This window comes from Diospyros lotus, chromosome 12 (genome assembly GCF_014633365.1).
Source record: "Diospyros lotus cultivar Yz01 chromosome 12, ASM1463336v1, whole genome shotgun sequence".
Taxonomy (NCBI): Eukaryota; Viridiplantae; Streptophyta; class Magnoliopsida; order Ericales; family Ebenaceae; genus Diospyros; species Diospyros lotus.
In genome coordinates, this window is record NC_068349.1 from 33,319,985 (window position 1) to 33,439,802 (window position 119,818).

Consider the following 119,818-nt stretch of genomic DNA (forward strand, 5'->3'; position numbering starts at 1 on the left):
TTTAAATGGTGGAGTAGTGTTGTTCACAAGTTTTTTTATTTTGAATAAATTACACCGACCATCCTTAAGTTTTGAGTATATACCATCTCTTGATATTTGGGAAACAAATAGTTCCCATGAGGTTAACCACTTTTTCTCCTAATATTAGAAAACGGTTGTTCATTTTCTTTTAATTCTAAAAATATACTTTTTCTCTCATTTTAGTGTCTCTCAAAAATTATAAAAAAAATAAAAATAAAGAATAAAGAATTGTCATGGTGGTCGGCAACCTCGCCAACCACTACTAATTGTTGATGTGGGGAAGAACAAAAGGAACAAGTTCTATAGGTAAAGCTCCACTAATGGAAACCCAACTATGGTAAAAGAGAGAATAAGGAGATCAGGGTTCTATTAGGGACCATCGTTGATGAAGTTGTTGGGAAAGTTTGTGATTGCCTAAGACAACTCCATTGTCGATGAGGCTATTGAAAGAATTAGAGAGACTAGTGTGGGAGATAAAAAAGATGCAGAGAGATAGATAAAGAAAGGTAAACGTTGCAAGGAGATATATGAAGAGAGACAGAAAAAATCGTTGAGGAGAGAGAGAAACCTATCAATGATGGGGTTTCCTCATCCCTTAAAAATAGGGGGATACCTTTGTCTTCAACAAGAAAGTCCGGCAAAAGAGTAATTAGAATTGGTTGCCAATGGTTAAGGTAGAATTTTTGGTGATGGTTAAAGTAGAATCTTCAACACTACAACAAAAATAATTTGTTGAGGCATTTTTTTTAGGGCATTTTTTAGAAAGTGTCCTCTAAAATACCATTTTAAAGCACAATATAAAAAAGTGCCCCAATACAATAACTTTAATGAGGCACAACAATTAAGTGCCCTATAAAATACCATTTTAAGACAGAATTTAAAGAAGTGCCTCAATAAAACAATTTTAATGAGGCACGACAATAAAATGCCTTAATAGACAAATCTAAGTGTCTTAATAGATAAATATAATATGGCAGAATTTTTGAAATGCCCCATTAAAATAATTCTAACAAGACACTCTGATGAAGTGCCCTAATAGACAAATCTTAAGTGCCCCAATAGAATAATTCTAATGAAACTTAAATATATTATAAAATAAACATAGGCACATATATTAATAAGATGATGTGTAGATTAGGTGGTCATGCGTGTGTAAGAAGAAGGAAATGTTCAGGGTTCGAGCTGAGAGAGAAGTGAGTTAGAGTTAAGAGAATGTCTTGTGGGGATATGAAAAATAAATTTATAGTGATTTTTGAGGCATTTTTAAGTGTCGCAACAAACTTAAATTTATAATTATTTTTGAGGCATTTGTAAGTGTCTCAATATGTTTTGGGGGCACAATTACACGCGAAATTATTATTAGTGCCCTAATAGTTAAAATGCCCCAATAAATTATCTATTAAGATATTTTTAAATGCCTCTTAATCTAAAATTTGTTGTAGTGCAACAATGCTGATCAAACTTGTGTTTGTTGTTGAATTGAATGGAAGAGAAAGAGAGCAAACAAAAATAGAAATAGAAAGGAGAAAAAGAGAGACAACCACAGTCGATTTTTTGTGACGAGAAAAACCGACAAGAGAGAGATAATTAGCCATGATTGACGATAGAAAAAAGAGAGAAATAATTAAAAGCCATAAGACTAAAATATATCTTTTTACTTATATTTTAAACATCAATAATAGGATCTTTGTCATTTTTCAAATATTAAGAGAATTTGTGCATTTGCTCCATATAATTTATAAATTTATTTTTACATTTTAAAAAAAAAACACACAATTAATAAAAGTAAAGATAATGTGGGGGGCATGTAGAGTTGAGGGTGGGAAATGGGTGATTTGATGTTCGCATATTGTCGATGTCGACACTAGCAAATATGGGGGTGGGTAGGGGCGAGGGGGTGAAGTCTTTGCCAAAGTCCACGCCCTCTCTAATTTTATCTGTGTCGGGCAAAACGTTATCTTGCCACATTGCCCGACGATATGTTGCCGTTATGTTGCCAAGTTCAACCACCCCAACCACTAAACTAGATAAAGTACCTAACTTTACTTTTGCTATCATTAAGTCATCTTGGATTTATCCACTCATCTAAGTCAATTAAATAATTGAATCATTATTCATCCTTAATTAATTAATTAATTAATGAAGTGGACACGCACAAAGAGTCTAGGCGGAGTTAGCCATGACTCCTTAATAGTAATGCAGGGTTTCCCCGGGGGTTTTGTGGATTAATTTATGAACATGAAGCAGAGAGACAGGTCGCAGGGCCCCTCACCTCGTGATCATATCCCACTCTTTTATAAGTCCTCCCATCCAGTTGTTTCTAGTTCTACCTCCATATCATACATATCCTTTGGGAAAAGATTCTCTCATGAGATAGTTTAGCAGTAAAAGAGTGATCCAAAGATAGGTATTATGGCCTCAAGTTAGCGGATGTACTTGAAATTAAAACTTGATTACTGAGTACCTGATTTACCTCTTCTGCTAAAATTATGGAGTCAAACAATAAAAGATGTTATGTAATGATACGTAAACCAAAAAGAAAAGACCATTCATGACAATTTTTCGTACATAGACTTTCACTGTATTTAATTTCATTCGTTTCATAAATTATTATTACTATTATTACTTTATGTGGTATTTGTTAATCAATATATAAATCAAAAAATATAAGATATAAAAAGTATTTTAAACTTTTATCATTTTTAATATATTTGTTAAACTTATTTGATAATTCTTGAAAAAAAAGTCACGTAACTTCAAATCTGAGTTTTTTAAAATATGGTTATCTCTCCCCTCTCCTCAAAATAAGCATATCTTAATTCTTACAAATAAGAAAAAATAACGCTCGTGTCTTGCGGTGCATTTCAAAAAATTTAACAAACAGTTTAATAAAAATTTTAAAATAATTTTTAATTTTATCTTGACCATTTCATATTTTGATCTGAAAAATATTTTAATTTTATTTTGATATAATTTTATGTTATTAATTTTAACAAATACTACATTAAAATATTAAAGATAATTGTTGTTATTTGTTAATGTCAACATGCCGCATTTAATGTCCTTTGAAAATTTTATCTGGGCACTAGGGAGTGATGCATTGATAAATTGTATATTTATATTCATTAGATACATAATATAAAGTGTCACTAATACTAAAGTGTCATATAAAATATCATTCTCGAATGTTCAAATATCATTTGTGTAGTTACTTTCACTAAATATTTCTCTCCTTATAACAATTAAATATATACAAGTAGATATACCAAGTTTTCATTACTTTAGATTCCAAATAATGTGAGAAAATTAAATATTGACTTTCTAATCAACTACTTGATCCTTTTAAAACTATCAAGCAGATATATAGTCCAAGTGACAAAAGGTGAATAGTAAAGTTTACAAGATGGCTTAGTGATGTTTTAGTCATGCATATACAATTAAATCTTACGATCTCAAGAGTAATGAATCATTAGGTATTTGGACTTTTTGTGGGTACACCCCAATAATCAACCCATGCACCTTTATCATCTTGAAAAATAACTAAAAGGTCTCACCAAATTAATCAACCATACCCCTTTTTGAGTTTTTTCTTTTTGTCTTTTTATGGAGCAAACTGAAAATATAGTAAAGGTTAATACTAGTTCCTTCTCTAATGATACTAGAAACTAATCACCAATATATTTTAATAAAAAAGAAACATATCAAATGACTAAAATTTCAATTAGACTATTCAGATATTGACTAATGTATGAGAAAATAAATGGCGAGACTGCTCTAGGCTATCTAGAAAAACCATATGATATTTAAGTCGGACAGGGAGAGAGTGGAAGGGCTAAGTGATTGGAGAAAGAGCTCAATAATAGGAGTGAAATCAATGTTTAAAGAAGAAATCCTTCTCTTTTGTAGCCACTTGAAGATACCTCTTAGTTTAGGAATAGGTCTCTCAATTCAGGGGCATCTAGGAATCGTCATCGAAACAAATTAAGAGGATTAAGATTATCCTCGTAGGTGCTCTTATGAGATTTAGGAGAAGAGATCTATCCCAAATTCATTAAAATTTATATTGATCACTAGATTTTAGATCGAGCGGGGCATGACCAATTGCATGACCCTAATTATGTTGCACATGAAGTTTGAAATAACTATAAGTGAATATCTACCAAATTTTTGGTAGATTATCATCTATGTATAAAGTAGGAAAAAGAACAACACAAAATATATATATCATAATACATAATGCAAAATATTCAAGAGTTACTTATCTATTCAGTCCAATATTTGATTTGAACCCAAAGTCTAGTACTTTTAATAATTAGATAATTAAATAAATTATAAATGACAAACAAACAAGATCAAATAACTATATTTAAATTCAATGTTATATAATTTTTAAAGAAAATTATGTCATCGATCTTATTTTTGCTCTTTGTTGGTTTTGGTTAATGATAGGGACAGGAGAATCAAGCATTTTTTTAACCCTAAGCTAGTTTTAATTATATGCTTACTTGCCCAAACACGAACTTAAGCCAACAATATCACACTTGCCATTTACTTTAGACGACACAATATTTAGCCTTCTCCTTAATTAGCAAATATGTCTACAGTACTACCTCAAATGATCATCATACCTTTAGCTTTCACCTCAACAAGGTTCTTTAGCACCACCTCAAGCAAAACCAAAGGCACTCACCTCGATATATAAGCATCTTAGGCCACTATCTTACTCAAGGAAATCAACAACAGAAAAATTAGAAACTGGAGATATGATGATGACTTAAAAGATGAATCTAAAGGAACTCAAGTCCAAATGGTCTGTACTGTCCAAAGTCTTGGGAAAAAAACCACGTTAATTGGAAGAGAATGTTAGCGTGGTCAAATTAATTGGGTACCATGAATGTGACAAATAAAGACTTTATAGCCTGGGATTGTCCAAACAAGAAACCCCAACCATGCATTAGGTGTAACTGAAATCATCGTTGACAAGATTCTAGACAAAGAAAGCTTGCCTATGATGTATGATGAGAAATGGGGCAGTTTGCTCAGAATTGCCCGAATATAGAGTAGATTGAGGGAATCATAAGTCCTAACAAAGATTCTAGACAAATTAAGAAAGCTTGCCTATGATGTATGATGAGAAATGGGGCAGTTAGATCATCAGGATTGCCCAAATATAAAGTAAGAAAGATTGAGCTACCGCCGCCCCCCCCCCCCCCCCCCCCAAAAAAAAAAGAAAGAAAGAAAGATTGAGCCAACCAATAGAAGGGTAGAAAATTAATGAGAAAAATCCCTTAGGCAAACATTTAATTTCACCAAACTTGGAGTTGAAATTTACTAGACAACAAATATGGATTTGATGAGATACCAATTTAATACAAATATCTTTTTTGAATAAACCATCGAAAGAGAGTTTAAGAGATTTAAGTGCCGTGATAAGAGGCTTGAAAGATTTGACCACCGTGGCATTGCAAGAAGGCTTGGCACATGGGGTACGTAATTATGGCCTTATAACCTACCATGACTTCTGATTGGTTGGAATTGGCTCAATTTTGGCTATTAAAACAAGGGGTGGTTGAGTCTTTTCTCTACAAAATTCATTCAGTTTTGATCGATTAAGTGGGTTTGGGTGGTTTATGTGAGGATTAATAAGGGGTTTTTGCTCCTAGTTCATGACGGGCTAATTGGTGGTTTAGGGCTAAATTTTGGTGCCAATTAGACGTAGTTTCGAGACTTGGACAAAAAATAAACTTCACAAGAGTTTGGTCGGATTCTAGGTTCAATTTGGCCAAAAGGGGGAGGAATATGAACAAGGGAGGTAAGGGAGGAAGAGAGGTTTCGATTGGCTTAAAAACCAAGAATTGGGGTTTGTTGGGAAACTCGTGTTGTTGGAAAAATCGTTCTACTGGTGCCATTAATGATAAGAGGAAAGAAAAAGGGAAAATAAGAAAGGAACAAGAGGAGCTCGTATGGGTAGTCTAGTTGGTCAAGAAGGGGGCACAAAATATCTTTCGTGGTGAATTTTGGACCAAAATCAAGGATCGAATCTCGTTAACGGCAGTGTGGGGTATCTCTATGTAAAGTGAGGGGGGCTCCTTGTGCGCAGTGAGCTCGGGTCTAGTTACTGCGTCCGGCTGAGTCACCATAATTAACCTCCTCTCACGTCCTATCGAATCAGGTGTGGGGGTGCTTGGGGTGAGCGATTTTACCTTTTGACCTAAGAAAAGTACAAGAGGAGAAAAAATGGAGAAAAAATAAAAGACTAAAAGGAGAGGAATCGACAAGTTGTAGCGATGAACCCAATAATGACTAGAGCCACAGACGCAACCAGAGCAGCAAATCCATGAGACGCATGAAGCCATGCACAGGCGTGTCCAATGCACGTGTGCTTCACGTGTTAGAAAGAAAAGGAAAAATTAAAAAAAGCAAAAGAAGATTAGAAAAAATTATATAAAAATGTAAAAGATTTCAAATAATTATTTTGAAGCTCAAGATCGTGTAAGGCCAAAATTAAGGCTCGGGGGATCATTTTGATGAGTAAAACAATCAAGTTATAGAAAAATTGACACAAATAGATATAATACTTAATCAGGCAAATCAGAGTGAGGGATTTCTTCCTAAAAACATTATTTACTCTCATGTTAAGCATATTGAAGCATGGATCATCATTTTGTGACAATTGCATATATCATACTTACTATTTAAAATTTAATTTTATCATTATTTTATTATAATTGCATTTGGTGGCTCAAATCTATGCATTGTGGTCATATTCTAATTTATTTGACAAGGATGGGTATTTAAATTCATTTATTATGGATGGTAGAGCGTATTTTATTTAGTGGATTCCCTTATTGCACACAACAATATTAGAACATGAAAAATATTTCATGTTAGCATTATATTTGCATTAAAATTGTTTTTAACATTCACCTAGACATTCATCTCTTATATCAACATATTGAAATGTGTCAAGTAGTCCAAGCTAGCAAAGGAACAAAAAAAAGTGATGGATATTTGAATTTTTGTCATTTAATTTTAATTTGAAGAAGATAATGTATGCCAAAGCACAGAAAATGCACGCAACACAACCCCCCAATCTCAGCCCCCCAACTCCAGATCACTCATCTCTCTCTCTCTCATTTCTTCTCTTCCATTCATTCTCTCATTTCTCCTCATTTCTCTTCTCTTTTCCAGCGTCAGCCATCAACTGCACTCGCCATCTCCGTCACCGTCATGAACAGCCATCGACTATGCCTACCACCGCCATCACCATCGACATCGACTACACCAGCCACCGCCTCCGTCGTTTGATCTTACTGGTCTTCGTCATCTCTCCTCTGTTCGCTCATCTCTCATCTTCCTTCTCTTGTTTATTTTTAGGTATAATGGTCGATGGGTGGTGTAGTGGCTATCTCAGATCACCCGAAACCATCTGCCATGGTGGCTGGTAGCGCGATAAGCAGGTGGGTCAAATGTTAACTTTAAATCTAAGGAGATTTGGCCGTTGGATCTTTTTGGTTTTTGGGTATGTTAACCCCTTGGCTTGGAGATTCTAATGGTAGGTTCTGATCGTCTATATCTCCAATCGGCGGTGGTCGTCGGTGCCAAAGAAGATGCGAGGTGTTGGAGAAGAAGAAATGAGAAAAAAGAAAAGGAAAAAATGAAAAAAAAAAAAAGAAATGAAGAAAAGATAAAAAAAAAACATAAAAAAGAGAAAATAGAATTAAAAAAATTATTATTAAGTTTTAAAAATAAAATTATATATTTATTTAAAATTTTAAAAATGTAATATATCTATGTTATAACTAAAAATATAAGATAACATATGTTATATTATTAAGTGTATAATTTAACATAAATTATTGCTAAGATGTATGTTAGTAATTTGTTGATTAAATTTATTATTTTACTTTAATAGTAAAATTTTATTAAAAGAATTAATTTTATTATTTAATAATTAAATTTATTAAATAAAATATCATAATAACAAAAAAAATAGTCTTTCAAAATTTCAAAATAAACGCATTTTTAATTTTTTATTTTTAGAAATAATTTTTCAGAATGACAAAAAAAAAACACGTTTTCAAAAATCTCAAAATAAATACTCAAAACACAAAACTAAAAATGAATTCAAAACTCAAAACTCAAAACTCAAAACTGAAACATAAAAAGAATACCGCCTAATTGTTAAGGCTTCATCGTCTCAAGATTTCAATTTGTTGGTTTAATCTACTATGCTTCCCAATTCCAAAATGTTATTGAAATTAAGAATTATCTTTAAGCATATGATATTTTAAGAGAGATAAGACCCTTGTCACATCCCTTTAAACCTCATCTCAAACTTAAGACTTGATGAGCATAGAACCCCAATAATTTATGGATTTAGTTAATCTTTTATTAAAATGAGTAAGATAAAATTGTATGAAGATAAGATTAAGATTTTTTCCAAACCAACCTATAGAATAATCAAAATAAGCATGTGAAGTATTTTAATATTTTTATAAAATTATTTGCTAAATATTTTTGAATGTATTAGAGGTATATGTATTATTTTTTTTCTGTAAAATTCAAGATAAATTTATCTAAATGAGGAGGAGAAATAAATTTATCTAGATATAATCTCAAATAAGAAATCACGTGATTTCTTTTTCAAGAGTTGTTAAATAAATTTAACAAATATAATAAAAATATTTTTATTTAAAATATTTTTTATATCTTATTTTTTTAATTCATATCTTAATTAAGAAACCGTGCTAATGCCACATATCATTGTACCTTCACTTCTCTAATCTTAAGTTATCCATCATGTTTAGCAGCCTATGGACTCTCAATCATACAAATACCCACTTGTGTGACATGTCATAATACCTTATCTCTGTAATCTTAAGCTGATCATATTTTCAGCATTATTGAGGTCTCTCATACTTTCTGACTTTGTTACTCTCATTATAGAACACACCCTCTTCACTTTCCCTAATTTATTGACTTTCGCATCAACGGATCTTTTTTATATGTTTTGCAAGCTTTAATTCCAAGTGCCCCATTCAGAAATCTCCACTTCATTCGAAGCCTAGTCTTTTAAGCCTGATCTCAAGTACTATAAATATTTTCTTATGGATCTTCTATACATAAATTTGATGATACTAGATTGATTATCGAGATCTATCTCGAAGTAAGTACCTGCAAAGGCAAGGCTTTAATTCTCCGAAATGACTCCGACGCTCAAGTCAGTAAAAAAAGATACTCGAAATAGAAAGTCACTCAATAGTTAGATCCCCACACCTGTAGAAGTTGACTTCTATTTAAAGATAGCATATAGCTTACTCTGAAAAGATAGGATAACCTTTGAAAAAGACATTGGAGAGAATCTCGATTGATCGAGTCACTCTCGTTCAAAATCAAATATGGGATGAAAATTTGAAGGACACGTGGCGCTTCCTAAGACAAGCACGTAGCGACATTAGGTTAGTAGTCTCCGATGGTAGTATAGTAATTTTGCCTTTAGTAAAATATCATCTTACCAAAACTCAAGAATACACACCTAAGTAGCCAAAGGGCGGATTCAAAAATTTATGTAACGAGAAGCTGAAATTTTTTTTTGAAATCTAAAATTGTATATTATAGATTTTGGGGTGGGTTGTAATTTTTTTATTAATTTATTATTAAAAATTAATTTTTTACATTAAATTCAAACAACTCACACGTGACTACGCCCGTGATAGTGAAGGTTGACTAATCCAATTAATTACCTCACTAGATAGATGACTAAGTTTATACAAAAATTTCTCAAGTTTTATGATGGGTGATGCTCTTTGCATCATCAATATACTATATGTCCTATCATATATTGTGTTTAATTTGTTTGTCCTAAATTAAACACAATATATGGTAGACAAGAGAAAAAAAATGGTCGCCGCAATAACTATAGTCCGGGCGTCTTAAGAATATTTGTGATTCTAGACAAGAAAACAAGATTGAGTTCGTTTAGTGGCATTTTAATAATATAAATAAATATTAAAAATTATTTAATTTTTACTTTGTTTACTTTTTGAGATACAAAAACACTAATTAAATGTCTGTATTCAAGTCTAAAAAATAAATCTTTTTTAATTGACAATATAGACAAGAGAAAAAAAATTTAAAAATGTAAAAATTAAATAAGTACAAAATGTAACGTGTTTACAGACAGGTCTTACAAATTAAAAATTCACTAATTTATTTTTATTTTTTTCTTTAATGCTAATAACAGTGCAGATTCTCCAAACGAAATTTTTATCGTTCAAAAAATCATTTTATCAAATTATTCTTTTAAAATAATATCACTTCTTATCTTTTTTTCGTTACGTTTCTAGTTTACACTCTATTATTTATTATTTAATATTAAAAAATAATCTATAAACTTAAGAAGTTGAGTACCTCTTTATCTATATATTGTTAATATTGAAAAATAATTTATAAATTTAGAAAGTTAAGACCTTCTCGTTTAAATAAAATAATAAAATAAACAGAAAATAAATTTAAAAAAAATTATCGTAAAATAAAATTAATATTTTTACATCTTAAAATATAAAAAAAATAATTATTAATTTTAAAACCCCTCCTTGTTGGAGGCCTAGACATAGGCATTGGTGGCCTATTGCTCAGCGGGGCCTGACTAGTCAATGGAGTAGTAGACGAGGAAGCCTTAGGAATAAAAAAGAAAATGGGTCTCCATCCGCCGCGGCAGCACTGCCCATGCTTGCTGTCCCTTCGTCTTTCCAGGAGTTGAACTTAGCTCTATATATATACATATATATAGCCAGATTGGTTGATTAGCTAGCTATAGATTAATTAATTTTTCGTTGACTCCACCTAAATTTTCCCTTAATTTACTAACGTAATGATTAATGCATAAACTTGCATTTCCATATGCATCAATGTCTTGGCTTGAGTTGTTACCTGTTGGTCTTATTATTGTTCCTTCTATAAGAATTATTTTTATTCACTTTTAGGGTATAGTGATTGAATCACGATAAGTTAAGATTTACGCAAGTAGATTGTGGGTTTGATCCATTATTCTGCTTAGTGAGATAAAATCTTCACCTGCAATATATCTCCTCTATCAAAATCGAGTGCACAAACGGTGGGATACCGTGTAAGGACGATAATCTTAAAAATTATTTTTTACCAAAAAAATAAAATATTTGGCCAAATCATTCTAAGAAATGCTTGTACCTAGCAAAAAGAAAAACAAAATTAAATGTTTTTTTTTTTTATATATCAAAGTAACAATTCAATTTAAGTTACTCCCGTGAGCAATTTTTGCGGTGCCTTTGAAACTTAGTTGTTTGTCAATAAATTATCTTAGTTTAAGAGTGAAAAGACTAATTAATAACATTGTCACAAAAACTTAGCATAAAATATGATCGTGTGAATGATATTTGTATCCAACAAAAAGAGAATACCCTTTGCACATGAGTGATTATTAAAATCAAGACTTATATATTCATCTTAATAAAATAAATAAATTATTAAACATCAATCGAGGTTTAGAGCTTAAAAATTGGAGTACAAGACGGCTCAAGGCTACTTGTATTTTGGGGGGGGGAAAGGTACATGTTTTGGGTTGGGTGGTTTTACTGTAGGGTTAATATATTTCTTACTTACAAAAAAAAAAAAAAAAAAGATTGTGACATATGAAAAATATATAAAATTTCATGTGACAGAGATTGATGTCTTATGATTTTGGCTAATAAAATTCTCTATGCTTGAAATAAGAAATAAATATTTCTTTGAAAAGTGATCAAAGTGGATATTATTCAATAATCAGACTCATTATATTCTTAATTTCCTTGGTAACTAAAAACAAGCCATTCTTGGTTTAGAAATAAGAAAAGAGAACAAAAGAAACAAGTCATTGTTCATAGAATATGAATTACTAGAATCAAAGAACATGAGAAAGAAACTGGACTAGAAAATACTGAATAGAGAAGTAGGGAACAAAAGGACAACCTTAAAAGATAAACTAGAAACTATATATATATATATATATATATTATTTGGATACTTGGGTTAATGTATATATATCATTATAAAAACAAACTAAATATTTATTTAGAATTTGTAGCAAGCACACACATATATATAGGATACAAATAAGAAACATATAAATATACTCGACTTTTAAGATCAGTAAGATTACTTACAAACAGTGTCGTACCTGAGTTTTTGGGGCCCTGAGGCGAAATGTAAAAAACGGACCCCCCAAATATAACCGCTGAAAGTTGAAACAAATCTGAAAGAGTGAATCTAATGAGCCAATCAGCAATCGAGAGGCAGCGAGCCACTAGTGACAGTGAGCAATGGAGCAAGAGGCAGCGAGCCACCGGCCAGCCACAATCCACAAGGGCTAGCGACCGAGCAGAGTAGCGAAAGGTGATGCTTGCTGGGCGAGCGACTGAGTAGTGAGCCACTGCCCACGAGGGCGAGGCGAGCCGGTGAGGACGAGCGACCGCCGATCAAGCAGCAAGAGGCGAGAGAGTGAGGGCGAGAGCGAGAAGGTGAGGGCGAGGGCGAGGTCAAGGTTGAGGGTGAGGTCGAGGGCTAAGGGCGACGGCTCAACAAGAGGAAAGAGAGGCTGCGAGCAACCGGCGAATGAGCAACAACGAGAAGCGAGAGGCGAGGGCGAGGCACAACGGAGCGAGAGAGGTAGGGCTAGGGCAGCAAGCGAAATAGAGGGAGGGAGAAACTTTGCAGATGAGAAGAGGGTGGGCGGCTGGGCTAGGCTAGGAAATAGGCCCTTATAAATGGAAATGTTCTTTATTTATTGGCCCCTAAGTAGTGAAGTTTCCATGACATTTTCATGGGCCCTGAGGCAGTTGCCTCATGGGCCTCATGGAAGGTCCGGCCCTACTTACAAATCAAACTAATTTCTTCTTCTTTTTGTTATGTGTGTATATCAAACTAATTTCAAGGTATAAAACTACAAAAGTATACATGATAAGCATTACTTCATTAGAAAAAGAAAATTCAGATTAACCCATAATTAGAAAGCTTGTGAGATTTTGGTCCCTCTATTCCATATCAGAAGCTGGTGACTATATATATATATATGGTGTAGAGCTCTTCTTTCTAGCTTTAGGGCTTTTGGAAAATATGTCAAGAGAATTACCATGCTTTGGGTCATCCCATTTCCTTATTAAGGTACGACCCTCTTAAGGCACTGAGCTCTTTAAGCTATATTTTGACCATCCCCACCTCTATCTCTTTGGTTCATTGCCTTGGATTTTGCTCCTGTTAATCTTGTTTGTAACTCAATCGTATATTTACTTTTTTTTTTTTTTTTACAAGGTTTTGGCTTGATGTATCTAACTCTCCCTCTCCCCTTACATGTGCTATAATTTCCTTTTAACTTTAATTTAATATTCACCACTCCATGGGAACAGCAGCAACATAATTAATTATAACCTCGTTATATCATTTTGTTTTACTAATTTTAAATGGTTAACCTTAATTACTAGCCTTATTATAAGCATTATGGAAAATAAAAATAAAAAAATGTAGGCTCTTTGCAAACATCTCACATCATTCCGGCCCCCATATATTTATGAGATGAAATCTCTCACTTTCACTACAGCCATGTACAAATCATTCATTCAGCTTCTCCATAGTATTATATATTATATTCTATATTAATTGGTAATATATATATATATACATATATATTATGTTATACGTACCCTACTGAATTATTATGCAAGCTCATGTTTCGCACTATATGCTTCCCCCCTCTCTCTCTCTCTCTCTCTCTCTGTGTCTTTCTCTGCACCTTGATTTATTCCCTTGGTTTTCTATTCGCTCTAGGGTTTGAAGTCAAGCTAGATAGATAGCTGCTAGCTGCTAGTTGTGAGATATACCTCTCACCGGCCACTTCTTTAATCGCCCATAAAATAATCGCCACTGTTTTTAATTTGCATAGTGATCGATCATACTTTTATTGTTCTTTGTATGTATTATGGCTGGTTTAGACTTAGGATCAGCCTCTCGTTTTGTCCAGCACCTCCAGAGGCCCGATCTCCACCTCCAGCCGGACTCCGATGACAACAACACCCACAACCAGTTTTCCGGTGAGAACGACGATGGCGCCTCCCTCCAGGGGGCCCTCGACCCGGCCACCGCCACCTCCAACCCGGGCGACTTCGGGGGTCGCCGCCCCAGAGGCCGCCCGGCCGGCTCCAAGAACAAGCCCAAGCCGCCGGTGATCATCACCCGAGAGAGCGCCAACACTCTCCGGGCTCACATCTTGGAGATTGGCAGCGGCTGCGACGTCTTCGAATCCGTCGCCACCTATGCGAGGAAGCGGCAAAGAGGGATTTGCGTGCTCAGCGGCAGCGGCACCGTGACCAACGTGACGCTCCGGCAGCCGGCGGGGGCCGGAGCCATCGTGACGCTGCAAGGGCGGTTCGAGATACTGTCGCTTTCCGGCTCGTTTCTGCCTCCGCCGGCGCCGCCGGGCGCCACCAGCCTTACAATATTCTTGGCCGGCGGGCAAGGCCAGGTTGTTGGAGGGAATGTTGTTGGCGCTTTGATTGCCTCCGGACCGGTTATAGTCATTGCAACTTCGTTTACTAATGTGGCCTATGAGAGGCTGCCCTTGGATGAAGATGAGGCAGTTCAGATTCAAACTTCCGGCGAAGGTGGTGGCGGAGGGCTGAGCGGCCCTTTTCCTGACCAGTCTTTGGGGCTGCCCTTTCTGAATCTGCCAAATTCTCAGCTGCCGGTGGACGGCTGGGCAGTGAACACAGGCGGCCGGCCGCCTTTCTGACCCTGTCAAGACACAAAGGTCAGACCGTCCTTATACCCCCATCTTCTACTCTGTAGGTGTGCACTGAGTAAACATCTTCGCGATGCATCACCTGTAATCATGTGTTTGTACAATTAGTTCTTCATTCTTCCCTCGACGTGAATCTTGATTTCTCTTTGATTTGTGAAAAATCCTCCTCTTATTGCTCTTTATTTGAACTTAATTAGAACTCTTGTTAATGGCTTGAGGCTTTAGTCTATGGAAACAACCCTTTGATCATCACTACTTTCGTTTTTGCAACTTCAATGAATCTTTTGCTTATTGAATACATAGATATGTCTACAACATCTATCATAAAATTAACGTGGAGGAGTGGATAAAATGGTTGATTTATATTATCCTCTTAACGTCACAAGTACTCTAGGGTTTTGATCCAACAAAATAATACTAGATCTTAATTAGAAGGTTTAGGTTTACAGATTTGCCTACATAGTTTAAGGGCACCTCTACATTAAAGATACATATATAATTCTTATTTGATCCACGGCTTTTCTGTAAATTAAAGAAAGCATGCATATCAGTATGTTTAAGCTAATTACAATAAATAATATATATATATATATATATTACTCTATAAAATTCTCTCTCTCTCCCGGGTTAGTTTATGTGGGGAAGATTAATCTTGCTATATATTCTTTCTTTTATTTTTCCAAGTGAAAATTTCAGTTATATCAAGATGGATATTATATATAGCAAGGGTTTCCAACCTTGTTTGAGTTTGAGTGGAAACTTTGGAATCTGCTAAAATAATTTGAACAAATGGATCAAATGAGTTTGTTTAGTCAGTTAGTTCTTCTGGCATGAAGATGTATAAATTAAAGAAAGCACGCATCCAATTACCGACATGCGTGGTAATTAGCCACTGTTTTTTTTGCAGAATTTGATTAAATAATATATATGATTCTTCTGAGTAGATAAGCTAACCTGGATTATTCAAAGGAGTGCACAAACTAGCAACCACTGATGATTCTGGCTTTCACTGTAACAAGTTTGAAAATTGCAATTTGGATAAGATGATATGATTCTTTTCCTTTCCTTGTAAATGGAGATTAAGCTTACTTACATTTGGTCTTCTTACCTAAAGCAAAACTTACAAACATTTGCAAAGCAATCTTCTGTCCATCAGCCCCACCTGGCCATTGTTTGGCAATACTTCATTGTTCTTCTTTCTTCTTCTTCTTGCATTCCTCATCATTTACCTGGTCATCTAGTTGATGTTCACAATTAATTAGCATATACTCATTTTGTACATCCTAATGTCTCTTTCTTCTTCTTCTTGCATTCCTCATCATTTACCTGGTCATCTAGTTGATGTTCACAATTAATTAGCATATACTCATTTTGTACATCCTAATTATATTAGGATGTTTTCTGTAGATTTTGGTACGTACAAGGGTCGTCGTCTTCTTCTTCATTAGGTATTTATAAACTCGCAAATACATGCATCCATGTCTATCCTCCACTCATTAACACTGATGCACACAATACAATGCAGTCAGTCACTACTATTCTATTAATCTAAAAAGGCTTGTATTTCTAAATAACCTTTCATAATGATCTAAGAGTGTGTTTGATAGTATAAAAATTTCATAAAAAATGTTTTATCTAAGGAATTGAATTCTATCTTTACTGTTTGACACTATATTTTTCAAAAAATTGAATTTTATGGTACAACCATTAAAGTATTATTTATCCTATTTTTCATAAAAAAATCTATCTAGGAGAGATAATTTTTATTTTCTATACAAGTTGAAAAATATTTTATTTTCCAACTAAATACTATTAAATACACCCTAAGTTGTTCTTATTCATGAAAGTCAATTGACTACAAGCCCTTGGCTAGGCTTGGACTGCTCCAGAAATGTTCTTTTTGTTTCTCTTTATCAGGGACTAATTAATTGCTCTACCAAGGTTTTGCGTAAGAACCATCGGATGCACTTTTCTTGTATCTTTTGTTTTGTTTGGATCTACTCATTGTGTCATTTATCTTTGTTCTTTGATTTTTCTGTTTATTTAGTCTAAGCAGGATTGTCAGTTTGTTTCCCTTTGGTTCTGGTTCCCCATGCTTTTTTGCAAGCTCTCTTCAAGGTTTCCCTCGCTCTAGCTTTGCCTCAATACATTCTCCCCCTTTGGTGGGACAGTTTAATTAGGGCCATTTGTCCTTGGTTTCTTTTGAACCTCCCAACAAAAGTAAAAAAAAAAAAAGAAAAAGACTACACCCTCTTGCATGAAAACACAATTGGCAAAACTACAAGCTGGTAGACAGTATAGGGAATGTGGCTAGAAGGCTTGTCTTGTCCCTTACCCCAAACTCCAATTTCCCACCCCGTAGTCTGAGGCAGAGGTGGTTTTCACCTCAGATCTTGCCTAGCAAGGTGTAGGATGTGGGGTCAGTGTTTCCTCAAAAACTCAAATATATATTTTTCTATATGTAAAATAAATAATATTTTTATATTTTGTTATATTTAATAGGATAAATAATATGTGCCTATATATACAGAGAATTGGAGTTGGGGAAGGCAAGGCTGGAACCCGATTAATTCAATCCTAGTCAAATAGCCTTTGATCTCACTCTCTCTTCGGGTTCAGATCATTTTATCAATTCTACTTATAGATTCTTGTACAACATTACACAATTAAAATTAATGGTGTTAAAATCAATGAAGTGGCTGTAATTATTTTTCATCTCTATTCAATTTTCTACTTTTTTTTGTTTTTCTTAGTAAATAAAACCTATAATTACGATAAAATATGGCTTCACAAAGACGACATGCATTGAGGCAAACTTTAGCCAAGATATTCAAAGAGCAGCCCCCAGAACACAGGTCAAGTGGTTGAATTATGATAGGTTATGATTCACACAAATAAATCATGGGTTCAATTTCTTGCGCTACGCAGTGAGGCAAAACCTCTACCTGTAATTTACTTCCTCTGATGAAATCAAGAACCCGAGTGACAGGAAACCATGCAATAGTGGTAATCCCAAAAACTCCAAAGAGCAACCAATAAAGCATATTTCTAAATAAAACCAAACACCTAAAAAGACAAAGTAAATCAAAATAACACAATGAATTGATTGACCCCATAGTGTTTTTTGTTTTTGTTTTTTATAGAAAGTGAGCAAGAATTAATTTTATTAATAAATAAAGATAGAAGAGCAAAACAAACCCAAAACCACAACTGCCCCAAGAAAATAACCACCCCAGCCATGCCTGAACCAACCACCACCTCCCCCAGATAAAAAAAAACACAAGTGATATCCAAATTCCACGTGTGTACTCTATAAGGAAGTTTTATGGTTACCTTCCGCTAACATATTTTAGAAAAGGGCTCGCAGTGTCACAAGGGATATCGAAGTGAACTCAAAAGTTACTATCAAGTGAATTGAGATATGAATTTCTAATCTGACAAAGATGCCAAGACTTAGAAGAAAGGGTTTGAACACCCGTAGGATGACATTTAACACTGAAAATATCATATCAGTCAGAGATACACATGGTCAAGAAGATAACTAAGTGTTTGAAGCAATCATCCATATTGTTGACCTAATTTTGATCTACATAATTGAGCAAGCATTCGGATTTTCATCACTAAACAATTGGGGGGCATAAACATAATGAACAAAGTATGGAACTTTTCCTTCTGCAGCCTTGGCATCCACTTTCTTCTCTTCCTTAAATTCCACAACTTTTGTGGTTTCTATGGATTTCACTTCTACCTTTACCTCCTCTTTCTTTTCCTTCCCCTCCTCTTTCTTTTCCTTCTCCCCCTCTTTCTTTTCCTTCCCCTCCTCTTTCTTTTCCTTCCCCCCCTCTTTCTTTGGAGACACAATCTCTGCATGCTTGCCAACTCTCTTTCTCATGTATGTCAAGAGCTTTTCAGACTCGATAGTTCCTTCAATCACTACCGTTTGAGCTTTGAAATTCGTTTTGACGTCGTGAATACCTGCATACATATGTATGTCTCACAAGCGATTTCAATTAATTAATTACTTGACACGAAAGATTAAAAATGAAGAAAGCTGAAAATTGACAACTCTATTAAACGAGCCGTAACCAGAGATCGAGTATGTGTAGACCTTTGTGCTTCAGTAATTTCCTTCGAAGATCATGCTCGCATTTGCTGCAGTGCATATAAGCTTTAATTGTTGTTGTGCGCAGAGTTGTCTTGATCATCCCAATGAACAAAGAGTTGTCATTATTTCAAAAATATGTAAGAATCAATCAAAACTGATCAATTATATTACTTAGTTTGCATTGATAATATAAATTTATTAAAATTAGTCATTGGAGCAAGAATGCATGAAAAAATATGATGTCGGACCCTATTATCGGTTCCAATTTCTCGGACCCAATGGAGGGTGAAATCTCAATTCAACTCTTTCTGTTCTCACTTACACTTGAATAGCAGGCAGTGTGATCCTGCGACTACGAAGTGCATGGGCCGAATGGGGCTTTTCACCCACCCCCATTTAGCTTGCTATTCAATTCTAGAAATCGGATTAAGAGAGAACAGTTTTCACCCCATTTAGCCTGTTATATAATCTGAGAAATCGGACCGAGTATCATTATTCTATGATATTTTTGCGAGCATGAACAGAAAATAGTATTATTTCAAGATGTTAGTGTGGGTGTTAACACTAAGCATCGAATGGGATTTTCGCTCTAATTTGATCCGAGACATCATATAGAATAGTATTATTTTTTTTTATACTGGGTAGAGGTACTTACTTTGGTTTCCTTCTTTTCTACAACTTCTTCCTTGCGCCCTGGCAAGATCTCGACCTTTCTTTTACTCAACTCCTCTATTCGTTTATGAATTTTCTTCTCATCGATGGCACCCTTCACAATAATTTCACTCTTCTCAAATTTGGTTTCCACACTATGAACCCCTGGACATTAATTAGGATAATTAATTGATTAGAACAATAACACGATGATTAAGATTTAGCCTGCAATTAATCATAGAAATCTAATTTCCATAAAAATGGTTTCCCATTTTCTTTCAAGTATATATACAAAATCTGTGCTTACGCAGATATAGTAATTGAAAAGTAAGTAAAACATCAAACTTCTGCAGTAATAAACACAGAAATGAAATTAACATGCAATTCTATCCGAGAAAGAGAGAGAGAGAGAGAGAGAGAGAGGAAATTTAGTCATTATGAGGAGATCAACACTCTTAATTAATTAAGATAATAATAATTAGAAAGAAATAATCAGTGTACAAAGTGTAACCTGGGGTTCTCAGAAGAGGCTTTCTAATATCATGAGCACATTTTGGGCAATGCAAATTAACCTTATAGAAAGCAGTAATCACTTTCTCAACTTTTTCTTTCTTCTCCTCTTTCGCCATTTCAGCCACCAATCACACCACTCTCAACAGATGCTGAAGATGATCAGTCTTAAGCAACAGATATACATATATGTGTGTGTCTGTGTGTATAGTAGCTTATAGCTAGAATATGGATTGTGATCTAACACTACAAATCGATCAAAAAAGTTGCGGTTTTTCTATGTTTCAAGGCAAACTGGTTGGTAGAATTTGCTGAGAGTTAGCTCACTGGCTGTTGAAAATTTTGGTTGCAGATGGATTTCTTAAGTAATGTGATGGTGAACTCTTCTCATTAAAGTATTTTCTTTTTTTGAAAGATGAAACTTAATTGACCAATCCTTGTGACAACCAACTCGACTTGAGATGTAAAGAGTCTTCAATATATATATATATATATATATATATATCCCGTAGTTCGGCTTCACTAGAATTCATGATACCAATTGAAATTTAAAGAGTTCAACTTGGGCCATTTAAAGAGTTACGAAACCTAGATAACAAGTTAAAAGTATTGATGAACCTGCTGGCGTCAACCAACGTCAACCAAGACAAACAAAGACAGCAACACCAAAAATAACACTAAGAGCCCTTAGGGCACGAATCAAGTGGTTGAGTCACGATAAATTGAGATTTGTATCAATAGGCCGTATATTCGATTTCTTGTCTTGCATGATGAGACAAAATCTCTACATGCAATTTGCTTTCTCTGTTGAAATCAAAAACAAAAGCAGTGGGAGACTGCGCAAGGGCGATAATCCCAAAAAGAACACTAACACACCCACATAAATATAGACAGAGAACTTACGTATTCGGATTTGTAAATGGATTCTACTCACGACAGGGTATTCGTCCCTAGTCAATCCACTATTATCAAAAAACAAGGGATTACAAAGATACAAACGAATATACTTACAATATCGCAAACAAAAAGATAAAATAGAGTACACGATACTCTAAGAACCCGAGCAATCTCCCAGCACTCAATCCTTTAACGTTCTCTCACACCCTAGTGGCTCTCTCACACCCCAGTGATTTTTTCATAGAAAAGCAATACAAAAATTAGGGTTAAGGTTCTTGCTTTTGATTACTCTCTCTACCAATTGGAATTAGAACAACCAACATTTATAAAAAAAGAAAAATGAACGAGGGCGTTGGATCTAGGCAAATAAGAGGAATCAATGGATTACAATAACCAGCCACTTAATCAATCAATAAAAATGTCACATGTCGGTCATCAAAGTTGATGGCCTTTATTAATAAAAATCAATTAATTTGAATCACACAAAGTAACAAGTATATTACCTATAATTAAAAAGTTAGATGCCTTTGCCAATGTGAATGACAATGCAACACTAGATTTAGCTTAATTGAGTGAATATATATGGTCAATCTATATATATAGTTCTTAATAATTAAGTGATTAAAGTATGTATATAATATCAATTTTTTTAGCATATTATATACCTTTTTTAGTAAAAGATCATATATAACATCTGTCCATATAAAAATAAGAGATAGATAAACAATGCATTGAACATATATATATATCCCCTTATATTAAAAAAAAAAAGAAATAAAGCTACAAAATTATAAACACCCCCGCCCGAATATCCCAACCACCCGAACTATCCGAACAGGAGTGCCCACGGAAGGGAAAGATAGAATGAAACATAAGACAAGAACTACCCTGGCATGCATACACAAGAATTAAAACAACGGAAGCGAAGCTATATACATGCATGCACTACGAGAACTCCGCTAGCACAGCGGTCACAAGATAAATAATTAATACAGACTCATGTGCCAACATACACGAGACACGATAAATGACATGGCACAGTCGAAAATAAAAGAGTAGATCCTACTCAAACATCAAAGTTGACGGGGACTGACGGACTGCCTGTACACTATATCGACTCTGCCGCTAGAAGCTGACTCCCTTGTCCATGGCCCATACTGCCACTACTTGGAATGATGGAAAGCAAAGTGAGTCGAGAGACTCAGCAAGCATAAAGAAATAAAGGTTGAGCATATCCAATAAACTTTTCCCAGAACACTAACCCTCAAGCACACACAAGCCATGAGATGCTCAACATAGTATAAAAGCATAATGAAAGCACATACCGGTCCTTGGGGCCCACACAAGACACATGACAACCAAATCCTATACCAACCTATCGTTGCTCTGAAAGGCAACATATATCAACACAAACCTGTGCGCGACATCCTGGGTCGGTGCTCCCATTACCCGAATGCTCGCGTCGGTCCTCCCGACAGCCGAGCTATAGAATAACCGAGCCGTAGGCTCCCTCGAAACAGTCCTCCCGTCCAAGACCAGAGTACAACCAGTAATCATGTAATGCACATAAAATGCAATGGCGTAGTGAGCATTAACGTGATACACTGACGCCCATACATCCAGGCATCAGGCCATGCTCTGCTCACATAATAAACCACATACGATGCATATGCCCGTGCCAAATGCAAACTAACCAAGCTAGAATGTCGGTGTCCAATCATACTCGGTAAATGAATATCCCCACAAGCAACCTGTACCCATGTGCATATCAAACCATGAACGGTAATACAACATATCAAATCATGCAATAAATCACATATTGGCAGAGCTAACCAGCAGTGTCCGGCACCGGTCAATGGTCAGTGACTAGGGGTGTCCGCCCGACGATCTATATCAGAGTCGTACGATAGTCTACTCCAATGTCACCAGACAGCTGACCACTGCCCCACTGCTCGATAGCCCTAGCCGAACCATAAATAAACCCGAGAAATCCATAAATAACTCGTACCACTAAGAACCTAATCCCCAAGCTGGGTTCAACATCATTCCATAAGGAGTGAGGGCAATACAAACCCCCGTAAGTACACAATAAATAAAATCCTAGAAGTCCCGGATTTAATTTAAATTAAAACAAATGAATAATAACTCAATAAATAATGCTAGATGCAGAATTGGAGTAAATGAGGGAATAAAATACAAGAAACCACGGAGTCTCTCGCGAGAATTAAAGAATATGAGGAGAGGGTTAGGAACTTGCCTTTACACAGCCGTTCCTTGCCTTTCTTACACTCCCGTTGCGAAGTAAAATGTTTCTTAGCAATTAATAAAATCATACATTAAGTAAATATAACCGTGTAATATAAATAATTTAGCCATATAAAATTCTTAAACATATAACGCTTCTAATACTTTTTACTCACGTAGGCACATCGCAAATAAAACCCCAACAATTCTCCTATTTATTTTAGATTAAATCATGCTAATAAATCCTCAATTTGTATAATTAATACGCGAAATCAAAACGAATTAAGGAAATGCGAGGGGTTCATAAAATGCAAAGAGATCGCAAGGATAGAGGGAGCTTGCCTCTATTTAGCTGTTTACATCGTTCCATGCTTAAACACCACCAAATTAATACACACTGCAAATTAACATAAACTCCCAAAATTAATAAAATCGGACCCAAAATGAAATTTTGACCGTACAAAATGATTAATACGTATTTCTCTACTTACCTGGCTAATTAAAACTCACTTAAACCGCATTAAATCCTGACTTTTCTCCCAAATTTTCTCCATTTCGTCACTGTGCGCGCCATCTTCTTCTGCAATTTTCCCTTACTATTTCACGACTTCTTCTACCCGAACATATACTGCAAAATGGCCATTTAAAGGCAAAAAAAGAAGCGGCTCAGCAAGTGCCGCGTGGCAGCCACATGCTACCCACCGCCTCACATGAAATGGCTCCATTTTGGCGCCTGAGGCTGATTAAAAATCAACCAATTTCCCTCCAACACGCATGAACCAGCCAAGAATCGATCATGTGTCCGCGCATGCCTCCTCTCGCGCGCGTGCCAGCTGCGCTGGCTGCTCCTTCGTTAATATTAGGGGTGTTCAAAAAAACTAGTGGACTGCGGAAACTGCCCACACCAAACCGGACCGCACGATTTTTTTAAAGAGACGATTCGATGCAGTTTGGAAAACCTCCAAACTGCGGTTTCACGGTTTGAAGGTTGGCGGTTCGGTTTGAAATTGAACCAAACCGAGCCGCCCGATTATACTTTAATTATATTAAAATATATATAATATAAAATATAAATTATAAAATGAGAAACACGACAGGGGAGAGGGGTGTTTAACTAATAATCCTAAATCCCCAAATCACTTATATCTCCCCCTCTTCCTCTATCGGCGTCGGCGACGGCGACGCACCTCTCACTGCACCAGGTCTCTCACCGACAAACCCATGCCCGCGTCAGCCACTACTACCACGCACCTGGCCCTGACTCACCCGCCGCACCTAGAAATCGATTGAGGTGAGAACGATGAAGCTTGCGACGAATCGACCCATCCTTCCGCTGGCCGCTGCTGCCACGCACATGGACTTGACCCACCTGTCGCACCCAGACACCGACCGAAGCGAGAGTGACGAAGCTTGCGACGAACTGACCCCCGCCGCCCGCCACACCAGACCAGCTCACGATGCCATTTCGATCAAGGTACTGCAATATCTTGACTAAAATAAGATGGGTTTGAAGCTTTTATTATTTGGAGTAAATCTTAGTCGATGAGCGTGTGTGGAAGTTTGGTGATGGCAAACTAAATTGAGAGTTGTTGCATTTCTAGCAAATCGCGAAAATCAAACCGCACCACACTACAATCTGCGGTGCGGTATCTCCTCACCAAGTCAGACTAGTCGGTTTACTTATAGGTGCAAACCGCATGTGCAGTTCGACTAATTTTCTTGGCCCAAAATCGGCCAGACCGAACCATGTACACCCCTAGTTAATATATACACGCCCCATTAATCTTAAAGGAACCTCATGACATTTTCGAAAATTACATTTAAAATCCCATAACTTCTGAAAACATATACACCCCTAACTCCCTTTTTCACTTATTCCACTAACACCCCAAGTTTCTAGAAATTCCACTAAATTAATTTATTTTACTATTTTCATAAATATTCCCAAATAATATTATTATTTGCCTTAATTTCCTTTTAATACAAATAATTTAATATTATTATTTTTTTAAACCCATAAATAATCACCTAATTAATTTCATCATTAATTTTTTTCCTAAATCTCCAAATACCTAATAATGACCTCATAACCTGTTTTAATAATTATTATTTATTTCTAATTTTCGGGATGTTACAAAAACCACATTTATAACATCTTTAGGCACATGAAGATACATGATTTGGTTGATTTTATATATAAACTTTTTTTCTAGTAATTTCATTCAAGCCCTTGAAATTTCAGTCACTTTTTATACAAGAACTTACAATTTTAGTCAATTTCATACAAGTATTAAATAATTAAAATTAATGAATATTTTAAAAAAATTGCTTCATAAAACCCATTTTTATCTGCATCAAACACCATAATGTTTTGCTAAAATAATTTCTGAAGATATGTTTAAGATGTTCATCATTAATGATTTCATGCATTTCCTATGATTTTAGGGTAATTTCAAATACATTAGCAACTATGAATAATTAAAAAAACCTCAGGTGAGTAATTAAAAGAATTAATGAATAATTAAAAATGATTTCACAAAACCCACTTTTATCTGGATCAACGTCGAAATGGTTTTGATAAAAAAAAAATGTTGAAATGGTTTCTTATTTGATGTAAAAATCTAAATTTGAAATAAAAATATTTATAAAATTGTTTTCAAAAATAATTTACACCTAATTCCCTATAAAACATCATAATTATTTTTTGAAAATAATTTATGCAAATGTAATTTTCAAAAATCATTTAATAAATTTATTAACATTTTTAGTATAAATTGACCAAAATTGTAAGGTAATGCATTATTTGACATATAAAAATTTGTGTATGAAATTGATAAAACTATGTAAGTTTATAACCAAATTAATTTGTAAGGTTGAGTATGAAATTAATAAAAAAAAAAAAAGTCTAGAAAGCTAGAGAGCCTAGAAAGCTACCCAGAGAGCCAACCTATATAGTCTAGAAAGCTATGATTAATTTGTAAGGTTGCGTATGAAATTAATTTGTAAGGTTACACTTCTTCTATCTAGTGAGCCTAGAAAGCTATTTTGATACCCCAAGTCAAGATGAATAATATATTAAAATATCTCATATTTTATGATGTTAAAATAGTCGCGTTTAAAGATTTAAAAAATAATTTAATAATTTTAAATAATCGAGTCAATGAAAGAGAGTACCTCGGAACGTATATATCTAAGAAAAAAGGTATGTCGTTGACGAGCATTTCAAGATGAGATTTATGACACAAAAAGCGGTCAAAACAGAAACGATTTTCGGTACAGTTAAGCTGTGATTCAGCCTAAAAGATCGAATGATCGTAAGGAACATCTGAGAAATCAACGGAACCCCGAGGGAATTCAAGTTTTACATAGGGATCAACCCTAAAGTGATTTCGAGTCAAAACAAAAGGACTTGCAATCAAATCATGATCTTACATATATCCGGGCCTAAATGTAATTTCTTAATCTTGCCCAAGTAAGGTCAAAAAGATATTTTTTTCTGAATCTTCAGAGGTGAAATGAAAAGTTTAAAACTTATGGATCTTAATGGAATAGTTGAAAGGTTGAGGTGCTTTAAAGAAAGGTCCAAAATGAGATTGAAAAATAAAATAGGGGTCAAAGTGTAATTTCCAGAACTATAAGTGTGAAACTTGCCTTGGCTGACCGGCCACCCTGCCACCATAGAGGAAGGCCTTATCTCGGTCGGTGGGGACTGCCTAGGGCCAGCAAGGCCTAGGCCGAAGCTTGGGGACCAAGCTTGACCGCTGATTGGCCGAATGGTTGCTGAGTTTTGTTATAAATAGAGGCTGAGGGTTTTCGAGTTTTGGGCATTAAATTTTTCATGTTTTGTGGTGTTTGGGGGAGAATTGCTAGAAGGCTTTGATTCTAGAAGTGTTGAGGATCAATTTTGGTTAGGTTTTGTGATGGTTTAAAGGTGTTTCGAATGATAGCCAAAAAACGCAAGTTCGCCAAAAAATTGAGGCTTTAATCGGCCGATTGAAAGCCTTCTGGTGATATTTTCAAGCCAAGGAAGACACCATTGTGATCAATTGGATGTGTGGAGTAAGGTAGAAGGAAAAAACAACAAACGCGGATGGCTGAAGCCAGAGAAGATGACCAACGCATGAGGTATGCGCGCTGGTCATTACGAGCATGACACGTGCCAGGCGTGTGAGGATGAGGTATTTTCTGAAAAAAAAATTAATATTTTGAGAAAAATATTTTATGAATTATGGTGTTGGAAAATTTGAGAAAATGTTTTAGTAGATATTTATTTTAGAATTATCAAGGAAAAATAGGAAAAAAATAGAAAACAATTATGAGAAAATTATAGAAATTGATGCTTCTTTGAACAAATATGATGGTCAAGGTATGTTGAGGCTCAAAGTTGAGTAGTTGTGCGATTATTGAGGCTTGGCACGAAAATCGAGATTAAACACGAGGTTCGAGATATTTTGAGTTTTGTTTAAGATAAGTGGTTCGATCCAAACTCAATTTTATGTAAATAGTTTTATCATGTGGGCATGCGTTGTTATGCTATGCATCATGTAGATTGCATACACATGTTATGATAATGAAATTTGCATATGTTCACGATAGTATTATTGATCCTATATCACATATATTTGATAGTACGAACAAACATCGTTGCTCTACCACGAGTGTTGTACAACACCTTAGTCTGGTAAGGAGGTTGTAAAATGGGGAGTAGCATTAAAGTGTGGTTAATATCTTATCGGCTAAAACAAAATGAATGAGGACATTTTACATTTTGCATACATGTACGAAATATGAATTTAGTAGTTAGTACCCTTACTTAAATGATTTAGCATCTAATTGAACTTTGTCCCTAAAGTATTTAAATGTTCCAGATGAAGATATAACAAAAGCGAGCATGGAAGAAGCATGTAATGACACTTAGCAAAGTACATATTGTTTTGGCTATTTGGTTATACAGTTTATGTATTTAAATTTTGCTACTTTGAATTCTGAACATTTTGAAAAATCATGATATATAACCTTATTTATGATTAATGTTAAAGTTAAGATTCGATTCTTGTCTTCCGCTATCGAATAAATACCTAACCTACCTTATATGATGTATGAATCCCATACTAACTAGATAGATGGAAATTTTGGGAGTATATGTTATGTTGAGATTGTATTTTGAAAAAAATATAATCTAAAATTTTTAAAATTATAACACGATTAAAAAGTGGGATGTTAGAGATATGATTATGAGTCCTCATTCATCAATAACTGGGACCAGAATTCTTAAGAATTTTAAATTGAAGATTGGACCAGTTCGATCTTGTTAGGTCCTAATCAATTCTAAATAATTTTTTTTAATTTTTTAGTATAAAAATTTAAAAATATATATATAGATATATATGTATATATCTTTATATTTAAATATATCATTCAAACAAAAATTATCATAAAAAAATCTAAACAAGAATCAACTAGCGTACACTTAATAATATACTATATGTACATCGCATTATAAATAATATTATTTATTTTCAATCGATTTTTTATTTTGGATTGACCTCGATTTGAAAATCAATTGAAGTAAAAATGTGAATCGAGGATGAGTACAAATTTTGATCTATCCAAGATCCAATTACTAGTGATGTAGACTTATCTAAATCAATCTTCTAGTCTCATCTAGAATATGAATACCCCTAATTAAGATGATACTCAAATAAATACAAATTCTAGAAAAACCCAATTGTAAAGACCCAACTCAAGTTAACCTAGTTGGGCCCAATTAGAAGAAATGATTTGGGCCTAATTTGAATCCCTGAAGGGCTGGACCATTCCCTAAGTTTGACCCATTTGAAATTAGAAACGAAATTAGTCAACAGTCTTTAAAACTAATTCAAAATTTTATTTAAAACTAGCACTATGTATAATAACTTAGGCTAATTACTAGATTAGCAGAAATATTTGTGTAGTTCCAATGTTTAAATTACAAAGATTAGGAATATATATATAGGGATAAATAGAGAAATTAGATTTATATAAAAAAATTGAATTAATTTTGTTGGTTAGTATGATTTTAAGTTTAAATTCTTCCAGCATACTTATTTTAGTGCGTGGGTATATATTTACTGTTAAGTGGTCCAAACATGAGAGTAATTTGATTGAATAACTATTTTTTTATATTAAAAATTATAGTTATAAAAAGGTCTTTATATCTTTTTTATTTACTTTTTTATTTTTTTAAATATTATTCTTTCATTTCTATTTTTGTATCGTATTTATTTTATTTTTTTATTTCCATGCAACTTAAGTGGTAGTTGTAGTGGTGGTGGTTGAAGATGGTAGACTTGGTCCTTGATGGTGAAGATGAGAGAGAGAGGGAGATTAGTATACATTTAATGAGGAGACATGAGTGGGGGAAGGTTTATATATTTGGAGCTCTACTACAGAGCTAGAGAGAGTCACAGAGAGAGTTATAGAAAGGAAAAAAAAAAGATAAAATTGCCCCCCTCCCCTTCCATGGAAACCCCCCGCCCCTGCTTCTCTCATCTCCCTCCCATGGCCGCTACCCTAGCCTCGTTGCCGCCCTCGCCTCCCCTCGTCGTTGCTCCTCCTTCGCCTCTCCGCCATCGCCGCCTCGCCCCACCGATCGTCGCTCAGTAGATCGGCGAGGCAAGGTGGCGATGGCAGCGAGGCACAGCGGCGAGGCGAGGCGAGGGCGGCGGCAAGGCTAGGGCAGCGGCCATGAGAGGGTGACGAGAGAAGCAGGGGCGGGGGGTTTAATGGGAGGGGAGATGAGACAGTAGGGCGGGGGCAAAATCATCTTTTTGCCCCCTTTCTGTAAACTCGTCGAGCCTTCTAACATTTTCCATATATTTGTCGGGGTGTTCATTTGGTCTAGATTGAACCAAACTGACCCTAAATTGAATAGGGTCGGGGATCAGGATTGATTTTTTTCAAAATTTCTCGAACCAAATTATTGGAGAAGAACCCAAGAGTGTCAGTTGGACCTAGCTAGTCCTATGTAGTATCTTCCAAGTAACCATTAAAATGACTTGATGCTTATTTTAAATTGAAATGGTAACAGGAAAGTGTCTTAAAAGAATAATAAAGCTCAAAACCCTAAAATGGTGACAGTTAGTTCCCAAAGATGAAGGCAGTGAAATGGTAATGATGTTGTATATATAGCAGTGCAATTTAGAGAAGCACTGGAGTAGGATTCATTTTAATTAGCTACATTTAGAGAACACAAAGAGTTTCTCAAGAATATATATATAACCATGCATAGGGTTGATATCAAGTGTCAATTTGCAATACTAACAAGAGGGAGATGTATGTATCTATGGATAATACAATGAGTTATGAAGTTTGAGAAGGGAAGGGAAGAGAAAATGATAGCATATGAACTAATTATAAAAGGTCCAAGTATGAACTAATTATTTTTAACTTGATTAAATCTGTTGATATGCCTATATATTTTTAGTGCAAATTAAAAAGATTTTTGTTATAAACTAGTCTCTTTTTTAACTTAAATATTACCAAAATAATTTTCTTATTAAAAAATCCAACACCAACTGGAACCCATTGCTAGTGATGGGTTCCAATTAGCAACGTTCTCATCACTTGAGATGATCGGTTTTGAGAACCATTGTCTTAAATGGTTGAAACCCATCATCTTAAGTAACAACATTATAAAAAAATCAGCATTTAATGATTGTTTTGTATTTTGCATTTAACGACGGTTTTTAACCGCCGTAAAGAGTTTTGCTGGTGGTTTAAACCGCTACTAAATTAGGCATTGCAGAGCATTTAGCGATAATTTTCAACAACTACTAGAATAACAGTCGCAAAATAAATGATCTAACGATGGTTTTAGAAAAAAAAAATTAAAATTTTAATTTCTAGGCCGGCAGGCCACATGCCCGACCACCCGTGCCAGCCCCTACATTCCACTTGGTGATGCTGGAAATTAAATTTTCAATCTTCCTCTCCCCTAGTTTCGAACCCATGATACGCGTGCATTTGCGAAACCATCTAATCTGCGAAACTTCCTTATTATATATCCGCACATATAAATTATATACTAATCTAACCACTATTTTTCAAAATTATATTTTATATTTTATATTTTTTAATATAAATTAAAAAACATTAATTAATTGATTATTTTTTAAAAAAATAAATGAATAAATTAATTGATTAAAAATAAAAAAGATTTATATATTTTTTAAAATTATTAAAAAAATTTAAATTTCTTTTTTTAATGAATTTAGTGATTAATTTAAATTAAATTTTAAATTTATTTTTAAGATTTTATATTTCTTTTTATTAATTTAATTTTTAATTACTTTCTTAAGCAAAATTTAATTTTTTAATTACTTTTGCGACGATTTTTCAAAATTGTCGCAAATGTTAATTTAATTTTAATTTTAAATTTAAATTATTTAATTATTTTTTAATTTAGAGATGGTTTCTCAAAAACTGCCACTAAATTCAATTTTTAATGAATTTTGCGACGATTTTGAAAAATCACTACAAATGTTAATTTAATTTTAATAATAAATTATTTAATTATTTTTGAATTTATCGATGGTTTCTCAAAAATCGCCGCTAAATTCAATTTTTAATGAATTTTATGATGGTTTTGAAAAATCGTCACAAATGTTAATTTAATTTTAATTTTAAATTATTTAATTATTTTTGAATTTAGTGACCATTTTTGAGAAATCACCGCTAAATTAAATTTTATTTTTTAATTATTTTCTAAATTTAGCAGCGATTTTTTGAAAATTGCCACTAAATTAAATATTTTAATGAATTTTGTTGCAATTTTGAAAAACTGCAACAAAATGTTAAAAAAACTGCAGCAAAAAAACCGCCACAAAAGGTCATTTTTTTTTTAGTGTAAGTTACAATGGTATTGCGATTACCATTATATTGAAGAATGAGAGAATGTCTCAAAAAAAAAAAGACGAAAAGGAAAAGAGATATCAATAGAAAGAAATATAAATCTTGAAAAAGAGAATTAGAACGAAAACTTCAATATCTAATAATAAACTAGAGACAAAACCTAAATCAAAAGAATGAGAGACATGTCACAAGAAAAAAAAGACAACAATAGAAAGAAATAGAAATGTTAAGAAGGAGAACTAGAACAAATTAAACCCCTCAATATCGAACAATAAACTGGAGATCGATAAAACCTAAACCAAAACAAATCTGGTCATTGTGAAGTATCATAGCTCATATCATCATCATTGTAACGCCCCATTTTCCCAAAACGTTCATTACTTCGAGATTTTGAGAATATATATATATATATATATATATATTTTTCAACATCATATACACAACATAAGCCTTTCGATATACATACCCTCATCGTAATTATTTCCCGACAATCCCGATTGTACCTTCTCAAAATTTTAAAAATTAATAGACTAAGACAGGTATTATCAATCACATCAGCGGAAGTAAGATCGAAACCTTAATGATATATAACCGACAATTCCTTTTACAATAGCCAAATCAATGTTTCACATGAAAATATTAAAATATTACATAATATCTGAACATCGTAATCATAAACAAGGATCTACAAAAACTAAACATAGCAACTACATTTCAATGACATTCTTTCCCTTAGCGCCACTGCTTTCACCTGGAACGTTTGAATATTCTAGGGACAAAGTCCAAATTAGATGCTGAATCATCTAAGTGAGAGTTCAAAAACATTTTCATGCAAATATCATATGTAAAACCAACAAATTCTGACATGCTCCAACTTAAGAGAATTTTGCATAGCACTTAGCCCTAACTGGGGAAAATGCAATCTCTCTAAAGGCGACACGACCACATCAACCCATTGGCAATCACAATCTTGCTTAAGAGGGACAACCTTGACATATGAACCCGGGAATCACCCCATTGTCATTGTTAGGCATTACACTCCTACTCAAAAGCATTCCAAACCCAATGCAACCCTAGCCCCAAGAGTATCACATCAACATTATCCCCGAAATCAACGACACCTCGGTATTAATGCTATTGTTCAAAGGAATCTGGGGTGGTGTCCACTCTTAGCCCCGCCACTTGAGCCAACAACTGGGGTGGTGTCCACTCTCAGCCCCGCCACTTGAGCACCATAAGGTGAAATCAGTCTCAGCCCCGTCCCAAGTGGGTCACATAGCATTAATCCTCGGCATGCATCCCGAGTGCTATCACTCAAGGGCCATGTCACAAGTTAACAACTCACGTCCCACATGGACAACAATAACATGCCAATGCCAAAAATCATAATATACATAAAATCAACATTTCAATGTATGCAATTTATCGTACGAAATTCAATGCATGTGTAAATAATCGTTTGGACGAACCATTGCATGAAACCAATCGCTTACGATAAATCAAAAGTGACCAAAGTAACAAGAATATGCACAAGAATTGGATTGAACAACTCATAGTAAACCATTCACATGCCACAAACAAGTTTTTCCGATAGAACCACTCACCTTTAGACACAACTCAAATTTTCTTGAAAAGCGTGATACACCTCGATTTGCGTGCCCACCTCAAATTCTGCACGGGTCACGTCACCTCAAGCCGCAAGGTACCCTAATCATCCAATAACCATCAAAATATAAATTTCTCCTTAATTTTCTCACATTTTTTTCATTTTTCTCCTATTTTTTATCACTAATAATCCAAAATAATTATCTACACAACTATTTTCTCAAATATTTTTACATAACTATACATAAAATAATTTTTCAAGAATTTTGGAAAAAAAAATCAGAAAATACCTATGTGGCACACGCCCCCACGTGCGGGTGAGTGGGCTGGAGGATTCGGCTAGCACGCCGGTGGTCTTCTTCATTTTTTCAGTCGCCGGCGATGCTCTGATGCCCGATTTTCTTACACCGATCAAAAGCCCATTTCTAGTCGATCACGATGCCACCAGTTTCAGGCCAAAAGGTCACCGAAAAAGCCCCTGATCGGGCAGTTTTAGGCTCAACGCTGCGGTCCGCCCAGCTTTTCCGACCAGCCTTCGAAACACCCTCAAAACACCTTGAAAGCTCGCGAAACTTACCAGAAACACTCCTCTCGTCTCAAGGATCAAAAGCCCCTTATTGGCTTCCTTTGATTCGCCCTCAAACTCGAGCGATTTGCTGCTCCAAATTCAGCCAAGAACCCTTGCTATTTATAGGCCAAAACCAACCCCCACATAGCTAATCTCCGGCCATATCTTCTCCCACACGCCTCCTAAACCACCCTTGGCCATGCCATGACGAAGCCAGGCTGCTAAATCTCAGGATTTTTTGACCACAAATCGCGGCCAGATCTGCCATTTCTGAGCAAATTTTTTGAAAATTACAGTTTGGCCCTCTTGAAATTTTCTTTTGCATTTTGGTCCTTATTCTCAAACCCCTGATCCTCCCAGCACCATCACTAAGACCCTCAAGATTAGTACTTCTCATTTCTCCCTTGAAACTTTTCAAAAATTACCATTTTGACCTCTCTCAGGCAAATTTAGAAAATTACACTTAGGCCTGATTGATCGTTTTGACCTTAAATCTACTCGATTCAACCCGAAATCACTTAACGGTTGTTCTATATATAAAATACTAGTCTTTGACACGCTCCTTTGACTTTTTGGACCTCTCCTATATCGATTCGATTTTCTCAGTCCGGTCGACATCTGTATCGAAAACTGTTCTCGATCCAATTTCTTTCATTACCAAAAATCATAACTTATATTACTTGATGATGTTATACCATTTTTATTAATCATCTAGGGTCCGAGGTACTCCCTTCGGTCGATTCGGTGATTTATTTTGCTTTTAAACTCACTTTTCGATATTTTAAATTCCTCTAAATTACGCGGTGACCTCACACAGATATGGGGTATTACAATCATCATAATCATTTTTTTGGTCTTTTTTTTTTCTTCTCTCCCTTTTTTTCTCTTTATCTCTCTAGGCAGCTATGTTTTTTCGAAAACCCATTTCTTAAGATGAAGAATGCAAATGCCAGTTGAATGCAACAACCTGATAACATGGATTCTTGTTTCTCCTTCATCCCATCAAGGGTGTAAAGGGTTTTTCATATCAAACAAAATCTCACTTGCTTTATATCATATTATAAAACTAGACTAGCTACAAAAAGAATTCATTGTCCGAGCAATTATTTTTCATAAACTTATACTCTTGTTGGTTACTGTTCAACATATATCCCACAATAAGTATTATTTTGATCTGGCACTTACAAATAGCCATTGCATTAGTTGAACGTGAATAACACCTTCTTGAGTAGTGTACTTGATGAGAAAGTATACATGTATAGCAACCTCTAATTTTATTAAAAAGCCTTCTCATGTATGTATGTTTGTTTGAAAAAACCATAATATGGTTCGAAATCATGAAAACCACAATAGTGATGTAAGGCTTTGACTGCAATTGTTCCATAATTTAGTTTTGTTTAACCTATTAATGATATTTGACTTTTTATCTAGGCCAAGGGGATTGCCACTACTTCTTGGTATATGTTAATGACTTGATAATAATTATTAGTTTTTATTCATGTTTTTTTCTTTTTTTGTAAATTTGTATCTATTTTAACCAAGAGATTTACCTCAAAGACCTTGGCTCATTGAGATTTTTCTTGGGCATCACGGTGCCCTCAACACAAATATATTAATCATGACCTATTAAAGATGAATAATATACTTTAGGCACAAGAGTTAGCCACACCTGTGTCTAATATTTTAGGAATTTAACATTTATGCGATGGTTTCCTCAATAAAAATGCTACTGAGTACATAAAAATCATAAGAGCTATCTTATATTTTCTTATTACCAAAGTGAACATAGCTTTCAGTTGTCCCAATTTATGCATTGTCCCTTTGATCTTCATATTGTTGTAGTGAAACTCATATTATGATATCTGAAGGGAATGGTTCACCATGGTCTTTCCATTGCCAAGCCAACCTCTTATCATCTTCCCAGTACCTATTTTGATGTAGATTTAGCGGGTAATAATGATGACCTCTCCTCCGCCACCACAACCTTTGTCACATATCTTGGAGGAAATCCCATATCTTGGTGTTCCCACAAGGAAAAAGTTAGTAGCAACATGCTTTATTGAGGCTGAATGAAGAGTCGTTGCCTCTACTATAACTGAGCTTGCTTGGATATGAAATCTATTTCATGAGTTGGGTATTATATTTAAGTTAGTTACTGTTCCTAGCTAGAATCCATTGCGATTATATTGGTGCGACCAAATGCCCTTTTCTAGGCTCTTCCAAGCTAAACTTTTTAGCTTTGTTTGTGATTGGTTGCCTTTCTCTATCAACTTTTCTAGATTCACCAAAACTTTTCTTTTAGGTATAATTACTTTGTCTTGCTTCATCTCGCACCTTCTTGTTGGGGGGTTCCTTAAATCTCAAGTGTTGGTTATGCATTATTTTGGCTAGTTTGTCTTTATTCTCTTATCTCTTTTAGACTTTGACCTTGATCTTACCGATGCATTATTTTGGCTAGTTTGTCTTTATTCTCTTATCTCTTTTAGGCTTTGACCTTGATCTTACCGTAAACAAATAATAATATAGTACAAAAGAAAAAAACAAACTCTTTTTCAACCCCAAAACTCCATCATACCCAATATCACAAATGTCACTGAAATTCACCATTCTCTCAATTGTATTCTAATTATTGTCCCACCAGAACAATCTAATAATAAGATATTCAACTCTATTTATAAAGAAAATAATGTAGATTAGAAACCCTAACCTTATTGAGTTTTGGATTAGACATGGAAATTCTATCTATATCATACTTTTGAGTTAAATCACTTAAATTTATTTGAATGCACTTAATCTCAAATACTATTTTTCAAAAAAAGGCATGCATTTCATTTGTTTGATGGTTACATATTTGTATATTAAAATAAAAGGGAGGAAAAAAAAACAAAGAGGAATGCACTAGAAATGTAGGAATTAGAATATTTGTGGCATGGAGTGAACTAACTCCACATGTAGCCACTGGTTTTGGTTGTTCTAGTAATTAAACTAAGATTGGGTTTTGACCTCCATTAGTCACCATCACACTGCAACAAATCGGTGGTTCCGATCGAGACCAAAATCAGCTTCTGATCATTAACACAATCAAAGATCATCCAGTTGATAACTACAATACATAGCCAATTACTTAATTGCTTATACAATTCAAACAAATCACAGCTTTCAATGTCAGAATTGAGAAGAATTCTCCATTGATGTCATGAAAATTTGAAAACAATTAGTCCCTTTCAGTTGGCTTACCTGGCCATGGAACTCAACAATATATACATAGTAATAAACAAATGTTTTCCCACGATCATGGAAAGCATGTTATCAATCCTCCCCCTTCCTGGAGAAAATCTCTTTTCCTTCAAATTTTCCTTTGATCCAAACACCCTTTGAGAACCTCCAAATTATCATGCTTGGCACAACGTTCTGGGTTGCTTTATCACAAAATATTGGGGCAGGTCCCATGCCAAGAATGATGGGTTCAAAATGAATGGTGAAACTGAAACCCTAACAAATTAACTTGCATTTTTGTCACGTACCAGTTTCGTGAAAATGGTCTGATAAAGATGGAAATGATGTGATATTACAGCCTTGTAGACCATTTCCTAAATACAACTGCCCCGCCTATTTTCTCTGTCAATTTGGTCAATGTCCTGCATATATTGCCAACTGCCACCATCTTGTTCAAGCTTCAAATAATTAATTAATTCTGGTTTGTATACATATGTGAATATAGGGTTAACTCAACAAATTAAGGATATTGATCAAAATGTTATTGACATATGAAGATTTTGTAAATAATCTATGAATATTCTATACATTAAGGATATTGATCGACAATCTGACGTACTAAGTCGGCATTTTAATCACTGTCTCTCAACAAATCATGGGGTGGGTATTCATATCCCAATCATTTTTTTATGAGCTTCAATAAATAAATAATTTAAGAATAAGAATTAATCTAAGACACTAGTACAAGTGTGAGACTCCGCCCACAATAACTATACGATAACAGTTTACTTTGATGGCGTATTTCGAACGCTATCATCACGTCTGATAATATAAATAAATATTAGTCTTAGAATTTGCTGTAATTAAAAGTGATAGAGATGGAGTTGAAAATATATATATATATATTAAAATTTTAATGATCTGTCTTTAATTAATAAGATTTTTTTAAGAGTATTTAGTAAGCCTTTTTATAAGAAAGAACAAGAAGAAAACAAACAATCCAATTAAAGATGTTATTTTGGTGAAACATCAAACGATGCGGTTTGGATTAGGGGATTGGATGGCCACATTTGGCAATTGAAAACTGCCATGTGGTGCCTGCAAGATGCCCACGCGGCATCTATCCCTTTTCTCCATAAGGCGCTTAGTTATTTTTCTGTTGAAATATCGATCGTGTTACAAGATCAAATCTTGTACATTCATCCTACCTTTATGAAATTTCATCCTAGTCGTCCAGAATTGTTATTTATCACTTGCATCAGGATTTGAAGCAATGTGCCAAAAAAATGAAAGAGAGAGGAGTCTCGTGTTGGCCAAGGATTTTTTTGGGGGGTTCCTTTGTTTTGTTCTATAAATTCTCTGTATATGTTTCATCTTCCTTGTTCTTTGGTTTGATAGGTATTAGCCTTTAATTTGTATTTGTGATTATCGAGGCATTTTTATTAGCAAATCAGTGATGTATAGAGAGTGTTTGTGAGTTGTTCTTGAGGGTATAATCTCTTTTTCTCGTATAGTATAGTAGAATGAACTCTTCTTACCAGAACTCAACATGGACGTATCCCTAATTTGGGGTGAACCACCATAAATTCTCGACCTATTCTTTTCTTTCTCAATTTATGTTTATAATCTGTTTGTGCATTTGTATATGCTTCTAGCCATGAAAGATATTTCAAATCCTGACATTGAATTTTATTTTAAGTCCTTTACTATTCATAACAAAAGAGATAGAATTAGTTGACATATATATATATATATATATTGATTAATCCTCTAATTATGGTGATAGTAAATAAAACACCCAATTAATTGAATACACAATCGAGGAAACAAAAGGTAATCCTCTAATTATGGTGATAGTAAATAAAACACCCAATTAATTGAATACACAATCGAGGAAACAAAAGGTAACCATTTCAGAAATATTCTCGTATATATATATATATATATATATTGCTAAAGAAATTAACTGTGTATACGATCGACATTAATTAATCTCAATACATTTCTTTTACTTTGATTTGTCCTTGACGATCTTCTTTAATTTTTCTTGTTTTTGTAACGATCGATATTGAGAACCCGCAACCGCTAGACTTCAGGAAGAATCACTAGCTAACCCTAGCTAGGTAATCCTTTAAGTCGCGAGGGAGACAAGGGTTTCGGCTCCAAGAATTTCCATGCAGCTTCAAGACCTTCACCACCTTGTCCTTGGTGGATGACCGGCCATGGATATGCAAGAATGCCACAAGCTTCTTTACAGCCCCATACACCAGCATTTCCTCCAAAACCCGCTCACCCGTGTGACAAGTGCAAACTCTCCACAAGATCTGGACCGCCATCTTAGTCGCGACGTGCGACACGTGTAACATTTTTTTGGATATGGCAGCGATCCCCAGGCTGTGGTCGATGAAGGCCAACCTCCCATCGGCACAGTCGCAGAGCAATTTGATCAAATGCATGATCTTCTCAGATTTGGATCTGTTGGAGTCCGGGAGAAGCTCAATGAGGACACAGACTGCACCGGCTTCTATGGCCTTCAGCCGACTGTGCTTGGAGGAGCCTAGTATGTCTATCAGGACTTGCAACGCACATGAACTTGCCTTGGTGCAAATCTCATCCGAGACAAGCTCTAGAATGGATTTCAAGAAATCAAGTCCTTGATCCTGTATAATGAGGTTCAAGTCAAGGTTATCGGCCTTACAAGTCAGCTTCTGGAACATCGAAATGGCGTGGACCCGGGCATCTAAGCTCCCTCTCTGAAGCATCAGAGCCATGGCTTGCAAGGCTTCAGGCTTCAACAAGAGCTGGATTGTGTCATCTTCTTCGGACAAAGAGAGGTGATGAAGAACTGCGAGAGCCTCCTCACAAGCTCTGAAAGCTGAGAAATCCGAGCTCTCGACGACAAGGTTAATCTGATGAGTCAGGGTCCTGACAATCACTTCAACTCCTCCCGATTGCCTGAAATCCGCTCTCATCTCGTCGCCCATCGCGACGATGGACCTAAGCTTCCTGAGGGAACTGACCTTGAATGGAGTGGACTCCATGGCATTGAGAAGAGAAACCAGTTCCTGGTGCTTGACGGAAGCCGGAGTCTGTGGATCAGGAGATGAACGAGAGTGGAACATGTCATTTTGCCAAGCAAGAATCAGCCTCTTGAGAGTGTGATTTGGGGTCATATCGAAGCTGAAAACCTTCTGCATGGTGGCTGGACAAGTGCCTTTTCTGTAACTGAAGAACCATCTCTCGATGTTCTTGCGCTCATAGGTGAGACCTGTTGAGATGGTGACAGGGTCCTGCATGAGCTCCATGGAGATGGGGCATCTGAAATCTGGAGGAATTTCATCATCCATGCCTGCTGCTTGCTTCCCCATCTCCATAAATAATGTAGATGGATGAAGATCGATCGGGTGGAGTTGGGTAAACAAGGAGAGGCTCACATATATATGTATCTACATGCATATATGTTGTTTGTTGTGTATATAGGAAGAAGATTGGGAAGTGTTCAAAGTCAGAAGTAGAAGATGCCTTTGCAAGCTGTGTAAGCATGGGACACAAGAAGGAAGTCAGTGGAAGTTTTGAATGAATCCTTTGATTTCCCTTTTTTATTAGGAAAAATGTCTTCATTTTATGTGGTTTCCCTCTTTCCACCACCCTCCCATGTTATTTTGGTATTGAGTTGCAATCTATTTGCCCCGTCAAAATGGGTGGACTAGAGATGCACGTAATAGTTATTATTTAATTATGTCACAATCTAATGCAATATTGATGAATTATTAAAAAAAAATTAAATATGTTACTTGATCTAATAATCACATCAGCAAACATAATAAAAGAATCAGCTCGAGATTATTACCGAATGGGCATAGCCCAAAAACATGTTTTAAAATTGAGTTCAGTCAAATTAAAATGCGAGATTTTTTTAAACCTAGCAGAGATGTTAATAATTAAAAAACAAGTGTTTATCGCAATTCGATATCAATAATCTACTAGCGTGTTTTGTTGACTGAACAAGCAACATAAGAGATTTTTCAAAAAAAGTTTAATTGAGATTCATGAATTAAAACACGCTAAATCTTAAATGTGATGAAATAAAAAAAATTATCAATATTAACTCATCAAAGTAAATACTAATGAACTAGTATCTAGTCAAAGTAAAACAGGAGACTCGATTCTTTTATAATTTTACTTTAATTAAAAAATAAGTGTTTATCCATGCATGTCAATAATCTATTAGCCTATTTTGTTGACTGAATAAACAACATAAGAGATTTTCTAAGAAAAGTCTAATTAAAACTCATGAATTGAAACATGCTAAGTCTTAAATGTGATGAAATAAAGAAAATGATCAATACTAACTCATCAAGATAAATACTAATGAACTAGTATCTAGTCAAGGTAAAACAAAAGACTTGATTCGATCTTTTATAACTTTACTTTAATTAAAAATTAAAAGATTGTTACTAAAAATTTAAAAATAAGTAGTCGACATATCCTAAAACTCATGTAATTGTAAAGAGAGAAAAATCACGATGGATATGTAAAAAAAGTCTTTGTGTAACTAATTCAAATATGAGGGGCAAATTAAGTTGGGAGTTACCATAAGTGTAGACTATTTATGAGGGGTTGACAAATAAAGGTTAAAAGAGAGATTAAGAATGTGGGAAACATTATTATATATTACTATAATAACATATTCAAAGTTGCAATTAATAATATTCCCAAGTTTTGTACATTGTTTTCAACACTTCATCTTGGCTTTATATTCAAACATAGCCTTACATAGTAACGGCGCAGATGGCGAAGCAATTCACATGCCTGCCTTCATGTCAACAATCTTGACAGTTCTTATGCTGTTGAGCTGCCTCGCTGACCTCTCTTTGTATTAGAATTCCTATTTATAGGTAGTTCTCACCAACTAATCAGTTTGTGTAACCAAGAGAATTTAAGTAATGAAATATAATGTTTTCATAATATTTTTAAGCAGAAATTGGGAAAGAATAATATGGTGATAACATTTTTGTCATTATAATTCATGAATATAAGTGAATTTATATATCAAAAAACTCAAGAAAGAAAATTTAATATCGATACACATTCACAAATTAGGTGTCCCGCAATCTTCATTATTTTAAAGAAAAATTTTGAGGGCTGCAAAGATACCGTAGCCCATCAAAGGTAAGAGTCTTATCGATAATTATTCGAATTAATATTCTTTAACTCTTTCACCCTTAAATTTAAAAATTACATGACAGTTGACCTAAAATTTCAAATTGACTCTGGAGGAATATCTTCCATGGAGGAGCTGTTTGGTGGTGTAATTTTCTTCAACTATATTTCTTCATACTCTTTTGTTTTGGTATATTATTGTCCATAATTTGCTAAAACACCATATAACAGGGTACCAAATTTTAATTTCACTAGACTAAGATCAATTACATAAACTTAGTTTGTCAATTAACTCTATTGATCTAAGACCAGCTACATATGAGACTAATGATTTGTCAAAAATTATTAGGATCCTAGCATAGCTGTTTTGTGTTTCTTTTAAATATTGATGGGTTCTTATCTAAAGAAAACCCCACAAAAAATAAAAAAATACTTGGGTTTTAGCCGGACACTATAATAAAATCAAATAATAAATCCTAAGAACAAACATTTAATTTTATCAATACATACATATATATATATATCATTGATAAGTCAAATTTCATTTTTATATATACTTCTCCATAAACACACTGGCAGGGCAAGGAACATGTCAGCCATGTGAGAATAAATTAAGAATAAATTAGGTCAGACTAGGGATGATTAAAGTAATGAAGGGAGCAATCAGCATGATGAAACAAAAATCTTCTTGAAAACCTTCCTGAGAAAATTTTCACTACTTTTGCTGGCTGTCTTATCAATAACCCTTGAATCTGTCCACTTGTAACTTGCAAGATATGTCATAAATACTAATACCAAATGAGTGTTCTTACACCTTTTAGACTAAGTTCATCTCAGGTTCATTGAATCTAGATCTGACTTCCAATGAGAAGAGAAAATCTAAAGGTGATAGAGAAACCTGTGGGGGTGAGAGAGATGTCTGCTCATAGTTTCTTGCCTTTTGGTACATAATATATAATTTAAGTCTATTACTCGATGTTTTTTAATTTATTTTATTTAAGTTATATTTTTGTCTTTAACTGATTAATTATTTTAAAAATCTATCCAACACCTATCTAAGCATTGCTCTTTCCCTTCTCCAGTTTGATACCTTGACCTGATTTTCATAATATTAGAGGGAAAAATAAAGCTCTGTTACATGCTTAAAATACATGTAAATAATTTGCTATCTACTCAATGGTCTTATTCAGCATATGTATTGGTGAAGTAACAATGACTTTCAGAAACACATGAAGTTGTCAAAGGTTTATCCACTATAAGCCATTTTGACAACTCAATCTACGTGTAGTGAGATAAGAAAGCTACATTAGTGAGAAAGCTATCGTAATTGCTGGACAAAGAAAAGAAAACAAGAGAAAAATCCAACCAAATGTTCCAAGGTACTCAGAACTACAGATCCAGATGCGTGGTATCTCCAATAAAAGTGGTTTACAAGTAAGGGAATGGTTTCTAATATATGCATTTCTAGCTGTGATTCTTCCTATTGGTTAGCTTACAGGTTAAACTAACTTGAAGCAGGGCAGGTAAAGGTAGATGGACTTCCCCATTTGTTGAATTGAGTTGTAGTTGTGAAGATGTCCAAAGGAAAAAAAAAAATACTATATTGCATTAATTTTATCAAACTAGGCAAATTAAACTACAAAGGTCAGAGGAAAGATGCCCCCTTGTCATGAAATCATCTAATTAATGAGCCACAATTGCATCTCTACATACCTCTTCCTACAAGGTAAAGAGACAACACTGCATGTTATATCACAGAGCAAAGTTTACTGGGAATTCCTCGGAACAGGGTCTAAGGTGTAATGCCCCAGTCTTCCTGTCCGATACAAATTGAGTAACTTGGCGGCAACCTTACTAAGAGTCCCTTCTTCTGATTCTTCCGGCACACGTAAGGCTTTTGAGAGGACTACGAACTGTGCTTCGATAAGTTTCACCAAGTCCTTTCCATCTTCTATATTATCACGAAAGGCTGAAATTGCCTCAAAGAGCGCTCGACGAACATCACGCACTATAAAATCCTTTAGAACAATTGTGAATCTCATTGCCAGATTAAGAATAAGATGCAAGGAACCACAAGCAGAGAATGGACAAGATTTAAGAGTCAGTATTCTGTTAGATTAGAGCCAAAAGTAACTAGCCAGATGTAGCAATGCAGTGCAACTATAGAGATCTTTGTCTAAAAGACAACACCAGTCTAACCTTACTGAGGAACATGCTACATAAACCACCCTCTGAAATTCTTTGTTTGTAGTTTTTTTTTTTTTTTGTTTTTATCTTTTTTATCTTGATTGCGTTAGGAGTATATATCTCATGTAGTTTTATTTAAAAAAAAAAAAATGATCATTTCAAGTAGTTTGTAGGTAAAAATAATCTTTTTACCTTACGGATGCTTATCCATAAGATAGCAGAAATGATCCTTAGAAAGTTAAAACGGCTCCTACAGTCATTCAGAATGCTATTTGAAGTCAGTAAGATTGATATGTCCTTATTTTCTATTTCATCTGGCGTTCCATTGTTCATATTCTGCAATTTCCTACTCGACAGTTCAACACCCACCCTTTTATCCTGGGCAAGAATATTTTCCAAAAGATCAAGATAAATGGGTAAATATTGGGCAAAGTAATGAACATCAAACAGGAGAAGGGGCAGTTGAAGGAACAAGATTTTCATGCTATAGTTCATTCGCGACCTTAAAGAAGTTAAGCTTAGAAGACTAGGTCTACCTCCCATGAACAAAAACCTTAGCTTAGTTTCAAAACTTGTATTATGCAGTTCAGACCTTTAACATTTTCACACTAGCTTTGCTGCTTGGGAGCTTACTGTAGGTAAAGAGTGGGCTTTGTTCTGCTAAATTTAGCACTTCATGCCACAGGTATTTGTAAAACAAGAATAAAAATAACTTTTATCAACTACAATGTAGATGTTAGCCCTTTCCAATGTTGTCATGGATCCTAACCAGAAAGTGCTAGCTGAAGGTGACTATTGGATTGGGTTCATTAGACAAAGTAATATACCCATTACATTTATAATAAACTATCAATGTGAGATTAGGTCGTGGCAAATTCCCTCTAAACAAGATAGAGAAAATATATTTTTTTATTTCTTAGAATAATACGAAGATTTCTCTTTTCTCTTTATAGAGGAAGAGAATAATACAAAAAGAAAATAACAAAAAAGGAAAGAGGAATATACATAGCTTCTAAGATATACAAAAAATATTCTATATTCAAAATACTTCTATTTCTACACTCCCCTTCAAGTTGGCTTGAAGATATCTTCCATGGCAAGTTTGCTCACAAGTTTCTCAAACTGAGTTCTATATACTCCTTTTGTAAGAATGTCAGCCACTTGGTCAACTATTGGAATGTAGGGCATACAAATTACTCTATTATCAATTTTTTCCTTAATAAAGTGTTTATCCACCTCTGCATGCTTCGTCCTGTCATGGAGAACTGGATTATGAGAAATAGAGATTGCAACTTTATTATCACAATAAACTTTAGCTAGAAGGGAAGTGGAGACCTTCAAGTCTGATAGAAGCCTCTTTATCTACAAGACCTCACAAATACCATGGGCAACTGCACGAAATTTGGCTTCAGCGCTGCTTCTGGCCACCACATTTTGTTTCTTACTCTTCCAAATAACAAGATTGTCTCCCACAAAGGTGCAGTACCCTGATGTAAATCTTCGGTCAGTTATACTGCTTGCCCAGTCTGCATATGTATAAGCCTCTATATGAAGATGTCCACGTTTTCTAAAAAGTAGACCTTTCCTAGGGATTCCCTTTAGGTACCGTAGAATTCTATAAGTAGCTTCAAAATGTTGTGAACCAGGTGAGTGCATAAATTGACTTACAACACTTACAGCAAAGGCTATGTCTGGTCGAATATGTGATAAATAGATAAGTCTACCCACAAGTCTTTGATATTTCTCCCTTTCTACCACATTCTTGGCCTCGGTAGGTTGAAGTTTTAAGTTAGGTTCAATGGGAGTTTCAGCAACCTTACACCCAAGCATTCATGTTTTACTAAGTAAATCCAGAATACACTTACGTTGGTTAATAAAGATCCCCTCCTTAGATCTTGCAAATTTCATCCCAAGAAAGTACTTTAGAGGACCCAAGTCCTTGATCTCGAACTCATGAGCTAATCTCCTCTTAAGCTCTTCAATCTCTCCCTTGTCATCACCAGTAATTATTATATCATCCACATAGACAATTAAGATTGTTTTCTTACCGTCGTTGGTGTGCTTGAAGAATAGTGTGTGGTCTGCTTGGCTCTGAATGTAACCATAACTTTTCATCATCTTTCCAAATCTTTCAAACCATGCTCTCGGAGATTGTTTTAGACCATACAAGGATTTTTTAAAACGACATACCTTGTTTGTACCAAGGCTCTTTTCAAACCCTAGTGGAAGATCCATAAATACTTCTTCTAAATCACCATTTAAGAAGGCATTCTTTACATCAAATTGGTGGAGTGGCCAATCAAAATTCACTGCAAGGGAGAGGAGAACTCGAATGGAGTTTATTTTAGCTACTGGAGCAAATGTTTCTTGATAATCAATGCCGTATGTTTGGGTGAAACCCTTAGCAACCAGCCATGCTTTGTATCTTTCTATGCTCCCATTTGTTTTACATTTTATAGTAAATACCCACTTACAACCTACTGTTATTTTGCTTTCTAGTTTGTTCACAATCTCCCAAGTTTCATTCTTTGCACTCATTTCCTCCTGGACTGCTAACTTTCAATCTGAGTCACCAAGGGCATTCTGAATTATTCTTGGGACATGCAGGTTAGAAATATTTGAAAGAAAGGCCTTATGATGATTGGACAATTTTTGGTATGACAGGTATTTAGCAATTGGGTGTTTGGTACAAGATCTCACTCATTTCCTAGTAGCAATAGGGACATCAATATCGAACAAGTCAAATGAAGAATAATCTGAAGGAGTGAGTTTAGAGTTACCATGAGAAGAAGAAGTATTATCGGAAAGCCCATCATTCGAAGACGTCGATTGTTCAATTGTTAGAGGAATATTCGGATTGATAGTATTGTTCAAGGTTTGCCTTCTTGTATAAAACTGAAGCTCCAATTTTGGAATATTTTGATCCGTTTGTGGTAATTCTCCCCCTGGTTCCAATCCCATCACGCTAGGCACCTGTGAACCAGACACACCTTGTTCCACAATGTTTGGAACATTTATATTCTTGAGTTGTTTATCAGAGTGGAGGGGAGCACCAATCATGGTAAGACGAGGATCATAGAGTTTTAAGTAATTATCCTCCTCAACATTAGAATTCAAAAAATTATCTTCTTTCTCAATATGTTCCCCCTGAAGATGATTTTTGGGAAAGTAGGGTTGAGTTTCAAGGAAAGACACATCCATACTAATATAAGTTTTTTTGGTGACAGGATTAAAGCATTTGTACCCTTTTTTATTTAGTGCATAGCCCAGAAAGACACATTTTCCAGCTGTGGGATCCAATTTGGAACGAAATGTTTGAGGAACATAAACAAAGCAAGTGCTTCCAAAAACTTTTAAGGGTAACTCAGAATATATACGACAGAGAGGGAATAGTTGTTTTAAAGAGTGTAAGGGAGTTTGAAACTGTAGAATGCGAGTGGGCATACGATTGATGAGATAGGAAGCGGTTAAAATTGCATCACCCCAGAGATATTTAAGGACATTCATAGAAAACATGATGGCCCTGGCAACCTCGAGTAGGTGTTGATTTTTCCGTTCAGCATTTTGTTGGGGAGTTTCATGGCAAGTGGATTGATGTAAAATTCATTTTTCTTTTAAAAAAAATCTCAAAGATTTATAAAAATATTCAGTGCCATTATCAGATCGAAAAATACAGATTTTTGTGTTAAATTGAGCTCCAATCATATGGAAAAAATCCTTGAAAGTTCTAGGCACATCTGATTTCTTTGCAAGAAAGTAAACCCAACAAACTTGAGTATGATCATCAATAAAAGTAACAAACCATTTTTTTCCAGACAAAGCGGAGACTTTAGAAAGGCTCCAAACATCACTATATATTAAATAGAATGGTTTTGAAGGACAATAGGGTTTTGGAAGAAATTTAACACGATGATCTTTGGATAAATGACAACTCTCGCATTGAAACATAGAAGGATCCACGCCTTTAAACAACGTAGGAAATAAATATTTCAAGTAAGGAAAACTGGGATGGCCTAGCCTAAGATGCCATTGCATTATTTGATTAGAAACAGAAGTAGAACTAATACCACTTAGCCTGTGAGCTTTTTTATTACGCAAGACATCCCCATCCAAATAGTAGAGCCCGTTTATTTCTCTAGCACTGCCAATCGTCTTCCCCGAGTTCTGGGCCTGAAAAATGCAATAGGAATAAAAAAAAATAACACGACAGTTAGAGTCTTTGGAAAGTTTACTAAGGAAAAGAAGATTGCAGGTAAGTTTAGGAACATGGAGAACTAATTGAAGATCAATATTGGCAGAAAGTTTAATGAGACCTTTACCTGCAATAGGTGAAAGACTACCATTGACTATTCTTATTTTTTCACTACCAGAACAAGGAATATACAAGTTGAATAGATGCGATAAACCAGTCATATGATCAGATGCTCTTGAATTAATGATCCATGGAACAGATTGAAAAGAGCTAGATAGGGCAAAGGAATTTCTACCTGAATAGGCCAAAGAACAATTGGGTGTACCTGGGGACAAATTAGGCTTTAGCAGTCGCAGAAGTTGATCAAGTTGCTCTTTGTTGAATGGTCTTGCATCAGCTTCATGGGCAGTAGGTTGGGATTGCTTCGATCTAGACTTCCAATTGGCTGGCTTGCCATGAAGCACCCAACAAGTCTCCCGAGTATGGCATCGTTTATTGCAATGATCACATCAAACACGAGGTTTTTCTTCCACCTTTCATTGACCCGCAATATGCCATCCACAAGCATTAGCATCAACAGTCACGAGCGCCATATTTTTAGATAGCCCACTTTCACCACTCTTTTTCTTGCCCAACATAACCAGTCTTCGGCTTTCTTCACGCCGAACTTCAGAAAAAGCTTCACTAAGAGACGAGAGTGGATTTCTACCGACAATCCTCCCTCGGACTTCATCATACTCAACATTGAGTCCAGCAAAAAACTTAAATACCCGATTAGCATAGACCATTTTCTGATAATATTTGCAATCTTATGTGTTTTTCCACTCATATGTATTGAAGAGATCCAAGTCCTGCCAAATGTGATCTAAAGAATTAAAATATATGGTGACAGTATCTCTACCTTGTCGAATCTCACCAAGTTTCAAGTTGAGCTTGTAGATTTGGGATTGATTCCCCAAATCAGAATATATGGCAGTGACTTCGTCTCATAGTTCCTTGCTGTAGAGAAACACATATAGTTCGAACTTATCTCTTCCTCCATGGAGTTAACAAGCCACGTCATCACCATTGAATTCTCAACATCCCAAATGTCATTCAACGAGTCTTTATTGTCCGGGGCTGATGTGGCGCCAGTTAAATAACCAATCTTTCCCTGACCTCAAATGTACATACGAACAGATTGCGACCAACGCAGGAAATTGGTACCATTGAGATGAATGGTCGTAAGCTGTACCGAATGTGAGTCGGAGGAGTTTCGGGGAACTCGAAACTAGTCTTGAGAAGACTGGGATTGCTGGGTCGGAGTGACTGAAGATGTAGAGTCAGTCATGATGTTTGAACAAACAGATCAGGGCAGCAGAAGCAAGGACCCACTAGCAGCTGGATCTGGATCTATACACAGTGGCTGGATCTGGACACCCTGGCAGTGACCCACGGATTTGGATACTTGGATCTGGGTACCCAGTTGCCCAATCTAAACAATAGAGGGCCAGAGCTTATTTGAGGGACAAAGGCAACGAACGGCAACACGAACGAAGCAGCACAATCAGATCAAGGACGTTTGATTGTGCAATGCAGCATGAACGAAGGATAGGGGTGGCTCTGGGGTGCGACACAGAGCCGACCTTTGCGATAGCAATAGGTGCGAACGTCTGATGCGTGATGGAAAAGTAGCATGAATGACAGATAGGGGCGGCTCTAGTGTGCGATGCAACGCCAACCTTCACGACCAAGGACAGCAACAGGTGCGACTGATGGAAGCCGACCTTGGAAGCCGACCTTCGCGAGAGGCTAGGAGGTCGCAGCCATTCCAGAGGTGGGAACCCACTGGAGAACAACGATGACTGTAGATGCGGCAGCGGTCGGGATGGCCAGATCTTAGAGGTGGCGGCGGCAGCCTGAGGATGCAGCGGTGATAAGCAACCGGTGAAGGACGGCGACACTTCTTGGGTATAGCAGAGGAATAGGAGAAATTAGGGTTTCACAGTGAACGGCTGTGATTTAATCCCTAATTCTTGCTCTGATACCATCTAAACAAGATTGAGAAAATATATTTCTCTATTTCTTAGAATAATACAAAGATTTCCCTTTTCTCTTTATAGAGGAATAGAATAATACAAAAGGAAAATAACAAAAAAGGAAAGAGGAATATACACACAATATACATAGCTTCTAAGATATACAAAGAATATTCTATATTCAAAATACTTCTATTTCTGCATTCCCCCCTTTCAAATCCTGGTGTCCACGTCAGGCCAGAAATCAATATCTCAATATCACTTTCTTGCATGCACCAACTCGATACACTGGGGATCCTCCTCATTCAAAAGTGCTAGCTGAAGATGACTATTGGATTCGTCAAGGAAAAAAATATACCCAAGATCTCCCAATGAACTCTGATGTGGGATTAGGTCAAGACAGGGATATAAAGAAATATATGCAGAAATATTGTATCATACTTCACAGACACAGGTGCAAAGTGCAATAAGAGAAAGAGTGTCAAGACTCTGAAAATTATATTAGAGACAACAACCCAAACACAGGTAATAGAAAGTAGTTAATCTCCAATTTTTTCTTTCTCAATGGCGTATCCCCATGGTTGAGGGAGGGTTGTTTTTTCTCAATTATTGGTGGATTTTTTTTAACCTTATTTCTCTGATGATGAGGAGAGGCAAACCCATCATTGACCATTCTGAGTTCTTTAGAAGACTATTTATTTTGTTTCTCAACAAAATGAGTTACATGGGAACAAAAAACAAAGCATTGAAAAAGTTCACTGATAGGATATTGTTGATTTGATTTATCTTATTTTTGTTTTGATTTATCATAATTTTTTCAGGTTTTAGAGTTATATTTGGTTTAGATTTTAGATTGTTATCTCTTAGTTCGGTTTTTGTTGAGATGATTATAGTTAGGATAGGATTTCATACTTATATTTAGGATTAGAATTCAGCTAACATATAGGTAGATGTATACTGAAATTCACCACTCTTGATTACTGAACACTTAATTACTGAATCTCCCCTGAGGTCTCTGCTTTTTCTCTCTTTCTCTCTCCCATCTTTTGCTTCTTCTCTCCTCTTCTTAATCTCTTCTCTTTCTTTTTGATTTTCTGCAATCTTTATGCTGTTCCACGTCATTCACTCCATTCTTCCCCCGCTTAAAATATTAAGATCAAATAATAAGATGGTACAAAAGACGTCATACCTGTGTGTGGTCTGTGGTATATTCCTTCCGTCTTTTGTCCGACTTAGAGTCACCTGACGTTTCTAATTTGTCATCTACTGATAATTTTTCATTCTCAGAGGTACACAGTTTTGCCCATTTGTTGTATTCATCACTCAGGTTGAGGATAGCCAAAAAATATTGAGCCAATTCTGCTTCCCCAACCAAATAGTCCCTGAGAGCCCCTGCATTTTCAAGCATACATATAGAGCTGCTGAAATGACAGGTCTTAATCATCTCATCATACCCAGATGAAACAGACCTTGTCCCGTCACAAAGGCAATACTACCTTTTGTAAAATTGTACCTGTTAAAGCCAGTTTGGAGCACACCTCATCATCAGGAATTTCGGGAGGCAAAACACCAGGGGTGTCCAAGACATAAATATTAGGATGGCTGGCAATCTGAAAATGAAAGTTAACTAGCTTAGCACATGATGTGAAATATTTATAGCAGACAGATAAAGGAAAATTGGGGGGGGGGGGAGAGAAAAAGAAAACCCAGAAAAAAGTAACTGCATAATATAAAAGATATTTTCTTACACTTGTTCTTGCAAGGTCCTTAAAAGGACTATATTGATTAAAATCCGAACTCAAGTAGTTTTATCACACAAATTGATTATTGGTTTCTGCATTTTCTTAGCAATCGAATCAAGCATCATAATCAACAATAAAACCTAACTATGACTACTCATATTCTTGTCCCTAAGTTAATACAAGGTAAGGGATTAGGTGGTCTTTGAATAACATCCTTTGTCAAAATGACCTTTAGAGGGTCTCACAAGCATAAAGCACAGAAGAAAGAAATATTTCAAACCTTCAAGCTGCTGATATTTCTTGTTTCCCCTGGCTGTGGAGTTACAGTTGCATGTTTCAACTTCCCCTTCTCTGAAAAATAAAAATATGCCACCAAGTACCAAATTAACCACTCATGAAATTTTCTATATGTGGAAAAGGATTGAAAATGAGACTTCTAACTTGAATTAGAAAAACACTGATGGATAATAGGGTTGATAAAGTTGGAGTACCAGCAGCACTAATCCGACCAATTTGATGCAAGGAATTGGCAAGGGCAGACTTGCCAACGTTAGGGATCCCAACAAGCATAACTGTTGTAGTATGATTAGAATGGCCAGTCCTCTTCAATTCTCTAACTTGGGCTTGTATAAAGTTCAGGAACTGTTAAATGTGAAATCCAATGAAATGCCACTAAATTTGATGCACTACAACTGAATTAAGTGAATCAATTATAGAATAATGTCTTCTATTGCCTTATTCCAATGATTTCTGTCTTGGAACTTTCCATCATGGACTTCAAGTCCATATTTGAGCTATACATAAATCGTGACAGAAACCTACCAAATGAACACCCAATTTGAGCATGGTAAGAACAAACCAGGCATAGACATGCTTCTACAGACCCTGGATTGGAACTGTTAACAGTTAAGGAGGTGATTGCATGTCTGTGTGTAGTAATCCAAGCAAGACAAGACTCCACACTGAGAATGGAAACTAATTATTGATGAACTGAAAGTGACAATAAGAAAAGGCAGACTCATGCAAATGGTATCTTAAATGCAAGGATCAATGATATACTCTTGAAACAAAATAGAATGGCTCATCTGCATGAACAGCCCAATCAAATGTTGCTAAATGTATTGTGAAGGAGTTTTTGTAGTTACCCGCCTGATGTCCTCCTTATTATGAGAATTGACTCCATAAGAAATGTAGTTTTGTCGTTCGAAAAATGCCCTCCACTCCTGTAAGGGTGTGAAATATAGAAGAAGTGGATATAGATCAGACTCCATCCAAGTCAATATTCTGAAAGTAAATATAACCAGTGCCAAGGAATTTATTTCGCTAGCCACTAGGCATACACAAGATATGCAATTTAAGACAACTGGTACACCTCTTCATTTGCTTTACCCAAAACATGTATGCAATAGTGAGCCGCAAAAACTAGAGTACCTAATGAGTCTCAACGTCATGAATCAAGAATCCAGGATTTTCTATCAGTAAAGAAAAATAAAAATAAAAGGAATGAAAGAATAAGCTAATTAGCTTATTCTGAATATAATTGGCAATCCGACTGGTCAGGTAATTAGATTTTGGCTGGGGGAGCATAGGGCTTTACTTTTGTACCCATTCAAGTCAACTCAACTTAAATTTAAAAAGGCCGATTTACTTTTACAGTAAAAATTTCAACGGAGACAGCGAATTCCATATGAGAATAAAACATATGAAGACAAGCTTCATAATTCTATGGCAAGTTTTATGGTCCCGTGAGTCACATTATCTTTATCCCTCTAAAACTTAGAAATTTCTAACATTTGGTTGTCAAGATCAAATCCTGACAGGGCTTCTCTTCCAATTTGGAAGAGAATTAGAGGTGTAGAAGGGAAATAAAATAAAGAAGGAAGGATATAGAAGAATCGAGAGAGAGAGAGAATTTAAATTTTTGTATTGATCGATGCCTCACATGGGCAGAAGCAAGGCTTTATATATAGCCTCTGTCGCAGTTGTAACTGCCTATTCCTGATTTATTACAATTAGGCCCCCTCACTAGTATGAATTACCCCTTTGTAGCCCTTATACTATCGGGCACATAACAATTCCCCCATTCTTCGGATGTCTCTTGTCCCCAAGAAAGTTAAAGCAGCCCAATCGCCTTTGGAAATTGCTGAAGTAGATCGGGTAGGTACTCCCATGTATTGTTCTCAGGGTGTAAGTTGGACCAACGAACTAGGACTTGTGTAATCAGGGCCTCCTGCTTATGTATGACTCTTTTATCTACTATAGTCGTTGGCTCAGCCTCTGGGCTATTGTTTCCAACCATAGGGGGTAAAGAGGGGCTCGAGGGATTGGCTTCTGTCGAATTCTTAAGGAGGGAGACATGGAATACATGGTGTATTTGGGTGCCTTCTAGTAGTTGCAGTCGGTATGCCACTTTTCGTACCCTGGCCACAATTGGATATGGTCCATAGAACTTTGGACTCAGCTTTGTCACATGTGACTGTGCTAGGGCCTTCAAGTGAGCTTGCCTTAGTTTCAGATATACTGCTTCCCCAACCCTGAATTCTCATACACTCCTCTTTTTGTTTGCGAATTGCTCCATTCTATTTTGTGCAGTAGAAAGTTCTCTCTTCAATGTAGTCAATACTTGTTGCCTCTATTGTAAATAAGAGTCTATTGTTGCCACCGTGGTGGATTCTCCCAAGGTTGGTAATAGTGGGGGCTTATAACCACATAGAGTTTCAAAAGGGGTCATCCTTAGGGAGTTGTGGTAGCACAAGTTGTACCACCATTGGGCTTATGCCAACCGGTAGGGTGCGTGAAGCATAAGCAACGAAGGTAAGTTTCCAAACACTAGTTAACCCTTTCTATCTAACCATTTGTCTCTGGGTGATAAGCCGAAGACATGTGGAGTTGAGTGCCTAGGGCCTTCATCAATTCCTTCCATAGGAGGCTGGTGAATACTTTATCACGATCTAAGACAATGATAATGGGATTCCATGTAACTTCCCCACCTAGTCTAGAAATGCCCTTGCCACTTCCTAAGCAGTGAAAGGATGTGCCAAACCGATGAAGTGAGCATGCTTAGTAAATATGTCCACAACTATGAGTATACAGTCTCGTCCTTCTGACCTTGGGAGCCCTTCCACAAAATCCACAATGATATTAGTCTAGGCCTAGTCCGGTATTGGTAAGGGTCATAACAGACCTAGGGGAGGTATGGACTCATGCTTGCACCTCCTGCATATGTCACACGATAGGATATAGTCCTTCACCATCCTCTTTTGCTAGGGCCAATAGAACAACTGCTTAATTATGTGGTAAGTACCATGTATGCTTGAATGCCCTCCAACAAGAGACCCATGTGAAGATTGGAGTATCTTTTCCTTTAGTGTGTCATAGTCCCAAATCACTAATCTCCCTTTGTACCTGAGGATGCCATTAGTTAATGTATAATCAGTTCAATAGTTAGGGTCAAGAACTAATTGTTCCAAGAGCTCCTTGGTCCAATTCCCCTTCTCATAGATGGCAATAACCTCCCTGTACCAATCTAGAGTTATAGAAGTAATGTTGTCAATGTTCCCTCCTTAAAACAACATGAAAGAGCATCAGTTGCCTTATTCTCCTGCCCCTTCCTGTATTGGATCATGTAATTGAGTCCCATTAGTTTAGGCAAACCCTTCTTCTGCAATTGAGTATGGAGCTTCTGTTGTAACAGAAATTTCAAACTCTCGTGGTCTATCTTGATGATGAACTCTCCCATTTCTAGATAGTGTCGCCACCTTTCAACTACGATGAGGACTGCTAATAGTTTGTGGTCTATCTTGATGATGAACTCCCCCCTTTCTAGATAGTGTCGCCACCTTTCAACTCTGATGAGGACTGCCAATAGTTCTTTATCATACACGCTAAGGCCAAGATGTTTAGGGGTTAATGCCTGACTTATGAAGGCTAAGGGTCTACCCTCTTGCATAAGAACTGCTCCTACCCCATTGTTGCTTGCGTCAGTTTCTAACACAAATGGTTTATTAAAGTCAAGTAAGCTTGAGGTTGGTACCTCGTTCAGGGCCTTTTCAACAATTCAAAAGATTCTTCCACCTGGTCACTCCAATGAAATCCCTCTTTTTTTAGCAACTCTATCAATGGCTTACTTATCATGCCACAATTCTTCACAAATTGCGTGTAGTATCCGATAAGCCCCAAGAAGCCGCTTAAGGCTCTAATAGTGATAGGCCTAGACCATGAGATTACAACTTTAACCTTCTTGGGGTCTATGTTGACCCCTGCACTAGAAATTATATGCCCCGAGTACTCCACATGGGGTTGTGCAAATGCACACTTGGACCTCTTGACGTACAACTGATTGAGGGACTTGAAGTGCTATTCTTAGGCGGTTTAAGTGTTGGGAAAGGGAGGGGTTGTAGATAAGGATGTCATCAAAGAACAGAAGGATAAATTGGAGTAGGTAAGGTTTGAAAATATGGTTCATCAGGGCTTAGATGGTTGTAGGAGCATTAGTGAGGCCAAAGGGCATTACCATAACTTTGTAATGGCCCTGATGGGCGAGGAAGGCAATTTTGTGGATGTCTTCTGGATTCATACGAATCTGGTAGTACCCTGATCTTAAGTCAAGTTTGGTGAACACTTTGGCACCCCCTTCCCCCCAATTCATCTAATAGGTCTTCCACAACAGGTATGGGAAATTTTCTTTTTGACTGCAATGGCATTAAGTTGACAGTAGTCAACACAAAAACGCCAACTACTGTCTTTCTTCTTAACAAGGAGTACGGAGAAGCATAGGGACTAAGGCTAGGCCAAATGATGGACTTCTGTAACATGTCCTTGATCATCTTTTCTATTTCAGTTTTCTGTTTGGGAGGGTAACGATATACTCGGATGTTTATGGATTTAGAGTTAGGTTTAAGGTTAATGGTATGGTCAAAGTATCTCTTTGGGGGTAAGGTATTAGGTTCCACAAACAAGTCCTTAAACTCAATTAGAAGTGACTCAAGGGAATCAAGTTCATGTACCTGCCAAGGCCCTTTTGGTTGTTCATCTATGGTCAGCCCCATTTCTCCTTCTATCTGCATGTCTTCCTTTGATTGTTCCATGGCATGGACCGAAAATAATTGGGCCACTTGTGATAATTTGGTCTTGAGAATTCTTTGCAACCTCTTACTTGTTATCAATTTGCACACCCCAATCTCCATACTACCAAAGAGTGTCATCCTCTTCCCTGTGACAACCCTAGGGTTTGGCTAGGGTTTAGAAAGGGAATTGGAAAATTTGGGAGAGAAATAGAGAAGAATTGGAGGGAGAGACAGAGCAGTAATAGGAAGAACGGAGGGAAAACAAGGGAAAACGAGAGAGAAAATGGAGGAGAGAACTATTACTAACAAATCATTTTCAGCATACATTTCTCTACATGTTATAGTCCATTGTTGTTAAAATCCTAATTCAACACCTACAATTTTATTATTTTACATGTCGGGACCCCTAAACAATTCAAATCACATGCAAAATCGGAATTGGGGTAAAATGGCACAAAATTGGGATTTTAATGGGTAAAATCGTAAAATTGCATGGGTAAAATCGCATAAAATCAGGATTTTATTTATGCTTTAAATTTTGAACACCATGTTGTGATGCAAACTAACAATTGATTTGTGATAACTTTAAAATCGCATAAATTATGCAAACTAACAATTGATTTGTAATAACTTTAACCATGCTTTGATTATGGATGGATGAATGATGATAAATGATAGACTTAATATTTAGAAATTTCATATTATTTAATATTTTTGAAATTGATAGATAAAGTAATTTTGAAATAGATACATACATTTCATTTATAATAAGGAATAATCAGGTTATTAAATAATATTAATTTTTTTTATAAAATTATGTTATTATAAACATATATTTAAAAAAATTAAAGAATATTTTTAATTGTCTCTAAAATCTTATGCTTATGGCCCCTGTTTTGATCCCACTTAAAATCTCAATTTTAACTACCTTGCTACAGCCTATTTATAGGCTATTCAACTAAAGTAAAATCCAGACACAACATCCATGTGCACTTCAACATAATCAATAGCATCTCCTAACAAACCATTGTAATTAATTACAATATTGCCCCTCTAATTCCCCTTGGGTCATGACAATTCCCCCTCCTTGAAAGGTTTCTTACCCCCAAGAAACTTATTACCATTGAGTCGTTGTTATTCATCCGATGCCCATCTTCAACAATTGGTTTCTTCTTTGCCTTTTCTTGTTCTCATCTTGTATTTCCCTTTTCTTTTGCTTTCTCTTTTCTTTTTCCTTAACAATACTATGACTTGTTGCAACACCAAGTCCAACCATCCACCACTTCCCTATTGCCATTGAAAATGGTTCCGATGGAGCTATCATTCCTGTAATGATATCATTTCCATTCATAGGAAGAAATTCAAACTTCTCTGTAAGCAAAACATTGTCCATTACTTCCAACTCTTCTAACTGCAATGTCACATCAACTCTATCTAATTTCCGACCTTTAAGTAAATCAACCCTTTTGGCAGTTGTTGTCTTGTCTTGTGTGCCCGTGCCAATGACATATGGATGAAATGTTCCATGCAAGGTGCCTAGTGCAATCCTTTCGTCCTTCTCCTCAAGTACCTGGTAAAGAGGCTTTTCAGGTTCCCTCCTCTTCTACTTCCGGAGATCAATAGCATCAGAAGTCTCAGCTCCATTGGGAGTGCTTGAGAGGTTGTCAACTAATTGAATGTCATCCTTCAATTCCTCAATCTCTTCTTCCACCTCCTCTTCTTCATCTTCTTCTTCCTCCAAATCACCCCGATGTTTGGTCTTATTAATTGGTTCTTCCTCATAGTCGGGTTGATCTTGTAGCAGAACCCCAAAAACATCACCATAAAGCGGACAGCCATATTCATCAACAGGAGGTTTACCCCAACCTCCAGGATGATAACCAAAACTAGCTCCAAGGGAAATAGGAGCATTCAACCCAAGAATTTTCAAATGCAGATAAGAAGGGGGTGGACCATATCTCTACATGTTGATGAGCCCCATGGGGGATGAGCTCATTTAGGCATCCCAAGAGCTTCTTTTAGTTCTTATGACAACATACTAGGCTTCATATCCCTTAGCTTTACCTCAAACTCTTTTCCTTCAAAGTACAGATCGCCATGTGTTATCAGCTTAGCCTTAGTTTGATATTTGAAAAATGCATCATGGAGAACCTGATAATCAATATCCATATTTCCCATATTTGGTTGCATCCTCTCCTGTTGTTTCTGTTTGAGTTTCTTACTATCCTCTTTCTCAATATAAGCATGTCTGATTTTCTCAATCCCTGTAGCTATAATGAAATTGGGAAGTTGAAAAGGTTGTTTCTCAATGCCTCGTTTCCCCTGTTATTCCTCCACTATTCTCTTCTGTTTTAGCTTATTGAATTCCTCAATGTCATCCGTCCTCATCTTCTCCCTAAACCGATTGCAAAGACCATGTACGAACTCCGACCAACTCCATTCCACCCTTTCTCGACTCTAATTCTAAAACCAAGCATTTGCAACATCACCAAAATAAGACGCAGCCATGTTCACTTTCTTCCTTTCAACTACTCGATATTGATAGAACACCCATTTACACCGTTGAATCCACCATCGAGGTCTATCTCTTTCAAACAGGGGAATGTCGATTTGTGGCCCTAGAGGATTGGAGTAGTTACCTCCAATTCCTTAGGTCAGATTGTCTTCTTCCACCTCCACCCTATCACTTGCTTCCATCTGATTGTTCGGCCTCTGTCTTGCCCTCGGCGTTGTTAGGATTGGCGCCAATGAAGCCCAAAGAGGAAAGTCCGTTGAGAGGCCGACAGTAGGCTGTCAAGCAAACATGCTCAAGGCTGCACTCACTTGCTAGCTGATTTGCTGGCTTAATCCAGTAAATTCCTCTCAAAGCCCGCTAACGGCTCGATCCAAATTGGTCGCATACTCCGATCGGCTCCAACTGATCTCTTTTCGAGCTTGTTGGATCCCCATCTCCAAGCGATCATCCAACTGTTCTTGGTTTTGGCATATCCCAATTTCGATAGCATCCAATCGGAATTCCATTTGGTTCACCCCACGTTGCCTTCAATTCCAAACCTCAATTATCAGCCGAGATTCACCAGCTCTTCGGTGCCTTCCAAGTTCAAACACGATTAACTAGAATTCACCTTAACCTCCGCCTTAGTTAAGATGCAATAGCTAAGGACCATCGCCTTCTTAATTTCAGCTTCTGGACTCGTTTCCAATCAAATAACTCGTTGCGCCACTTTTATTTTCCTTCCTCGAATCTAAATTCCACAGCCTGAGTTCACCCAAACCCATTGCACATGCAACAATTAGACCTAGAATCACACAATTGAAATCGTCAATTTATTTCACCTTCAAAATCGCGACAATCACATATTGATCGGCTCTGCTTCAATTCGCCTAGGCCTACGTCCACTTCTCCCCAATCACCGACCATTGGTTGGAGGACCACCGCACTCCTTGAGTTTGCCTTGATCGACAGGTCCTCGGGATCCAATCGCGATCGATGTAGGCTCCGATCGCTCCAATCTGCTTCTCTTTGGTGCCTTAATCTCCGTCTAAATCATTACTCGATCAATTGCCAGAAGTCGTCGGGAATAGATCAACTGATAATCAGCTCCCTGTGATTCAATTGGCTCTATTATAGTCCTTCAAGTCACCTCTAAAGTGAGTCTCATCCTCGCCTTCAACCACTAGACTCGTCTCCGACACTGCTACTTGAATTCCCTAGAAAGATGTGCAACTTCTTAAACGAACTTGCGCTTCACAATTCTGAAATCAGCTTCCGAAAATCGTTGACCTGCTGCATTTCCAAAAATCATTGATCTATGATCAGCTTCCAAAAAACAGCAAGCGAAAAGCTTCTGAGAACCGATAGCTCTGATACCAAATGTGACGACCCTAGGGTTTGGCTAGGGTTTAGAAAGGGAATTGGAAGAATTTGAGAGAGATATATAGAAGAATCAGAGGGAGAGACAAAGCAATAATAGGAAGAATGGAGGGAAAACAAGGGAGAATGAGAGAGAAAATGGAGAGAATTATGACTTCAACTAAAAGTAAAATCTAGACACAACACCCATGTGCACTTCAACAAAATCAATAGCATGTCCTAACAAACAATTGTAACTAATTATAGTATTACCCCGCTAATTCCCCTTGGGTCGTGACATTCCCTTCTTTTTCAAAAGTGGCTCCCATTTTATTGAAGTCAAAACAAATTGGACTCACATTCCTCAACACAATATCACATCCCCCTAGTTTCAATAACCTTAGATCTACTTCAAATTCTCCCCCCTACATTTGCCAACAAAAACCTTCACAAGCTTATTTACACACGACCTTTGGGCCATTAGCCACTATCACCGAGAGTGGATAACTGGATGTGTGCCTATAAGGGTACACTTCAACTTTTTGGCAATCCCTTCATCTAGGAAACTGTGGGTACTCCCACTGTTCATTAGTATCATCAATTTATTATTTTGTGCTTTGCCCTCAACCTTGATTATCTTATTGTTGGTTAGTCCCTTTAGGACATGTAGGAATATTTCCACCTTCTCATCCTCCTCAGTTTCCCCCTTATTGTTGTTTTCTTCTTCCTCTATCTCCACTTCTTCTTCTACTTCCAGTAATAGCAATTGTTGTTTACATTGGTGCCCTAGGGTGTATCTATCTCCACAGCGGAAGCAAAGGCTTGCTTACCTCCTCTATTCTAGTAGTCTGCTTGCCAAGGGTTGAGCAGGGGTGATAGCTACCATCCCCTTGTTGCTCTGGCTGGTCCTCACAATCTCTTTGTTATACCCCTTACTCCTTTGTTGAGAAGCCCCTCCTCGTACCATCTTCCCAGCCTACTTCTGTTTCCTCATGAGAGCTTCCTTTGTCATCTCTTGTAGTTTAGCACATTCTGCAACTTGCTTGATGGATTTAGGCCAAAACATCTTAACCATTAGCTAGAGTTCTTCGCTCAAGCCACTAATAAAGCTTGAGACAAAGTAATCTTCTGTGAGGGTGGGGTTTAGTATTAGCATCATTGATTTAATCTCTTCGAATTTCTGTTGGTACACTAGCACCGGTCCTTCCTGTCTAAGTTTATTGAACTCCTCCACCACATTTATCATGCCTTGATCTCCAAATCGGTCACACAATTCTTCCACAAATTCTCCCCAAACACAATTCTCCTACACCTTACTCCACCCCTAAAACCAAGCATCCCCAACATCATTCAAAAAAGCCGCAACCAAGGTAACCTTATGATGTTCGACTACGTTATGCATTCTAAACATACGCTCACGTCGTCTAACCCACCATCTCAGGTTCTGACCCTCAAACAACAGAATCTCCAATTTAGGAATAGGAAATCCAAGCTAACCAACAGCAAAAGGGACTCCTTGCCTCATTTCCACATTATTTTCTCCAATTATAGGTGGATCTATCTCTAACTCTGAAGATCCTTTAGGCCTAGGAGCCATCCCTTGTTTGGGAAGAAGTGGCTCAAATCTTTATCTAGGAGGAAAATTGGGGAAGAGTCTTACCAAAATTTGGCCAGTAAGCATGACCATGAACTGTTGCATCTGATCCCAAAATTGTTGACTATGTTCCTGCATTTGCTCTTGTAACCAATTGTGCCGATCGCAACTCTCTTCGTGCCAGCTCTCCATTACTCCTTCAATTCTCCTTTCCACCACCGTATCCACCGAGGATTCCAACACTCCCATTGGGATCTGTGCTTCTACAACTATTGTGGACACTTGCTGCAATTGCGATTCCATTTGCTTCATTCTCGTCTCGTCGACCATTGGAAAGAAGTCTTGATAGTAGTGATCGCCCTGAATCGAGCTTTGATACCAGATTGTCAAGATCAGATCCTGACAGGGTTTCTCTTCCAATTTGGAAGAGAAATTGACAGGTTTAGGAGGGAAAATAAAGAAGGAAGGAAGGAATGAAGGATATAGAAGAATCAACACAGAGAGAGAGAGAGAGATAATTTGAATTTCTATATTGATCAATGCCTCACGTGTGCGGGAGCAAGGCTATATATATAGCCTTTGTCGCAGTTGTAACCACCTATTCCTGATTTATTACAATTAGGCCCCTTTACTAATATGAATTACCCCTTTGTAGCCCTTATACTATTCGGCACATAACATAGGTGTGCATCTAATAATCCCAATATATGCCCTCATTTTTGTTGTCGTCGTTACCATCATATTAGTAATAGAAGGTGTTATTCCACCAATATGCTAATCATGTTGCCGCACTACTCAAGCTTTCTTTTAAAGCCTCAATGATCAATTGTATCTCAACGTGAGAAAAATTATCTTTTGACTCTAACCAACCAACTCTCCATACTCTCCACATTCTTTAGAGCCTATAAACTCAATATTCTTATTCCAACTTGTTAAATATATGTAAATGGATTATTTCAATATTCTGAAAAATTATTGATATCTTTTCATATTGTTCTATTCAATCATTCGCAGTAAGGGTTCCAAATACAGATTGGCAAGTGAATCCCTCCCCCAAATTAATCATATAGCCAAGAGAAACAGTAAACCAAAATTGAATGAAATGAGGAATCCTCTTTTTGACTCTAAATGTTCCACTTCAGACCTTGCAGATAAACATTGATATCGAGGTATAAGACAGACTTGAAAGCATTTTATAATAAGCCTACTTGTTATTTAGTGCCTTTAAGCTTTGTACTGACTTATTAAAATACATGTAAATAAATAATTGCAATGTTCCAAAACAGATAGAAGATCTTCAGATTATGCCATTCAATTATTCACAAAAGGGTTTGAGAAATACAGATTTCAAGGGACTAGTTCAATTAATCAAACCATAAAAAACATCGTCCACCATAAGAAAATCCTAGTTGATAAGGCAACAGAGTGAAACATCCACCTCAGTTTGCACGCGATTTGCCAGGTCCATCTTGTTCAAGACTATAATATGCCTTGGGGATTGTGCACAGTTTCTCAACAACTCATATTCTGAAGACGATGGAACCTGAAATTGACAAAATGACATATTATCACACTTTGAAGAACCGGCATCTAAAATCAAATAAGCTGAAATGTTATCAGAAATCCCACACCCACTAAGGAAAGCACTCTATCCATCTTTAAGAACCTCAACTACAATCACAAGCCTTAACCCCAATAGGTGGGATCAGTAACATAAATTCTAGACCTCCAATCACCTCAATCTATGACCATGTCCTCTCTTAACACAAATATATCGATTGTTGATCCCACACCGAGCCAATCTACAACACACTTGCATAAACCACCATCTCAATTTCAATATCCACTATGTATAGTGCATCGAAAACATCCACAGAATACCATGACTAACTGGGGTAGAGTAAATTGTTACAAACCCAGGCCATAAAATAGCTAGAGTACAGAGAAAGAAGCACACATAAAACCACCATTCACGCATTTCATCAAACAGATGGCTTGCTAACACCACTGTGCGTCAAATTAAAACTTAAAAGTAATGCAGGTCAAGAAAAAGTGCAAAAAGATGAAGCACCCTTGCATCTCTGACTTCAACGACTAGATCAACCAACGGTAACCGCTCCGCTATGGCACGAGAAGCCGCCGCCATGTGAGGAGTATACCAGGTTGACCCTTTCTTTCCCGCAACTTTCTTCACGGCAGCACCCAATGTTTGAACGAAACAAGACATTGCCGCCATTGGGCACTCGCCATCAAATCAAAAGAACAAAAATACAGTGGTGAAACGGTGGCTTAAATCGATTGTTTGATATGGAGCTGGCGATACCATGAAGTCAGATACATAGCCGTTGCTGGGAGCCAACAGTAGCCACCAAGAAGAAGATCGACAAATGGATTGGGTAACCAAATTAGATAACAATGTAGAAATCAGCCCAATTCAGTCGGTGCTCAATCCAACGACAGAAAGGCCCAAACACATGAAATGAAAGATCAACCCAGAGCCGAACCTAAAGGCCGAAGTGAACTGAATTATATTACTGAAAGAATATATATTATATACACTTTGCACCCTCGAGATTCGACCAAATGATAGAAATATTCCCAATATTTAAGAAATCACAATAACCTGCCTTTATTTTTTTAACTCCAACGGCATATTTGATAGTCAACTTTTTTTATAAAAAAAAGGTAAATTTTTTACCTAATTTTTAACTTATGCATTGTTTGACATTTATTTTTTTTTAAAAAAATCATTTTCCTTGCAATAGTTTCGTGTGAAGGCATTTTCTTTCAAATCATGAAAATCAAATTTTTTAGGAGAAGAGATAGAATTTTTTAGGCAATTGAAAGCAAGCAGTGGGCGGCCACTGGGAGATGAGGGAAAAGGGTAGGTGGGTGGGGGGTTTGTAAATTATTTATATTTTTTATTTTTAATAATAATTAGTAAATATAAATATATAAAATTATGTATAAATTATTTCTTTGGAAAACAAAAAATAACAATTTTGTAGTTTTATTTATTTGAGAAAATAATTTAATTAATTTAAAATACATTATTATTTTAAATTTTGTATACAAATTTTATTACTTTTCAATACATTTTCATCATTAAATTCCATAAAAAATGATTAAATTGTATGAAAAATATTACCAATCAAACACCAAAAGATGAAAAATACCAATCAAACAGATTAAACTTTCAATTTTTAGGAATTCATTTTCCTTACAATTCAATTCTCTGTAATTCATTTTCTTTCCACTCAAATTCCACTTTTACAATCAAACACACCCTAATTATATTTCTCCTTTATCGTTGTCAAAATCATTAATATATGGTGAAAATATCCTTGCATTTTTTCTTTCTCCCTTCATCGTCCTCCTCTATCAACAAATTAACTAGAATTCAACGATATATCGATCTTTTTGTGATTTAGCGATGGTAAAGAGACAATGATCGACAAACAATCAAATTTCAACTAATTTGTCATGTAAGAAAAAAATAAAGAAAATGATATAAAATATGAAAATATTTTAATCGTATTAAAACTTTTAACATTTATAAATTAATGATCGAAAAATTTATAACTAAAGTTGTAAACTCATATCTATATTATTTATCAAATGTGAAGAATGTCCTTATTTTTTATTAAATATTAAAAATATATAATATAATTTATCTAATTGAAATCTTAGGATACTTAAAAGTTTAATTTACTTTCCAAATTTTTCACACATTTTAGTGAACAAATCATGGTGTATGTATAAACAATCAGGGTTAAAACATAAAATTTATAATAATTTTATTTATAATAATCCTACTTAAAATTAATATTTTAACAATTATATGTATTATTAATAATTAATAATATAAAATATTATCAATTTTATATATATAGCATGTCACTGAGGAACATTCATTATCCATTGATGATGAGATAATATGAAAAACAAGTTTATCTGTGTGTTTTGGGGGCATTAATTAATTTATTTTGACTTTAATTTATGAGGGCCACCATTACTACTAGCATCCATTTTACATTAATTACAATGCTTTTAAGTTGTCTGCCAACTAACTTGAGTTGCACCTTATCCATTGTATTTTCCTTAGAAAGGTCTTGTGCCAGGGCTATTTTATACTAGGATAATAAATTATTATATTATAATTCAAGAGTTAATTTAGTAATTAGTTATTAAATCAATCATCATAAATTTAAATTTAAGGTAACGTCAACTTATATTTTTGACAAATTTAACTTAATCGTAATCGAGATTAGAGATATCGTTGTAAACACTAAAATCAAACCATGAATTCAAATTCAAATAACCTCGTATAATCACAAATGCTCAAATAAAAATTAAGATCTAAATTCAAAACATCTCGTGGAGTTCGAAATTGAGATAAAAAAATGTTTGTCATCCAATGTGTTTGGAATTTTATTTTTGGGGTCTAATCCTTAAATTAAGTTTTGATTGAGAATAGAGTTGGCATCGTTAATGGAATTAAAGTACCCTTAATAGTAACATAACGATGTCCAGAATTTTGATTTGAAAATATAGTGACTTTATTTGATTATTTTTACACAAATCTACAAAATCATAATATTAAATAACTTTTCTCAAATGTTATTAAACAAATGTTATGTGGGAATATCAAGAGATGTAATATTCATTAAACCTTGTAAGAGAGTGAATAAAATCATCGCAAGGAAAAATGTTTTTTTAGGCAAATCTTTTAGCAGCGGTCTTAACAATATTTTTCAATAATTTTATTAAACCACTTACAAAAGAATAACATTTCTTAATTTTTACTAATAATTTTTAAAAACTATCAAGAAAGATACTACGATTCTCTCAATAGTTTTCAAAAAGTTTATATTAATAAGAGGTCAAGAACTACAAATAAAAGTATTACCTATTTCTCAGTAAAAGTACTATCGCCCAACTAGCTATTAGCGGTTTTTAGTCTTTTTTTTTTTTTTCTCAAAGAAATGTGAAAATCATTAAAAAAAATCTTTTAGTGGGGGAAGGCCTTTTTATCTTGTAAGGAATAAAAATTGATGGAAATGTTATTTTTGTGTTTTGATAGTATTAATTTAATTTTCTTAAGGTTTAAAATTTTCACTCATTAAAATAATGTAATGGTTATTTATTATTAATTAATACTATTTTATTCCATCTAAAAATTATCCTTTTTCTTGTGTCCTCTAATTGAGAAAAAATTGATCCGACGAATTGAAACCCAATTTTTATATTTTGACAATATTAATCTAAATAAATTTTTAAAAGTTCTCATTCATCTAGTAATTGAAAATACATTATTCTCAATAAATTATACTACCTTGCTTGCATCTTGTCTCCCATCTAATAGTAATTGGTTCTTTCAATTTCACACTTCCTAAATTTATGAAAATCAATTAATTAAAGTATCGATTATGATACTTTTCAAAATTTAAAGTCTATCGACCCCAAAATTTATTTTTGATTAGAGATGATGGGATTCATTATTTTTTTAATTATAATTTAATTATAATCGTTTATAATGGAAGAAGTATTTGAGTAAAAAATATAAAGTGACACTAAAAAATATAAATTTACCATCCACGTGGGTAGATTTAGATTATGGATCTGAATCTATGATCGGATCTAATTACAATATAATAAAAAGAAAAGAGATTATGGTGGCTCTTACGGGCGTAGCATAGATGATTCTCATGATAGCAAATCGCACCCAAGAATGCAGATTCGAGTTATGATAATCGCAGTGTGAAAGTATCATTTTCTTATAGAAATAATTTTATATGGACACCATACATTATGTCTCCTACTTTAAAGATTATTATGTATTATAATTAACCTCTCTTACATACATGAGAGAGTGTGTTAAGACTTATCTTTTACGCCCAAAGAGACTATTGTGAATGAAGTAGAACACAATGTCACACTTAAATAACCTTTTTACAAATGACTAAATCTTGACAACTTTTGTAAAAAGAATTTTCCCTTTCTCTCAAGCCTACAACAAACCCTTTCCCATCATTTTCAGGTCGGTCCTAAAAAGGAGAGACAGTGACTGATAAATAAACTATGTAGCGTGGAGGAAGGGGTGGACTGGAGGAGCAGCAGCCCTCTCTCTCTCTCTCTCTCTGTCTCTCCACTTTCTCTCCCTTCACGTGCTCATGATCAACCTATCATGTGACCTCTCTCTGTTCCTGAATCCTGACTACTCTAATCAAGTAATCATCACTCCTCCTCCTCCTCCCTCTCTGCAATTAATTTTCTTTCTCGGGTCTCTGCCGCTTCCCACTCAAGCTCAGCTCAGTCAATACACCCCCATTGACTCTCCATTTTGATCATTCCTTCGCTTCCTGTCTCCAATCAAACCGTCCATTCCAAGCTTCAACAGAGCAAGAAACGGGAAAGAAACCAGGCGCGGGGAGAGAGAGAGAGAGAGAGGTCTATGTAGAATCCAAGCATGGGCTGTTTCCAGTCCAAGACTGCCAACATTCAGTCACCAGACGAAGACGCCCCTCCGCCCGAACCCAAGCCAGATCCAGGTTCAAACCAACTCCAAAAAGATTAGCGAAGGAATAGACGAAACCACTTGCTATTTTGCGCTCATTTGTTTGTATTGCTGTGTTGATTTTGTGTGTGAAGCGAATGGGGAGACGTTGGATCAAGATCAAGTGCCTCCGTTCAAGGAGTTTGGTCTGGCGGAGCTCCGAACGGCCACCAATGGCTTCAGCAGCGACTTGATAGTGTCGGAGAGCGGAGAGAAAGCTCCCAATGTTGTTTACAGAGGCAGGCTTCGCAACAATCGCTTTGTCGCCATTAAACGCTTCTCCAAGCAGTCTTGGCCCGAGCCTCAACAGTTTTTGGTACGCCAATTTTTGAAACCCCCTTTTTTGGCCATGTTGTTACTGGGTTTCTGTTGATGCTTATGGAAGCTGTATTTTCAGGTTGTTAGATTTATGGGCTTTGTTCGATTCTTAATTGTTGGATTCTTTTCGGGTTTGTTGGGTTGATGTGTTACCGATTGATCTTGCATGGAGGTTTAGGAGCAGGCTTTGGACTTTTCCGGTTTCCTGTTGTTTCTTTTACTTGTTTAGGAGCAGGCTTTGGACTTTTCCGGTTTCCTGTTGTTTCTTTTACTTTATGTCATGGGCCATTTCTGTTTTGTTGTACCTTGCTAGAAGTGTTGGTTTTGATATAAATTATGCAGATTGGTTATCTTTCTTTCTCTATTTCGTTCTTTTCTTCTTTTTTTTTTTCTCTTAATGACATCATTTTCAGGCAGAAGCTGCTGGAGTTGGAAAGGTTCGGCATAAGAGATTGGTGAACTTAATTGGTGGTTGTGCCGAGGGAGATGAGCGTCTACTGGTGGCAGAGTACATGCCCCATGATACACTCTCAAAACATCTCTTTCATTGTATGATTTCTTCACTCCTTCCAAGCTTTTACTTTATAAGGCAACTTTAGAAAGGTTGTCCTGTTCTAGTCGAAGGTCTTTGCTGCAAGTTGCATTTTTCTACTTGTATAGATATGGTGATACGAAACTAATAATTAATGCTTTTACAGCCTCCACAACTCCTTTTGAAGCTTATAGCTTGTCTTTCTTCTAATGGATTAAATATTCCCCTAGTGCCCTTTACGCATGCCAAAAAGTTATGAGTTTGGTGTCAAGACCTTTTCCATAAAACAAAACTCTGCATTGGAATTCTGATTTTTATGCTAAATAAGAGGTGAAAAAGTCTAGGCTGAGACAGGTGCTCATAAAGCACTGGAGCACAATATATATACCTGACCCAGTACTGGCCTTAGTGAAAGAAGGTTTCCTAGAAGTTATGAAGATGTTAGTGGATAACATTTCTTATTGCGTGTAGAAGTTGATGCCTTCTAGTTGTATATCTATTCTTTTCATTTTATAATGTGCTGAAACTAACATTGGATACCATATTCATATCATGTTCCTATACTATAGTGAATGAACTTGCCGAAGTAGGTCTCCTATTTGCTGAAATCCCTTATAACTAATGGAAGATGCCAAATTGAGCCTTTTAACCATTTGGATGATTTACAACACCATAAATTGCAACGGATGGTCCTCTTTAAACATGGTTGCAATTAAGCATTATATTTGGGATGCAAAACCATAAATATAGACATCTAGACCTCAGACTGTTCCTGGTTTTCTATCTGTAGAACTGGTACCCAGTACAACACATGTTAGCAAATTGATATTTGGGTAATTAACTGGTCAATTGCGATCTGATCTAATTACTTGGAATAAAAGTGTGACAATTCCTCAGTGCCCTCACTGTGATGTAAACTTATCCAAAAAGACAAAGAAAACCTTTTTTTAATATAGAAAGTTTCACGTGTGAATGATGAGAAGCACGACAAAGGTAGTCCTTGGAGAGACAAATGGTAGAACCCCAAACCTTAAAGAGTCTTGGTGGTGGAATGAAGAGGTACAATTGAAAATTAGAAATAAGAAAATTTGCTATAAGCCTGTATATTAGTGTAACAATGAAGAAAACCTAAAAAATTATAAAGAAGCGAAAAAGACAACAAAAAGAGCTGTTAGTGAAGCAAGGTCAAAAGCATATGAGAACCTATATAAACGACTTGATACAAAAGATGGAGAAATGGATATATATAAATTAGCTAAAGCAAGAGAAAAAAAAACAAGGGATCTAAACCAAGTGAAATGCATAAAAGATGAAAACCAAAATGTATTAGTGAATGAGAAAGCGATTAAGGAGAGATGGAAGGAGTATTTCAAAAAATTATTTAATGATGGTGGGGACACAAGAGTTAGGTTGGGATATCTTAGTAACTCCGAAGGGAACGTGAGCTATACATTTTATCGATGCATAAGTTCAAATGAAATAAGACAAGCATTAAAAAAGATGAAAAATCATAAGGCAATGGGATCAGATAATATGCCAATAGAAGCATGGAAATGCATGGGAGATGAGAACACCTCCTGACTAACGAAATTATTTAACGCGATCCTTAAATAAAAAAAGATGCCAGATGAGTGGAGGAATAGTATTTTGGTCCCTATATACAAGAACAAAACAGATGTTCAAAACTGTGAAAATTATAGAGGAATTAAGTTAATGAGCCATACCATGAAACTCTGGGAGAGAATAATAGAGCAGAGGCTCAAAAAAGAAACAGATGTCTCGGAAAATCAGTTTGGTTTCATGCTTGATAGGTCAACAATGGAAGCTATATACTTACTGAGATGCCTAATGAAAAGGTATTAGGATCATCATAAGGACCAACATATGGTGTTTATAGATCTAGAAAAGGCCTATGATAGGGTCCCTAGAGAAGTATTATGGAGGGTTTTAGAGAAGAAAGGTGTTCGAATAGCCTATATACAAGCCCTTAAGAACATGTATCACGGTGCGAAGACAAGGGTCAAAACATGCGGAGGGGATACTGAACCGTTTAAAATTACAAAGGGACTGCATTAAAGTTCTGCACTAAGTCCATACTTATTTGCTTTAGTAATGGATGAACTCACTAAACACATTCAGACAGAGGTGCCATGGTGTATGTTATTTGCAGATGACATAGTGTTGGTGGATGAAACAAAAGAGGGGAGTGAACACTAAGCTTGAGTTGTGGAGAAACAATTTAGAATTGAAGGGATTTAAATTAAGTAGAAGGAAAACAGAATATATAGAATGTAAATTTAGGAAGAATGCAAGAGTGAAGGATGTTATAATAAAATTGGAAGACCAAATCTTACAAAGAAAAGACTATTTTCGATAGTTGGGATCAGTGATTCGAAAAGATATGGAATGTAAGTGATTTAAATTAAGTAAAAGGAAAACAGAATATATGGAATGTAAATTTAGTAAGAATGCAAGAGTGGATGATGTTATAATAAAATTGGAAGACCAAATCTTACAAAGAAAAGACTATTTTCGATATTTGGGATCAGTGATTCAAAAAGATGGAGAAATTCACGAGGATGTCACGCATAGAATTAAGGCAGGTTGGCTAAAATGGAGAAATGCATTGGGGGTGTTATGTAATGGTAAAATTTCATTAAAATTGAAAGGAAAATTCTATAGGACAGCTATATGACCAGTCTTGTTGTATGGCTCAGAATGTTGGACAGTCAAATACTAGCATAAGCAAAAGATGAGTGTAGCGGAGATGAGAATGCTAAAATGGATGTGCGGCCATATAAGAAAAGATAAAATTAGAAATGAAGTTATTTGTAATAAGGTAGGAGTAGTGCCAATCGAGGAGAAGATGAGAGAGACTAGACTAAGATGGTTTGACCATGTGAGAAGGAGACCAAGAGATGTTCTTGTGAGGAGAGTTGATGAAATGGAACAATTAGTCAAAAAAAGAGGTAGAGGCAAACCCAAGAAGACTTTGGGAGAGATATTAAAGTTTGATATGAAGTGTATGAGCTTAAATGGAAATATGACAAAAGATAGAAATACATGGAAGTCTAGAATTTATGTAGCCGACCCCACATAGTGGGATAAAGGCTGGATATGTTGTTGTTTAATCCAACTGGTTAGCTATTGAGATCAGGGTCATGAGAATTTATCCTGCCTGCAATTTGGCAATTTGGATTTGATTTACTGGTACAGTATCTTTCAAACTGGGGACCATGGACTTGTATCTTTGGTGTTTAGAAGGAGGAGGAGGTGGGGTTGAAGAGATTATGGTCATTGCCGCTGAACTGAAGTCCATCTTTATTTCTAGATTTTGAATAATTGGAGTTGGGATCTGAAAGTGAGTGGTCAAGATTGTTGATTTTCAAAAAGTCATTGATTATCCTGTAAGACTAGCTGTTAAGGAAATTGCATTTTAATATTTTATTATAATTATTTAAGGGCTGTCAAGGAGGCACTTCTCAGTTCCCAGTAAATAAGGCTTTGGTTCCTTAGCTCACTGTAGTTGTCCAGATTATTGCTACGAGTTATTATGCATTTATATGCCACAGATCTGAAACTAGACTGGTCTTCATGATTGGAGTTCCATTTATTTGTTTATGCATGAAGTTTAGCTGCAACTTGAAAGTATATGGCTCTTTGGCAAGTTGAAAAGTTTTGAAATACTGAAGTGTGACATCTGGAAAAATAAATATTTTTAGCTCCTAGTAATTTGAACTGTTAGAAAGGCAATTAAACTTGCAAATGTCAGCCTTAGAATATTAAATTTTTCTACTTTTGTTCTAGTTTGCCCTCACTGTTATAAAACATACTTTAGGTTCCTCTGCACCCCCCTCCCAAAAAAAAAAAACAAGTCCTCTTCCATGCCCTGTGGTTTATTAGTGCCACTTCAGTTATTTGAAATTTAGTTCCTGTTAAACTCTCTTTCTCTCTCTTGTTAATCACTTTACCTATTCTTTTTGATAGAGAGAGTATGATAAATGAATGGAATTAATGAGAAAATATAAACACATGTTCATATTCAATACAGATTAATGAAGTTGTTGCGGATGAAGTACATCCTTGCTTTGATATTATTGTGACTTATCAAAAAAGGAAAAAAAATGTTACTTCCTGTCACAACCCTGTTGTGACTATTGGAGCCTTATCACAATTCCGAGGGAATTGTTAGAGAAATCCAGAACTCCACTTGATATGGAGTCGTCAAAGAGAGGAAGAACAGCAAGGAATTTGAGAGAGGAGAGAGAAGAGAGTGAGATAGACGAGAGTAGCAGAGAAAGAGAGGGACTAGCTGGAGAATAAAATCTTCTTAATTGTTTGCATACCCTTTTATATTGCACTGAAGGTATCTTTATAGGGCTGTTGGAGGATATATTCCCCTAACAGATGGGGCCCTCTCCCTTAACCGCATAACAACTTTGATTCTAACCACTTACTGGACCACCTAGCGCGTAAGGCTACAGCCGAAATGAACATACAATTAAAGAGTTTAATTAGCAAAAATTTAAAGAACGACCCTTAGTAGACTGCCTTCTTGACAATGCTCCCCTCTTGAATGCTTCCTTGTCTTTAAGGAAGATTGAGTAGGCTAACCGTGTGGGGAAACTTCTTGAGCAGTTCCGGGAGGTATTCCCATGTGTTGCCATCCGTAGTGTTTCCTTGCCATTTAACCAAAACTTAGATTAAGGGCACCCCTCCTTGCTGGATCACTCGTCTCTCGAGTATGGCCTCCGACTCCACAGCTTGTTCACTTCCCTTAGGTAGAGATGGCAGCGTGGCACTTGCTGGCTGCCCCCCAATCAGCTTCTTCAGTAGTGAAACATGAAACACAAGGTGGATGTGAGTGTCGGCCAGCAATTGCAATCGCTAGGCCACTCTTCCCACCTTGTTAGTTATAGGAAACGACCTGAAGTACATGGGGCTAAGCTTGGTAGCCTTCCCCTGTGTCAGTGACCTCAGATGTGGCTGTTTCAGCCTTAGATGCACCTCTTCTCCAACCTCAATTTCCCTTTATGTCCTCTTCTTGTCCGCATACTGCTTCATGTGGTGCTGGGCAGAGGCTAGCTCTTGTTTCATTTGCTGATTTACTTCCCTTTTTTTTTGTAAGTACTCTTCTACCGTGGCTGCCTTTGATCCGCCTCCTACTATTGGTAGTACGGGTGGCTTGTATTTGAATAGAGCTTCGAAGGGGGTTACTCTAATAGCTGAATTTAGGGTGGTGTTATACCACCACTGCGCCAATGATAACCACCTATGCCATTCTTTGGGACGCATTAGGCATATACACCTTAGATAGGTTTCAAGACATTGATTCACCCTCTTGGTTTGACCATCCGTTTGAGGGTGGTATGTCGTGGATAACTTTAGGTTCGTGCCCTACGATTTCATCAACTCTTGCCATAACAGGCTGGTAAAAATGCTATCCCTATCCGAGATTATATTCTGGGGAATCCCATGCAGCTGGACCACACTATCTAGGAATACCCTCGCAACCTCTTGAGCCGTGTAAGGATGGGACAAACCAATGAAGTGGGCGAATATGGTAAACCGATCCACCACCACCAAAACACTGTCCTTACCCTCCGATCTAGGTAATTCGTCCACGAAATCCATCGACATGCTCGACTAGGCTTGCTCTGGGATAGGTAGGGGTTGCAATAGTCCTGGGTAGGGTACTAGCTTTGTTTTACACCTTTTGCATACATCACAACCTCGCACAAACTCCTTGACCTCTGCCTTCATCCTTGGCCAGTAGAATATTCCCTTAACTCTCACATAGGTATTCTGTTCACTCGAATGGCCCCCTGAGGGCGACTCATGCAAGGCCTGCATGATCTTTCTTTATAGCTCAGCCCTGTCCCCGATCACTATACGACCTTGGTACCTCAACATTCCTTCCTTCAGAGTATATCCCTCCACCTCTCTTTGCCTCACAGTCAGTTTCTCCAACAAGGCCGTAATTCTTTGGTCTCCCACATAACTGCTAATCATTTCCTCGTACCACTGTGGAGTCACCACTGTGATTGCTGCAAGGCTTCCCTCTTCATGGCATTGGGAAAAGGCATCCGCTGTTATGTTTTCTTTTCCTTTTCTATATTGTATCGTGTAATCTAACCCCATGAGCTTGGCCATTCCCTTGTGCTGCAGCTGAGTTTGACGCTTTTGCTGCAATAAGTACTTCAGATTTTCGTGGTCTGTTTTGATGATAAAACGCCCCCCCTTCCAAGTAATACCTCCATCTATCCACTGCCATTAGGACTACTAAGAATTCCTTCTCATAGATGCTTAACCCAGAATGTCTAGGGCCTAGCACTTGGCTTAGGAAAGCGATGGCCCTTCCTTCCTGTGCCAGCACAACCCCAATACCAGTGCCACACGCATTAGTTTCCAAGGTAAAGGGCTTATCAAAATCTGATAGCTTCAATTCAGGCACCCGACTCATGGCCCCCTTCACTTCTTCAAATGCCTTTTCTGTCTTGGGGCCTCAATTAAATTCTCCCTTTTTCAACAACTCGGTTAAAGGACGACTGATAACTCTATAGTTCTTAACAAACTGCTGATAGTAGCCTGTTAGGCCAAGAAATCCCCTTAGGGCCCTCACTGTTGTTGGTCTTGGCCAGGACACCATAGTCTCGATTTTCTTTGGGTTAGTGCTCAGCTTTCCCTTAGAGATTATGACGCAGCGTGTAATGCGTGTGTGAAGAAAACACACCAAAATAAAACCTAAGGGCAACTCATGCAAGGCCTGCATGATCTTTCTATTTAGCTCAGCCCTGTCCCCGATCACTATACGGCCTTGGTACCTCAACATTCGTTTCTTCAGAGTGTATCCCTCCACCTCTCCTTGCCTCATAGTCAGTTTCCCCAGCAAGGCCGTAATTCTTTGGTCTCCCACATAATTGCTAGTCACCACTATGATTGCTGCAAGGCTTCCCTCTTCATGGCATCGGGAAAAGGCATCCGCTGCTATGTTTTCTTTTCCTTTTCTATATTGTATCGTGTAATCTAACCCCATGAGCTTGGCCATTCCCTTGTGCTGCAGCTGCGTTTGAAGCTTTTGCTACAATAAGTACTTCAGACTTTCGTGGTTCCGTTTTGATGATAAAACGCCTCCCTTCCAAGTAATGCCTTCATCTATCCACTGCCATTAGGATTGCCAAGAATTCATTCTCATAGATGCTTAACCTAGAATGTCTAGGGCCTAGCACTTGGCTTAGGAAAGCGATGGCCCTTCCTTCCTATGCCAGCACAACCCCAATACCAGTGCCACACGCATTAGTTTCCAAGGTAAAGGGCTTATCAAAATCTGACAGCTTCAATTCAGGCACTCGACTCATGGCCCCCTTCACTTCTTCAAATGCCTTTTTTGCCTTGGGGCCCCAACTAAATTCTCCCTTTTTCAGCAACTCGGTTAAAGGACGACTGATAACTCCATAGTTCTTAACAAACTGCCGATAGTAGCCTGGTAGCCCAAGAAATCCCCTTAGGGGCCTTTCTGTTGTTGGTCTTGGCCAGGACACCATAGCCTCGATTTTCTTTGGGTCAGTGCTCACCTTTCCCTTAGAGATTATGTGCCCCAAATACTCTACCTGCCCCTGACCAAACTCACATTTGGATTTCTTAATGAATAATTGGTGGGATTGGAGGATGTTTAGGGTGGTTTGCAAGTGCAACAGTGTTGTTCGAAGGTGGAGCTATAGATAAGGATATCATCGAAGAAAACTAAAATGAATTTCCGTAAGTAGGGCTCAAAGATTCGGTTCATGAGTGATTGAAATGTAGATGGGGCGTTGGTAAGCCCAAATGGCATTACTAGAAATTCGAAGTGTTCATGGTGGGTTTTGAATGCAGCCTTAGGAGTATCCTCGGGTTTCATCCTAATTTGATGATAACCCGAGCGCAAATCAAGTTTGGAAAAGAATTGGGCATTGTGGAGTTCATCTAAAAGATCTTCCACCAAGGGTATGGGAAATTTATCTTTGATTGTGATGGAATTCAAGTGGCGGTAGTTTACTCAAAACCGCTACGTTCCATCCTTCTTTTTCACCAACAAAACAGGGGAAGCAAAAGGGCTTTGGCTTGGCTTGATAATGGATTGTTGGAGCATGTCCCTAACCATCCTCTCAATCTCATTCTTTTGGATAGGTGGGTATCGATAGGCTCTAATGTTAATTGGTTCTGTATTTGGTTTGAGGTTAATCGAGTGGTTAAACAGCTGGTTAGGGGGTAGAGATCTTGGTTCTAGAAAGAGGTCCTCATATTTCACCAATAATTCATCAAGTAATGCCAAATGTGTTACCTGATCAGGAGGCTCTCCCTGGTTGCTGACTGTCAGGTAAGTCTACCCCAGCTCCCCTTGTTCCTCGAGTGCGTCCTCCTTGGCCACTATTGAAAAGAGCTATGCCCATTGAACCCATTTCCCTTTCATGACTCTCCTCAAACCTTTTCCACATCCCAGCTTTTCTTCCGTCCGTGATGGTCATTCGTTTGCCCTCCTTCTCGAAGGACACTTCCATGCGGTTAAAATCAAAACTAATAGGGCTTACTCCTTTCATCCAATCCTCCCCCAAAACCATATCGCAACCTCCCAATTGTAGCAGCCTTAAATCGGTTACAAATTTCTCCCCTTGCATCTCCCATGAGAACCCATTGCAGGCCAAAGTGCTCAACACCTTCTGGCCATTGGCCACTGTTGCACTCAAGGGAGGCGTCCCCATCAATTGACATTTCAGCCTTCTAGCAGTGTTCTCATCGATAAAATTGTGGGTACTCTCACTATCAATCAGGATCATCAGGTTGCTGCCCTTTGCCTGTCCTCCTACCTTAATAATTTTATTATTGGCCACTCCCTTCAAGGCATGAATGGATATTTCTCCATTGTCTTCTATACCCTCGTCGCCCCCTTCTTCTTCTTCCTCAATCTCCTGGTAGACCTTCATTCCCTTCTAGCAACAGGATTTGCCTCTTGCAAGGCTGGCCAGGGTGGTACTTGTCTCCACACCTGAAGCATAATCCCGCTAACCGTCTTTGCTCCCTCAATTGATCTCTCTAGGATGCTATACCTTCATTCCCTGCTGGTACCCTTGCCTACTTCCTGGTTAAAATACCTCCCTACTCCATTTTGGGTCCCTGCCACCATCCCCTTTGTCTGCTGCCTTTGCTTCTTCAACAAGGTTTCTACTACTAATTCCTGTAACTGGGCATCTTCCGATGCTTGGGCTACAGTTTGGGGTCTAAATACCTTTACCATTGGTCTTAATTCATCATTGAAGCCACTCAAGTAACTTGACACAAAGTAGGCTTCGGTTAGATAGGGGTTGTGTTGAATCATGTAATACCTCAGCTCCTCAAAACGTTTCAGATACATCTCCACACTTCCCGATTGTTTGAGCTTGTTGAACTCTTCCACAATGTCAGCCATGCTTCTTTCTCCAAACCTCCCACATAGAGCCTCTGTGAACTCCCCCCACGTCTGGTTTCTCCTTAGCCTTATCACTCCTTGATACCAGGCATCAGCCTCCTCATTGAAGTAGGCGGTTGCCAGGGGCATCTTCTGTTGCTCTAGGATGTTGTGCCATTCGAACAGCCTTTCACATTTTCTTACCCACCACCGTGGGTTAATCCCTTCGAACACTGGAATCTCCATCCTAGGGAGAGGAAACCCTTGAGGTAGATGGTTCATCGGGCCCCCGGGTCCCTTTCCCAGTATTCCTTCTTCTCTGCCACATTGGTTAATTTCCTCCTCCTATATTTTTAGCTCTCGACCAGCCCTGTCCCTCTGAAGGTTGGGGTCTATCCCTTCCCTCGATGGAAAATCAGGTGCTAGCCTTATTGGTTGTTGTCGGCCTAACATGGCCATGAATTGTTGCATTTGTGCACCCAGTTCCTCCCGTACTTGCGTAATGGACCCTTCCAACCTCTTTTTCATTCCATCCATGGCGTTCTCCACCCGGTGATCCAGCGCAAGGATTGCCTCCTAATTCCGAGTCGTACCCAGCTCCATCTTATTTTAACATTCCGCTACCACCACCCCAGTTTGTTGCAACTAGGCTTCGAAGTTCTTCATACGCGTTCCCTCTTCCATAAGTTATCCTTTCCACGCACTGGCCATGACAGTGCTCTAATACCAATATGTCACAACCCTGTTGTGACTACTGGAGCCTTATCACAATTTCGAGGGAATTGTTAGAGAAATCCAGAACTCCACTTGATATGGAGTTGTCAGAGAGAGGAAGAACAACAAGGAATTTGAGAGAGGAGAGAGAGAAGAGAGTGAGATAGACGAGAGTAGCAGAGAAAGAGAGGGACCAGCTGGAGAATAGAATCTTCTTAATTGTTTGCATACCCTTTACATTGCACTAAAGGTATCTTTATAGGGCTGTTGGAGGATATATTCCCCTAATAGATGGGGCCCTCTCCCTTAACCGCATAACAACTTTGATTCTAACCACTTACTGGACCACCTAGCGCGTAAGGCTACAGCCGAAATGAACATACAATTAAAGAGCTTAATTAGCAAAAATTTAAAGAACGACCCTTAGTAGACTGCCTTTGTGACACTTCCATTTATAGTCAACATGGGGAACCTGATGATTCTATCTGCAGATTCAATTTCTGTTTTTTACTGGACTCGGGTTGTTGCAGGAGTTATTGCTTTGATGTTTTGCTTTCTGTCTTTGAATGATGTCTCTAAGTTTTAATTGTTTACTGTAGGGGATAAACAACCTTTGCCATGGGAGATGCGTGTTAGAGTTACACACCACATTTCACAAGCTCTTGATCATTGCAGTGCTGAAAATAGGAAAATCTATCATGATTTGAATGCTTACAGAGTTCTTTTTGATGAGGTACAAATTGGAACAAGACTATTTCCATAAAAGAATTAGTCTTATTCGGGGTACAATAGTCACTTTTTATTTTAACTTTTGGATGTATGAATGCATGAGCTCTCGATGTTTTGTTAGTGTTTGGCATTATGGAATCCACACCTTAGAAAGGGAGTTCTAATTGGGGTAATGTTGCTGCAGAGTTTGTACTACAACATGCTTCAATTCCAAATCCAAGGATGAATTCCATCCTGCCAAACACTATAGGAGTGATTTTGATATTTACTAGATCACATTTTTATATCTAGCTTCCTTGAAATATGTATGTAGCATATATTTATATCTTGTGTGATATTCAAATTCATGCATAGAAAATAAACCTTTCATGTAATAATTTATGTTGTGGATGAACAAAATAAAAATAGACTTGTGTATGTAAAGTGAATAAATAAATAAACACATAATCTAAATCTCTGAAGTTCTGAAATAAATTAAAAAAATATGCATTTGTTCAGTAAATGAGATAAGGATGAAACATTGGAAGGTAAATTGACTACGCATTTCAGGAAACAGATTTGCCCAGACCTTGATAATGCATTCTTAAGAACAAAAATTTAAGATTGCAAGCAGCTTGGTCCAACTGTTGTATACATCACGCCCAAATTTATCTGTTATGGAAGTAACTTGTGGATGAAGAACTATTGCTTTGACAAAATGGCAATTCAGAATGGCTTGTGATTCATATGCTGAGATGAAGCAGTCTGCTGCTTCAGGTTTTAATAAAAGAATATGACATAGGAAAGTTTGGACATGTGAGATGAAGATCAATAAACACATTTGTGAGAAGAGCAAATAGAGTAGAAGTTTAAAAAAAAAGTAGAGAGAGAGAGAGAGAAAAAAATTTGGTGGGAAATTATTAGGCATGAGGTGGGATATATTATTAGGATTATGAAAGATATTATGATGGATCAAGATTGATGGGTGAGATAGAATCCCTGTAGACAAACCCCACCTAATGGGTAGAAGGCTTGGTGTCATTGTTATTGTTGATGCTCTTTCATTGTGATGGAAGATCAAGCAACCTCAGTTATATTTCAAAATAATTGTCGCTCTCTAATTCTTAATGGCACATGGATCCAATAGAATTTAGTGTGGTTCTAAAGCGCACAACAATTCACATAAAAAAAAGAAGTGAACAGCAATGTTATTTCTGTTCAATGGGTCACTGCTATTTGTCTAATGCATTATATAGTTTTCTGAAGACATTGAGAATAGTTGAGAATGACATTAAAATATTACTCTGTAAAACAAAAGAATGTATGTTATTAATTCCATGAATGAGGTGTACAAGGATTATATACTTGTATTCTACACTAATGAAAGGAAAGAATATACTTTGAAGATAGAAAAGACATCTAAGAATATGCACCAAATATATAGTTGCCTAATCTAAAAATCATAATTCTCTTAACACTCTCCCTCAAATTGGAGCACAAATGTCGAACATGTCCAGTTTGATACATATGTTGTGATGTTCTCCCCCAATCTGGATTACACAAATGAACCATTTCTTCCCTACTTGCAGTTTAAGTTCATTCTTCCAAAAAAAATGATAACAGTCTGATGGAGTTGTCTCTGACTCCATCAAGACTCTTTATCACAGTCCTTCAAATATAATGAAATGTTTCACCCCTTTCAAAACGTAATAAACTGCTTATATAGTTTGCCCTTTCCTTGTAGAAGCAAATGTCTTCATTTTTTAGTAAAGATCTAGAAGCAATATGTTTCTACCCTGTTTTTGGACAATTATAGTGAAGTTAGGTAGTCTTTGCTGTTCTTTTGTTATTTTGCCAGAATGGTGACCCCCGACTGTCCAGTTTTGGTCTTATGAAAAATAGCCGAGATGGAAAAAGCTATAGCACCAACCTGGCTTATACGCCTCCTGAGTTTTTGCGCACAGGTACATCCACATGTTTACACTTTGTTTCAATCATTGACATATGCTGATTTTCTGTTTATTTGTCAAAGAATGTAATTGTTAAGGGAGTTGGCTTCTCATAATTTCTTTTTAATACTTTGAGTCTGTTGTCTCTGTTGTCTGTTAATTTCTTTTATTGGCTACTACCGCTAGGTTTTTTTTTTTTCTTGGTGTGTATGTGTGTGTTTCTATTATTGGTAGATAATGACTTTTCAAAAAGGTTTGTTTGTGGGGATCTTGTTGTATTTGATAATAAAAGATAATAATCTTTTATTAAATGGTCTGTTAATTTTTAGATTAGGATGATGATCTGTGAATAAGGTGCTGGATTGATTTTCATTGTTCAGTCATAGAGTAGAAACATGAGTATAACTTTGTGGATTTGGATCAATATGATTGTGGAAAACTAAAAAAATCATTAACTCAATTTACTAACTGTTGCGGGAAAATTATTTTGTGGAATACATTGGAAGTTTTTCTTTTTAGTGTGGGTCCCTTTGTTTTCTTTGTTTTTCCGAAGGCATCCTATATTTGCCCTTGGTGCAACAAGAGCATTGCGGCCTTGGTGTAGCAGATCCAAAATACATAAACAAACTCTTTGCATGCAGGTAAGGCTGCTTATGTTGAACCTCATTGACTGTGCAATGATAGGACCCTTGTACACCAGGTTTTGAGACATGCTAATGTTCATCTATGAATAAGACAAGATCAGTATTCATAGATTATTGTATTCCATTGGAGGGCTTCATTTTTAATGGCAGATGCATTTCTTTAGTTGAATGAGGAAGTGGAACTTCTTTATGTTAGCAACTTTTGAGTTTGTTATGAGTATCCTAGGAGTCTAGGGCATTGATCTGGATGGTGGTGTCTGTCAAAAGATTGAATGCAATATAATGAACATTGCTGGTATTTTTTTTTTCTTTTTGTGCCAAAGTTTTCCTGTGAAAGCTTATTAATACTGTAATATCCTGAAATTTTATTTTTGGATTTTTTTAATTTTTCTTTACTTGTTTGTATGCTATTGTTTGGTTAATTACACATTTGGAATGATTATTTGGCTGAATAGTTATTCACCCTGAATTATTAACAATTTTTTTATCTTTTATATGAAACCTTAAATATTCCCTAATCTAGTTCAGTAATGCATTTGGCCACATTATAAGGCTAAAAAATTATTATTTGTTAGAAATTGTTAACAGGTATTTATTTATTTTGGGGTATTATAAGGGTATGCTGGTGATGCCTTCATGTCTTGTTTTTCAAAATAAATTCACTCTTAAGGCAATTCTAATTTGTTGTACATCATTTTTCTATTTTGTATGAAGTTTACATGCTATCATAGTGTATGGATACATGTTAACTTTTTGAAGTTTTTGAAATATTGTTTATTTATATTTTATAAGGTTTGTAGTTTTATGTGATTGCAACAATACAGTAGTAGGCTGCAATTATGTAGAGTTTTATGCAGAGTCTTTATTTTTTTTACCAAAGTAGTGTATAGGAGGTTGTGCTTATCTTTGATGATCATCTCGGTGAAACCAGATAACTGGAAAACCACCTCATGCACCCTTAATGTGCTACTTCCTTGCTACTGTCATGAACCTAAGGTTTAGCTAGGGTTTGATAGGAAATTGGAGGAATTCAAGGGAGTTAGAACCGATAACAGAGAGGATTGGAGGGAGAATTAGAACAGAAAGAGGGAGATAACAAACAAAATTGAGGGGGAAATGCGGACAGAACATAGAAAGAGAGAGAGCAGAGGGAAACGAGAGAGATCAAAGAAGTTGAGAGAGGGAAGAGTAGTAAGATCCAAGAGGGAGAGAATGTAGAGAGAGAAAATCAGAAGTCTCAATTTGATACATTTCACAATGATGCTTTCTATATAGCTCTAGTAGCTTTATATAGCTACTTCTCCTAGGTAAAGTATTTATGTTACAAAAGTAAGAGAACATATAATAAGTAAAATAACAAAATAACTACTGCTAAAGTACTATTATATCTTTGGGGTCATGACAATTCCCCTCTCTTCGAGAGGGTTATTGTCCCCAAGGACTTACAATGACTAGCTACTATTCTTCATCCAATTCCTGCCCTTTGTATCGGATTTCCTCTTCTTCCTTTCTTTCCTTCTCATTCTAAGTCTTTTCTTCTCTTCTCTTACGTTTCTTTGCTTTTCCTACAAAAATAAAATGTAGACTTTGCAGATCACAATAGGCGAACTTGAAGACCGAACAAACTCAATCAGGTTTAGGAGGTATCAAAGTTGCACAACAGATTAGGCTTACTGAACTTGAACAGTGATTGAAGTGGAATAGGCAAATAGTAGTGGCTAGATCTAGGTTATTAAATTGGATAGTAGGTGAATCAGGAAGCTGCAATTGAGTCGATCAAATTTAGGAGGAAGAGTTGCGTAGCGGAAGTAGTTTCAAAAGCGAGCCATGGATGCAAGACTTGAAGAAACATGCGCTAAATTCAAAAGACAACTAGACAAAATTATGATCATGGTGGCCAAAAGATTTCAAATTCAACTTCTAGCTAAGTTACTTTCTAAGGAGTATTTGGATCGATTTTTCAAAGAAAGAGATTAGATTCAGCGACATGTGGAGATCTTGACATTACTTGTCCTTGGAGTTAGCTTTCAGAGAGATAAAGGAAAGCTATAGATTCACAGTAGGACCAACTTGAGCAAGCATTGGAAGCATGCCTAATGCTTCCAGTTGGCTGATAACGGGTGGAGTAAAATTAAATCAGGTTAGAGATGAGAGGTGCAGTGAAGAATTCAATAACCTAAAACAAAAAGGCTTTGTAACAGATTATAAGGGCAGGTTTTGAGGAGTTGAAAGCGCTGATGCTCAATTCTCATCCAACCTTGAATGAGTCTTACTTTGTGTTGAAATTCATTAATGGCCTTAACGATGCGTTGAGGCCTATGGTGAAAATGATGTGTCCTGCCACGGTACAAGCAGTAGTTGAGAAGGCTAGGCTGCAAGAGTTGGTGCTGGAACCATTCACAGAAAGAATGGGCTGCCGCCTAAAAGTTATCTTAGCATCCCACAAGATTGTGACGGTCCACATTTAGCTAAAGGAGTTTTGATGGAACAATCCAGACCAAAACAATCTTACACTGGCTCTAAGGAAGCTGATAGGTGTGGATAAGCAGCCGATGAGGACTTAGACCAAAGGAAAAAGCTGGAGGCTGAGGGCAGGAATGGTTCTGAAAAAGAAGATTCTAAGAGTACTGCTTCTTTTCCTTTTGTTTTGGAAAAAGTTGAGGAGTCACTTGTTAAGATAATTCCAACCAAAGAAAATCTCACTGCAATTTTGAGCATTTTTGATCTTGGACAATATGTCAGTATTGTTGTCATATCACATGGTGTAGACCAAATTCAGAAGAGAAGGTTACTGTCATCTAGTTTGGGAGTTTTGACATTGTGGAAGGGAGCCTGGACATGGTGATTTGCGAAGTTTACATTTTATATTTGCAAGAAAATCAACAACAACGGAATGTAAGAGGAGAGGAAAAGGCTTAGAAGGAGAAGGAAAGAAAGGAAGAAGAGAAGAAGAGGAAATCCGATATAGGAGGTAGGGATTGGATGAAGAATAGTGGCCAGTTATTGTAAGTTCTTGGGGACAAGAACTCTCTCTGGCGGGGGGGGGACTATCATGACCCCAAGGATATAATAGTACTTTAGCAGTAGTTATTTTGTTATTTTAGTTGTTATATTTTCTCTTACTTTTATAACAGAAATACTTACCTAGGAGAAGTAGCTATATAAAGCTATTGGAGCTATAAAGAAAGCATAATTGTGAAATGTATCAAATTGAGACTTTTGATTTTCTCTCTCTACATTCTCTCCCTCTTGGATCTTATTGCTTTTCCCTCCCTCAACTTCTCTAATCTCTCTCGTTTCCCTTTGCTTCTCTCTCTTTCTATGTTTTGTCTGCATTTCCCCCTCAATTTTGTCTGTTATCTCCCTCTTTCTGTTCTAATTCTCCCTCCATTCCTCTTTGTTCTCGGTTCAAACTCTCTTGAATTCCATCAATTTCCTATCAAACCCTAGCTAAACCCTAGGTTCATGACAGCTACGTCTTTAGAAGTTATAAGGAAAGCCATATTTTTGACCAAAGCAGTGTATAGGAGGTTGTGCTTACCTTTGATGATCATCTTGGTGAAATAAGATCACTGGATAACCTCTACTTTCATGCTGGCAAATAAGACCCATGCGCTGAGAGCTTGTTGTTTTCTGCACACTGGCAACTTCTGATGGGTACTTCAAACTTGTCCCAACTAGATTGAATGAATGGTGTTTTTGGCTTCTCAGAAGCACTCAATTGACAGAGTATTGTATAATTTGAACCTTTTTGACTTGTAAAGCTTTTGGCTTTCAGTTGTACAAGTTTCAACTTATTAATTTTCAATTACATGTATTCACTAGGAGTACATCAAAGTTAAAAATCTCTAATATGTATGCTATTACCTTAGGAGTACACTACCAAAAAACTCAATGGTAGCATCTATCTACAATGGTCTGAAGCCATTTGTAATACCCGAGAATGATTTGAAGATATAAATAATATTTAATGAAGGGCATAAATGGAATTTTCGAAAAAATGAGACTATAGGGTACACTAACGTAGCTTTAGGCGACCGAATTAGACTAAAGGAGCACTCCGGACCCTAGATGATTAAGGAAAATGGTATAGTAAGGACGAGTAATACAAGTTATGATTTTAGGAATCAAAAGAAATGGGATCGGGAACAGTTTTCGGTATAGCTGTCGACCGGGTTGAGAAAACCAAATCGACGTAGGAGATGTCCGGAAGGTCAACGGAGCGTGTTAAGGACCAATATTTTATGTATAGAACAACCCTTAAGTGATTTCAGGTTGAAGCGAATGGATTTATGGTCAAATCAACCAGTCGGGCCTAAGTGCAATTTTTTAATTTTGCCCGAGGGAGGTCAAAACGATAGATTTTTGGGAATTTCAAGGGTGAAATGAGAAGTACTAAACTTGTGGGCCTTAGTGATGGTGTTGAAAAGATCAGGGGTATCATGAAAGGGGCCAAACTGAGATTAGATGAAAACATGGGGTCAAAGTGTAATAAATGAAAGTTGCAATGTGAACGCAATGGAATTTCGGCCGCCGCAAATCTGCCGCACATGGAAGTCGATCTCGGCGATGGGACGGCCGGGAAGGAGCTGGGGGAGGTTGTATACGACGTGAGGAAACTTGGTGGCCAAGGATTGGCAATTGATTGGCCGGATTTTGGCCAGAAATCGCCTATAAAAGGGCAAGGGTTCGGCTGATTCTTTACACACAAATTGCTCACGTTTTGGTGAGAATCAAAGGCAAGGGATAGAGGGCTTTTGGTCTCAAGGCATCAAGGATCATTTTTGGAGCATTTGGGATCGTTTGGTGTGAGTTTGAAACAGTTTTGGAGCTTGGCCGGAATCGGGTGGCGGTCCGCCTACCGCGACCTGTGACTCGACTTTTGAGGCACTTTCCGGTGCCCTTTCGGCCTGAAACCGGTGGCGTTGTGATCAACTGAAGAAGGGCTTTAAGGGGGTACCATTTTCATGGTCATCAGAGCAACCGTCGGCAGCCGAATCAACGAGGAAGACGGTGGCATGTGATTGCACGCGCCAGCTCTCACTCGCACCCATGCGCTAGGCACGTGAAGGCGCATGACAAGGGCATTTTCGGTAATTTTAATTTCAGAATTTTTCTTTAATTATTTTAGGATTTATTGTGTTGAAATATTTGGGAAAATGGTAGAGGAAATAATTATTTTGGAATTATCGAGGTGAAAATTCGGAGAAAATAGAGGAAATTATAGAAAAATTGAGGAAAATGGATTTTGATGCTTCAAATATGGTGTTTAGGGTGTATCTTGGCTTGAGTTTGAGAATAAATTTAAGTGTTTGTGATTTGGCATGCAAATCGAGGTCGTGCACGAGGATCGGGGCAATCTGAATACGTCGAGGTGAGTTTTCCTACTTGCATAAAACTTGGTTTTTGACTTGTGAGTGTTCTACCTGGAAATTTAGTTTTAAGTTGTGAGTTGTTTACTATCAAACTTGACTTGTTCATGCAAATGGTTTTGTTGCATGCAAATGGTAACCGGTGACGGTAGGTTTTATGAGGGAGGTTCGTCCCTAAACATTTTGTACTCGTGCATTGCATTTTATAAAACTGTTGTTTATATGATGCTTTGAATTGTGAAATGTGGCATTGTCTTGAGTTTTCTGTGTACGTATGGAATGTTAGCCTAAAATGTTGTCTGGATAATGTAGCCATAATTCTCCAAGGGCGTGACGGAATAATAGGGGTATCTGGTGCTGGTGTGCATGTCAGGATAGCTGCCTTAGTTTCTGTGCCAGACCTTTTGATCAGGAAAGTTGCACTAGGACGACTAGGTGGTCCATATTGTGTTGTTCATGTGGGATGTCAGCCTAGAATGTTGTCTGGATAGTGTAGCCTTAATTTTTCAAGGGCGTGACGGAATAATAGGGGTATCTGATGCTGGTGTGCATGTCAGGATAGCCGCCTTGGTTTCCTTGCCAAGCCGTTTGGTCAGGGAAGTTGCACGAGGATGACTAGGTGGTCCATATGAAATTTTGGAGTTGGGATTGTATGGTGGTTTCCGGATGCTTAGAATGGAAGCGTAATCTGGAGAGATGCGTTGGCTTGCCCCTCTTAAGCTAGAATCGCGTCGTGTCATCGAGTCGGTATGGTGGCATAGCTTTTAGAGAGATTGCTCTTTTCCTGTGGTAGGGTTAAGCGCTTGGGATTCTCTTAGGCTAGGGCTTACCAGGTGTATTGGTTTATTTCATATCTTGCATTCATTCATGAAAAATGTGTTTTAAACGCTCACTTAGATGATTCATCATTTAATTTGGACTATATCTCTGGAATATTTAATTGTTCCAGGTGAAGGCAGCGGTGTGAAGGGAAAATGAATTGTCGAGGAGTGACGACAATTAGTGGATAGTTTACTTTATGTCGTTTTCAATTATGTTGTTACTTTTGATGACGTCATGTAAACGTGGTTTGACTTTATAATATGAATAAAGTGGTTTCGGTTATGATCTGTTAAGGTTTCAATCTAGCTTCCGTATTTGAGTTGGTGAACCTGTCTTAGTTTATTGATGGTTCATAGTTGATATACTGAGAAGGTGTAACGGGATCTTCGGGGAACGGTTTATGTTGAGTTTCCGTTTTTGTGATGGGTTTTTATTTGGAAAAAAAATATCCCCGAAATCTTACGTTATGTATCGCTCCAGAGAAGTGGGGTGTTACACTATTAATGAACCTAATAATAAAGCCCAGTCGTTATAGTTATTGCATGACTCAATAGTAGGATGCATGCACCTTCTTGAGAATGGAACTAAAAATTATTGTTTTGAGAAAAAAATTGAAAACCTGTCCGATTGGCAACAAAAAACTGGTTGAAAGAAAAACACGGCCATTGAGCTGTTGAACAGGCTGGATGAACTGCTCCAGGTCAACCATGCCAGTTTTTTTTTTTTTTCTTTTCTATTGTTTTGAAAGTTAGAAAATAAAATAACAATTTGAGATGTTTGAAAGCAGTTGATGTTGATTGTTGACTATTTGGATACCACATATAATTTTCTTAATGAGTAGATAATTTTTTTTTTTTTGTAATTTCTAATTTTTTATTTAAATATTTTATCTTGAGTTTTATTTTCATTATAAATCTGTGTTATTGTTGTTATTAACTTTTTTCTAATTGTAGGACAATATAATACATTTTTAAATCTACAAAGTATTATGTGATGGGATTTTATATTTTTAGTTTTATATAGTAGTTTTAAATTTGTGAAAAGTACTAATAAATAATGTTTCGTACTATGTTAACTTGACACAAAAAGAAGGAATAGTGGAGAACCAACTACGGATGTCTCTGTTTTTTATTTCTATTGAAAAATAAATACATAGATAATACAGCTATATCCTTAGTATTACACCTCATTACATAAGGCTCATCAACACTAATAAACAAAACTGGGTGGGGACACAACAATTCAGACACTCCTGTTGGGTTTCTTCTGTTCAACTTGGAGCCATTAGATGGTACTATGCTTCATATTTAGCTTATAATTTCTTCCTAGCTTGTTTAATTGAATTGATGCCTCTTTTTACCTAAATGGAAATGTCACTAACAATTTGAGAAAATATATCCGGTCCATATAATTTGAGTGCTGACTTTTTGCAGGTAGGGTCATCCCAGAGAGTGTGGTCTACAGTTATGGAACAGTTCTGCTGGACCTTCTGAGTGGAAAGCATATCCCTCCAAGTCATGTACTATATGCTCTATTGCATATATGCGATATCAATTACCTGTTCCTTTTAGCTTTTTGGTCAAAATTTATTTCTTGTATTTGTGTTATGGTACTGCCCTAGGGAAATTTATAGCACATAGATTACCCTATAAACTGTAGAACTGACAACCACCACAAGGCTCCTGTAAAAGAGAAGTTTTTGACGACCAACTTTCTTGCATATGATATACTCTAGTTAGAAATTACCAATTTTGCATGCACGAGATGAGATATATTACTATCATCCACTATGAAACAGACCCTTGTAGCTGCACTGTATCACATGAGGAAAAGAACATCTGGTTGTATGCCTTTTAAAAAATTGATTTAGTTCACTATATAAGGAATTTTTGACATTTTAGAGAGAAAAGTTTCTTAGAATGAGATTGGTAAATTTTGGAAATTTAAGTCTAGGTTTTGAGTAGTAGTTTACATCCCAATTATATATAAAAAATAAATCACTGAAATGCATGACTATTGAAGATTCAAGTAAATTTTTTCTACTTCATAGAGAAAATAAGTTATTAAGATGAGCTACATGGGCTTTGGATAAACTTGAACACCATATATGTGTTAGGTAGACTTTGATATATATGGCACCACACACCCAAGAGTCGGGGGGAGGGGGGTGTGAATTGGGTGAATAAAAATTTGGATGATTTCAAAAAGAAAAAATTCAGAATAAAAACAAGATATGATTTTACCCAAAATAGTTTTTCAATGGAAGTGCTATTTCATGCTTGCAAAGAGTAATTGCACAAGAGACAAAGGATTTATAGTGGTTCGACCCTTCCTAGCCTACATCCATTACTCTTGCACCTAGCTAAAGATTTTCAAATCCACTAAATCAAATTCGGACTGAAACCACAGTTAAATACAACTGCTAGCTATCCCGCTAACTTGCTAGCACTTTTCGCTAGGAAACTCCTTACAAAGAAGAATAAAAAATACAAAACTGAACACAAGAATCTCAACACGAGATTTTGTTACAAGAAGGCTAAAATAAATTTACAGAATAAGATCAAGCCTTGAAGAAGAAAGGTTTGAAACAATTAAGCTCAAAAGTAATTTGAAGATTTGATCTCTTACATGAACAAGCCCACTCTTTCAACAGCTGCTTTGATCTTCAAAATGGCTGGTATTTATAGCCTTGAATGCCCCTTGTAGAATTCTAGTCATTGGAGATCAAAATAGCAAATGATCAATCTGTAGGAAACTAGCCATTAGTAATTTCCCGAACAGAAACTGTTGATAGTTTACTTTGAAATTTTTTTCCAGGTTTGAAAAGCAACAGACTATTTAATCCTAAAACATTGATCTAGAAGGTATGCACTAAAATTGGCTGACTTGTTTTAGGAAGTAGTTGACATTTTATCTGAACCAGTTGATGGTCTAGAAAAGGAATTCGATAGTTCTGAAGAACCAGCGACAGACTTAGAAAATGGGTCGACAATTTTTCTACTAGATTCAATGTTTAAATGATTTTTCTTCTAATTTAAAGCTACTTTCTTTGTCTTTTGAAACTTTGATCATATTTTAGAATCCACAAGATTTTATTGACTTGAAAAGACAAGTTCAAAACCATTCTCAAGAATTGTTTAAGATCAAGACCTTGAAGTCCAAAACACTTATTTCAACATGTCCAAAACCTTTAAGTTTAAAACACTTATTTTGATATCATTTAAGCAACATTTATTAAAGTTTTTGTGTTACAATACACATCATCAAAACATCATTAAAATCAAACCAACACTATGGTGGGTGGCTGTATTATCTGTTGTATGTCTGTTAGTGCTAAACTCTCAAATATTGCATTTGACTATTGATCCTCTTTAAAATTCAATGCAAGCATGCCCCTGTTTTGGCCAACTCAATGTCAGATGTCTTCTATTTGGGTGCATTGCCCCCTGGGGGCCTTTAGCTTTGCTTCCCTTTGCTTTACTACATCAGCTTTATGTGGAGGTGCATAGTTTTAATCCCTGCATGCAAATTTGTTCTTATTTTGAATGCAAAGATGTTAAGTTACATGCAACTAATTTGGGGACTTACTGGATAGAAACTGAAGTTCCCTTTTGATGCATTAAATTATGGAGTTGGATTGAGATAATGAAGTTACTCCTTTGGGCAATCTTAGGACCTCTTATGGCACTTGATTTTTAGATGTTTTAGGTTCGTTGTCACCTGATCAAAAAAAGGGAAAACAAAATGTTTAGGTTCTATCATCTGTATGCTGGTGTTCAATATATAGATAGTTGTTTTACCCATCTATCAAATATATAAGTTAACAAATTAACCATTTGCAGATTGTATTAGAGCAAATAGTAGTTCCTTTATTTGAGCATCACGATCTATCTGCTAATTATGAATACTCGCATGTGTTTGCTGCCTCATGAAAAAGGTCCTGACCACATCTGATTGAGTGTAGTCAGGTAGAAAAAATAAAATTGTCTTCTGTCTTATGGCTAAGCATTTGGAAGAGTTGCTGTCAATCATTTGATGACTATTATTGAATGTCTTTCCCTTCTGGTTGTATTGACATATTTTGCAATGGAGAACTCGTTGTCTTTGATTGAGTGAAGTGATGTTGATCATTCTGTCTTGCTGAGTTTGCTTTATGGTCAGATAATATCAATGCTATGTTTTCTAGAATCAGATTGGGCTGGGGGAATTGCTTTGGTACTTAAGAGTACAATTGCAGAGCATATGTTCTGGACTCTCTTAAAGTAAAAGTTTGGTACCCATAACCTTGGAACTTGGATGAGTATCAAAATGTATAATATGAAAACTATTGCTGTGAATGGCGAGTGCAAGAAATCAGAAAAATGGTCTTTTCATATAAAAAAAAAAGGTGATTAGATAATGTTCTAGTGAACTTGTTAGAATCTTCTACAAGTATGCTATGTGTCCTGCTCCCTACTGGCTTGAGGTAACGTGAATGATCATATGCATTTGCCAGTGACATATAATTGAAGTTATTTCCCATCTAAGGAGTATGCAACTGAGTGCTTCTATTTCAAGTTAGTATTTCAAAGGGTTTAAATTTTCATTTGTTACCATGCATGTTTACTGGAATCATATTTTCCTTATTAAAATGTAAAATTTGTCAAAAAGCTTATTGGTGGCATTATCATTCAAACTTTCAGATTTTAATGAACTTTGCTCTATTGTTTAGTTTCAACAAAATTTTAAAAGGAACTACTTCTACTAAGCTAATTTGAATCTCAGCACAAACTCAACAGTAGAATTTGGATCATGTTGGTTGTGCTGGTTTTTCTGATATCCCCACTTTTTTTACAGTTTTTTCAAAAGTTAATTTTTAAGGCAAAACATTTCACCTCCATTGAAGTGAGGCAAAAGCTTGATTGTCTTTAGATGTTAGTTTATAGGAAATTGTTCCTTGATTAAAGCTTGTCTTGTGGTGCTTCCATTGCTGTAGGACATCTGGACCTATATGTGGTCAGATGACCATGGGGCAGTGCAGTAGAAGGTCCAAGATTCCCAACAACCTACCATTCAACTTCTACCTAGGCAATGAGCAGAAAGAAAACTAGAAGGCCTAACAGAGTGCCACAATTTTAGAGATTACAGCATATGTAAAATGCTTCTCACTGGGAAGCATAAAAAAATCCCTAGAATATTGTCAATGGAGAAAATGAAACAAAATGATAGAACTGCTTGTGACTGAAAACTCTTAGAGACATTTAACAGTGTCAAGTAAAGATTCAGGATTTCAAGATTAACATACATGTTTATATTAGAATTATTTACATAAGGCAGTATGCTATCGTGCTGCCCACAGAAATATCCTTGCATAAGTAATTATTGTAGATTTTATTACACAATGAACGCATATTTGTGCTTGCTTGTCAAAAAATTATTAGTTACACCTTCATCATGTGTAACTTAAATATAGAGCAAAAATTGATCCAAGTCATTTCAGTACAAGATTGGCATATCTTTGATCTGCTTAAGTTCTTTGACATCGGGCAACTGAATCTTGTGGCTGATTTTTGTTTCAGTTTGACTGCCAAGCACCTTTAAGGTGAACCATAAAGAGGTTCAGACTTCACACATTTGACTTATTTCATAACAAAATCTTCCTCCAAGTGAACTTGAAAATGCCTTCAAATCATGTGCGAAACTTCCTGCCAAATGAAACCAGGATGCTTGCTCAGATTTCCTTTATTGGAAGCTAGCAATCTTGTTTTCTGGTTTACTGGACAAATATTTTTCAAATCCATTACCTCAGGGAGATTAGATTAACAAAAACAATCACAAGCCTTAATCCCCTAGGTGGGGTTGGCTACATGAGTTCTAAACCTCCACTCTTGTCTGTCCATGGTTTTATATGCTTTGTATTAGGGAGAATAGGTTAACAAAAGCAATCACAAGCCTTATTCTCCCTAGGGGGGTTGGCTACATGAATTCTAGACCTCCAATTATCTCTGTCCGCGGTTTTATACTATCTATGGGCCTTATATCATATTTCATGTTTAAGGGTTTCTCACCAATTTTCTTTGGTTTTCTTCACCCTCCTTTGCTACAAATTTCATCCATTTGTTTTACAGGTGTTGGGTTCATCAATTGGTGTTATTCTCACATCCAGATTATTTTAATCGCGTCTCCCGCATCATGTTACTCCTCTGTGTCATTCTAATCTCGATTGTGTTCATGTTTTGCATATGTTGGTATTTAACTACCCAATACGCTAAGCCACATAACAAATGTGGTTTTATATCTGCCCAATAAAATTTCCTTTTAAGTTTAAGAAGATTTACAATAGCATAAAATTTTGGGCATTGGGCATATTTCTCCATTTTAAGCATCCTGTCTTGATTTTATTAGTAATATCCTCCATAACCTCTCCTTTTTTTCAACAATTGATCTGAGAAATAGAAATGGATATTTCCATGGGAACTCAATCATCAAGTCTCACAATGACATCATCCATTTTTCAACATTTATTGAACTTACATACCATATATTTAGTTTTTGACCTACTTAAGTTAAAACTTTTGGACTTTAAAGGTGGTTTATCCATAATTCAAGTTTACTTGTCAAGTTAGTATTACTATTATTTGGCTCATCTACCAAGACAATAGTCTGTAAATAGCATACACCAAGGCACTTCTTCTAGGATGTGTTTTGTGAGTTCATCATCACAAGATGAAAAGAAAAATGCTCAAATTTATTCACGTTAACAGATATCACTTGGATGTCTAAATGGTTATTTATGTTTTTATAGTGTTTCAAGTTTTATATCTTGTCATTTTCAACTTTAGTCTGGCATATACGAAAATCTATGATCACTGTTTTTGTTTTGGTATATTTGAAGCTTATGCCCATTTTTCTCATTGTTTTTCAAGGCACTGGATTTGATAAGGGGCAAAAATGTGTTGTTGCTGATGGATTCATCCTTGGAAGGACAGTATGCTGAGGAAGATGCAACTGCATTGGTTGAACTTGCTTCAAAATGTCTTCAATATGAGGCGAGAGATCGACCAGATGTCAAGTTTCTTCTCACAGCAGTAGCACCCCTGCAAAAGCAGAAAGAGGTGAAATTTAGTTAATTAGTTTGACTGGGCTGGGAATTTGTTATTGAGTTGTTGCATGCAGAAGATGGCTATAATTTTAGTTCATATTAATATTTGTAGGTCGCATCCCATGTTTTGATGGGTCTGACAAAAACTCCTGTGGTGCTGCCGACCATGCTTTCCCCTCTTGGAAAGGCTTGTGCAAGAATGGACCTGACTGCAGTTCATGATATCTTGCTTAAAACAGGCTATAAAGATGAAGAGGGTGCAGAAAATGAGGTAAGGAAATTAAGTCCTGTTCTGATACTAACAAATCTTGATGATCAACTGTAAATGAGAGGAAAATGCATGTTTCTATGTTAGCAACACATTGAAGCCCTTTCTTAAGTTACCATTAATTCCCAACTAGAGATGTCAACTGAGCTGGGCCATGCTAAGAGCCAGTATGGCCTGACCTAACCACTCCCCCGCTTCCCTCTTCTTTCACACTGCACTCCAACTGTTGCATAAATTGCTGCATATATTATGCGGCAGTTAGCAGCATAATATATGCAATATATTAAAAAAAAAATAAAAAAAAGAAGGCCCACTGGGGCCAACATTCTGTGTTGGGCCAACCATTCTGGGTGTTAGAATGGCCCGGCCAGCAAACTTGTTTGGCATCTATAGTCCCAACAAGAAGATTCTCAAGTCTTAATCTTGCTAGATGCGGTTGGCTATGCAAATTCCAATTTTCTAATTATTTCTATCCGTGGTTATATCTTTTGTGAGGTCATTATTCTCTATTTTATGTTTAAGGATTTTCCACTAAGTTTTCTTTAGTCTTCTTCTACCTCTCTTGCTACAAATTTCTTCTATGCTATCCGCTAAGTGTGTCTATTGGTCTTCTTTTTGCATATCCAAATTATCTTAATTGCGTCCCGCATGTCTTACCATCAATAGGTGCTACTTTAACCTTATTTTGTGAATTTTGTTTCTAATTCTATCTTTTCTTGTACAACCACATATTTGTTGTAACATCCTTATCTCAATTAGGTTCAAATTTGCACATATTGGTTACTTAAAAATGATAAATAACTCTAGTCATAACAACAAAGATGATTTATAATCCTCCAATAAAACTATATTTTCTGAGTTTTGAAGGGAATTTATGATTATATAAATATTGGATGGACTTCTCCTCTTTAACCATCTTGCCTTGATTCTATGCATGACATTGCCAATTGCTCCCTCTCTTTTTGCATGGGAGAAGAGGAGTTTTCAGTCTATGAAGCACGGGCATGCCTAAGAGGTTGCCATGTTGGTGTTGCCAGTGTGTCGGACGCACCGACACGGTGACACACCAGTGACACGTGTTGGACACACCCACATGGTGTGTCTTGACACTTTTTTTTTTATTATTTTTAGAAGGGACAAGCGACTGATACTCATGTCCCTTCCTGGACACTTCAAAGACGTGTTTAGAGTAGGAATCGTGTTTCTTCTATACCTTGTTTTATGCATGAATCTTCGGTTTCGATTGCACAATTCTTCCATCTCCAGCCCGTTCAAGCTTCCATTCTTTTTATATTTGATTGCGAATGGAATGTGAGGGACAAGAAGGGTCGGACTTCCAAGATGGGATGATCTGGTGTGGACTGTGAATGACTAGCAACATTGCGATGATGGTGAGTGGCAACTGGACTGTGTCTTCCAAGTGATGTAGTGGTGCAGTGACCATAGTCTGTCAAGTTTCTTGCTTCTTGTGACTGGGTTTTTCAAGTGATGCAGTGTACTGTATTGGATTTCGCTAGGAACCAAGATGACTTTTCAGTTTCACCTTCAATTTCTATTGTGCTAGTTGAATTCTATGAGTTTGCTTGAGTCCTCATTTACTGTATAGTGCATAATATTAATATATTCTGAAGTTAATTCTTCTTGATTGTACTTGATATATGTAATAAAATATAATATGTTCTTCATAGTTCATTCTTCTTGATTATCCTCCAATTTTAATGTTTTATATACTTGATATATGTAAAATTATTTTATGTGATAGCCCAATCTCTCTGATAATTTCTCTTTTGATATGTTATTTTATTTATGTATTTAATGAGTTTGGAATATAATTTTGATATTTTATTATATCATTACAAATATAAAAATTTACTTTATTAATTAATATACCATGTTGTGTCCTACTTTTTTGAAAAATACCGTGTCCCGTGTTGCTGTGTCCTCTTATATGTGTCCGTGTTTCATAGTTTTCAGTTAACGTAATTATTTAATGTGATCCTTAAGTGAAAAAGGATGTTGGACAACTGGAGGAAGAGCACTTTATGCCTATTTGTAAAAATAAGGAGATGTTCAAAGTTTTATAAATTATAGAAAATCAAGTTAATGGGAATACACTATGAAACTTGGGGAGAGTGATTGAGGTTAAGGAGAGAAAACAAGGTGTCTGAAAACCAATTTGTTTCGTGTTTGGTAGGTCAACAGTGGAAGTTATCTAGTTGCTAAGGCACTTAATGAGAAGATATAGAAATAAATAAAAGACATGTTATGAAAGACGTGTAACATAAAGTAGAAACATGTGCCAGAACATGTGAAGCATATATTGAGGTATTTCCAATTACAATTAGATTACATTATTGCTCTGCATGAAGCCCTTATCTCTTTGCTCTATTAATGGATGAACTCACAAAACATATTTAGGCAGAGGTGTCTTGGGGTATGCTATTTGTATATGATATTGGCTTGATGGATGAGACAAAAAAAGGCACTAATACTAAGATCAATGATGAAACAAAAAAAGGCATTAACACTAAGATCAAGATAAAGAAGAACCTTTTAGAATATGGATGTTTTAACTTGAGTAGATTGAATTGAATATATGTATTGTAAGTTTAGTAATGGCATGAGTGTGGATGGTGTTATGGTGAAACTTGAAGATCAAGTCATTTTAAGAAAATGTTATTTTTGATGTCTTGGATTAATTGTCCCAAAAGATGGAGAGATTAATGAGGATGTAACCCATAAGATTATGGTTTGATGGTTAAAATAGAAAAGTGTGTTTGGTGTTTTTTGCAATAGTAAGATTTTATTAAAGCTAAAAAGGAAAATTCCATAAGATGGCTATAAGACCTGATTTGTTATATGGCATAGAATATTGGGTAATAGAGAATCAACTTGTGCAAAATTTCTGCATAAAGAAGATGAGGATATTAAGATGGATGTACAATCATACAAGAAAACATAAAATAAAAAATTAGGTTTAATAGGTTGGAGTGGCTCTTGTTGAGTATAAGTTGCATGAAATATGATTAAAGTGATTTGATCATGTCAGAAGAACATGAATAGAGGCTCCTGTGAGGAGTGGATGGAATAGTACAAGTCTACTAAAGAGGTAGGGGAAGACCAAGAAAAACTTGATGGCAGACTTTTAGGTATGATATATAAGTTATAAGGGCCATGCAGAAGATACGATGATCATATAACTGATTGGTGAGTTAAAATTTATGTAGCGAACTCCAAATAGTGGGATTAAGGCTTGATATGTTGTTGTAATTGATCTTCAAGTCTCATTGTTTCATCATCCAAACTTTTATTTTTTATGGAATTTATATTCCATATATTCAGTTTTTCTAATGCTTCACTTGAGACATTTAGATTCTATGATTTTCCTCCATAGTTCAAGTACAATGCTCACTCCAATCTTAAGTTACCCCTAATCCCAGAAGTTAAAAATGTTAGAAATGAGTAACAATGTGTATCAAGATTCTTAACACATCTGTAACGTGTAACATATGCACAGGGTAAAGGTGTATGGACAGCAAACATGTGTATTAGAGAGACTAACTTATAATGAGACTTGAATCCTGGACTTCTGAAAGTCCTGAAATTACAGATCTTACACTGTGCAAAGACACCATTAGTCCCAACGCTTAACTATTAAGAGCTCAACAATGTATATCAAGGGGTGGCAAGTGGACAAACTAAGCCAAAGTGCATCCGCTTACAAAAAAACAATAGTGACGCAGAATATGAGAAACAAACACATTTGACAAGTGATGAACCAAGTACCCTTTGCAGTGAAACCAATTATTATGTTAAGTTTCCATTAGTTTAAAAAGTTTTTCAGTCTGCAGTTAGATCAGCACCTGACCCACTGCAAACTAGTTTGGTAGTCCATCACTATTTTTGATCTGTACTACACTTAAATTTTACTGCATGTTATTGTATTCAAGAAGGTATATCGTCTGCTATTCTCTCCGTCGGCTTGAATGTCTTTGTATTGTAACTTTATCATCTGAAGTTCTAGATTTCATGCTTTTGGCTTTGGTACATTTATTTATTACATCTTACTGGTCTTGCATCCCTGTGTAGTTATCATTCCAAGAATGGACTCAACAAGTTCAAGATATGTTGAATACAAAGAAGTTTGGAGATATTGCATTTAGGGACAAGGATTTCAAGAATGCCATTGATTATTATTCAAAGGTGGTATACACTTACTCTAATTGTGAACTCATTTACTCGGGTATTATAATTTATATAGGACACGATAAAATTAAATTTGTTGTTACTCTAATGTGAGACATGGTATGCTCATAAGATTGGCTTCAGTTGAAAAGGTTTCTTTTCCCTTTATTTTCTTACTTTAAGGTATTTGTTTCTCTTATTTTCTTATTTTAAGGTAATCTTTTTCAAAAAGAAGTGAGTGATTCACCGATGAGGATGTGAATAGCCAGAATTGCATTTGTCTATAACATTAAATACATTATTGCTGTGCAAATTGATACCTGCTTGCCCAATGTATTTTACAGCATAATTTCCAGAAAATATATCTACGACTTTTGGAGTTTGCTTAGAATTAGTTTTAGATTGTTTTAATTTTGGACGCATGTACCTGGACACATCATTAGTCAGAGGCTTCCAAGACCTATGAAATTTGTGATTGATATGCCGGTGATAATGTGTTAACGAAGGAGAAAAACATGTAGTCAGAAACTAGCATATTTATAGTGATTATATCATAACAAAAAATGAATGCTGTGCCCACTTCAGGTCTTTAGTTGACTAAGTTTTGAAAAACCACGACCTCATAAAAATTTCAATCCCTTATGCTACCCTTGGTTAACGAGGAGCAACATTAGTAGAAATCCCCTTCCTATTTGTCTAGTGTGAGGAATTTGTTTCATGAACTTTTCTTATTCTTCTGCCTGAACCACTACTACTAAAATGCAGTTGGTATCAATGATGTCTGTCCCTTCTGGTACTGTCTTTGTGCGTCGAGCCCTTTCCTACTTGATGATTGGTCAACCTGAATTAGCCCTAAGGGATGCCATGCAGGCTCAGGTGTGCTTGCCTGAGTGGCCCACTGCCTTCTACATGCAGGCTCTTGCCCTATCCAAACTTGGAATGGAAACTGATGCTCAAGACATGCTAAATGATGGAGCCTCCTTTGAGGCCAAGAAACAAAACAGCTGGCGCGGTTAACTTCAACAACCTGATGGCTGCAACTCCAGTTTCTGCTTCATTCAGGAAAATCTGATCAATCCAATTGCTAATAGGCTGCAAGAGAGATTCATTTGGGGAAACAAATTAGATGGTTTTTTCAGTACCTAGTCTGTTGTAGACAAGATAGTATCATAGCCAAGAAATGTATAAAGCTCTTATAATTGCCAAATAAGTATATTTATTAGTTGCCCATCAATTTCATTTTGTTTTAGCCCGTTTCTCTGTTGCATGGAAATTGGTTGAACTCGTTGATTAGGGCTTCCAGTATCAAAAGGTTGTGTTTTAGATGAAGAGAGCTCGCTATAACACAAGCTTCGGCTACTGCCTTGCTCAAATCCAGTTTGTTGAACAGTTAAATGTGCTCTATGCTTGTTAGCATTTGAACTTGTGTCTGGCAATTGAATTTGTTTCAGAGAGCTACATAATACACTATTTGAGCGCTATTCTTTTGACATTTTTGCCTCCAATTTCACTGCTTTGACGGTCTTATCATCAAAGGGTAATTTGGTGCTAGCTGACAAATCCAAAGCCATCAATTGCAGGAAAGGCTGTGTTCTCGTTGCATTTTTCTTTGCAATTTCTTTGTCTGGCTTTTATGGGCATGCTTGCCCAATTTGTTGGGCTCTGCGTGAAGAATGCCATTTCCTTCTAAAACTTGAAGTTTGAAATGTTTTATATGTTGGTTAAACCAATCAAATTTTGTCACATTTGGAAGAGCTTAGGGTGTAATAGGAAGCATTGAAGGGCACCCATCTATGACATATGGGAGAGAGACACGTCCACGCATAATCTGAATGAAGTAAAAGAGATCATCATATGAAGCATAATAGGATTATACTCTTTTCCCCATGTCTTTCAAAATCCAAGTACCTTGAAACCACTCAAACATTCTTATGGGGCACCCCAATAATTCTCTCTTTTTTCCTTTCTGCTTTCTTTGTAAGTGGTTGACACCACAATTATTCTAATCTCTGTAATTAAGAAATGATATGTTGCTCGCATTGGGCAACCTTATGTTGGTTGCCCAATGCCCCCCTAATTATCCTCGCATATATACATATATAAAAATAATGCTATATTTTTTAAAAATTATTATTTAAATACATTATTAGTTGTTCAATTAGAATTATAGTTATAATTATTATGCCTGTCAGAATAATGATAATAATAAAACAATAAATCTAAGAAGAAATGCCACGTGGCAGCCATTAGCCCACCTGGCTATTTCATGTAGCCAGAAGGGGGGCCCTAGGCCGCATGGAAGCAGCAGCGTGGCCAAGGAAAAGGAGGGGGGCTCCATCCGCCCGCCCTCGAGAGACGTCTCTGAGGGTATTTCACATCCCTGAGAGAGGTCCTTTGGGGGTGCCTAATGCATGCGAGGCCTTTGTGTGTGCACCTGCGTACGCTCGTATGCCCGCTCGACCATGCATCCTCGTGCCGATAACCCCGCAAGACTTGGTTAAAATCGTCTTCGAGATGCCTGTTGAGAAAAACGGGCCACTTGACACATGGATGCCTCTCCTATCGCTATAAATAGGGGGTCGTTTCCCTTCATTCAGTACGCAATCTCAAATATTCACATCATCTTTTTGCATTCGACTATTTTATATTTTCAAGAGGCTAATTTAGGCATTGGAGGGTTTGCGCAGGGGTCCTCACTCGCACCCTTAACCAATATTCTTTTTTGATAGGTTATCCATTGCTCTCAACCTAGCCAAGTGACTCATCCATCACTGTTACTACCCCCGAGAGACTTATCCATCGCTGTTGCTACCCCCGTGAGACTCATCCATTACTGTCGCTCCATCTCGAGAGAATCATCCATCTCTCTTGATAATCACCTATCGTTTGGATAATCCACACATCACCCCTCGCTTGAATAAGTCATCCATCCCCCGAGTGAGTCATCCATCGCTCGGATACACCACATGTAAATCATCCATCGCTCAAATAAGCCACACATGGGTCATCCATCGGTAGTTTCCCATATAAAAATTTATTGTTATAACCGTGCAACAACAATTGGCGTCGTTTGTGGGAAACCAACAAAAAACCAAGAAACCCTCATTCACCATGGCACAAACTCGAAGCGGTCGACAGACTCTCTCCCGTGGTGCACAATCACCTCAACAAGAGACCCTACCTTGTGTGGAAGATCAACATCAAACTTCCCATGAGGGCTAGCCACCTCTCACCCATCAGTCCACTCGTGAGGGCTGGCTCTCTCTCACCCATCAATTCGCTCGTGAGGGCCAAATCTCCCTCAACCATTAGTCCCCACGTGAGGGTCATCCACCCCTTACTCAACAGCCGCCCTTCCTAGGGCATTCACATTCGTTGGACATTTAGTTTCAAACTCCACCATTTATCAACTTACATGCCCGTCCGAGGCCTTATTTTCCTCGTCACATTAGCTCAAGTGTACTAGCCCCACCCATGGTTCCTCTGGCTGAGTACAAAACACTGCAACAACAACACAATGAAGGGATGCAAGCCCTTCATGAAATGGCTGGGATATTGCAAGGTTTGGTTCCTCGAGCCTTGATGTCGACTACCTTGGGGAAGTTTATATTAGAAACAGTTCCGTCCAATAGGGCACGTCAAAAAGTTCCAGGAAATGGCTCTTATCGAGAGGCTACTCTAGACTCTCATGCTCAATCTACCCCTCCTCGAAACAACCGACCAAGGTTTTCTACCCGAGGGTCTCTTACCCAAACCTCCCCCTGTCAAGAAAATTAGGGTGGAACGATAAAAGGCAGGTGGGCGAGGCCCTCATAGGGGGAGATACTCTGAGACAGTGGTCAAAACTCTTCTAAACCAGTGTCAAGGCAGATTGATGAGCTCAATGACAACCTTATGGCCTTTAGTGCCCGGAAGACAGTAGATATGAAGAAAATGATTGAGCAGGTGTTGCAGCAAAATAAATTATTACCAGTTTCAGAAGAGCAATCACAAGGAAGGCTACCACTTGTGGTAGAAGTAATGGAAAAGCCTTTGTCTAGAAAATTTAAGATGCCCCAAATAACCCCTTACTTTGGCAAGGATGATCCTTATGATCACAGGCAAAACTATGAGTCTTTGATGATGTTCCATGGATGGGACGACGCGATAATGTGTAGGGCTTTCTCATTAACCCTAGCTGAACATGCTCGGGCTTGGTTTAATGGTTTACTCGAAGCATTCATTTTCTCGTTTGGGTAGTTAAAGGTGGAATTTATCAAAACATTCATTATTAACAACCAGAGGAAAAAAAACGTGACATACCTCCTTAGCATTCGACATGAGAGCAAAGAGACCCTACGCCATTATGTGGACAAATTTCGGAACGCTACGCTTGAGATTCACAACCTACAGATTGAGATGGCAGTGTCTTCCATGTTCCAAGGGGTGCGACTGACTTCTTTCCAAGAATCCCTATCTCTAGACCCGCCAAAATCCTTAGCAGATTTGTTCGTTAGGGCCAATAAATATATATACCATACAGAAGTAATGAGGACTGTGGTAATAGATGAAGACAGAGAGCAAAAAAGAAAGGAGCGAGATATTGAAGAAGACCTTAATCGACGATAAGAGAAGGCTCGGAGATTGGATGATGTTAGGCCCTAGTTCAATCACTATACTCGACTCACTCAACCTCGGTCTGCCATATTAGCAGCCATAGAAGGATCAGGCCTAATCAGACTTCCAAAAAAAGTGGATCGACCTATAAGGAAGAATCAGGATGAGTACTATCGATACCATAGGACTCGTGGTCATTTTACTGATTAATGTCGGGAATTGAAAAATCAAATTGAGATGCTTATTCGGGAAGGACACTTACAAAGATATGTACGAGAAGAAGAAAGAAATAACAGGGAGCCACAACAAAGGGAAGAAAGGCCTGAAGCGCATGAAAGACATAATTCTAGACAACAAGAAAGAGGAAACGAGCACAGAAAGAATCCATCTCTAGTTAATGAACCAACACATCAGGCTATACACGTCATTTCGGGCGGTGAAACCTTAGTTAGAGACAACTCCTCTTCCCGAAAGACCTATGCTCGTTTGGCCTACCAGGTCAATTCAATAATGGATGTTAGACAAAATGAAGAGTCCATTATGTTCACACCTACCAATAGAGGAGATGTAATCATTCCTCATGATGAGTTGATGGTAATCTCAATTGTCATTGCAAAGCACCATATTGGAAGAATTTTGGTAGACAGTGGCAGCTCAGTTAATCTCATTTATTGGAATTGTTTCGAGCAAATGCACATTTCTCAAGATCAACTGAAAAAGGTCTCTTCCCCTTTATATAGTTTCACCGGGGAAACTATCCCAATGGCTAGTTCAATTCAATTGCCAGTCATATTGGGCTCTGATCCTCAGAGCACAACATGCCAGGCTTGTTTTATGGTGGTTAAAGCCTCATCAACTACCTATAATGTAATTTTTGGTCGTCCACTACTCAACAACATGAGGGTCGTAGTCTCTTTCTGTTATCTGTTGATGAAATCTCCTACACCTTAAGGAGTGGGACAAGTTCGAGGGGATCAACAGAAAGCCTATGCGTGCTATGTTGCATCTACAAAAGGAAAAAAAAAAGTGAAGAGACTTTATTGGTTGCCAAGCAAACTATGCAAGATTAAGTTGTATTATTTCCTTCATTTAAATTATTTGCATTATAATAATGTGAGTTCAAAATGGTATTGTGGACGTAGACACAATTGGCCAAACCACATCAAAATGCTTTTACTCACTCCTGCAAATAAAGTATTGTTATTGTGTCAACTATTATCTACTAGATTCCATCAAGGGTTATTTCTCAAACGAAAGGCTCATTGCCCCGCAACATAGCCCGAGAAAGAGATGAAAGCTAAAAACTCATTGCCCCGTGCATAGCCCAGCAATGAAGTGAAAGCTAAAAGCTTGTTGCCCTGCTCATAGCCCGACAACGAGGGAGATAACAAGTCCATTGTCTCCCGCGTAGTTTGACAATATGGGAAAAATAAAACATTATCCCGCACACAGCCTGACAATAGGGTGAAAATAAAATTGCTATCTCGCAAAAAACCTAATAGAAAGGAGCCATAATATCTGTTGCCTCACGAGCAACCTACACTGCTTCACTTGGTGACCCTAAGGCCCGTTGCCCTACTACTAGCCTGTCAACGAGATAAACACAAAAAGATCCATTGTCTCGCTAACAGCCCGACCACAAGTTGAAAACAACAGGTCTGTTGCCTTGCTCATACCCCGGTAACAAGGAAAAACAAAAACTAATCACAGACGTAGGCGCTACGTCGAACCACGAAAACAAAATATGTATATTCTTTTTAATTGCGGATGTAGACATTACGTTGAACCACGAGAAAAAAAAAATATTGCAAATGTGGACGTTATGCCCACAATACCAGCTAGCATGTACACACGAAAATAGGGAGTCGCGATATTATAACAAAAAAAAAAAGGCCATTGCCCCGCTCATAGCTCGATAACAAGAAAGCACATCCAATTGCTTTGCAAGTAGCCTGACAATGAGAAGGCATAAGACTATTGTCCCGTGCGCGATTAGCCATACATTGAGGAAACATAATATTAGTGGCCTCGCAAGTGACTTATGCCGCTTCGCTTGACATCCGATTGGCACAATAGCCATTGTCCTGCAAGAAGAGATGTCATATTTATCATTTTGCAAGTAATCCAATAAACCAGGGAATGGAACGTTAATCATCATAAACATCCTTAGATTCGGAGAAAATTCCCCAATATGCCAGTTCATCTCTCGACAAAATGTAGATATATATATATATATATGAGCCAATAACGACATTGTCACTCTTGACTTGATTTGAAGATCTTTTTGAGCCCTCGTCACCTCGGAAGCTGGGAGCGTATGAAGAAATTGTGTTTATACTCCTAGAAGATGAAGAACTGAATGCATGGACCACCGCTGCAAGGGCGTGAGCTTCAACACGTCATGCGAAGACTCTGCCACATCTTCTTGAAACCATTGACGCTTATGAGAAGTCGAAATATGAAAATGCCAGAGCTATAAATAACGTAGAAGACTCGTTGAAACAATAGCCAAATGAGAAGCTCAAGCCTCCCTTTATAGAGGCACCTAGGGAGCAGAATGCCAAAGACGTGAAGAAGGAGATGGCTACAAAATAAAAAAGAAAAATAGCCTCCTAAAAATAGGGCAGTGCTGCAGGTGGAATATTCTTCCTCGTGGGACACCCGATAGAAAAAGTAGGGAGCAATTGTTACGCCTGTCAAAATAATAAAAAAAATAACAATAAATCTAAGAAGAAGAAGAAATGTATCACCCACAAATGTATCATGCTTTCAATTCTTATAAAATTGCATACATGTATCACCCACAAAGAGTTTAATTTCTCTTTTTCTATGTTTCAACACTAGTGGCTATATGCTAGTCTTTGATTGAACCTCAAAAATCCTAATAAATCGGGAAAAACCAAAGCGATGGGCTTTAATTTTAGCGATTCAGTCTAACTTTTTTGTTTTTAGCTTTCATATAAATATATAATATATATATATATACATACATAATATTTTCACAGAGAATATAAAGATGATAAAGAATATTTTTGAAGAAATTTTATATATGTAGTTAGAAAATTGTATGTGTATTTTAGAATTATATTTTCTAAATATATTTTGTCAACGTTTTACCCCCCCCCCCCCCCAAAAAAAAAAACCCATTAAATATCCGTACACTTGCCTATGAATAAGCCCATACTTGACAATTTTTTTTATTTTCAATGAATTAAAGTCAAATATCCTATATGCAATAGCATTTCATATCCATTAATTATCAGTTGAATTCTGCATGAAAAATAATGAAGAAAATATATATTGACATGAAAATTATCCATATTTTTTTATAGAAATTTTCTTGCAAAATAATAATAATAATAATAATAATAATAATAATAATAATAATAATAATAATATTATTATTATTATTATTATTATTATTATTATTATTATTATTATTATTATTATTTAATAATAGAAAAAGGATAATGCAAGGAAGATACTCTCTTCCCAACAATAATTATATGCTATAAATTAAAAAAATTGCCACATAACTCAATGTATATCATAGAAGCCTTTTAAGACGTAGAATGATTAGTCGTTCATTAGTGTCTCTTTTTTTTGTGCGTGCCTTTTTTTATGGTTTTGTTAGTTATTGTGTGTCGATTTAGGTTCTTAATTTTGCTCTATTGTGGAGCGTTTGGCTCAAACTTTATCTTGATATATGTAATTTTTTTTAGGTCTTAGTATTGTCTTATAAAAACTAAGAAAAGAAAAATATAATTAGAACAATTAGGAATCTTTTCCTATCCATATAGTTGCTAAACTATAGGATTAAAGCAAAACTTGAAAAGTTGAGTGGATGCTAGCTAGCTAGTCCATGAAATCCATCAAGTTTTTTTTTTTTTTTAATCATGGAGATCGAGGGGGTCTTTATCATCTCAGATAGTTTCTATGGGAGCGTTGCACCTTCTCTATAAACTACGGGTCTAGCCACCGCAACCTCAACATGTAAGACTAGGTGAATCGCTGCCCAAAGGAAGGGGTCGTGACTCCAAGAATAGCAACAATAGACAGTTCTGTATGGAGGGTGGATCAAACCCACACGCTCTCTTAATTATCAGGATTGTTCATCCTTTTGATTTAATTGACTTCAAAGAGCTGTTGAAGAAACACCAATGACTCAGCACCAGCATATCCTATCTTATATATATTGACTCCAACTAATAAATTCTTCAATAAAACAAAAATATATGAGAAGCAATTGTTTCATGTACACTGACTTTAAAATCCCTTGAATATGCATACAAGTGTATTAATTGTGGCATAGTTTTGTTTGATTCTCTCTCTCTCTCTCTAGTGACCTAATTAATGTTAAATTAGTAAAAACACTTCTCATCAAATATGAGAGATGATAATTCACATAAATAGGTTTTAATTTATATATATATATATTTATTTATTTATCAAAGCAGTATAAAACCACAACTACTCAAAGAGATATACCACCCCTATTACTATTATAATAAAAAAACAAAGGGGCAAAACCCAAAAGATGATATCCAGAACTTTATAAAGATCGAAATATAGGTTGAATAATTCCAACCTGCATATCTATTAGTTTTGGTACCTTGATTTAGCCCATTAGCATGTAGGTTCTACAATTTCAACCTTAGAATGTATTTATTGTAGCATAGGCCTCCAAGGAGAGTCCTCGCACAGCAGCAAGTAGGGTAGTGATCTTGGAAGGAGTCATCCTTTTTGGAAGGCTTTTCTAGGGCCAAAGCAAATCCCCTTACGCACCTGTTTTTTGTTCAAGACCAACTTCCTAGATCTGTATATCTAGATTTTTCTTGGTCGAGCCAAGCTCATAGGAAGGATTTAAGGGGACACGTCTCTAGCTGGTACTACTCCTCATCGTTGCTCTTTTTCTTTCTGGGGGACTTTTTGTACACCCCGAAAGGGGGGGGGGGGGTGTGTTCTCCTGAAGGCCCTTTTTCAACCTTAACCTTACACTGCACCCTCGCACGTGCTTGTCACGTGTCCTTGTCATGCCCAATGCTTATAAATAGCCACCTATCTTCCAAATTTTTAGGGCAAGTGATAAGTAGCAAGCGAAACAAAGTGATAAGAGATGACAAGCAAGCCAAGACAAACAATAGCAAGTAATTGCAAGAAACAGAGAGCGAACATCTCTCCCAATCACTATACATCTGCATCCTACCCACACAACATCTTTAATTACATTGAACTGCTATTATCTGCTGCGTCTTGTATTGCACCGTATGTGACCGCGTCTGACTTAAGTATCAGAGGGCCCGCATGGGAGAAATCATCGTGTGCCTCTTGATTGCTTCTCTTGCAAACTCATCCTTGAGATGGAAAATCTCTTAGACCATTGCATTATTCCTTCTTCTCTCGATCTCCCAATAGCTCTCCCAACCAATAGATCGAGCTCTTTCCAAAGCTTCTTGACTCTCTAGACTAGCGAATCAAGTCCACCATGCATAGTTTCCTCTTCTTCTGGTGATGGAAAACCCGATGGTGAGAAGGCCCGTAGAGGACTCTTGCCCTCTTAGTCGTTCATTGAATTTTTTTGAAACAAATAAATATTAATTGTTATATCTCGACAACAACAATATTAATTCTAGCATATATCTTGATTAAGTACCTCTAAGATGGTGGGTGGGTTGAGGATTGAAAGTTCAAGTAAACGTCTTTTATTCAAGTTTATTTGAGATTATTCTCGCTTGCTAATTAATTCTGCCATTACTAATTGAGTTTAAGAGGTGATGAAGAGGCTAATGACGCCTACTAAACCCTAAACAACAAAAGGTCATGTTCCCAAATGTAGTGCTTTTCACAAGTGTCCAAAGACTCACCATCGCCAAACTTAAACCTCATGGGTAGAGCAAAAAATGAGTCAGATCAAGTCAGATCTTGCACGTCCAACAAAAAGAAATCTTTGGTCAATTTGGCCTATATTTTGGCCCTCAACTCCCTGGCCTAAAAGAGTTTGGCAGGAAAGATTGGTAGGATATAGGTGAGGTACTAAAACATAGGCTACTCCCAATCTACTTAGACGTCGTATTCTTAAAAGAAATTAATTAATATAGCATTTTTTAATAGAATTTTCATATAGAAAGATGTTACATGAACATTTTTATAATGGGCTAGAAGATATGGGTATTTTCTTTCTAAATATATGGTCATTGATGAGCCAAAATTAATTTTTGCATGCCATTAGTTATTGTGTATGCTTTCTTAATTATGTAAATCTACTTAATAAAGCTATAGTATTGATACTTATATATTGTTTAGCTTGATAAATCTAATTGGGAACTATATATATATATATAAGAGCAATGCTAGAGTCATGACTGATGATAACACTCTCAGTCATGTGTCGCATCTTCATTGGAAGAGATGTTAGGTAGAGAAGACAATAACATATAATTTCTTTAGCCTTCTCCAATGATGAGACACCAATAACTGATAACACCATCATCAGTCATGACTCTTAATAACATTATTCATATATATAGTGCCTCATCAATTAATATTATTAATCTCTTGCATAAAATGTAAAAATCTAGATAATAATAATAATAATAATAATAATTCAAAATAATAATAATAATAATAAATAAATAAATAAAATAAGTAATATATATAAAATTTTAATTAAATTAAAGTAAAAAATATAAAAGGAAAAGGGGGAGGCGCGCGGGCAGCTCACCCCTCCCCCCCCCCCCAAAAAAAAAAAAAAAATCAAATACCTCTCTTTCTTGCTCACTCTCGGATTTCTGTTGATTTTGCACGATCCGGCTGTTTGATCTTTGATCCCACTTCATTTTCACGGTTTAAGAGCCCCCGATCTATAAAAAGGTAAGCGTTTTGGTTTTACCTTGATGGTTTTTCTTGTTGTTTCGAGGGTGTGTGTATTAGGTCATGATGTAGGTTTTGGCCAGTTGTTTAAGGTCAGATCTACGTAGATCTGACCATTGGATTTCGTTGGTTTTGGGATATGTTGGTCGGATTACTTGAGGGTGTCGAATGGCGATCTCAGATCGCCAAAAATTGCCGGCCACGATGGCCGGCAGCGTTGGCAGTGGGTTTTGTTCTTTTTGGCCGAAAACTAAATCTAGATCTATGAAAATCTAGCCGTCTGATCTTTGTTATTTTCGGGTATGTTGGTCGTCTAGGTGTTGTGCACCGGTGGTCGATGGTCGGCGATGGCCAGATTTCGTCCCTATTTTGGCTAAAAATTAATTCTTAGATCTGTTAAAATCTAACTGTCTGATGGTTCTCATTTTGAGATATATATGTTGATGTTCGTGGCGAGGGCTTTGAATTGGTATACTGGTAGGCCATATTTTGCCGGCCGGCGGCGGTAGAATATCGGGAAGAAAGAAAAGAAAAGAAAAAAAAGAAGAAAAAAAGAGGGCTTTTGGGGTTGGGCATGTCGAGTAGGGTTTTGGCCTATGATGGCGGGGGTCCGATTAAGTTATAGAATGATCCAATGTGTTGGGTATGATTTGACCCAGTTGTGGCAGCCCTTAGGCTGGCTCACTTGATTTGTTTTCCCTTCTTGTCGCTTGTCCGTGGACTTAGGATGACTTGGTTAGGTTGGTCCTACTCAAGATATCGCCGTCAGTCTAATTTGGGTTCTCCTTAAGTCTCTTGGAATTGACGATGTGATTAGCTAGTCACTTTGTTGATCGGAGTTCTAAGGACAAAACCCTATTAAATGACTCGAGGCCGAGCAAGACTGACCTCGAGTGTGTTCTAGGCTAACCTATGATGATGACTTGAGTTTATCCCGAATCCTGATTTCTGATAGATTCATTTTATTCTGAGGCTAACACATTGCAATCATTTCTTTTAAGCCATTTATTAAGTCATTAATCAATTAATTATTATGTTTTTAAAAATTTGCCATTGAGTTATAAATATAGATATATATATATTATGAAAAAAAACTTTAAAAAAAATATTATCTATATTAAAAGAAACTACTTTGCGGGTGAATATAGAAATATATATATATATATTATTTTTGTTGCAGCCTATAAGTGGGTGTGTAGTTCCAGTATACACTTATGCGTAACATGCAAAGTGAGGTATGATGACGTAGTCGATGGCTAAGCTCGACGAATTCTATGGCATCAAATTCAAATATTGTGCGGGCCAAGGTATAAAATAACCGACTCAGGGTGTTAGGCAATGGTTAAGATTTTCGGTAATTTTTATTACGTCGCTACTTTTATTATCCAAATGTGACCACCCCATTCTATTTATTGTAGGCTTGGATTCCTAGGATTTTGCTTGATCTTCTCCCCAAACTTGGACTTGAGTTATCATTTCCTAGGCGAGTAGACATGATATGTTATGTTTACCTTATTTTATGCACGTATATATATTGTTCAATGCATAACTTGTATATGATTTTAATTTTATATGCGAATCACAAAAAAATACTTTTAAATATTTCTAAATTGCATGAAATATTTTCATTCTACTGGGAGAGACATAAGCAGAAAGATATCCTAATTGATTTCCTGTCTTGAGAATGTGAAATATTGAATGATATGGTGTATTTTAAGCATCACATGAAATGATAAATGGTTATGATTTGTGCATTAAGTAGGGTATCATTTGCATTATTATTAGAGGATTATCTAGTAGATTTTCTGGTGACTCACAGTAGGAAAAGATCACGGTACTATGAGGCTTGGCATGCTAAGGCCACGAGAGACACAAATAGTATGTTTCAGCACTGCTATGATGGTATTATAGTGTGATGATGATCTATGTGCCAGTATATGTACTTGTGTGCATGTGTGTATAGGCATTAGGCTAATTTCTACTAATGTGTCCTCAGACTCAGTGCATGCATTACATATAAAAAGTATATGGCACTTAGGTGGTTATATGAGCAACTTATGGGAGTTGTCTCTAGGCACCTATTTTTCTTATACTATATTTTCCTTTGAACCTCAAATTATTTAAACTTATAGTACATATTCTCGTTGTTCATATTATTATTATGTTATTGTATTCATGATGTTCATTCTAACATTTTTATTGCACAATCTCCTAGTGGGCATGACATACCTTATACTCGCGAGTCCACAAGATTCACAATTTTTTTTAAAAAAAATATTTTCAGGAGATTTTTCTTTTGAATATTGGTCCAGCAGATTTTCTGGTATGATGTTAGACCCCTTTTGATACCTGATGTGATATAGGATGCTCTGTGGAGACGTACACGTATTGTTGAGTCTTTCTTTTATCTTATTTTTGTGGTACATAATTGTGCCAAAAGTCCAAGATATAGGACTGTATATGTATCTATGACAGCAAGATGATGGATATTCATATTTTTTGTACAACTGTTGTATATGAGCCATTGAAATATTTTTGTGGAAAGATGATATAGTATTTTACTCTATGTTTCTATATTTTGTCAGTAGTATTAATGCCTTTAGCAAATCGAGCTAGAGAAGAGACTTATTAGTCCACGGTGGGGCCGTTAGGTCTAGGGATTAGTGCTAGTCATGAGTATTTAGAAATCGGATCATGACATAAAAAAAACTCCCAATTAAATGGTGTGGTTGATGACATGTTGTAAGGTTATTAATGTGGTAGTTGAACTATGTCTTGGCATTAGAATATCTAGATAATTAATAATATGCATTTCTTAATTTATAAATTACCAAGAGAAAATTATATAGTGGCAATATGGAACAATTAAACCCTATCTTTTGATAGAATTACTTAAATAGCTGATGGGTCACATGTAGGAGAACGAACATTAAACATATTAATCAATATTGCAACAGTTTATTGTCATATTGATGATGTCGAAGATTATACCATTAATGTCTGAATTGATGGAAAGTATTGCCGTAGTCGGATCTGTAAAATGGAGCTTAGAATTGCACAAGTCAATGCAAAAGATATGAAATAAAATGTAGAAGAAGAGAAAGTGCAAGAAGAAAAGAGAATCCGAGGGAATAGAAGTTGGTCAAAAGTATGTTTATGTGGATGAATTTTTTCGTTTCTTTCTTGTGGAATCCTATTTTTTTTGGTATTTTAAATGTGTTCTTGAATTTTGACCAAGAACTTTTATATATATATTTTTTGTGAAACCTTAAACTATTTGTAGTTCTAAATATTCTTCCAAACTGTACAAAATCACTTATTTAAACACCTAAAATATGCCCTTGATCCTCCTTGTATTTTATAAGTTTGGTTTGGGTTTTCTTTAGGTGAGTTAATTATTATTCTTGGTGTGGGCCCTCTCAATTGAGTTTTATCATGTAAACTTTATTTAGGTTTTAATCTCTTGAATCCCATTAGCAGGTGATGTATAAATGAGCAATTACAAAAACTTATTTGGAGAGAAATTTCTTTGGAAACAAAAATGAAAAATGGGTTTCATCCTTATTGTGTCATAGTTAAAGTTCATTAAAAATTTAAAAAGTTTAAAAGTTTAAAATAATATTTTAGACTAAAAAAATATAAATTTTCTCTCAATTGGGGGGTCTCACGTAAACTCAATAACTCTAATATCTATAAATCCCCTTGAGGGTTCCATAAAAATGATAGACATTATCCTTTAAGAATTTTAATATAACCTTGGTATAAGAAAAATAAATATTACTATTAAAAATCATAATTCTGATAAGATATTAAAATATTGAGATAAACATTATCTATAAAAAATCCCAAATCAAGCTGATTTAGGATTGTCCCATTCTCTTCTATCAATAAGTAATCATTCATTACACAAAATGTATGTCTTTAATACTGGTGAAAATTCTACTTTATAGTTTTCAGCATTCTCAATGTCTGATTTAAGCATCATAGTGTTTGCATGGAGACTTCCTTGCGCTCTCTAACTATTTTCTTCCTTGTAGTCTTGGACAATATTAGGTCTCGAGACGAAAATATCAGGATGACATTAGATCTCGGGACAAAAGCCTCAAGAATACATTAGGTCTCGGGACAAAGGCTTCAGGAAGATATTAGGTCTCGAGATGCAGAAGATTTCAGGTTGATGATAATCTCAGGCGACTTAATGACGACGTTTTCATTCCATAAATTTATTGTTGTATTCGAGTAACAATAAATGTATAATTCTAATTAAACTGAAAAAACTATATGTTTAGAAGTGTAGCTAAGCAGATTTTTTCAAATGATTTATTGTTAATTGAGGAGCTATTTTGTCTTATTCTTTTTTTCTTTTCCTTTTGATTACTAAAAACATCAAGAGAACTAGATGGACAAAAATACCGCCCCACAGATGGGAAAATGGTAGCTAGGAGCTAAATTATTAAATAAAATGTTGGTTTTCACACAAGATGTAGCAGGCAGCAACTGTGACATAAACTTTGTCCTTTTGCTGTGATGAGTTCGAAAATTTTGACAAAAACAGGGTTGCTAAGGACAGCTTGTATCATGAACACCATCCCTTTAAAGTTCCCTCATGAACAAATGGCCTTCAAAAGTCCTCATTTTAAAGCAAACCCTTACCAAATTGTGTTATATGATATTAAGGAAATCCATACACAATCTTACTTTGGGTGACTAATTAAGGCCATGATTTTAAGCCAATCCATACACAATCTCATGCCACATTATTAATTAGTGTTTCAATCATATAATAAACTTTTAACTTTTATTAAATATGTATTTAAATTTTTATAATTATAATAATTATGTGACACTGTTAAAATTAACAGAGGAACTCTCCATCTAAAAATTTAATTTAATTTTTACTTTTACAAAATTCATCAAAAAATGGGACAACCTTCAATTTTTTTTTAAAAATAATTTAGCCTCATATTTGGAATATATTTAAATTTTGAATGATGTTAACCGTCCACGGTTGGGAGGAAGCTTAGGGCTTTGACTGTTGTAGATGTCAAGCAAATGCTTGCCATCACAACAAAGCCATATCTTAGGTTGTTCTAAGGAAGACTTTCTTATGCTTATGGTATGGGCATGTATCATAGGATTAAAAAAATTAAAATGTTTATAGTAGAGAGAAAAGTATCATCAAATCATACGTTTTTATTGCTCTTTATTTGAAAAAAATTTTAACAATTATTCTAGTAATAATTGTGTAGTCACTTGAGTACTACATAAATAGTTACCCCGCTAACGATCGATAATACGAGATGTAAATGTAAAGGGATATGCAGTTGAATGAAACCCTTAATTGTTATCTTCTTTTCGTGGTGACCTATTATTAGTATGTAGACATACATTTTTACTTGTATCAAATTTATCTTAACTTTTATTTATATATTATCTATATATGCTCTTATATTAATATTAATATAGATGAGAAGGAAAAATTAAGTTCGTTAATTAATACTATGAATCTAGGTACGGATAGCCATGCAACACTCTAAGAAAGCTATGGGGAAAGATGAGAGAAAACATATACAAACCCAATAGTGCATGTTTCGGAAGTAATAATATCAGCATCAATACAGCCTAACGACAGTTAACGATCAGACTTACATGAAGGAGACATCTTTGAGTCATTTCAGCTTCCTAATTATTTTCCTACTTTCCAAACATACATTTGTTGCTTATAATACATTTCTTTCCGTCCAATTTTCTTTTGTTTTCCCTCACTTTCTCGTGTCATTTTCCCAAGCCAAATTCTATAAATGCCATTAGTTCCCCGCCTTTCTTTCTCACTTCTCTTCCATGCACACAAACACACCCACCCTTCTGAAACTTGTCTTTCTCTTCAATCCTCTTTTGGTGTGCAATTCTGTGTTGCATGTTGTTCTAAACAGAGCACTATTAATAAATGCGGCATGCTTAAGTACTGCTGACCAAATCCAAATGGTTAGTGTCAAGTTATTATCTCTATTCTTTTTCTTGCATGGATGGACCAAAATGATCATCTTTCTTACTCTTTCTTTCTTCCGTTTGTAGCTTCACGACAAATCCATAATTAATACGAGTCAGGTCATCTGTTGTCATGAATTAATACAATTACGTTTCTGTTTAAAATTATTCTATATCAAGCTGCTGGCTTCCAGTAACCATACACACATATACGCGTGTCACAAGTGAATACAATGCAAATTAAGAACCTTAATTTTGGGTTCCATGATAACGATTCGAAATCGAATGAACTAGAAAAACCCGGAAAATGATTAACATTTCTCACTCGGGTATTTAATAAAATTTTGATTTGAGTCGTCATTAATTGCCATGGCCCTTATGTATTAATCATCATTTTTTTTTTTTTTTGGTTAATTACTGGAGTAACCTATAGTGGTTCAAATATCAGAACTGTTCTTTCT

General features: G+C 36.3%; 5 protein-coding genes and 1 pseudogene across 9 annotated transcripts; 2 read left to right on the plus strand and 4 right to left on the minus strand.

Moving 5' to 3' along the window:
* The first annotated feature begins 13,752 nt into the window (after positions 1-13,752).
* Positions 13,753-15,100, plus strand: LOC127814056 (AT-hook motif nuclear-localized protein 23-like). The gene has a single exon (XM_052355281.1). The coding sequence runs from the start codon at positions 14,012-14,014 to the stop codon at positions 14,819-14,821; it is 810 nt and encodes a 269-aa protein (XP_052211241.1). The 5' UTR covers positions 13,753-14,011; the 3' UTR covers positions 14,822-15,100.
* A 3,183-nt stretch (positions 15,101-18,283) lies between these two features.
* On the minus strand, positions 18,284-20,340 carry LOC127787116 (heavy metal-associated isoprenylated plant protein 4). Its single transcript, XM_052314986.1, has 4 exons — positions 20,098-20,340; positions 19,591-19,751; positions 18,939-19,026; positions 18,284-18,805 (listed from the first exon to the last, which is right to left on the minus strand). The coding sequence occupies exons 1-4, from the start codon at positions 20,213-20,215 to the stop codon at positions 18,417-18,419; spliced, it is 756 nt and encodes a 251-aa protein (XP_052170946.1). The 5' UTR covers positions 20,216-20,340; the 3' UTR covers positions 18,284-18,416.
* A 19,001-nt stretch (positions 20,341-39,341) lies between these two features.
* LOC127814106 (E3 ubiquitin-protein ligase PUB23-like) lies at positions 39,342-41,078 on the minus strand. Its single transcript, XM_052355368.1, has one exon. It carries the CDS (start codon positions 40,890-40,892, stop codon positions 39,624-39,626), a length of 1,269 nt encoding a protein of 422 aa, XP_052211328.1. The 5' UTR covers positions 40,893-41,078; the 3' UTR covers positions 39,342-39,623.
* Positions 41,079-44,081: 3,003 nt separating this feature from the next.
* Positions 44,082-65,840, minus strand: LOC127786990 (DAR GTPase 2, mitochondrial). 4 transcript variants are annotated; one of them, XM_052314808.1, is made up of 9 exons: positions 65,405-65,840; positions 64,772-64,876; positions 53,966-54,043; positions 53,312-53,462; positions 53,101-53,171; positions 52,592-52,688; positions 52,268-52,470; positions 48,936-49,038; positions 44,082-44,689 (listed from the first exon to the last, which is right to left on the minus strand). In XM_052314808.1, exons 1-9 carry the CDS (start codon positions 65,567-65,569, stop codon positions 44,448-44,450), a joined length of 1,215 nt encoding a protein of 404 aa, XP_052170768.1. In that variant the 5' UTR covers positions 65,570-65,840; the 3' UTR covers positions 44,082-44,447. The 4 variants fall into 4 exon arrangements, with proteins under 4 accessions (XP_052170768.1, XP_052170769.1, XP_052170771.1 ...); XM_052314810.1 differs by having other exon boundaries at positions 44,547-44,699; XM_052314809.1 differs by lacking the exon at positions 48,936-49,038 and having other exon boundaries at positions 44,125-44,699.
* On the minus strand, positions 58,909-63,645 carry LOC127814125 (uncharacterized; annotated as a pseudogene).
* Positions 65,841-69,450: 3,610 nt separating the features above from the next.
* On the plus strand, positions 69,451-103,395 carry LOC127786461 (serine/threonine-protein kinase BSK2). Of its 2 annotated transcripts, none has more exons than XM_052313873.1 (10): positions 69,451-69,884; positions 69,985-70,205; positions 70,621-70,756; positions 81,474-81,607; positions 83,408-83,546; positions 91,803-91,888; positions 97,275-97,463; positions 97,563-97,721; positions 101,808-101,921; positions 102,669-103,395. In XM_052313873.1, exons 1-10 carry the CDS (start codon positions 69,803-69,805, stop codon positions 102,918-102,920), a joined length of 1,512 nt encoding a protein of 503 aa, XP_052169833.1. In that variant the 5' UTR covers positions 69,451-69,802; the 3' UTR covers positions 102,921-103,395. The 2 variants fall into 2 exon arrangements, with proteins under 2 accessions (XP_052169833.1, XP_052169834.1); XM_052313874.1 differs by having other exon boundaries at positions 69,453-69,884; positions 83,441-83,546.
* The last annotated feature ends 16,423 nt before the right edge of the window (positions 103,396-119,818 follow it).

Coding starts and splice junctions, on each gene's coding strand:
- LOC127814056 (XM_052355281.1), top strand. CDS start 14,012: ATGGCTGGTTTAGACTTAGGATCAGCCTCTCGTTTTGTCCAGCACCTC.
- LOC127787116 (XM_052314986.1), bottom strand. CDS start 20,215: ATGGCGAAAGAGGAGAAGAAAGAAAAAGTTGAGAAAGTGATTACTGCT. Junction 19,027..19,590: donor TAGAAAAGAAGGAAACCAAA/GTAAGTACCTCT, acceptor GGGATGATCAAG/ACAACTCTGCGCACAACAAC. Junction 18,806..18,938: donor GAAATTACTGAAGCACAAAG/GTCTACACATAC, acceptor ATATGTATGCAG/GTATTCACGACGTCAAAACG.
- LOC127814106 (XM_052355368.1), bottom strand. CDS start 40,892: ATGGAGATGGGGAAGCAAGCAGCAGGCATGGATGATGAAATTCCTCCA.
- LOC127786990 (XM_052314808.1), bottom strand. CDS start 65,569: ATGGCGGCAATGTCTTGTTTCGTTCAAACATTGGGTGCTGCCGTGAAG. Junction 54,044..64,771: donor CAAATCGCGTGCAAACTGAG/GTGGATGTTTCA, acceptor ACACCCTTACAG/GAGTGGAGGGCATTTTTCGA. Junction 52,689..53,100: donor GAAATATCAGCAGCTTGAAG/GTTTGAAATATT, acceptor TTTCATTTTCAG/ATTGCCAGCCATCCTAATAT.
- LOC127786461 (XM_052313873.1), top strand. CDS start 69,803: ATGGGCTGTTTCCAGTCCAAGACTGCCAACATTCAGTCACCAGACGAA. Junction 83,547..91,802: donor TCCTGAGTTTTTGCGCACAG/GTACATCCACAT, acceptor GACTTTTTGCAG/GTAGGGTCATCCCAGAGAGT. Junction 97,464..97,562: donor CCCTGCAAAAGCAGAAAGAG/GTGAAATTTAGT, acceptor TAATATTTGTAG/GTCGCATCCCATGTTTTGAT.